Source organism: Argiope bruennichi, chromosome 2 (genome assembly GCF_947563725.1).
Source record: "Argiope bruennichi chromosome 2, qqArgBrue1.1, whole genome shotgun sequence".
In the NCBI taxonomy this organism is placed as follows: domain Eukaryota; kingdom Metazoa; phylum Arthropoda; class Arachnida; order Araneae; family Araneidae; genus Argiope; species Argiope bruennichi.
In genome coordinates this window covers 84,980,258-85,124,436 of record NC_079152.1, presented here as the reverse complement: position 1 = coordinate 85,124,436, position 144,179 = coordinate 84,980,258, and the positions used below count along the sequence as shown (strand labels likewise).

General features: G+C 28.0%; 3 protein-coding genes across 3 annotated transcripts; 2 read left to right on the top strand and 1 right to left on the bottom strand.

The window, feature by feature from the left end:
* The first annotated feature begins 99,254 nt into the window (after positions 1 to 99,254).
* Positions 99,255 to 113,237, top strand: LOC129961800 (dual specificity mitogen-activated protein kinase kinase 1-like). The gene is made up of 11 exons (XM_056075368.1): positions 99,255 to 99,446; positions 100,768 to 100,987; positions 102,423 to 102,569; positions 105,595 to 105,672; positions 105,783 to 105,834; positions 106,085 to 106,209; positions 106,616 to 106,811; positions 108,585 to 108,661; positions 111,136 to 111,197; positions 112,633 to 112,678; positions 112,763 to 113,237. The coding sequence occupies exons 1-11, from the start codon at positions 99,349 to 99,351 to the stop codon at positions 112,880 to 112,882; spliced, it is 1,221 nt and encodes a 406-aa protein (XP_055931343.1). The 5' UTR covers positions 99,255 to 99,348; the 3' UTR covers positions 112,883 to 113,237.
* A 627-nt stretch (positions 113,238 to 113,864) lies between these two features.
* On the bottom strand, positions 113,865 to 123,391 carry LOC129959297 (ankyrin repeat and LEM domain-containing protein 1-like). The gene is made up of 6 exons (XM_056072117.1): positions 123,272 to 123,391; positions 121,565 to 121,726; positions 119,306 to 120,339; positions 117,306 to 117,628; positions 115,743 to 115,872; positions 113,865 to 114,066 (listed from the first exon to the last, which is right to left on the bottom strand). Exons 1-6 carry the CDS (start codon positions 123,310 to 123,312, stop codon positions 113,897 to 113,899), a joined length of 1,860 nt encoding a protein of 619 aa, XP_055928092.1. The 5' UTR covers positions 123,313 to 123,391; the 3' UTR covers positions 113,865 to 113,896.
* Positions 123,392 to 123,628: 237 nt separating this feature from the next.
* LOC129961688 (26S proteasome regulatory subunit 6A-B) lies at positions 123,629 to 140,854 on the top strand. Its single transcript, XM_056075222.1, has 13 exons — positions 123,629 to 123,700; positions 125,620 to 125,706; positions 127,481 to 127,606; positions 130,872 to 130,979; positions 133,320 to 133,382; positions 133,534 to 133,580; positions 133,679 to 133,769; positions 134,991 to 135,063; positions 137,275 to 137,484; positions 138,840 to 138,946; positions 139,143 to 139,288; positions 140,252 to 140,333; positions 140,568 to 140,854. Exons 1-13 carry the CDS (start codon positions 123,662 to 123,664, stop codon positions 140,676 to 140,678), a joined length of 1,290 nt encoding a protein of 429 aa, XP_055931197.1. The 5' UTR covers positions 123,629 to 123,661; the 3' UTR covers positions 140,679 to 140,854.
* Positions 140,855 to 144,179: the final 3,325 nt, after the last annotated feature.

Here is a 144,179-nt window from a genome sequence, read left to right as displayed (position 1 = left end):
CCGTTTTTGGCGCTTTGTTCATTTAACCAGATTATTGACTTTTTAGGCCGTTGAATATTTATGTGGAATGCACTTTTTCCAAAATTTTACCTTGTTATTTCATAATATTAAAAACTGTATATTCTATGAAATAAACGCGGAAATAACATTGAATTTCGGAATTACTGTCCAATTAAAGCATTTTATTAATCTTAATACTGCAAAAGCTCTTGTTTGTATATTTTAATGGATGAGTTTGAACTTCTTAATATTAAAAATTAACTGTTAAAATTTGTGTATTAATTTTGAAAATATTAAAAATAAAGAAAACATAATATAGAAATGAAACTGATATTAATAACGTGATTCTTTGAGTTTTAAGACAATGGATAAAGCTTTTTTAAAATATAATAGTTTTGGAATATATTGTCTTAAATTTCCTTAGGTAAGTCACAGCGATTATCCATCTGGCAATGGTTAAGCCTATTTTCGTGCTAGATTTGATTTTTTTTGACAACTATTTTTTTTATATTTTCTTCCCTCAGACTGAATATAGTTTTTGGTGAATCCTATCCAGAGTATTTCTAAGAATATTTTGCAGTATCATAAATTAATGAAGTATGGATTAAATGTAGCTGGAAAAACTTTCAATGAAGCAGTCTAAAGCATTCCTCCAGTAATTTGTTTATATTTTACTGTTGCCATTCGACAACATGTAATAAAAATGATTTCTATGCTACGTGCATCATTATTTTATATATAGATAGGTGTTTAAATTTAATTTAATTTATTTTTTCTATTAAATGAATTTCTGTTATCTTTTTAAAAATATAATCTTTAAAGATACTTTTGATATTTAAAACAGAATGTTTAACTACATGAGTCGTACACAAAGAAGACCTCTCAGTTTATAATATCTTTACAACTTGCCCTAGGATTTTGTTACAATTTTCCTCATTGCATATTTTCTGGGATTCTTGCTGATTTATATAAAAAAAAAAATATTGGGTTTAGCAAAAAAGATTAAAGCATACTTTTAAAACTTAACTCATAGAAAAAGTAAATAAACGAAGAAATTTTTTGAAAACGATGAGCTATCGTATCTTAAATCAAAATTCACGAAATATTTTTTTCTCCATTTATTAGCTAAAACGTAGGACGTGTTCAAAACTCTTCAGTACTCATTTCGGCTGGACACTGATAGTATTAATGTGATATGACCCGTCATAAAGATCATGTTTAGCAAAAATTATGATTAAGATCTTGAAACTTAAAATCCTTGCGTAGCATATGTGTTACACTTTATCCCTGTTACTATTAGCCTTCAGCTTCCTTGCAGCAATTAAATGCTTACGTTTGCTTTAAAGTCAAATGGCTAGAGTTAACTATTTTATTTTGGTAAGATTTATTATTTTAAATTTTAAATTTTATTCCATTTAAAAAAAATGTTAATATAAGTTGAACACTAAACCAAATGAAAGAAGCATTTAAATAATTTCACATTTACTTATGATGAAATTTAGCATTTACTCAAACTAATAATTAATTATTAACGCTTGCTCTTAATCATACTTTCATTATTAACAATAATAAAGCATCCAAGCAAGAAATTTCGAGATATTTTTTTAATGACCTCAAAGAAATTAACGAAAAATGATGCAAAGGAAAGTGGACAGCTACAGATTCCGCGGAGACATCGATGACTAACTCATGATCCTGAGATATGACTCATGGTGGGCGGGACTACTGACTATTTTATCAATTATTAGATCTTAAATCAACTCTCATTTTTCTTATTTCAAGAACAGATTTTTCCGACTTGCATAACTATTTTCCCCCCTTCTTCTCTGAATTAAAGAACGTAAAATAACGTAATTTCTTTCTTTCTTTCTTTTTTTTTTTTTTTTACTTTTCATGTTTTTGCTATTAATCCGATTTTTGCATCGTTCAAATTAATGCATCACGTATTTACTGAGAAACGCATATCACAAGTTGTAATATTTCCTTACATGGCTTTTACTGAATGTATATTTAGAAACTACCGAAATAAAACTGAAATTATCAGAGAAATAAAAAATCTTCCCAGAAAATTCAACCTCATGTCTCAGATTGATTAAAATTAATGATAATGCTTTCTTAGTAAAAATTTCCGAGTTCAATGGAGATATAATAAATAGTAACTTGAAATTCATTTCTTCAACTTCGATCTGTAAGCTTATATTATTTTGTTTGATGATTTCCATTAGTATTTTTATTATATAAGCTTATTTTTGGTATTTGAAATGATCAGGTTTTCAAAGAATATTATTCAATAGCGTTTCTTTTTTGTTTTTTCCCTAATACAAAGTTTCAAGGTTCCAGACTCTTATTCTCCATATTGAATTTTTTACCATTTGTTTGGCGCAGTATAGCCATTTTTGGCTCTTGCGCCACTAAACCTCAAAATACCATACCATTCCATATTGAATTTTAACATTTACTATTCAAATACATATTGTTAGTAATTGAAGATATTCGGTACTAGACACAATTTTTGATTAACTGAACTATTTGATCTTTCACAGAGAAACATGAATTCCATAATGACCTTGTGGTAAAGTCTTCTGGGTAGGATTGTCCAAATAAAATGGCATAGAGGGTCAAATGTCCTTTTACTGGAATGAACGTAAACATTGAAATAGAAGTGTGCCGGGCCAGATTTCATCCTCACCCTCTGATCATGGTTCTAAATTATGGTGTCTTCCCCAAGGCATCCCTGGTATTGCTTCAAAACAGAGAGTTTATATAACTAAACTGAATAAAAACATACTTTTTTTTATTTTGTGCTCTCAATACTTTCGAGTCCGTATGTCAGTATAAATAAGTGTTCCAAATATAGATATCATAAAACGTTCATTTTTAAATCGGCTTACTAATTCCAACCTGAAATAATACTTTAATTTGAGAATGTTTTCATGTAAGTTATACTGCTTTCCCATGAAATACAAGTTGCTGTTTATATTACCCAATACCACTGACAGCAAATTTTTAAACGATATATATTTTTAATAAGTCTATGATTCTAAAAATATATTTATATACGCCAAATTATTTTGAAAGCATTATGAGGGATAAGTTTGATGTATTTTTTATGTCAACATTTTCATAGGCATTTTATATCATACATTTCATAGGCAAGAAATATCATAGGCATTTTAGGGAATATCAAGCACTGCATGGTATTCAGTAAGATAAACGGATCTACTTTATTTCAGCCAAAGGCTACATAGAAAAAAATTACTACTTCGATTTATCATAGAGAAAAATATAACAAAATACTTTCCTACTAATGTTTCATTTCCTATTTCGTTTGATCAGATAAATGTTTTAGAAGGCTTTTGCTTAATTAATTTGATGCAGCGGGAATCTTTCTCGGCAAATAGTGAATTCTAATGCAATGCTTTTCTCGAAAAAAAAATTATGATAACAATTATTTGTATGGAAACAGAATCCTATGAAATGTGAAATATTTATTTGTTAAATTGTATTACGTATATTTATTATTTTCCAAAAGATATTCTTTAATAAAAAGATAATCTAAAAATGTTTGAGATAAATAATAAGAATTCTCTCTGTTTAATGATCGAATTTACTTTGCTCCGACTTTAAATGTGTTCTTTAAAAATGGAAACTTATATGGAGTTGCAAATGGAAACTTATGAAGTTGCAAAAATAAAAATAATTTATAAAATCTGCATAGCATCATTTCCAACGCTTCTAAAGAAGTCTTACTTTACACATTTGTTTTTTCCATAGATAATACGTTTAGCAGTCACATTAATAAATTGATGGGGCGGGTTATCTCTACATTAAAAGAAATTAACTTTAGTAATAAATAGTGATATTCATGCATTAGTTTACCTAATTTTTTTGGAGTATTTTTGAGATGTATATCTTAAATGGAAATGTAATATTAGATAACGAGGACAGCACCTGAGCCATCACCATTTTTTTTCAAACAATATCGCATCAACGGAAAGACCCATGATAGATTAAAACGCAGCAGAAAGCCTAAACACTATTGATTTTTCCTGGAATCGGGTCTTGAGTTTCTAATCCTTTGTTTCTGTAACCTTGACTCTGCCGTCATATCTTCTAATAATTAAAATTCTTTCCTGCATACTTTGTCTATTATACTCGGATGCCAATAAAATATTAGTTTAATAATTTAGATACAACCCAACTTCTTTAATATTTTTTAAATATTTTTTTAATTTTACCAATTTTGAAAATAATTAATATTTTTTATCATGTCATAATCATCATTAGTTTAACATAAAGCAATATCAGAGGTAAAAGGTAACTCACGAATTACTGTCAGCCCTTAGCTAAACATTTGTCGAAATCTTAATTTTTAGCATGCTGAAATATTTAAGAATTTTTCTTTCTTTTCAGGTATAATTTAATTGTTTACTTATATCATACTTGTATACTTGTGCTATTCTACATATTCTATTATCTTTCTTCATATATTAATTATACAGAGTGTTTATAAAGTCCCGGACCCATTTTGATGTTTAATAACTCATAAAATAATAAAGATAGATTTAAATTAATAACATAAATGGTTAAATAGACTCAAAAAGTTTCATGACCCTTGTCAATGAACTTCCACGTGTGCCCACTTCGTCGCACGGAGAATATCAAGTCGATAGTCAATTTCACTCCAGGTAGCGACAAGCATATCAGCATCCACAGAGCCATTTGCGCACATTATGGCGATTAACAATGCCAGAAACATGAAAGGATGCTTCATCGGAGAACATTATGCTCTTCAGAAAATCAGCAGCATCTTTTATCCTCCTTAGCATATCTGTTGCAAAGGCCATCCTCCTAGGCCTATCGTTCGGTTCCAAAACTTGAACAATTTGAACTTTGTATGCATGCAGTCTTAATTTTTTCTTAATAACCTTGTACACCGTCGAAATTGGCATATCCAATTCTGTTGCCGCTGATCTCACAGATATTCTAGGATTGTGTAAAAATGTCTCTTTGACACGCTCAACATCAAAATCACTTGTGCAAGGACGTCTGGAACGTTTCTTATCTTCGATACTTCCAATTTCTAGAAAATTCTTTTTCCACCGCAAGATGCTGTTTTTGGATGGAGGATCTTTTTGGTAAATTCTTCTGAAATGTCTCTGTGCTTGCACTATCGATTTCATTTCTATGAACCACCATAAAATCTGTGCTTTCTCTTGTGGTGTATGCATTCTCCTTAATATCCGCTCGAATAAAACATCACATACAAAAGTACTACATAGAACAAACACATCAAAAGTAAACATAATATTGCAATAGTTGCCAAAAACAAAAGAGAGAAAAAGGCAATTAATAAGCAGACAATATTTAGAAAAGTACAGATATTTAGACTGGAAAATGAAATTATCTGAAATTAACTACATGTGCAGACGATATTTACAAAAGTAAAAATATTCAAACCTGAAAAGAAAAATATATGAGTTATTCCATCAATAAATGCCATAAGTTTGTTTATATCTTTATTATTTTACGAGTTATTAAACATCAAAATGGGTCCGGGACTTTATAAACACCCTGTATAATCATATAAAACAACTTTTTGTCCTGTTCAAATCAATTTCGTCACACGTCTCTGAATTTAAGAAAGTATTTAACACTCTCATATTTAGAGATCAATCCTAGAATTCTCGAATTATTGATGCCTTAATCAAACCCAATTATACTATCTCATTAAACATTCTATCACAACGAAATCCTATCTTGAACATTTTAACAAACACTGAACATCTTCTAAGCATTGTCATTTTATCGTAAATAAACACTCAAAAATGTAATTTCCTTTCTCGTAAACATTTTAATTCTAAAACATTTAATTACCATTGTTATAAATCTTTCAGATTTCAAGTACAAATAAAGCAACATGAAATCGTTATCATAAATATTTGGAGGGCTCGGAATGAAAGTAAATAGTGAGGATTTGATTTGTCCTTATCTATTACTATGAAGTCCAAGTCAGCACAAATATGTAACAAATAGGAAAATATCAGCAGTCAAATTTCTAGCAAATGACCTCATATGTTTTTACGCGTTATCAGATTATGTAAATAACTCGTTTCAATTTAACAAATACTCATTTAAAAGATAAATTATCAGTTCAGAAAATATTCAATTATCGATGCATAAAATTAAATCATTTTTAAAAGTATCTATTATGTTATTATCCAAAAGTAAAATTTGAAGCACATTTTTTTAAAAAAATATTTATTGAAAATAACTTCCAGGAATAATTTTAAAATTGATATCATATATAATTTAGAGAATTATAGATACCCTTAGTCAGCTACAAATTTTTTAAATGGTTAAAAGAGTATATATATATTTTTTAAATGACATACCAGAGACCGTTACTCAATTTCTGAATTTCGACTACAATAATGTATTTCATGCCAGAGAATAGTAACTCTAATCAATTACCATTGGAAGATGTGAAGATGGTAGTATAAAGCAGATGTTAACCATAGGTTAGAGAATCTCGAAAAAAAAAAAAAAAACTGTAAAGACCTCTTCATCTACCAAGAAACGATTTCGAGAGAAAAATTGTATGGTCTTGCACCATTTTTGAGGGACGAAGCAATTTCCGATTTGTTGGATTAATAAGATTTGAATTGAACAAGAAATATCTTTAGGTGTCATAATTTTGAGCCATGATTAGAAAACGAGAACAGTTTCTAAACCGGCTCTTACTTTGAAGCTATCACATCACACCAACGAAAGGCCAATTTAACTTCCATCAAGTTTTCACGTATGAACATTTTTTTTAACAGAGCCGGTTATTGAATCTATACATCCGGGTCCTGAAACCAGTTATTAACCAATAAGCCACTTCTGCTCTTATTTGTGAAAACTAAAGAATATATAACCCTGAAAATCACACCAATTGTTTTTTCATTATATTAACCTATAAGATTTGTAAAAGTTAGAAATTCACTTTATTTTCTTAGAATCCTCAGGGATATACATTATAAATAAAAACTGTCAATTAAACGATTTATTTAATACTAAATATATTCAAATAAAAATTCGCGTTTCTCTCCCACGCAACTTTATCGAAACACTGATCAGTGCAGGGAGGGCAGGAAGATGTATTGCCCCAGGAACATTGTGTGTTGAATTAATCAGATGCATCCACTTTCACAGGGTCGCGACTATTGCCTAGCCTCCCCGGCCGAATTTCGAACGTCTCTATTATTACAAAAGAGAAGACTAAAACAAAACACAGACAACACCGGGGGAAGGGAGGTAGGCTAGGTATTGGATGAGACAGTTTAATCTATCATAGAGCAAACCATGCTTTCCGTTCGCTGTCCCAGGAGTAAAAATATCAATTCCTCCCTTCGTTGCTCGAGGGGCAGAACGCTACATGTTTTGTAGAAAGGAACCAGTTCTTTCATTTCTATTGGATGGTAAATTTTGATGTATACTCATGAGAAAGATTTTAAATAATCTTAAAATTTTAATTTTTATTGGTAGAAGTTTTTCCTGGTATATTCTGTTGTTCCTCATACAAATCCTTCGTTTTGGGGTTGGTTTGAAACATACTAGTTCTTAAACAGTTCCTTATAAAATTTTAAGCCTGTTAAAGCTAGAAAGAATTTTTTAAAAATGCGTATATTTTTGCCATTGCTTTGCTCATGTCCAAATCAAATGATAATCATTATATTTTACTAAGAATAAGGATCCAGTGAAATATTACATTAATAATCAATTAGGTGTTCGAAAACGAAAAAAAAAAATGCAAGGTTTATTATTAGTGAAACTAGAAAAAGTGAATGAAAAATAAAATAAAATCTGTAATATCTTTAAAATTTCTTTACAGTAAAAATCTTTTCAGTTTTTTTTGCAAAACTCGGAAAAGTGGCCTACAAAACGATTTACACTGAAGCTCTAATAAGCTTAAGACGAAAACGATGTAAAGATAAAGTTATTTTTTAAGCTAAGGGTTTTATTTCTCAATTCAAATACTTTTTCTTCACTTCACCCCCCCCCCAGCTGTGAAGAATTTCAACCACATCGCGATTCCTTATTGATCATAAACTACGAAATAATAATGATAGTGATTAAATATAATAATAATAAAAATATAGTGATAATAATATAAATATAATGATTAATAATAATGATTTCCCGCTGATATATACAAATTTTTCTTTACCTTATCAGCGCTTCTGTGACGCTTTTTAAAATCATTCAAAATCAAGTAATTAATATTTATAAAAACGGAAAATTAAATTCATTATTTTAAGATAAATAAATAATAAAAAAAAAACATTATTTAGGATGTTGAATCTCATCATGTACGAACAGATTAAATTTTTCAAAACTCTTTCGATGCAATATTACCAAAAATAACTGAGAAAGCTTGGTATGTAGCGATAGAATTGATTTTTCATAATTCTGGGCACACTTTTCTAAAAAATCACCGATACATCATTACTAACCACAGCATCGTAGTATACTTGAATACACCAGAACTGTTTGAATTTTGAAAGAATATTTATATTAAGGTTTTCCAGTGATCTTCTAAATAATAAGAGTTCTTTGATATTATATAATATCAGCCGCTTTTGGTGACTAGCTAGTTAGCCGAAATTAATGGCTACTAAAATTTTTAAATGAATATTTTATATAAGTTACTCTTGATGGCTCCCTCAACAAAGCGTTTTTAAACTTAAAATTAAATAAATATGTACTGCATATTGTTTTAAAAGTTTTATAATGCTCTTTAAAAACTTTGTCTCCTTAAGTTACTGTCATCTCACCTAAAATGAGAACTTTAGTTTGAAAAGTGGAAATTTTGAATTAATAACGCTTGAATATAAAATTAATTAATACAAAATATTTTCTTGATAAATTAAACATTTTTATTTCAGCTCTAAGGACAGATTGTAGAATCGTTCAGTTTTGAAGCTGTGTATGTAACACAGAATATTTTCTCTCTCTCTCTCTCTCTCTCTCTCTCTAATATATATATATAATTGTTCACTTATGAACTTAAACGTGAATTTAAATACAGAATATTTAAAGAGATGAATTAAAACCATTCTGTAAACAGAAACCCGGTTATGGAAAAATAAACTGCAACTTCAAGTCATCATCATCAACAGTAAACAAAAAAAAAGCGCTAATGATCAACATTGAAAATGATTTAGGTTTCATTCACAATAAAGACAATATTGTAAATTATACTTATAAATATCTCAAAATTAAATTCATACTAAAGAATTTTAAAGCAACTAAATTGATAAAGATAAATTCTTGGACATCAAAATGACGTAAAAATAATTTTTGTGCTATAATATTTCCGGATATTATCGTGGCGAAATACTAAAATTTCCCTTAATTTTTTATTAATTAAATTTCTAATTACATTTTTAAAAAATCGCTCTGTATATCCTCACCCTCCATAATATATATGCACTAAGTTTGACAGCTCTTTGTTGAAGAGTGTTATAGAGTGCTAACACATACATGCATTCATCTTTATTATCAGCAGAGCTAATGTAATTTTTGAATATCAACCACATTTAAAGATATAACCATAAATAATGTGTTCAATTCAATGCATGCAATATGGTCAATTAAAAATTATCTGACTCTTAAGTTGTTAGATAACATAATTAGAAAAGATATTTTCAGTGCGGTTTCAAAGTGCGATCTATTTAAAACAAGAAATAATTATTTAACTATTTTAGAGAGAAACGAAAATTATGTATACTTTTACAACAAGAAATATTTTTAATTGTTATGGATGCTACAAAATTAATCACGGTGCTAAAGTAAGGAATTAATTAAAAATATATAAGGATACTACAATATTAATTACAGACTAAAAAAACTGTAAAATAAAACTGTAAAAATTTATTAAATCAAGGAAGGATAATTTGAAATATTTAAGGACAATATAATTTAATTATGCTATTAAAGCAATGAATACTCGCTTAGAATTTTAAAGCGCGCTACAAATAAATTGTTAGGTTCAAACAAGGAATATTTATTTGCAATTTTTATAATGGAAAATAGAAAAAAATTGGAATAGGATAAAAAGGATCTTTTCAGGCGTTTAACTGCCTGTCCAATCCTTGTAATACCCAATATATCAAATGCTTTTATTTCGTTATTTAATTAACTCCGTGTTAAGTGAGCTCACACTTTCTCTAATTTAGATAAAAACGTCGATTTTGCTTGGGTGGGGCGTGAAGTGTCAAATAAAACGCTGGAGATACTGAAGAGTATCAAATTTAGGAAAATCACTGTCAACGCATCTCTTTAGCAGATAAAAATAGTTTACTAAAAGCTTTTATAATAATGAAAATGTAATTTTCAAAATAAGGATTTTGGACATCACGTGTGCAGGTATGTGTTCATTAATCCCCCAAAACGGTAGCAGAACTCCAGTGTTCTTAAAATAACGAAAATATTTTATTTTGTGCCGTGTTTTAAATTGTAATTACCTTAATTTATGAAGTAATGTATTGAAAATATTACAAATAATAAAGATGATTTGGTTGCCAAATGTAAAGAAATATTTTGAACAGTACTTACAAGTACATGTAACATGAAAAACTCTGGATAAGTTTATATTATATATAAATGATTTCCCGACAAAGAATGAATGCCATAATATAATAAATAATAATTTAAAATATATAAAATATTTGCTGAAGTATTAATAAAAGTAAGTATGTCAGCCAAAATATTATGAAAACTTTACGATATGCACTTACGATATACATTTATATCGTATCTAGTTTTCCCATGCCAGAAAATGAGACGACTGGAACTTGAAATCAATTGGGAAGGGGGGGAAAAATAAGAAATATTTGTTACTGACAGCGGAAAATTAATTTGTTCCTTCCTCTTTCAAAATTTAAAGAAGGCTTTAATTTGAAAATTTTTGCTTTTTAAGCAACAATAAGTAAATTTCTAAAACAAGTTTTGTTTAGAATTAAATTTGAATGATATTCTAGTTCTATTTGAAATAAGATGCCAAAGGAAAATGAATGATAGAAAGATTTCTTTTTTAACAAATCGAATATCTCGAGATACATATTAATATTAAAATAATTGACAATACCATGTGTTCTATATTATAATACAGGAACTCTAAAACACGCTCTACACTAGAACAAAATACTCTAGAATTCTGTTACAATACAAATATAACTGCAAAGCTTATCTATTTGCATAATCTAATATTATTGATACTTGACAACGGTTGATAACCAAACAGGGAAAATTATCGTCAATACTAGGAATGAAGTTTTGTTGATATCCTCAGATTTAGCAGCTCCTGAGGAAAAGGAAGGAGACATATATTTTATGAGGCAGATATTAATTATTATTTTGATTTTACATATTTTTCTCCTCCCCCCGGGGGGCACCTCGTAATGGAGGATGAAAAGATTCTGGCATAGTGGTTGGTTCTCGCCATCCTGGTGGATATAGAAAAAGGTGGGGGAGGGGGAGGCTCCTCCTATCGATGACGGGACTTACTTCCCAAGGGAAGGGTTGTACCGTGGCCGGTGATGGTCCTTAGGACTCAACAACAGTTCCCGCCAGTGTTGCTGTTGTGGCGGTCAAGTCATTCAGACTTTTGCGTGTGCATTCGGGCTGGTCGAAGTAGCTGGTTTAAGGTTAAGGTTACCTATTTTCCACATTCCTTGTTTTTCTCCTCTTAAATTAACAGACTATATATAAAGCAAATTACCGTGTGGAATTAAAGGGAAGGAAATTTCATTTAATCCAAATGAATTTAAGTACCAATTATTTATAGAGTATCTTGCAGCTTTCAAACTATATTATACAAAACTTTAGGATCTTTTCTTGATAATTGTCCAAAAAACTCTGAGAGGAAAAAATAATTTTTATACCCCTCTTGTGGTTCTGTTTTCCTTATATTGAGTCGAGTATCATTGTATATAGATGGGACATGTTGCTATTACAACATTTGATGGATCAGCCCTGCCAAAATGAGGGGGAGGCGAGCCCTGACAAATTCAACTTCCCATCCAGTGTCACATTACGCTTTCATTGAGAAGAATGGTTGACATTATGAGATGCAGAAAACGGGGGCTTAAAGAAAGAATTCGCCTTTCTTTTTCTAAGTTTTAGGAATGATATCAGTTGTGTAAGGTAATGCAATATTTTCACTCAAGTGAAAAATTGACGTTTGTATGTATCTATCTATAACGATATCTGGGCGTATTGTGTGTAGGGATTCTTTCTTTTAACTTCGACATAAAATTGCCATATATCTATATAGCACGCGATTTATTCTGGGGCCGTGAGATGCTGGCATGGGGGTGTAAATTTATATCCCTTGTCGAGCATGCAAATGCATTTTTTTGTGTGAATTTTCATGCATTTTGGCAACAAAGAGATATGGTTCTATTCATATGCGGGCAGCAATTGTCTGATTTTACATATTTTTCAATTTATCCTCTTTTGCTAAAATGTAAAAGGGCTTTTTATGCTTTTTCCCCCTTTGGATTTGCATTGAATCTTGGAATTTTCAGTGGATTATTTTCTTTTCATAAAGTGAAGGGAAAAAAATATTTTATTTTCTCAAAAGGATGAATCAAGATTTTTCTTCCACATTTTACTATTTAAACAATTGTGTTGCATTATATTTTGAATTCTATCTCTTGATTAAACGGTCTTTAAGTCTCCAAATGCGTTTATAGGTTGATTAATTTATTCCTTATTGAATAACAGGGATCTGGCATAATCTAAATCTACCTCAGTATGAAATTTTGTTTGCCATTTAACTTCATTTAATGAAACAATTTTGTTTACTTATTGGGAAAAGTTAATTAAATGCATTTATTTAGCCTGACTTGGTTCACACTTATAAATTTGATGTATGCAAAAATGGAGTTTTTTAATTGCACATTTCTTCGTGTACTAGAGCTTTGAAATTTTGCACAGGACTAATCCAAATGAGTAATATTCTGTTTTAGAATGGATGTTATACAGAACCACTTTTAGAATGGATGTCATGTTATGAAGTAAATAACATAGAGTTCATCAACCACCCAATATTTACTTACTAACTGTATTTTCCGTATAGAAATAAGATTGGCAAAGTAATATTTTGATTTTTTTAACATTTAACCGCAATCAATCGTTTAATTTTCAATAAATTTTGATTTTGTATGAGATGCCACCTGGAAGAATTTGTGGGAAAATGTATTACATTCCATAAAATTTATTATAATGAAATATGTCGCCCTTTCGAAGAATATGCCTGTTTCCAATATTGTATATTCATGCTTTTATTATAAAGGGTATGACATTAAAAACTACTTATATAATATTAAAATTATAAAATAAAAATATAAAAAAGGTTTTTTTTAAATAATCCATTATTAGATAGTTAAAAGATATGAGACAAAATTTAATCTAAAAATTACAAGTCGAAATAACAACGTATGAACATAAGGTATTGAAAGTAATATTAAAGAAAAGTGAGCTTTTCTTAATACCATAAGAAATAAAATTTCCAAATGATTGAAAATTAAAAATATATTATAAATGTCAATTCAATTTTAATTTACTTAACTTTTCTCTGTTAATACCTCATGCTTGTACGATTGTAAGGTCAAAAAAATTCTATTTATAGTATGCGAATAAAACTATTTTACAAACGTTTTTATTTTTATTAATCTTTACATTTTTGTTTACATATAGAAGTTTGTCATAGAGTCTTTCTCTGATTATTAAAACAAAATATTGTAAAAAAAACTATTATAATTTGGCATATGTTTGTTTCAATATATTATAAAGCGTTTAATATAACCACTTTCTGTAAATTTCAGTTTGAGCATCCTTAGTAGCTCGAAAAATGTCAAGATGACATTCAAAATTTCCCTTCAAATTGCCTAACATTTCGACTGTCACCTTGGACACAGCATTGGTGATTCTAACCTTGAGTGTATCAAAGCGTCATAAACATTCTGTTTTTTATATAATACCCCCAAAATGAAATCTAACACTAATGACAGATTTGAATTCATGGAACAATAAAACACATTGAATATTTTCCATTGTTGACGCCATTTGACAACAATAAAATGTAAAATCATTATTTTTGTATTTATTGTGCTATCTGTTGAATTAAAAAAAAGAATTTAAGAAAGCTATTATTCCGTAGTAAAAAAATTACAGATTTATATTCAATAGTTCTTTCGTAATAATCCTTTATAATCAGGGAAAAGACATAAGACTATCCAATATTGAAAGATGAAGAAATAAAGAAATCAGCATTGAATGTTCTTGCCCGCATCTATACTCTATACGTTTGGTTTTTAAATAGATTGCAATATCAAGCAGAATCATAACCGGAAGTTAATTATTCCTGATTAAGATAACATAATGATGTTCAAGTGCCGATTCTAGTTATGTTCATATGATACAAATCATGCTCACCTTACCAATTAAAATTTGAAATTCATTGTGTATTCTGCATAAATATTACGTGATGTCACCTTTGCTGACTCCTTTATGCATAATTTCATTACACTTATTTTGGATTCAATTTTATGAATTCTGGATACTTTAAATATATTTATTTCACTACATTATGTTTTGAAGAATATGTAGCAGGTGCCATACTCTATCAGCAATTTCCTGAGTGAAAGCTTTTCTTTAAAGAATATAATCACAAAGTAAGGTTGTGAACCAAAAATTACAATGTAAAAAAAGTTATATCTGCTTAAAATGACTACTTTTTAATCCTTACACATCCTTTATTGTGAAGACAAACCACAAAAATTATCACTGCCTCAGAAATTCTTGAAACAACGTGGCCATTCTTTTCATGGACTGTTGAGGATTCTGGGAATAGTCAAGTTATGTGATTCAAGTAATTGATTGAGTGCAATTGTGGTTTCAAGAAGATATTTGAAACCACTCCATCGATAAATTCTCTAGTGACTTTTTGTGCTAACCATTTTCATTACTTTATTGTTTGCTGAAATCTGAAAAACCACAGATTAAGTTAGGAATAACGCAAGACAATTTACAATTTCAGTGATTTCTTTGTCAATTACAGACCACACTGATATGTTGGCGGAGTCCTGATTTTATGAACGAGATTAGTTTAGTTTAATTAAATTAAAATTTCGTTTTGAAATCACATGAATGCTATTTATTGGAACTGATGTCATAATTTTGAATCATAATTAGATGATAAGAACAAAATTTGAAGCGGCATCATTTTTCTAAACTTCCAATCTAATGGATTCGTGATTTAGCCTATTGCTATATAATGAAACTTCCACTGGTGGTCTTCAAGGCGATTTCGAGTCCATTCAAAATAAAGAGAATTAATGTATATTATTTGTTTGTGTCAAATACTTTTGTTTAGAATAATGTGGAACTTTTTTGGGAAATAAAGTCCCAACTGAAGTTAAACCTTTAAATCAAAAAATTAAATCGAATTTGGTATTAGCGATTTATAATTAAAGTTTGCATACTGAATAAATTCATTATGAATACACGTGGGTCATATTCACTCGGCGAAATCTCTTAGAGAGTTAGTTAGAGATCTTCCCCCTTCTAAAACTCTGAAATGAATATTTTTTTTCTATTACCAGAGTGAGAAAATTTGGAGAAGGAAGTCCTACTCGATATCGCGCACGTCATCTGATCATAGCTGAAAATTGCATGGTTCTACTAAAATACCTTTCTCTATTTCGAAACGACTTGTTAATCTGTTTCAAATAAATAACATGTAAAATATCAGGGGATTTTTTTTCAAAAAGAAATTTTTTTGCCTTTAATTCAGTTGAATGTGTAGCAAGTTTAAATTTTATTAAACTAAAATTAATAGCGTATATTTAATAAAATAACTGAAAGAGAAATTTTATGGCAATATATGGAATCAAATTCATTTTAAAACTGGAGGGTGATTTTATGTTTTAAAAGTGAATAAAGGCTAGATAAAAGGAATTTAAATTTCTTGCTCTTCATGTCCAATATAAATGAATTTTGTGTCAAAATACACTGTACTTATAAAAAAAGATATGAAAAAATTAAGGAAATAAAGCTTTGTTCCTGATTGACTGATTAACTTTTCACAATATAAGAACGAAAGGCAGTTGCAGTGCGGCAAAATATAAGAACAATCTTGCCGCACTGCATCATATGAGTTAACCCTTTAAAGGGCCATTTTTTTTCTAGTCATATTATGTTAAAATATTTTTAAGCTTGAAATTAGAATGAGAAAAGGGATTCATTTAGCTTATTAGATAAATTTAATTTGATTAATTAATTAATTTGGTTAATTAATAATTAAGTGACAAATCAAGACACATCATTTTGTGTGAGATAAAGAACTGAATATCTCACCAGGTTATTCTTCAGATGTGTAGAAATAATAAATTAATAGGGATATGCGTAAATTTCGTTCACAATTTAGTATTTTTGTTAATTTATAAATATTCATGTTAGAAATTATTCTTAAGAGGTATTAGAAAGTTTCATGTATCCAATTTTTATTTCCCTTTATAATTTAGTTATTAGAAACCTTACTTAAAAGTTGCTTGCTTATTATAATTATTGTTACCCATGGATACTCTGGAAGGGATAGCAAATGGTCTCCTTTCGTTGACTAAATTAAAATAGATTACTCTCCAAGAAAAATTTTAAGTTATCTGCGAAAAAGAAAAACGAACAGGAATATTACCCAAAGGAATAAAAATAATAAAAGAAACATTTAATGTTTTGTTTAGATATAAGTTCAGTTTTCCAGATTCACGAGGACCATTTTGGATCCGACTCTGTAATTTTGAGTCACAGTCAGAAAATAAAAAAGACATTCCATTCTTCTAATATACACACCACAGCAACGAGAAGGTATTTGATACACGACTACAAATTAAATGTTTACCCGACCTATATTTAAGAAATATCTTCAATGAACACGCGCCTCGAATACGGGATCCATTTTTGAAGAGGAGAACTTATTCTCTTCTCGACTAAAAAATTCGCTAGGTTCTTGTCGTATATTATGCCAATAGTATGCCCATCCATAAGGGCCATTTGAATTGAATTATTTTTGTCATTGAAGAAAAAATTTAACTATTCATCCGCCCAATGCTTGTACATTTTAGTCCAAGGAAAGCATGACTTTCTCTGATGCAGTTTCAGCTCTGACGCATTCTGCGATATTTATAAAATGTGCTTGCTTGTATGAGACAGTGAACAGTAGATCTTTGAATTGAAAGAGCTAAAATCTTCATAATTTCACGAACACACTTCTTTTGCATTGAATTTGCAGAAAATCTCTCTGTCTTGTTGCTGAGATGTTTTTCTTGGTCCAACTGAACACTATTTTGCAATCATATTGTAAAATTTCAATAAAATTTCATAAATTTCAGATCTGGTACGTTTCATTTGTTTAGCAATATCAGAAACTTTGATATTTTGAGCTTTTAAGCGCCAGATTTTAGCTACAATATATCATCAGCAGAAAATTAAACGTTGCGATTGATTTTTCATCTATTGAAGAACTAAACAATGAGTAGTTATTTTATATTTCGAAGTTGTTGCGTCACATGTACGGAACGCAGAATGTGCAAATTATTCGATACAGTGGAAATAAAAGCTGTTCTTTTCGTTGTGCATATATTTTTGTGATAGTTTATTTTGAATTTTATTTTTTTACAAATAATCTGTGATATAAGCATAATATTTCTGTATAATCATAATAAACTGATGATTCCATATGTTGATTATTTCTTTCGTGATTATTGCCTCGTTTTTTTATTTGTTATTTCAAAAAAATCGCCTGTCCATATACTTTTGAAATGCACTGTTTGATATTGAATATATGTGCTCACAGCGATTTTGAAAAGTAAGTACTTTTTTTAAAGTAAAATTTCTAAACACAATAAAACAGAAACACGAAACGTTCTAATCATTTTTTCCTATTCTTTCTATCATACATTTAAACAAAATTACAGCTATATTTAATATGTTCAACAAATTCTGAATACCCAGTATATCTTCTAAAATAAAAATTCGGAAGTAAAATCAATGACCTTAAGATATTTTATAGTAATTTCTTCATGCCCATTCCGTAGTACTGAAATCTGGATATTTTTCAAACAGTAACAACGTCGACAGAAACCTCTCTTTTTAAAAAATAAAAATATAAAGTCAGTTAAATTATGGTGTGCTGTCCACCTCCGTTTGAAAAATATCTACCTCTTTTTTTCTCTCAAACGGAAAGAAAAGTGTCGAAGCAGCAGCGCAGTGGACAATCCAAATACTATTTTATTCGCGTTTGGCGATCACGGATGCGTGAGTCCAGGAGACGGTGCGTGAGAAATGTAGCTGTCCAAAAGGACAAAAGGAATCATCTTGTCGACCAGAGGCCCCCTTTCATGTTGGTTATTCACCTCACACGTCCAGAAGTGTGATCATGGGGCTCTTTTACAAAAGAAGGCTTCATTCCGCGGAAAATGTGTTGGTAAACAAGTTCATTTATGGTCCGCTGCCATCCATGCTAGACATGTCTGGATGGTGCTTCTTTCCTGTTTGCAAACATTTGAGATGAAGAAAAAAAGAAAAAAAAATCAGATGTTGAAGATATTAGAAAGCATCTGACTGCTAACACATTAAAATTACAATTTAGATGAAGGACGCTAATTTTTTAGATATATAACAATATATATTTTTAAAATGTACAAATGCATCATGCTATAAGCATGATCAAACATTACAGAACCATTTATAAAGCAGAACATTGGACTTATAGCAACTAAATGTAGTGCAAATAGGTTAGTTGTTCCACATTTAGTTGATCCAAGTGTAAGTTCTTGGGCTATCCTTAAATCCTTTAATTAGAATTTTTTTAAATATGAAATTTTAATTAGTTTTTTTATTAAATTGTAGTTATTGGATTATTAACATTATAACTTTTATTAGTTATTGGGATATTAACATCTTTTCTCAATAATTTAATGAGAGCATTATTGTACAAAATCAGGAGAATATAAATGAGCATTAGCATTATTTAGTGAGAATATTATCATTACCAGCTATTTTAAAATTCAAAGAAAAATTTTTTTGTCTGATAGTAATTTTATTTCCGTGCTAAAAAATTTAATAAAGTTTTAGCGACATTTTTTGGTATATTTTAGGATGCTTTTTATTATTTTAATTATTATATATTCTTATAGTTATATGCTTAATATTTTATTGTTTTAAATGTTAGATAAGTATACCATGCACTGTGAAAATATTAAATAAAATTTTTTCTATATATTTAATCTTTGCTCTATAGTTAAGAAAAAAAATTTAAAAAAATTAAATAGATGAACAAAATCTGAAATATTATAATTCAATGATGCTTTGAAAAATAATTTCGAATGTTCTCGAATTGTTTTTAATTGTTTTAATGTTTATATACATTACATTATATATTTCAATAAAAGTTCGTGTGTGTGTGTGTGTTAATAGGAGTTTATTGAATCAAAAAATGAACTAATATATTCTAGCCCTAGTTTAAAGAATAATTTAAAATTACAGTTTTCAATTAATTGACAAATTTAGATTCCGATGTATTCATTTATAGACTCATTTTTATTTCTTTTAAAAATAATTATATCATTTAAAAAATGTTAGTAATAAAGGTTTTCAAATTTCGATATGCTTAAAGTTAATATATGCTATTAATAATATTCCATGAAATTCAAACATAGAATATTTCACGAAATTTTTTGAAACAAATTCCTCACATTGAAGTGTTGAGATATATTCTAGAGAAATTGAGGAATTTTCTTATTTAAAAATCAGTATTTTTTTCGCATTGGTTCATCAATGTTTTAATTCCATTCAAGCCAAGCTTTTTGGTTCTCAAAAAAGAATTAAGAGTTGCAGCTGCAGTCCTAGTTGCTGATCGATTATGATGATTAAATTTATAAAAAAAACCAAACACGGAAAAGTCAAATTTAAATTTGTCTTTCATGTTTCAAAATTGCTTTCAACACGCAAAATAAAATAATTCCAGATGTGTTCAAAACTAAATGATAAAAATTGAGTTGGTATAGAATTAATTCTTCTATACGTTTTGAAGCAAAATATATGGTATTGGCTTTGATTTACGACTATTTTTAAATTTCGGGTAATACGATAAAACTTATATATATATATAAGTATCTTATATTTATGTATACAAGTATCTTATATTTATGTATACAAGTATCTTATATTTATGTATACAAGTATCTTACATTTATGCATACAAGTATCTTATGTATATAAGTATCTTATACTTATATATATAAATATCTATACGGTAAATATATATAAGTAAACATATATATTTACCGTATATATAAGTATCAAATATAATAAGCTGAATTGAATTTCAAATATCTGAAGTAATAATAGCTCACATTTTTAAAACATTTTTTTCTCAACAATATAGTGAAATTTAAATTCTTACTTTCTCTTCTACTAAGTAAGGAAAAGAAAGCATCTTAATCCTCAAATAATCCCTCAATGAAATCTGAATAAATCTAATCGTTCCATATGAAAAAGAAATTGAAATTATGTGTCTTTCTTAACAAACGATAACTTAAAAAACCATGTTGATAGATGAAACTTTGTCTATATTTTTATCATAATCGGATTTCAAACCATATCTATCTTCTAACTGAAAATGATATTACATCTGGAAACTGATAATTATGCTATGTATTGAATTGCATGAATGTGTGCTGAATACTAAACTCTGATTTCTGATGTTAAATGATCAAATATATATATTTTTATCCAATTTTGAATCGAATTAATAAACAAGAAGTTAAATAAAATGTATACTAATTGCTATTCATTTTACTAATTCTAGTACAAAAAGAAGATAAAACTCTCGCCGTATTGAAAAAAATAGACAAAAAATTCGAAGCTGAAATTTATCTATAGTCTTCCCAATTCTTTTCATATATCTATAGTAAACCAACGGGAGTAGTCTCCTCAAAACTTTCTCGCATACTCTCTAGTAAAGATGTTATCCCAGAGAACGCCTTGCATGGCACTGGCGTAGAGTAGTTAGGAAATAATAGCCTTCGATGTTAATTTAGCATTTTTACTGACTCCGTCGTGTGATCCTTGACAATTAGCTAAAATTTTATTAATTAATAACTTTGGCAAGCTAACTAATATTCGAACAGACGGACAGACAGACATCTCTGAGTGGATTTGGTTCAAAATTGGATGAAAATCTACAAATTTCGTTTTAAGACTTCACACCAAACTTCATCAGTATAGCTCTAAACATTTTTGAGTTATCTTTGACACAGACTGACAGACAGACATTTACAAAGGTGTTTTTCGAAAGGGAGGTTAAGAAACGTGGAGATTCATCAAAATCTCGAGTTCGAATTATTTGACAATTACTATATTTTATATATGCTTCGTATAGAAGAAAATAAAAAAATCTATACATAAACAATAGTTTGTGTTCAAATAAAAATACTTTGAAATTCAAGCAAATATCTTAACGACAATCGTCAATGGATGAGAATTGTAAATGAAAATCAGAGTGAATGTTTTTCGAAAACTGAGATAACAAAACCAATTTCTCTAGTTTTTTTTAATAAACATAATAATTATATATTCCCGAATATCCCAGCCATTTAATTTTTAAAGACATTTTGAAAAATTATTTAGAATTTAAATTTTATATCAATGAATCAAGATCCTTTTTATGTGAAAGCACATATATTTTCATATTCATCAGTAGCGATATTAAATGATTCCCACCGTTGAAAATATATTATTAATTCTTTTACCCTTTATGCAAAACCGGATGGAGATGTAAATGTTCTTATTGATATGTCAACTGACAATTTATAATAATATAATAGCGTTTATTTATTGTTAAAATATCAGCTGTCATATCTTCCCATTCCAAACCATTGATGATATCATTTAAATATCACAATCGACTCAAAAACGATACATATTAAGTCATTATTTACAGTCAAAGTTGTTAACAAATAATTAATTCAGTAGATTCCATACCAGAGAAAAAAAATCTCGCAAAGATTTGCGCATTAAAAGATATTCTTCGTAAGATGAATCGTTTCATTAAGTGTTATTATCTCCGATGGATTCTTATTTGTGCAGAGATTTGTCAACGCAGACCAAAGTCATTGTCTAGCAAAGCCATTCAGTTGCCATGACACTCGGAAATCAAACAAGAGTAAGAGCGAAAGGTTGGGATGTCGGTTTTCGGAGACCGGAACTTGGTCTTAAGCGTCCAACCCTCAGCGAAATGCACGCGAAGTGATAATTAGGACCGAAGCACGATTCATTCCAAGCGTCCTCTGACGCGTATTCACGGAGTGTAACGCAATTACTGGCAGACCGCGCACTGAAAATGTTGCAGCAATAGAGTTGAACAGATTAAAAAGTAAAAATAAAAACGAAAAAAACAGTGAGGAAAAAAAAAGTCAAATGATTTTTGTTTCATTTCGTTTCCGATGGATAAAAACAGATTCGGATTTCAATGATACGCAGGGCAGATGACTAACAGATGTGTTAGCACACTTTATTCGCCATACATTTAGAATTCTTCGATTTCATATTCATATAGAATTCTGCATTTCATATTTCATATTAATATAATCAATGATACGCAGGGCAGATGTTTCACAAATGTGTTAGCACACTTTATTTGCTTTACATTTAGAATGCTTTAATTTCATATAAATAAAGCATCTCGATCTGCTGCTAAATTGTATTTGAAAATTCAAAGGATATTTTCAAAAGAATTATAGGAAGCTTGAACTTATCATTAGAATTATGGAAAAAGCATTTTAGAAATTAGCCAGTAAGTTACAACTAGAGTGTACTCACTACACATCGCTTTGCGGTTAATAATAGGAAAAATACCGGCTGTTTAAATTTTAAAATTTTGAAGAAGGCAGAAAACAACAGAGATCACAAGAAGGCTGAATCTGGATGTGATGCCTTTTAGAAAACATTATAAAAAGCAATGTGAATGGTCTTTTCGAAATTTTCTCGCCTTCTCTTTAATACATGTATATTGGTCCATTATTAACTTTATGCCATTGGTGATCGATGGTTACGAAAGAGGCTATTAGAGCTCAAACTGTGGCTGTAAATTGATGAGTTAAGGTTATACAAAAATAAAAAGGAAACCGAATTTTTATTTTGAATGCCTTTTCCCTGATCAATTAAAACTACAATATGACACAGAGTTATAATTGTAGCCACAAAATCACATTGTAAATTATCTTTATTTGAGGTCATTTTGTTTTCAACGCGTTTACATGTTTTGTGGAAATACTGATAATAAATCATGAAATATTTGGTTTCAAATTTGATATATTCAACATTTTAGATGTTAAATCTATGTACCAATTTTATCCATCTAGCTGTCTTCGTTTTGTAGTTATCAGTTGAATTGTATTCAGATAGCTGAACGGATAGACTTCCTCTGAAAGGATTTTATTCAAAATTTAAGAGAAATATACAAATTTAGTGTTCATGTACCTAATTTCCTCTTTTTACCTCAAAGCGCTTTTGAGAATTCGTGTTTACAGACAGACAGGAGAATGGGCAGACAGATGTTATTCAAAAATAAGTTTTCAGACACAAGGAGGTCAGACATAGAATCATTGTCAAAATCTTCTGTTCGGATTTTTCTAAGATTACAAATACTTTGCCATTGTATTCTTCATATGCTAGAAAATAAAAACTTAAAATAAATTGAAGAAAAGAACCTCTGATAAGAATAATGATCTTTTTCCTTCAGAATCTCTTTATATCATTTGCATAAGCAAAATAAAGTTCGTCTGCTTATGAAAATCATTAGATATATGTTACGGTAAATGATTAATCGATTATTATTCATAATAACCGATAAAAGTGATTAATCAATTCATGACAGTGACCGGTTATTATTAATAATTGCCGATCATTATTAATGCTAACTACGGTTATTATTAATAACCGATTAATCACATTGATTGTAACATATATATACAACGTTTCTTCTATTTGCACTTTATAATTAAAAAGCGGTACGAACAAGTTTGAATCATTATGCGACGATGGTGAAATTATTTGTATATCTGACACTGTACGCTTATTTTCTAATATCATTAATTTTTATTATAACTGTTTGCGTTATTCATCTATCCTGGTTCCGAATTGCATACTAATAAGAACTATCGACTCTATGACCACCAGTTTTCTGTTCAGAGTTCTAAATAGAGATACCTTCGTTCTAATCATATCATCCGATACCTACTGAAATAATATACCTACTGCTAAAATATTTTATCAGTATTGGCTAAGAAGTAAAATGGAAAGATGTAAAAAAAATCGTATCTTAATAATATGGGGAGAATGAGCCAAATTCTGCTTATTATATGTTTGTAGCCTTTGACACTACTGCATGCCCTTAAACCAAAGATTTTGAAGGTTCCCAATATGTGGGAATAAGCATATAATATAAAAAAGATTAGAAATAAATACACTGTATAGTTGAGCTGCTAAGTATTCTTTCATCGAGTTCCGAGAGGAATAATAAAAATAATTTTTTAAAACTTTTTTCGTCGAGTGTTTTTATCTTACACGTCCGACCCCTGGGGGGGGGGGCACCTCGTAATGAGGATGAGATGCTTCCGGCATGGCTGTTGGATCTCGCCACCCTGGAGGGTACACTAAAAGTTGAGGGATCTGACTCCTCCCATCGATGATGGGTCGTACTTCCTTCGGTGAGGATTGCACCGTGGCCGGTATGGCCCTTAGAACTCAACCACAGTTCCCGCCAATGTTGCTGTTGCGACGGTCAGGTCATTCAGTTTTTATGGTTTAAAGCCGTGTACCTTCGTGGCGGGTCGGGGAGTTAGATGGCTGACTTACCTTACACATCCTTAAAGGAGACAACATCGCAATATTCTTTGTTGGTGCTAAATGTTTTCACGTCCTACCAGCAGATCTTATTTCACAGTTAATAAAATATAAAAGTTGTACCCGTTATTTACTGTATAAGCGAGCTGCTAAGTATTCTTTCATCGAATTTCGTGAGGAACAATCCAATAAACTTTTTTTTAAACTTTTTTCATCGAGCGCTCTCATCTTGCATGTCTTTAAATGAGACAAAACTGATTCAGTATCGCAGCATTCTTTATTGGTGCTAAATATTTTCACTCCCTACGAACGGACCTTATTTCACTATTCATAAAACAGAAAAGTTGTATATATTATTACTGTTATTTAGTATTCTTTCATCTAATTCCGAGAGAAACAATCCAAATAATTTTTTTCAAAAGCTTTGTTCTTTGAGCGCTCTTATCTTGCACGTCCTTAAATGAGACAAAACTCATCCAACATCGCAGCATTCTTCACTGGTGCTAAATGTTTTCACTCCCTACCAACAGACCTTATTTCACCGTTTATCGCTGATATACGACACCACAGTTAATCATGAAAGCTAGTCATAAAAGCAAACTGAACGCTCATTTCACACTCCAAAGCTTCTCTTCACTTCCGATCCCTCCCTCACCATCCCCTCCAAAGTCCCCTTGCATAACTTAATTGAACGATATACTTGTACACACACCACACACATACACATGCAACCATACGCACCAACACCCTCGGTGCGGTTTCGGTTAGCTTGTTTTCTCATTTTCACGGTGTTGTGGACTTTATTATGCAAAACAGATCGAAGTCTTGCGGAGGAGGCAGTTAAAGCAAGCAAGCAATATATATTCCCCTCCTTTGCCGTCTTTATTAAACAGGGGCCAAAGGTAAACCGCCGCAGCACTTGCAAAGCTAATAAATTTTAATCCAAAAATCTCCAGGGCAGTTTATGAAGTTTATTATGCATGATGTGGGAGTCTTGTAAGTTGAGGGTTGAGGAGGGGGGGGGGTTATGGCGTAAAGCTAATATAAATTTAATCATCCCCCCATACCCCAGGGGAGGAGTTGTTGCCACAAATGGATAGTTGGCACGCGCCTCCGCTTTCAATATGCCTTTTCGGAAGACAAGGCTGTAAATAATGAGGTTTTGGCTATTACCGCGAAGATTCGCATCCCCCCTTCAGTAAAGGGGGGGGGAAGTGAATTCCATGTATAAAATTAATGTGTGTTAAAGGGCATGTTGTGAAACGATGGGGTAGAAAATGTTATTTCTCGCTTCAGAGATTCCGGAGTGGAGAGTTCGAATTAACATAGATGAGCAAAATCTGAAAAGAACTGAAATTTGATTAAATGTTCCACCATGATGTAACCGGATAGTTTATTACTAACAGGTTCTTGTGTTTATACAATTAATTCCCAATTATACAAATTTCTGTGAATTGCCATAAGAAGTCCGTAGAATTTGTTATTTATGTCATAAAAATGCTGAAGCTTCCCTCAATTTTTTATGCTATTGACATAAACTTTACTTGTGTGCTATCCTTCGTTGGTGTAAAGAATGATAAAAAAGAAAAAAGAAAGAAAGAATTCAGTAATTTTACATTTTTACAATGCAATACTCTCTAATCATTTATAGTCATTCATTTATTACAATGCTAATGTTTATGTTGAGAAATAGGCTCGGTTCAACACTACATAACGAAATGTGTCAGACTCACAGAAATTAAAAGGAAGACTCATTATGGATAGTAATCTTAATACAATATTACAATACCCTGTAAATTTAAAAATATTAAAAGAAATGATGGCAAAGATTTTTAGCCTTCTATCAACAGTTTGAAGATTCTTTGAACTTTTGTTGGCCGTTGTTTTCTTATGCAAAAGTTGGATAGATAATGAACATAACAGTCAGTCACAATAATCTCTGTTTACGCTGCTTATTTCTGTGGTAACGGAGTGACTGGATGTAAATTAATAAAAAAAAATGATAATACTGGACGACAGACTGCCATTTTTATTTATTACAAAAATAGATTTAGCCTTGATATCTATTTATTTGATCAGTTCTGTAAATGTCATTAATCCTCCAAAAAGGAACTAATTCGATGAAATATACTGAAATGATACTCTCTCGGATTAAAGAAGAACAAAAGGGAAGTAAATATATATAAATATACATTAAAAAATATGAAAAATTGAAGTAACATCCACAGTGAATGCAGCGAGAGCGATTTGTTATTTGTGTCTACGAACTTCCGTTCTTTAAAATGTTCTTATACCAAATCAATAGATTCTCAGTAGTAAAGATAATTTGAGGAAGGATCATAAAAGAGAAATCAGTTATGTAGTGATCTTAAATTCCGTGGAATTATCGATTCTGTGCATCCGGTTTCGAATCCACAATCCAGGTTATTCAGAATAAGAGCATCACGGGTTTGAGACCCGATTCCACAGAAAATCAAGCATAAATAAGAAATCCATATTAAATCTGAGATAGGTCAAATATCTTCTTACTAATGTAATACAGATGTTTAAATTGGGATTTAACGGCTAATTAAAAAAGTTATTAAATTCGTCTCAAAATAGCTTCTGTGTTGCTTCTAATCGAGAAGTTAATAAGAAAAAAAAATTGCAGATCTTGATACAGTAAACCTCTAGAGGTCAAACTTAAGGATTATATGGGCTGTGTCGTGTTGAATAATTCATATATAAATTGATGCATGATTTGTATTTGCTTGAATTATGATTGCAGAAAATCAGTGATCTTCCCATTGAGTAGTTCATTCTATCTTTCTAACACTAAAAGAATTTTACGAACTTTCTTGAAGAGCGATATAACTGTTTGACTAATTATTCAATAACTCATTCCCAGAAATAACGAAATGTTATTTTACTCAAATATTAAAGAATTCAAGGTGATACGTCACATCTCTAATAAGATTACTGCGGATTTAAGTTATTAAGGCGGATTTAAGACACTCGATTAACGAAATATTTTGAGCATTGCTCTCATATGTCCAAATCAATTATTCGATTTCTTGTCAAACTCCATGGTTTTGAGATACCAAATAATATTAAGATTCCCATCGTTTGATTAAGCAGCGTATTAAGGATCTTAAGAATACCTTTGGTACTTTCGAACAAAGGAAATTTTCAGCACAGCATCATGAAAGTTTGTTTGCTTTCTATGAATTGCAAACTCTATGTTAAATACCTAAAAAAACAAGTGTCGCTAGAACAGGTTTTAGCTATTGAATGAATATAATACTTTTAAAGTGAGAGTTTTGCAAATTAATTATCGGCAGTTTAGTATACGTTTGAAAATAAATTTTTTTAAAAGCACAGAATGTTGCTCTCCCTTTTGATTTAAATGCATGATATGTTTGTCTAACTATTAAATTACATAAATTCAATTAATATAACATGACTTTTTATTGATTTTAATATATATATTATGTATAATAATTTTCTACCATTCTTCATAATAATATTTTAGAAGCATGGAATATTTACGTACGGTGAGTTACAGGATACAAAATGATGGACAGTTCATGTGCTTCGAAACTTACGTGAGCTACTGAGAAACAAATACTGACGCTAACCATTGAAAAAAAATATGTTATTTACTTATTTTACTCTCACGCGCACACGAATCACACGCAGATGTTAAACCACGAGCTAAATTGTTACGGATTCGCCATTTGTGACCACGCATTTCAAATTGTAATAGAAATAAAATCACTAGAACAAGGTTAAAACTCAAATGAATAAAATAAAATTTTTCAGAAGCAGCTTGCTTCTAGAACTTTATTTTTGTCTTGTATAATTTTGTTAAGAAATATTCCCATCGTACCGTCCGAATTAATTTCTAGTTCGTTCATCCATTAACACTTTGCGCTTGGAAAAATCATTTGATGCATAATTATTCACCTAATACAAAGATTTGTTTATCGCTCTGAAAAGTAAATATATATAATTGTTTTAAGTTGAGTTTCCCTGAAAAAGGAATCTAAATCTTTTTACCCTTCTGTAGGTGTTTTCAGTCAGGTTAACGACAAGACAATTGGTATGGAGTTAGAAAACGGGAGATTTAGAATAGATCAAAACTTTTTGCCTTTAAGTTTTTATATGTTGAATCCATATCATCATGTGGTCTTAATATATTTGTGATGTCAAAATAAAATAATTAAAATTCCTCTTGGCAAGCTGGAATACAAACGTAAATTCTTTTACATCTAAGTCACTATATGGTGGCATAAATTGTTGATGTTAGAAAAAGTCAATATTAGGGCTTGAAAATCAGTTTTCAGTCCTTAACTTCTAAGATATTGCATTTATCAAAAAACTTTAAATAAAAAAGTTGTTTGTTTTAATAAGGCGCTAATTAATTAAGTTTTCTATCTTCAATATTAAGAAAGTTGAAGCGAAATGAAAGTTTCCACCCACCACCATTTCCACGCTCTCCCTATGAGCTAAATGGGCCATTTACGAACTGGTGCGAGATTTTTACATTTCTAACAACATATTCCAAGTCAGTTAAAATCCAAACAAAATTACTCTAGTTAATCTGTCCACAAGATAACATGGGTAAAGCGTTATATGCACACACACACACACACACTCATATATATACAGGGTGTTCATTAATTATTGTCGGGGTTTCCGTACCTCATAACTTTCGAATAAAAAATATTACGCAAAAACCGATTACGTATTCGTAAATTACAACTCAAAGAATTTTATTAATGATATTAAAGTGTAAAGCAAATGCGCTAAGATCGCATTGTTTCCAAGTAAAATTCTTTGAGTTGTAATTTACGAATACATAATCTTCTTCAGCTGAATGCCTACAAAGGGCAAATTGTGAAAGCTTTACACTTTAATATCATTAATAAAATTCTTTGAGTTGTAATTTACGAATACGTAATCGGTTTTTGCGTAATATTTTTTATTCGAAAGTTATGAGGTACGGAAACCCCGACAATAATTAATGAACGCCCTGTATAATATAAACTTTTGAACGAAGGGGGATTTTGGGTTCCAGACAGTCTTGTCTTAAAATCCATTGTAATAGATAGTCTTCCTATAGAAATCTACTTAAGAGACTAAAAAAGACTGAATTTTTGGAACGTGCAAAAACTAAAATGAGTGTTTGTCACAAGGGGGGGGGGATTTGCGAATCTCGAAATATTTCTCCAAAGTTAAAAAATAAACATAAAAATTAAGTATCATTTAATGATAAATCTATGGAAATCTAATAAAAATAATGAATGAAATAAATCAGTAAAATTGAATAACTGTGTTTTTTTTAAATCAAGATGTTTACCCCCCCTTACAAATTTAAAGCTTTTGAGTCGTGGAAATGCGAGAATTTTAGTGATCCCCCCCCCCTTTCTTTTTTTTCCTATGAGATCCAACTTGGTATTATGATCTACAATTTAAGAAATCTCTTCTTATCTATCTTAATAAAAATCATTTTTAGTGTAAAATAAAATTTATTAAAATATTGTGGTTCAAAATGGATTCTTCTTTTTGTCTGGCCGAGGTTTCTGCTGAAAATGCGGACATAATAGCACACAATTGTTCATTTTCGATAAGGAAGATTACATTTTACAATCAATATTTCTGTGAATACTTTATTATCCTGATGAATATTTGTCCAGGAACTGTTATTTTTACAGCATTGTGCGATATAACCGCAAGTCACTTTCATAATGATGAATACATTCATAATTTTTTTATCATAGGAATTTGATCAGCTTATATTTGATTACCATTTTGTTCCTTTCCCTTTGTTGTATTGTGTCGAGGTTTGTATTCGTTTTCATTAGATTCAACATACACTTTTCTCTAAGATGAGAACACTTCCTCGTACAATACAGAATGCCATTGTGCAAATATTTGCAATAATTCGTACGATAGAATGAACATTTTGCTTGCATATAGTACAAGATTTGTTGCGAAAATTGAATGCAAATGATCGATTCACAAATGGATAAATTGGTTTATTCTTAGATATTTTTCCAATATTGCAAAGAAATTTTTTAGATGTTATCAATTAAATTTAAATTTCAATCAAATAAAACTATTAATTTTTAGATGTCTAAGCAGAAAATTAGAATCTGGTAAATTCTAATGATAGCATACCGAATCAAAATTATATACTGTAGAAAATCTCTTAACCAACAGCAACAAAATTTCGCAAATACCTGAAAAGAGATTTTTTTGTTAAAATTAAATTTTTTTATTATAGTTAAATATTAAGTGTGAGCACTCTAATCGCAATCAAATAATTTATTTCTAAAACATTACAAAAAAACAAATGCTTCCAAATGAAACCAGCGGAAGTGGTCTTCCGAAAACTTTCTCGCATACACTTTTATAAATTTGTCAAACGAGAGAACGTCTTACATGGCAATGGCATACAACAGTTGCGAAATATTAACTTTTGGCTGGAATTTTGCATTTTTACTGAATCGATCTTGTCATCCTTGGCGAGTTATTTGGTGTTTAATCCTCGGCATGGGTTAATAGTATCCAAAATCGAATTTGGGTTTTAGACAAGTTTTTCTCAACCAATTGAAACAAAAATTTGACACAAAATTGCACTTGTAGTAACGAAAATCCCATACCAAATTTGATATATTTAAGTCATTGCATTTGTGAGTTATCGCTCTTACATGTTCTTACATGACGGTCAATCCCTTGCTGGATTTGGCTGAAAATTTAGTAATTGTCTACTCTATAGATTTCAAATCTATGTATCGAATTTTTTCTATATAGTTCTCTTCGTTTTGTAATTATTGTATTAATTTATATTTGAACAGCCGAATAGATGGACTTCTTCTGAACATATTTTACTCAAAATCTCATAGAAATCTGCAAATTTTGTTTAAAGACCGTATACGAACCCCTGGGGGGTGACACCTCGAAATGAGGATGAGATGCTTCCGGCATGGTGGTTGGATCTCGCCACCCTGGAGAGTACACAAATAGGTGGAGGATCTAACTCCTCCCATCGATGACGGGACGTACTTCCTTCGGGGAGGGTTGTACCGTGGCCGGTGATGGCTTTTAGGACTCAACCACAGTTCCCGCTAGTGTTGCTGTTGCGGCGGTCCGGTCATTCAGCCTTATGATTCCAATCCTTGTGCCTTCGTGACGAGTCGGAGAGTCAGTTGGTTGACTTAAAGACCGTATACCAAATTTCAACCATCTAGCTCAAAGCGTTTTGAATTATGTTTGTCACAGACAGACAAATAACATTTTCTAGAAATGTGTTTTTTCGAACTCAGGGAGGGCTAAAACGTGGAGATTCGTCTACATCTCGAGTTCCAATTTTTTAACGATTACTATACTTTATCTATACTATGTATTATTATCTATACTATGTATTATTATCTGTACCATGTATTGTGTATTATTATCTATACTACTTATTATTAGATTTATCCATGAATCAATAAATGCATTGATGATAAAAATTAAGAATTCTGAAATTCATGTAATTACTTTGTCAGATTTATTTATTTAAATGACATTTTGGAACACTGACATTTTAAACAAAAAAAATTTCACTTTCTGTAACCAAAATTGGTTGAGTTGTGAAATTAGTATTGATTTTCAATATTTTTGGTCTATCAATAGTCGTCTTAAGGAACGCCTTCAGTGAATTCGCGGTTCTTCTGCAAGGCTGTCATTCAAATGATTCAAAAGAGCGATATTCAAAATTGCATTATTCTATCAATTTCAATTGAAAAATAATGGAACTTTATTTTCATTCATTAGTATCTCAAATATATTTTATTAAATATGATTAATATGAACGAAGTTTAAATAAAAGTTTGCACCACAACGTTTTTAGAAATATATTTATTTACTCAAACAACTTAAAACATAATTTTTTACATGTTTAGAGCATTTTTCGTACTGGAAATATGTGCCTATCTCCAAAGGTTTAAAAATTATTTATTGCGGCAGAATGGACTCCTGTTTGTAATTAGAGCTTATATGTTTATATTCTATAATGATCTTACTGGAAAAAAAAATTGCTGTGAGAGAAGTCTATCGATCATGTTTTTCGATCTATTAAATAAATAATTAATTTATAAATTATTAAATAAATAATATCGAAAATTTTGCAGATTCTTTTTAAGAATAACACCATATGTATTCAATTTTAGGTTTCACATAAAAAATTAAGCATTTTAAAATTAGCATGAATATTGTAACATGAAAGTTGCGCTTTCCTTAGTGTGATGATATATAATTTGGAGTTTCTGCCTACATAAAAGTCTGCTGCCTATATACATTACTTTGAAGTCTTTGTCTCTAGAGATTTAAAAATTAATTGTGTATAGAATAAAACGAGATATTTTATTTAACTACAGTGGTGGCGTAAATGAACTTTGCTCGCTAATACACATAAATGTATTATGATAATATGCAGTGCTTTGCCTTCTTTCTTCTATTTATTGTATTGCAATTTTGCCTATATACAAGTCGGCGGTCTACCTGCATTATTTGGGAGTCCGTGTCTCTAAAAATTAAAAAATTAATTGTGCATAGAATGAAGCTTCATAACTTTGAGTTGTGGATGAACATTGTTCGCTAATATATAGAACTGTATTTTGATAATATTCAATGTTTTGCCTTCTTCTTTCTATTTCAATTTTTTGGTCTGCTTGCCATATTCATCTTCATTCTTTCCTTTCCCTTCACCATCCTTACCCTTTACTAGTGCATAGCTGACCATTTCGTTGACTTTTAAATAAAGGAGGGAAATGGAATTGCTTATACCAGTCATTATTCATTCACCTTATTCGAACCCAATATTTACTTTCTAATCTAGTGGTTCTATATTTCTGATTTCCATTATTTTTATATTGCCGGTTACGAGAAATTTACTGTATACCTGTACAGAACAATAGCTTACTACAGAAGAATGCCAAAATAGTGGAAATAATGCCACCTTATAATAAAGTCATTACTATTAGAAATGATAGAATCAGATGAGACTGTGGTGGATTGAGATGAGCGAGGATTGAACCTGGAAACTTGTGGTTCACAGTCCAGTAGCATGACCACGATACAAAAGCAATTGCTCGTGCAGCGTAGTTGTTAACTGGTTTATAAGCTTTCACCACAAGACAATGAAAGATTGTAGAAAAAAGTCGAATGCTAATGTCTGTTCTCGAATTTAAATTTAGGTTCTCTTCAGTGATTGTGCTTTTATTACATCATAAATAAACAATTGCTTACTGCACTGTTTGCCTACCATAAGATCTTGGCGGATTTGGTGAGATAGTTAAGAAAATAGTTTCAAATATCTTTTTATTATCATCAATTTATTCATGAAATTTGAAGAAGAAGGCAGGTGATACCACACCACAAATACATGGGTGAAAAATTGCCGTATAAATAAACAGGTTCTCGCCTTCCTATTAGAAGTAGAAATGATGTAAGATTCAGTTACTTCCAATTCGATAATGGTATCTTCAAAGGTAAGTTTTGGATCATTAAAATTCCGCTCTCAGTTTCTGTCTACGATGTTTCGGACTTTTGGAAACTCCAATGTAAGTTGATGTAATTTGATCTTTGAATGGCATTTAACTAATGAACGGAGTGATTTGATCTTAAAAATAATCTATTTTAATATATATATATATATTTACGAACAAAAATGTTTAGCTTCGGTTCTATTGCAATTTTGAGTTTTTCATTTGGATTCTGTTGTAATATTCTTTATCTTGTATTCTTATATAGACACTAAAAATTAAGGAAATCAATATAGTATTTACTGGATAATATGTTATCTGTGCAAGATTTTAAAATAATCCCTGGAAGTAATTTTAAAATATATTCAGTGTTGACTCGTTTTACCAAATGGATTTTGTAAAAAAAATCAATAATACTACAAAAATAATAATAAATCATTCAGTCGGTTTTAACTAGTTTTTAAATTATGTTAAAACAATTTTAAAAATATTTGTTTGTACATAATAAGAATCAAATATTATAATCGGTAAAATTCACTGAAAAGTTCACGCTTGAAATATTTTAAAGCGTATAATTTTGTGTAGTCCAGTTATTAATTTTAGTGTTAAAATTTCTTTTTTAAAGTAAAAAAAAAAAAATCTGATTTAGAGATAAGTAATCGACTGTCAAGAAAAGGATGAATAATATGTTAATTATGATAATTATTTATCATTCTAATCGATTTCTTACCTGCCCGATCTCCCATTTCTTCTATTTGTTTATTCATTTGAGAGGAAGAGAGCACATCATTTCCATTTTATTACCATCAATTAACCGATTTCTGTCACTTAATTAGGAGTGTGAGGTATTCTCATGACAATGTCTTTGAAAAAGAGTGACTGCTTTTTCCTTCAGACTTGAAAACAAGACTTTGATAATCGGCAATAATGGAATAATTTAAACTTCGGGCCATTTTTTGTTTTTATAATAAGCTAAATATCTTTAAATAAAAAAAGAAAGAAAAAGAAAGGAAGAACTTCTTTTTTGAAAAGTGTTGTTAGCTTTTCAAATTTCATCTTGTCACTATTTTTTTTCTAAAAGAATACTTAAAATAAAAAAATATAAAAATTAATGTTATTAAGTTAACCCTTCAAGATGTGGTAGAACAATATCCGATATATTAAATAGTTACAATTCAGTACAATTGTAGCTATTCAGTTCTAAAATACAAAGTTTAGCGATAACTGTACTACCTTCTCTTTTGATACAACGGATGGAGTTACTTTATGAAAATCTAGGTATATTTCCCATGGTCCTTCTTGGGGGTCATTATTAGTTTGTATTCTGTGTGTCGTGTATTTTCGTGTTTGTTTTGTCTTGTGAAATGTGGAACATGGAAAATAATTAAATAACTGTTACAGAAACTCGTCTATTATTTTCGTCTATCTCATAATGAAGTTATAAAGAGCTTTGTCCCTCTACAGTAGAATATTTTCAGTCCAAGATTTTTACTATTTTTCTGGGTTTTTTTTCCTGTCTATTTTCCAAACCATTCTTCTAAAAAAACTTGAGAATAACTTCTAAAGTCATTAATAAAAAAAAAGGTATTTAATAACTTTCAATTTCGATCGGCTTTATTTTCTGAATTTTAGGTCAAAAATAATTTGCTGGTTTGCTTTTCTCCTTCTTCTTTTTTCCATCCTCCACATCAATAAAAAGGACTAGGAAAACATAAATCGGAAATTTACAATATAGAGAAAAGTTTCTTTTCTTTATTTTATTGCTTTCTATGCTTTTAAAAAACAGATGAACATAGAGAGGAAGACGTATCGTTTTGCCAAAACTAAATAATTTATACACCTCTTGCCAATTCTCTTGTAAAATGATTTGGCTTGATTTAAAAAAAAAAAGAAAACAAAAAAATGAAATGAATGGGAAAAAAACTCTATCGGTTTTAAGGTAACTTGATTTTAAAAATAATTAATGGAAATTTATAAAATCCCTGTTGGTTTTACAAAAGAAAACACAAACTTGTAGCTGACATGTGCAAAATATAGAATTGCAAAAATTTTAACTTTCAATTACATATATTTGTTTGAGTCTATTATACAAATATTGAACATTTATTTGTTTAATATTCATCGAAAGAACTTTCTTAATATAAAGATAGAAAATATTATCCTTTCGATTTTCTAGTACTATTATACTTAAAGTTACTTATGGCTAAAAATATTTTGAACCTGTCTATTATGCAACTAAATTTTCTTCATTGACATTAATAAAAACACTACAAGTAGAGATAAGACTCATGTATGGTTCCGATACTTTTATTCTTCGAATTCAGGGAGGTCTTAAACGTCAAAATCCATTTAAAAAAACCTCTAGATCATATAGTATTTCGATGGATATAATAGCTCCATTGTGTATAATATCTATATGAGAAAATGAAAATAAACATTAAAAACCTTTCCATTCACTCCCCTCCCCTTAAAAAAAGAAGAAAGAAACATTTATACTGTTCTGTATTCTATTTTTGTTACGATTCTTAATATAAATTCGCTTTTATTAAACCCCTTATTGCCCATTTTATATTGTCTTCTTACAGGCCTCCATTTCCATATGTAGCCAACAAGCAAAACCATCTATAATTTTCAACTAATGGCATTGCATTAAAATATGACATTTTTGATATTTCTTTTATAATGCGGAATTAGCGTCAATTTTGCAAAATTCTTTACAGCGATTTGCATTTAAAAAAAATATTCTTTTATTATTTACTTCATCTATGATTTATTTTTGGAACATATGTATTTTCACTAGAAAAAAAAAGCTTAGAAGGGATTTTAACTGTGACCAACCCACTCGATTCTTTTGTGATTTCAGTCACGATAAGACGGAAGTTTCCAGCCCGAAATGCGAAGGCTTGGCAGTCGATTTTTTTAAACACAACTTAGTCCTTTTCATTCACAGGGAAGGGCCATTACAAAGTAGTATCCAACTCTTCTGTCTCTTGCAATAATTGAGCCATCGGGCGCACACGAACCAATTTTTTTTACAGCTCCTGACGAAATGTCACGCGAACAACCATTAGATACAAACCTCTGTCTCTTTTCTTCCGTTTAATATCACATCACGATAACAGATGTCCTTTGTACATTTGCAATCCATCATAATTATTTCAACCAGGTGTCAGATTTTGGTTCCTTGAATCAACATTTGAGCCGTAGATTATCTACCATTTGGACTCAAGTTGTATGTTTTGCGCATGGATCGTTTCTGTTAATATACCTGATTTTATTATGAAAGCATCCGTGGCTTAAAAGCTTGCCCTGTCGTGCACAAGTTATCAACCGCAGAATAAATAAATCGAAGGCAGCTTGTTCCGAACAGACAGTGATCACGTGAATGCAGTGCAGATGTTATTACTCAATTTTATCTCATGTTGTGTGTTTACCTTATTATCCTCCTGATAAAGAAGCAAAATATGTAAATAAATGTGAGCTGCAATTCGGAGACACAGGTTCAATGTGTCAACTGCCTATTCATTGACGTGTTTCTCTAATAAACGGGTGATGGCCATAAAAAAAATGATGCGATTATTTTTGGAAACCTTTAATTATATGAACGAACTAAAACCGCCTAATAATTCTTGAGCATCACAACGATAAACTCTTTTTAAATGATACGACATCAAATTAAGGATAATTAATTATTAATAAAACAAGAAGGATTAAACAAATTATTTTAACATTATCATGATAAATGTAATGACAAATAATTACTCAATTAACACATTGATAACAGGGAAAATTATCAAGATTAATTGCGACTCCTTGAAAATCGTGAAGATTATTATAAGTAAAAATGCGACATAATTTAAAATAATTCAGATTTTAAAAATAATAAACACAATTATATGAATATAAAACTCTTTTAAGATTATTCTATATTATCTATCTTTGAAAAACCAGCAAACAGTTAATGATTTAATTAAAATTTAATTTATAATTTAATTATAATTTAAATTTCCAAAAATTCTTTCCAAGCCGTTACCTCAAAGCATATTTCTTCCAAATTTGGTAGCTATAAAAAAGACCGCTGGTCTATCCTGAAGAATGCCAAACCACAAATATATAAATATTTACAGTATGTAAATATGTATATATATGTATACTTTTATACAGTACATAGTATAAAAGTATGATGGATAATTATTTTTTTAAAATTTGTATTTCATTACATCACTTCAATTTATTCATTTTATTTTTGTTTCATTATTTCAATTTATAATGTTACTTATTTTAGTTTTTAAAATTTATCCAAACATTTGACTATTTTTCCATTATTTTCTTCTCTTTTTTTTATTGTTGTTGTTGTTTGTTTAAATTTCGATAAATGCTTCTCTGATACTTTTCGTGGCGAAGAGGGAAGTATAAGAAGGGTTTATACAATAGTACTGTAATTTCAAAAAAATTAACTTCGATTTATTTTAAAATGTTTATTATTATTATTATTATTATTATTATTAAAATGTATACTTTCTTACATGTTTTATCGCCACAGCTGCTATATGTCTTTGGTTTTGAGTGCAGATGCTGCATTGATGTATCAGAACTTACTATACGATAATCTAAAATGTTAATAATTTTCAATGGTTTCTTTAATTTAAGTAATACAGGCCGTTTTGGTGTAAACAACAGCTTTTTACTAAACCATTAAAGTCTTAGATTAAAAAATGTTACAGAAAAACAACCTGGATGAAAATGATTCATGGAATATAAAGAATTTAGGCAAACTACCTATTTCATATATTATTCTTAAAATAATTAAATAGCATCTTATGAAGAAATGTCTTGTTTCATAAATATCTCTTAATGTGAATAAATTATATTTAACAGTTTGATAAATGTCAAATGATATTTTACAAATAATTAAAATAATATCTTTTAAAGAAATATCTGATCTAGAAACTTCACAAAAAAAAATTTCTTAGTGTGAATAAAAGATATTTAACGGTCCCCGCTGCTATCAAAGAATGTTTCATAGGAAAAATATAATCTATGCTATAAACTTTCAAATCTATGTTCTGTCCTAACAATATTCATATGATTCATTTCTCATTGACACATCTTAATATATATAAATTACGTGTCACGTTGTTTGTCCACGATGGACTCCTAAACTACTTAACCGATTTTTATCAAATTTGCACACCGTGTGCAGTTTGATCTAACTTAAAAGATAGGATAGCCCTGTTTTTGAATTTTTAATTAGAATTTTAATTATTAATTAAAAACTAACTTTCCCGCCAAAAAAAAATCTTTTCATTTTCCCCACCGCCAAATGAGTACGGCTTCAGTTTTTTTCCCCCAACAGTCATGAGGCTACGCTTAAGATTTTTCGGCTGATTATTTGAAACGATTCTATTTATTTTCTTAATGTTTGATGAATTTAAAATTAAACATTGTTAATTAATCGATCTTTCAGATTCATTCTGAAGTACTTTTGAATTAAATTAACACAGAAAAAAGGAAATTAAAAATGTCTAAACTGCATATCCTTACCCCAATTGGCGTAGAAAAATTCACGCATTTGCGTTACCGTAACTGGCGTTGAAATTTCATGCATGCGCATTGTGTTCTGATTGTTGACATGACAACCATTATCAACGGATGATTTAAATTATTTTTAGGTTAGCTGCATGTTTTTGTAATTAAATTGTATTTATGTTAGTTATTTTATTATGTTATTTTTTGTATACACTTATAGTCGTTTTTTTAGTTTTTTTTCAACCGATTATTTTAAACGATTCGTTTTATTTTCTTAGTGTTTGATGCATTTAAAATTAAACATTGTTAATTAATCGTTCTGGTCATAATGAATCTGAGAATATTTTGTTGACAAATTCTTGAAATATTACATAAATTAGGAAAGATATTCTTTAGTGCCATAAAGTTTAAACGCTCGGGGACTGTTTTCAGTAATCATATTACAAAAAAATACTTTGTTTCAGTAAAAAATATTATTATATTAATTGCAGATTAATCCTTTCCACTTTAATTTATAGTATAAATTCTACGGGAACTAACAGAAAATTAGATACATATTACGTTATGACTGAAGGCGTTTATAATATTATGAGAGAATTATATGACTATCAAAATTTGAAGTAATAAAATATTTTGATGAAGAAGCTATTAAAGTAGGAATTGCGTAAAATATTTAATTATTAAAATTTTAACGAATATTAAGATTGGCGAACCGGCTGGTCGCCAAAGGCGGCTAGTATACTCTAAAATAAAGCTTAATAAATACAATCAGTTGATATTATCACAAATCCAGAAATTTTAAATTTGAGTTTATAGCAGCAATATAGGTTAAAAGTTTTAATCAAAGATATCGATTTCCCTCATTAACAACTAGATCACAGATTTTTAAGTGCTTTTTAGGACCTACTGTAGTTAAACGCATCTAATTAATAAAAAAAGAATTAGATTAGAGAAATTTCAGAAGTAATTTATCAGTATTATCTAGTAAATTACAATAAAATCCCGAAAAATAATATGGTTTTTATAGACTCTTTAAGTTATTAAGGCTTTATGATTTGTCAAAGTTCTGGTGTCCCCCCCCCCTTTAAATTCTTTGATATCTTGTTTGGAATTGTTTTCCAAGACTAAGAAAAGCATAGTTCACAGGGAAAATTAATTTTTTGTAAGATTAATTTGCTTTGTAATCGTATATAATAAAGAAAAAACACTTAAGACAAAGAGAAGAGAAAGGTAATTACTTTTTTGGGAGGGGAGGAGTCACTATATATTTTTATCAGTTCAAAAAATGAGGTATTTTATTAGTGAAATAATCTACTTAATAAGCAAAATAAGTAAATAAAGTGAATCCTTGAATGTTTTCTTGACTTAAAAATTTATAGAAAATTGATTACTTCATAAAATACAATTTCTTCCTATTAAACCCATATAGAATTCAGTTCGGTCTTATATTTTTAAAGTATAAAAACCGCAAATGATCTTCTGTATTTTTAAATACATAACTTCTATATTCACAAATCGTAATCTATTTGATTTTATTTAATGTAACATTATAAACAAGTGAATAATTTATTGAAATAATATTCATACAAAAAATAATAACATGGCAATCGGTTACATGCAAATATTGTTCATAATCAAAAGTCCTTTTTATAAGCTTACAAGAATAAAATAGTTTTCTTTGTCATTTTTTCTCTTTGCTTTTATTTTATTTATTACATATTCCTGCTCTAATGAATACCAAAAAGTTTACTGACAGCTCATTTTAGGAACTCCTCAACAATTATGTACGTGATGAAAATCTATATTTCTTCCATTCGAAAATCTCTGTCACCGCTCCAATTCCCGGATTGTTCTGTTCGATTCCTCCCGCTGTGTTCATTGGCCGTTTATCCCGCCTCCGTGGGGATTTCATCTCCCCCTTCTTTCGGGAAGAGAATAGCCCCCAATTGCGGCGAGCACGGCCTATTAGCGTCAAACGATCGCCCTCCCACCTCTGCTCCATCCAGTGCTTCTTTTTGGAGTCGAAGCTCAAGAGCGAGGGACCAGCTCATAATTGCAATTATTTTTCTGACGTTGCATCCTGATTTGATCTGAGGGAGGTATAGGTTTTGTCAATGGCATTTCCGTTTGGCAATATGGAAAAGTTTGGCCATAATAGCCGGCATTTTGAGGTTAAGAAAAAACGGAAAATATATAAGGCAGTCAGTCGCTCTAATCATACCCCAATAACTAATTTCTAGACAGTTAAAGATAGGTATATGGATTCAGTTTACAAAAATACTTTAAAGAGCGTAAAGGATTGTATTTTATGTTCTTTCAGTCAATGAATTATATTTTTAAAAGATAAAACTATTATTTATATCATTCTCTTAGTCCTATTAGTCACATGAGTAAAATATTCTTGCTGCACTAGCACTTAAAGCAAAACGATTTTACTCTTCTGATGGTTCAAAACTGACTGACTGACTTATGAAACTTTGAATTTCATTATTTTATATCAGTCAAAAGTCATCTCGAGAAAACAGATACAGTTGATAGGGTGGTATTCCATGAAGCAGCCTTGATTTGGTTTTTATCAATGGAAAGTGGAATAATTTTTTTATATATTAGTGTACTGAAAATATTTTAATAAATATCGCTAACGGAATTGGTTTATGGAATAAAAATGCAGTTTTTTAATTTTTTCAGAACTATTGACTAAATTTAAATATTTTTTTTGTTGTTATTTAAAATAATCTACCAACTGAAACTATATACCTATTTCTAAATTTTTAGAAATTAACTATTAGGTTTCCTTTAGAAAGTATGCCCTACATATGTAACTGATTAATAAATATTAAACAAAATGTTTAAAGATGCGGTGTTTTACATTCAATTTCAACTTTCATATAAATTTATGCAACAAAATTAAACAATAAAAAACAATTTCATGTGCTGGTGCATGTACAAAAGGTTGAAAATCCCTGATATAAGTTAAAGTTTCTAATTTTTTTAAAAAATAAGTTTCATTTTGCCAGATATTTGCTGGCTTAGTATTTTCCCTCTAAAAGCTTAAAAATATCCACCTTGTTCCTAAATACATACCACGGAGATTTAATGTTCTAATCACCACTGATTTCCTTCTTTTTTCTTCCTTCTCTTTTAAAAGCTCTGTATTGTAATTTTAACCACCCTCTTCATCAGTTCGTTTGAAAGAACTCTATATTTCCCCCACAACTTTAAATCAACCCTTTTCTGTCAGCCCAAATCAAGTATAGTGTTGCTGCCTATTTATTCAATTGGCCATCCCTCCTCATTCCCAGCTCTGCGGGGGAGGGGGTGAAGCGAATCCTTTGGCGAAGTTAATATTGACAGTCCGGTCCATTTGCCTTTATCGCCGGCAGTAGGGATCGGAGGATTTTCTCTGTCATTGCAGCGAGTCTATTGTCCATCTAATCAACGCCCGGCAATTCTCGGCAATGCGGCTGACACGCACCAGACAGCTGCTGATTTCTGAATGGTTCTCGAGGAAAGAGTGGGAGTCTGTCCGTAGGTTGATATTTGTAGATGGATGGAGTATTCATGAGTTTGAATATGTGCCTTTCATGAGTAGAGGGTGGTTAGAATTAAAGGGCCCTTGCTTTGTAAAGAAAAACTAATACGAATGAGGGCACCAGATCTTGGTTATATGTATTTCAGATCACGGGTAAATAAGTCGGTAAAAATAAAGGAGAAAAAAACTAAAAAAGAAACGAATCATGTATAAGAGGGCAGTTTTTATTTTAGAATTCTCTGCTTGAAATAAGCTGATAAAATTTGCTTTTGCGATTTATGACTTTAGTATCTATATGATTCGATTAACACAAGAGTGTATCAAGAATGACCGAATAACGCCTATACTCCCTTGTCGCTTATTTTTTGACATGCGTGTGTGTGTATGTGTATTATTTTTAAGACCAACCTATAACCGACTACTCTGACCCGCCTTAAGGCACTGATATAGGAAAAATCTGGATGACCGAACCGCCGCAACAGCAACACTGGCAGGATCTGTAGTTGAGTCCTAGGACCATCACTGGCCACGGTACAATCCTTACCTTGGGAAGTACGTCTCGTCATCTATGGGGAGGGACCACCGACCCCCACACTTTTCTGTACTCATCAGAACCAACCACCATACCGGAAACTTCTCATCCTCAATTACGAGGAGGCCCCAAGTGAGAGATATTTGCGACCAACACTTGATGCTCTTCTGGATACTAATTTCTTTCTCCCCACCCCACCCCCCTCTCTCTCCAGGTATACTTTTAATTCAACAAATACTTTCAATTGCAAGTTAAAATATTTGAATAGACAGATCTATTTTGGACAAATAACAGATCTTGATCCTTTAATCCTTTGAAAGGCCATTTTTTTTTTACATGATATATTAAAATACTTTTAGGATTGAGATTGGCATAAGAAAAGTGATTCGTTTAGCTTATTAGATAAATTTAACTTGATTAATTAATTAATTTGGTTAATTAATAACTAATTAACAAATCACGACAGATTATTTTGTGTGAGATAAAAAACTAAAGCATCTAGGATTTTGTCATTTTGAAAAATTTGTCAGAACTTATGCCAACCAACACAACTTCATTCAAAGGTTGATGAATTTGGTGGGAAGCATACTTCCCACGGGTTAAATAAACACTTCCATGAAACAAAAAATGAATAAAATATGCATAACAAAAGTGCATGAAACATATGCGTAAATAAAATTAAATAAAAAATAACACGATTTTTTTTTTTTTTTTTTTTTTTTTTTTTTTTTTTTTGCAGTATTATATTGTAGGTTAAATAGATAAATGTATATATTTTATGCATCTCAAGTAATCCAACATCTTCGTTTTTCCATTTCTTTTTATAATGCATCTACAAATATTCAAATTAACCACATGATGAAAAATTTTAATACGAAATTCCTCAAATGATTTCGATGAAAATATGCAGCTTACTAATGAAACCGTAAAGAATCGTTATTCATTGTGATACAGAGTATATTCGAAACATATGCGTTACGCGTATTCCTTCCAAAGGTCAGTGCGAGGAATACAAGAAGAAAAAGAAGAGAATTATTCGCACATGTCGGTGGTAAGCATTTCCGAAGATGAAGAAATGAATAACAAAATAAACGTAGAAAGATAATCATTCTTTTAAAAATGATATTTTTTACTTCATAAAAATTAATTAAATTGGCATTTGAATGTTTATGGTAGTGATCAGTATACGGTGCATTTTAAACACACATACATATATATTCAATTGATGCACATGCGTTCGAACAATTTATTTTTAAACTATTAGAAATATGTAAATACTTCCTTCCTATTGTAAAAATATTATTGATGAAATATTTTTACAATACTTTTTTTTATATTTATGCATAAAATACTACAGTTCATAAAATCTAAAATTTCTACAGTACCTATTGCCATATTTAATAGAATAATCCCGACATAATAACATTTAAAACAAAAAATGTTCCATTTTTCTGGTACCCAAACTAACCTAGTTATGAAGTTACACTGACCATTGACATTAATTTTACATCAAAGTCAAACATTTTTTTTTAATTTTTTTTTTTCATTAGATGACTTAAATTTTAAAAATCCTATGTTCATTCCAAATAACCTATATGCAGTTTCGAAATGGAAAATTAATCTAACTAAACTGGATCAAAATCACCCTGTAAGATACATATCATACACCAAAATTAAATTGGTATGGCCCTCTTGATATTATTTGGCCACAAATAGAATCTATTATGCTCAAAGAAATTAATCTAAAGTTTATAATTAATTTATATCTAGAAAGGACAGAATTTCATGAAACTTGGGAGATGCATTAATCACATGCTGAGAGTGAGAGCAGTAATTTTTTTGAATTCCTTTTAACTCCCATCACTTGAGGAAATAAATTCCTATCTCTGAGAAAAAAATAATGGAAGCTTTCTAAAAAATGACGAGGATAGAAAATACCCACCTGACTACCTCATTAAAGAACCCATGCTGAGGCTGCTGCAACAGTAAGTCAATCACTCGGTGTTTTCTCTTGAAAGATTTCAAATTGAGTTTCATTTCTAAGGCAAAGAAAATTTCCGAAACAAGAACATGCACAAAACGCGCATGAAATCTATGTTAATGTGTTTTACTGAGTCTTTTTTACCAGCGAAAATAAGGTTAATTGCAATTTGTGTTTGTGTGTAAAATTCATAGATCAATGAAAATTAATGAAGATATAGTATTTTAACAAAGATTATTAAATATTTCTAATTGTAAAAATTACATAACATATTCCATTTCATTTAGTTAAATTATGCATTTGTCATGAAGTCTATTGACAGATTAATACACAAATTCTATTATGAAATTTCATCACTTTAAGAATGACATCTACAAAAGTCGAGAGCATTTTGCACAACAATGCTTTTAACCTCTTAAGTTTTGCATATTAGATAAAGATTGAAAACTACAGAAATAATCGAAATTGCAAACGTATTTTGTATCTTAATTTTTTGAAAATATTTTGTCAAAAGAAAAAACAAGTTAACACATTTTCGTATTTTTAGCAGAGTAAATGAATATATCAATTATTTATTATTAATTATTTAATTTATTTGTAATTATATTTAATTACTTATTTAACTTCTTATTTTTAATTATATTTAATTACTTATTTAACTTCTTATTTTTAATTATATTTAGTTAATTATTTAATTTCTTATTTTTAATTATATTTCATTATTTGTTTAATTTTTTATTTTTAATTATATTTAATTAATTATTTAATTTCTTCTTTTTAACAGAACAAATTATTATATTAATATGTCGTCAATATTTTCAACATATACTGCATCTTTCTTGAAATGCATAGATTTTCTAAAAGAAATGATATTTTAAAACAAAACAGCATATTAATTTGGTACCCCCCCCCTCCTTTCTCGACTTAGTCATTTTAGCACTACTCTGACGATGTATGTACAGTTCTGAAAATAGTTTAGTTCTGAATTCAGTAATAAAAAATAAATTATAGTTTTTTCGCACAGAAATATTATTAAGTCGATATGTTTGCATCAGCTGATGGTGATATTTTACTTTTCTTCTTTATTTAACAGACTGACTTGAATAACCAAATTATTCTTCCAGAATAATGGCTCTCCTGTCTGTAAAATTACTCATTCGAAAAATATAATTAAATTACTTTTCTTCTTAATTTCTTGCTTACTCGAATACAAATAGAAATTTATGCGAGAATAAATGCTAAATAATAATGCAAAATCTACAGAATTTTTAATTTGTTTTTTTAAATTAGAGAAAAGTTTCATAACAATTATGTTGATGCAATTAAAGAGAATTTTTTTAAAATATAAGATTTTATTTTTGTGCAATGATATTTTCCACTCTTATCAAGAAGATGATGCCAAAATTTCATTTATTTTTTAATTGATTAAAATTCTTATTAAGATTTTTTTTGAAAAAAATCCCTTTGAGATATGCTTTCTTATCTTTCATATTATGTTCGGACCGAATTCAGTATATCTAGGTCTAACAGTTTACCCTATATAACACCAAAAGATACACACATACTGCAATGCATTTTTTTTTTTTAATTAAGAGAGATACAACAATACCTTCCTTTAATATTTAGATAATAAATACTTGATTTACCATAAACAATTAGAAAAAAACATATCTGTGATTTACCGACACATGTTTGATGCATATATTTTTTGACGAATATTTTCCTTGTCTCATTATCTTTTGCTTTCTTATCATCAACTTTTGCAGCCACTTCTTTTTCTATGAAGTAAATAATCACTCTATATTTGGTTTTGCTTCATTTTATATATTAAAACTTGCAGGCAATTAAAATCCTGGAGATTTCAAAATAATAAATAATTTATTCTTTGCTGACAGCAGTATTGTTTGTACATTCTAAGGCCTATCCATGCTTAATTTTAAACATCACTCCACCAACCATAGTAGAATTGTTTTTTGGGACTGAACTTGAAATGCCTTTCAAGTGATTGCCCGAAACAAGGCTGTATTGTTTTTATCATGTTACCTGAAATTATTTAGGAACAAGACATAAAATTCTAAAAATATGCGTTAAAGTGTTTTGATGTTTTAGTCGCAGTAAAAAAAAATCAATAAACATATTCCATAATTTTTATTTATCTTTCTTTTCTGTTCGATTCAGGTTAAAATATAACAAACTGCAGCAACTAGTTTTGAGTCGGTCTATGAAAGAATGTAAGGTATCAGATGATAACAGATCAGAAATATTAATATGGCCACTTTATTGTTTCAGAATTAACTTCTGTATACAAGAATCTCTGAATTACCTCGAAAGGAAGAAAGATAAGAAAATTCTACAGAGAATGCAGAATTAAATTAATCCAATAATATTTCCTGCGGATGAGAAAATATCCGTTTGCTTCCTTTCCAAGGAGGTTCTTTTTTTATTATTTATTTATCTCGTAAATTTTGGCTTTTTTTCATGTAATTAATGAAACTGAAATATTAAACTAAAAATTTTTTTTATTGTTATTCAATATCATTTGATGGATTTTTTCAAAACATTAGTTGTACTTGTATAAATCTCAAGAGAATTTATAGACGTAAATACGTGAAAAATGTATGAAAAATAAATTCATTAATAGTTACAGTACTACTTGCTTACCATTTTTCTCCAAAAAGCAGGAACTTTAAAAAAAAAATGTAATCCTTATTCTACCCCTACCTTATGATGATTTCAAATTGTTTCACCGTTTGAATATTCCCACAGCATTTGGAAAGTTTTGACAGTTTATTCGAATTATTTCAAATAAAAATAAGTTCTTTCAAAAAAATAATGAACTTTTTCATTGATTTCGTTGACTCAATGAAATGAATGACTGTATTATTTTCATCGTTTATATAATGCATTTAAAAAACATTCTCCTGAATAATCTGAAATTTAAAGTAAAATCAAAAGTAAAAGAATAATTATTTTAAAAAAATTTAAAAACTACACTAATACTAATAACTTTTTATATATTTTTAATATTTATATATACTTTTTTGAACTCTACAGTAATCATTGGAATTTCAATGTTAAAAAAAATTAGTTTGAATAGGAATAAAAGATATGGAAATAGGAAGTATTCTATAGCGCTTAGTTCTCGTTACATTTCAGCTTAGGCCTTTAAAAAATTTCTGTATATATATATATATATATATATATATATATATATATATATATATATTGAAGACAGATAATCAGGGCAGGACAGGATAGTCAGGAGATAAATCATATATATGACTTATCTCCTGTTAAAATTGTTTTATCAAAGAATAGAATACTTAGAAACCATGAATAATTATCTCTGTTGTAATCAATCAAAAAATACGAAAACGAAATGATAAAAATACTCCAAAATATATGCATCACTGCATATATTTCATAATCAAATAGAATTATTCCTATACCGATTCGAAAAATTTTCCATCAAAAGTAAGGACATAGAAATTCTGGAGTGCTGCAGAAATTTGAAATACTATTTAAGTCGATTCATTCTTCATATACACTTAAAGACCATAAATTTAAACCATCGAAATTATTCATAAGACCATCGAAATTATTCATAAGACCATCGAAATTATTCATGTATAAATAAAATGAAAAGAATAGAACAACCCGGAAATATGTACACCATGTCATCTCATTATTTAACTGAATTTATATAGTACTGAAATTAAAAATTTCCAATAATATATATATATATATATATATATATATATATATATATATATATATATATATATATATAAGCATTATTTTATGTGAAGCAGAATGCAGTTTCGAAGACAGTGAAGAGACTTTCGATTTCTTGACGTCGTTTTATTTTATCTGGAAGAAGCAAACATTATGTATAAGCGATGAGCACACCCACAGCGCAGAACGACACAGAAAGAAATGAGGGAAAAACCCTTGAACATTTTATCCCTGGTCTTATATAACCTAAGATATTAATAGGGAAAATTTTTCTCCATAGTACTTATATATAATGTGATTTCGATAGGGATTTTCGCTAACGCGCCGACGAGGCAAGGGAAACATAGGGATCTTTTTTTTAAAAATTTGTCACGCCAGCGGTATTTTGTCCCTTCACTTGGAGTGTGGGAAAGTTAGGCTTTTAGACGATTCAGCAATTTTACAAAGCTTCTTTTGAGTTAATTAAATATGGGAAGTGGAATTGGATCAGGAAATAAGAGAATATTTTAGAATAAAGTTACTATGGGCTAAATTAAGATAAAAACCTTGGAAATCAATTAAACTGAAATTAAAAATATCATTATATATATATAATATGTATGATTGCACTGTAAGCCCGTGGATATTAAAAACATCAAAACCAATCTTTTCCAAAATGGCAAAAATCCGCCAGCCAGAAATATTTACAACACACTAATCCGCTATTAATTAGAATTGATGTAGCACTAAAGCAAGAAACTTCTGGATCCAAGCAGAGCTCCTTTTTGTATAAGAAAATTTGACTTACGATTATAAAGAACATCAAAATCGATATAAAAGACATCAAAACCGATCTTTTCCAGAATGGCAAGAATCCGCCAAACAGAAATATTTACAACACACCAATTCATTATCAAACAGAATTGATATAGTACCAAAGCAGAGCTCCTTTTAGCATTAGAAATTCTGAATTACGATTATAAATAAAGTGATTCTTTCATGGTGCCGAAGGCTATTGATTCTAAAGACATCAAAACCATTCCCGTATAAAATGGCGAGAATCGGCTACTGAAAAGGACAATTCGCTTGAAAATCACCATACTTATTCTATACCTATAAAAACTCAAAGCACATGCTTTCAGAAGAAAAAAAAATGAAATAACAAATTGTAGAACCTTAAACCTTCCCACCTTTTTAACACAGACAAAAGTTCCCTTAGGTGATGAAGAAATCTCTCGCCCATTTAATTGCATCAACTCATCGGATGCGACTTCGCTCGCCACACAAAGGCCGTTTTCAATTTGCCATGAGCAACGTTCCTTTGAGAAGAAAAGGCAGGAGTATAAATTCGAATTCATTCCTTTAGTCGGAGACTATCACTGTGTTCCTTTTATGTAACCTATCAAAATGTCACGCGGCAAATTTACAATCGTTTGTCATGCGGTCATTCGTTCAGGTATTCAGAGCAATGCAATGAAATGTTTTCGTGGCCAATGGCAAGGGAAATAATAATAAAAGGAAAAAAGAAACATTAGTAATATCAGAAAAATACACACGGGCTTGTATAGGTTTTTTGAACAATATTAACTCGCTGAGAAAAATTCTGCACAAAGAGTTGACGTTGAGTGAAATCTCTTGTCCACGTCTGCAAAGAAGTGATGAAGTATATTTTTTGTTGGTGGAATTCAGAGAATATGAATCAAAGGTAATATGTCAGATTGATTTAGATCGACTTCAGGCTCTCGCTCTCTCTCTCTCTCTCTCTCTCTCTCTTTTTTTTTTTTTTTTTTTTTTTTGCAGACTCTCCTTTTTGCCCCTCTAGACATGAAAAGAAAAATTAATAGCTTTGAAACAGCTATTTCTTACACACTTTCATTAAATTGAAAAATAGTTATAGTAATTGGTGTTATTGTAAGTCGTTATTAAAATATTTTTTTATGAATGAAGCAATTTCTTTATCTCATTCTTTGGTTTGTATTTTTGATTAAATGTGGGTTTTAATCGTAATCGTGTTGTGAGAGCGAAGAGTGAGCTGTGTAACTACTATTCAGTTGCATCTTTATGAGTTGAAAATTAGTAGATTATCACAATTTTTTTTCTTGTGATTTTATTATTTTTTCCCTTTGTAAGAATCTATCCCACTGAAATGTTTGTCTGATTAGATTTATTTTTGGGCTTTCAGACAAAAAATAATTCTGTGCGTCGAAGCTAAATAAAAAAAATTCGATGTATTTTAATCGGTGATTGTCCAGGGTAACAATATATAGGATTAACAGTTACCATATAATGAATTACCAACGAATATGTAGTTCGCTTTTTTATCTATTTGTCTTAGGGCTGTAGAACATATTCCAAAATCTGTAATAATTTCAATATCGACTTTACTTTCGTTAAGCAGAATATAGATTAATGAATTAAGAGTATATAAATTACTTTCAAATATATTACGTGAGTAATGATACACCACTTAATAGTTGCCATACGATTACCTTAAGTTTTCACTGTTTACTAAAAGTAGATGTTTTATTTTACATCATAATGTGAATGAATGAATGTGCGTGCGTGTGTGTGTGTGTGTGCGTGCGCGCGCGTGTGTGTGTGTGTGTGTGTGTGTGTGTGTGTGTGTGTGTGTAAATTCTAAGTAAAATAATTTTTAAAAAATTATTTAAAAATCACAAATTTTGAAATAGTAATGAAATATTAATTTTTTTGGCAAATCTTAAATATTTTAATTTGTCATCTCTGAATTTTTGAAAAGCTTTAAAAAAAAGAAAAAAAAAGAATTTAAGACAATCATGGAAACGAAAAATTTTGAATGCTTTGAATAGAAATACTGTGATTCTAAACATCCAATATTTCAGACTGAGTGAAAATGTATATGAAAAGTATAATATCAATACCATTGACAGAAAAATTATTTATTCAGTTTTTGAATACTACCAGCTGCTCAAAATAAACTTCCCGTAATGGAATATCAAAATAATCAGAACAGATCTCTTTTATTTAGATAGAAAAATTTGTTTGTTTTTCTTTTATTTACTAGACTATCGTTATGCACAATTACAGAAGAATTTAAAATGATTGTAAATACATCATGTTCTTTAATCGCTGATTTTACTTTGTCTAGTCAGATCATTTGTACGTGGGTATGCATGTGTGTTTCCCCAAGTATCGTTTGAATTATTTGCGAAAAGACCATTTAGAATGAAATATTTTCACGATAGAAAGACATGCAATCCTATGCTGTTAAACAAATTAGGGGACGATTTTTAGTTTATTATTCATTATTCAAATATACCATTTCTATAATGCAAATAATTACATTTCAGCAGTCACGAATTGATTGTCCACTTTAAAATTATTCATATTTCGCATAGCTCCTGCGTTTTGGTTCGCTTTTTAGTAGTTATGCAATAGCTTCATCTTTAAACATGAGGCATTTCTCGATTATTTAAGCATTAAAAATTATTCCATTTTCAAAGTTAAAGGATATCAGCAATGTAACTGTAACTGCACTAAAAAGAATAATTGCTTTGTTTGTTAGCCGCGGTAAATTTTTCTCGATCATTAAGCGTTATAAACGGACTATAACTATTTGCATTCAAATAAAATGGTTGCATTTTCCTCTTATTTGCATATTAGTTCCTACTATAGTATGTAAACCATTTAAATTTAAAAACCATTTAGTTATTTGAATAACGAACAATCAGAACAAGTGTTTGAGTTTCGAAAACATAGAATTTGCTACCTGGCACCATCGTAAACAGGAGATAAGTTGTCATGATAGTAAAATTATCGGCTGTTTATCTCTCTGAAACTTTCATCTGTTCATGATGTCATTAATCGATTGATTTAAAACTGTTTCGCTGATGAAATTCGTTCTATAAGGCAATATTATTACTGTGGAGTTTGGCTACTTCATAGCTGGTGGAAAACAACAAAAATCTTATTGACAAAAAAAAATGTGCATAAAAAATGCTGTTTCTAAACATGAATGCAGCAAAGTAAAACGGTAATTATGAATTAAAAATGACAGCAAAGGCCCATTTTCAATTTTTAGCAGTTTTAACAAATGAATAATTAATAATTGTACACTTAATATTAATTCAGCAATAATTTCAAAAATAATGATTTTTAATAGATATGTTATTTAAATTACCATATTAGTAATTAACGCTTTTGAATCTGCAGCTGTGGAATAAACAGTGCAACTGACATCTAATTGCTAAGAATTATCTAAAGTGCTAAGAATTATCTTAAAAGGTGAGAAATAGTTTGCTGAGATCCTTAAGGGATCTTAAAAATTACTCACTTATAATCATTGACTGCAAAAGGTACAAACATATTTAATTACAAAAAACAATCCGAAAATAAAACTAATATTTTTTTTAAAGTTTTTATATTTGACTTCGAATTGATCAAAATAAAGTTAGATTATGTATAATATTTTAACATTATGTTAAGAGTAAATTAAGACACCAAAGGTAAATATGAATTCCAGAAGAATTCAAATTACAAAAGTTTGCATTTGCAAAGTTATATTATATGGCATTATTATAAGAAGCAAAGGAAGGTAAAAACAAATTATATGGTCCGGCTGCCTTCTATTTTTCAGATATATTTCGATACAGTAGTGCTTCATACTATACTTATATATTCTTTTTTTTATGACCTGGCGCCTCCTATTTTTGCTGCATCATTGAATCAGTTCCTTAATTTTCAAAACTTTATTTTATTGCTATATCACAAGTTTTTATTTTTTGTTCAGATTAAAAGAAGCTATTATTTTACAAGTTGTTTTCTCACCTTATACAGATGGGTGAAATTAAATCATTATTAACTCATAATTTTAGATTTTTTTTCCCGACGAACTTATTACACATACTTTTTTACGTACTTTGAATTTATTACACAATTTGAAAAGACTTTTATCTTTAAATCATTAATAAAATGTTTTGTCTATCTTTCATGTGTATTCTATACGGAATTTTTAATTATTAGTCACTATAGAAGTTCCCAAAGAGGGCATTAAGTTTAAATTATAAACAAAAATATACATAATTACAGTTGAGTACTTCTATTCAGTTGGAGGATATGTTTCATTTAACAAATTGGAAATCATGAAACTGATATCGCTTCATTCCAAATTAAATCTTACAACTTTAAAAGAGTAATTCTTGTATATATAAATTTATTTCGTGCATCTCGGAAACGGCTCTAACGATTTGGATCAAATTTTGTATTTAGATAAGGTTTTGCTTTTTAATCCTTAACTGGGGAGGTGAAATTTTAGGACTTAACTGGGGAGGTGCAATCTACGAGACCGCATTTCATTTACACTCAAATTGAATTTTCTAATGAATGTATTAGTATGAAAAATTGCCTATATATTTTACAGATATTTTTCTTGATATATAGATATGTTTTAGAATTTTTTCAAAATATATTATCATTAAAAAAAGTAAACGCGTTGGAACATACATTTTCTTCTCAAATTACATGTTACAATAAATAATATTCTTGAAAAAGCATATTACTTTTTACTTTTTAAATTATTTTTATTACTACAGTATATGAAGATATATAGAAGACAATATAATGTAAAATTCAACAACTATATGGAAAATAAAAAAATTGACAATGAGTAAAATTGGCCCTTTTTTTTATCGCCGTGTGACTTTCATAGCACGGTTTTCTAGGGCATTTCAAGCATATAAGTTAAGAACTAGTATAAAAATCAACCTATAAATTCTGTATATATATGTATATATCTTGGTATATTATTATATTTTATAAATTTTTCAAAATACATTATCACTTGAAAAATTAATTATGTTTGAACATACATATCAAAATCAGTTGAATACGAGCTTTCATCGAAAAATTCTTCTGTACAATTATTCTTATCACTAAAATCCCTTTCTGCCTCAATTAAAAGTTTCTGGAGCACTGCTTCATAATAGGATCAGTAAAGTGGATGATAATTCGGGGCCCAAGTTTCAGCACCATCTGCTAAGCCTTGTTTATCACTGGGACACTAACAGGGAGATGCGGTCTTAGAGACCGCGCTCGAAGAAATAACTGAATTATTTTAAAAAGCATAAGCTGAAATCAGTTGAAACAGTGCATGTGTATTGGAGGTCACAAAACAGGAAGCTGCAGGGTCAATCCATTCAATTGAGCTAAAAATAGAATAAGGGTGACAGAAAATCCATTGCTAGTGGTCTCACAGACCACACGTCCCCAGTTAAGGGTTAAGTTTATCTGTATAGGGGGTTTTCTTGAAAAAATATGATTTTACGGATTACACATATATATACACAGACAAAAACAATTATAACTAATTGTTAGAGCCTTTTTATATCTGTTCTCATGCTGACAATGTCATATAGCGCCATCTCGTAAATGTTTGTGGTAGTTGCATTGTTGCCATAGGATGATAACTAATACTTCAAAATTTTGTCAGATGGCTCTACATGACACTATCCGAATCCGAATACATTTCGCTCACATCCAATAGTAACAATGCAATTATTGTGTTAATCAATTCGAAAAACATCTTAAACTAAGTACATTCATGAATTTTTTATTTAAATGACAATTCATGTGTAGATAAAATTGAAAAGCATTTATATGTAATCAGTATGTGATTTGTATCTAAATATTTTCTTCAAAAAACAAACAAACATGATTTTACAATAAAAGAAGGGGAGGAAAATGCCGAGAAAAGCTCTGTTTCCTTCGTGCTGAAATTAAACTTGGAAAATGAGTATAGAAAAATACTTTTTTCACAATTCTTTTAGTAATTCTTTCTGAGTTCATAATTAATATCTTATTAACCCAAAATACCTAGCCATTTCTAAACACAAAGTTTTAAAACAATAAACACAAATGAAGACACCTCTTTAAAAGAATTGCGGAACAATTTAATTTTAATTGATGATGGTTTGACACAACTTCCAGGCACTCCCTAATGTCATAAAAGGAGGTAGCTTGTTTATACTCAATTCATATGATGAAATTTTAAAAAATAAAATAGTTTGCTTATGAGTTACGAAATTACTTTCACCTTCAAATAAAAAAAAAAAAAAAGAAAAAAGAAGGAGAAGTCCAACTCGGTTTTGCTTACTTTTTGCAGCTACATATAAAAAGTTGCAAATATTTCATTCTTTACGACTCGGCTTTTGAATAGGAGGCTGATTTGCAAGTGAAGCCGGTGCTAGACATTTAACTTTGTTTATGGCTTATTCCTATAAAAACCAAACCAAAATATAGCATTATGAACTTGTTGGAATCCCGCACAATCATCTATCAAAATAATAAAAATAGAAGAGAGAAAGAATCCACCATCAGAACAGTCCTGAAAACATAAGAAGAAAGACCTTTTTTACTTCTATCAAACAAACTCATATCGCAGCACTCGTTGCCAGCGGCGACTGTGACAGCCATTAAAGACCCGGGCCCAATTCCCGACGCAGCAGGGGCTCATAAGCGGTCCTCTTTCACTTTAAAAAATGCCGCCACCGAAAAAAATAAAATAAATTAGTCCTTCGTCTTGTACTTTCCTTCGCACCCCAGGTGTCCCAACCGCAAGGCGTTAAGTCACAGTCAGTTTTCACACCTGCACCGTTGCTCAGCCACGCCTCTCCAGTCACTTATTCGAGCATCCCCCTTCGCGAAGAACCCCCTCCCTACGTCGTGTCGAAGAGTAAAATTCGGGAGATGGTATCCGTCTTGTGGTATGAGAATGCTCTGTACATATAAACGAGTTTTATTTGTAATTATTTGTCATTCTCATCTCGTTAATTCTGGAATGACTGAAAAAAAGATGAATGATATGTTTTTTTTTTTTATTGCTTTTCTTGGTTTATTTTTCTCCCTTTCGGGGTTCTATCTTCTTAACAGTTGCTAATAATTGGAAAAATTTGGAAATGGAATGCTCGAGGCTTGTCATTACCCGATTGCTTGCTTAAGCAAATGAATTTCCGTTTGTCGTTAGCCTTTTTCGATGTCCGAGGGGTTAGAATTATAATATTCTTTTTCAGAACACTGTAGAGGAAAATATAACCAGCCGGCTAATTCGGTTCTCTTATGACTATAAGAGTGCAGAATCTTTGTAATGAGTACATATTTCAGAACACTGGGAAAAGAAAAAAAGAAAGAAAAATTTTAAGGGAAGAGAAGCGAACGGTTCCTAGAATAAACATACTTTAATAATCGCAATGTAATAATGCGGCGATTTTTGTGAGAATTATTAATAGCAAGTTGTAAGTAAGGGAGTGACAATTGTCATATATGCCAAAATATATAATTAATTCGTATAAGGTACAGAATGTAGAAAATAATAAGTCATTTTTACCATTTTTTTTTCTTTATTTTTTTTTACCATATTTAGTTTATCATGTTCTGAAACACGTTGTTTACTACTACTCTCTCTCTCTTTCTCTCTATTGGGCTTTGAAAAAAGGTACTTTAATTCTAATCACTCTGTTTTTAAAAAATAAAAATGAATAAAATTTAAGAAAATTTTTAATATTTTCTCTTGTTTTCATTCATCATTTATCTCATGACAGTTATCTTACTTGATGATAAGGTCTCGACTTCGGAAAAAGAGGGTTTCAGGTACGAGACCTGATTCCATCGAAGAACTGCCATGATGTGCAAGTTTGGAGAAGGGGTGCCAACTCAGGTGTCTTTCTCATCATCTCACCACGGTTCAAAATTACATGGTCAGTCCCAAAATAGCCCTAGTGTTGCTTTAAAATGTTGAGGTTAATATAACGAAACTATACTAAACTCACCTAAGTATATGGGGTGATGTGTTGTGAGATTAAAAATTTCATATCATTGCTGGTGATTTTTTTCGCTTATAATTCTATTAGCAAGTTTATTGAGAAAAATAAAATAGGTGATAAGCGCTACTAAGCAGTTTAACTAAAATAATGATATAAAATTTGGCACATCAGTGGTGATGATAAATAACAGTGAATTTAATTTTAAGTCTAAAGCTTGCTAAAGAGCTTTTACATGCTTCTATCGATGTGTATTTTTGTGCTAATTATTTTCGGAACATTTCCATTCCTCCTTTTTTTTTTTTTACCAATAGTACTGAATACTTTTTTGCTAAAGAATATATTTTATTGAATATAGTTCATTTTTGCAAGTTTTTACAAACTGAATACAATGGCTTCGTTTTCAGATATGATTGTAATTTGATTTCAGAATATTATTCCTGACTTTGTAATCTGCTACCTATGAAGCATAATTCAATTTTTGAAAGATGAAAGAATCAAATATCAGTTCTTTAAATCTTTCAAATATTAGTTGAACAATATTAGTTGATTTGTTACAACAAAATGTTTTTTAAAAGACGAGGTATTTTCTTGAAACCATTCATGTGGTTTTAAGTTTGAGGAAAATTTCTCTTGAAATCATATTTATTTTTCCATCTGCTAAAAAGTTTAACAAAATGTTTTGAAGAAAAAGAAATCCTTGAAGCCTTGATCTTGTTAAAGTAATCTCTTCAAACTTAACAGTTAAAAGTAATGTCTAATTTTATCTAATATCCTACATCATGCTGCTTATTCTTCAGCAAGAAATAGCACTAGAATTTCCGAATATCACATGAATGAAAATAACCCCATTAAACACAATTTTAGATGCATTTTTTTCCTATAAAAACCAATTTTTGTCTTTTATTCATGATGAAAGGCAATATAAATCCCGATGAGAATGAATGAGACATAAAAATGCAATATGCGTTTTCTCGTATTTTTCTATATATGCTATATTATTTTAATTTAAATTTATTAGAATATAATGATTATTTTTGCAAAAGTTCAACTAGGATAATTAATTATAAGTACTCAAGAGTGTTCGTGTAAATGAAAGAGGAAAGATGCCATGCTGAGTATATGATTCCTAACAAATTTCGAATATTGTTATACCTACAATTTATTTCGCTAAGAAATAGTTCACTTCAAATATTCTGAACCCGTCTTAAATTTTATTTGTCCAGTGCGCTAGTTATCAGTCTCCGCCATTTATATTGCAATGATGGTGGGATAATTCCAATGTTGTACCATTATGAGAAAAATAAAATAATAAAGCAGCTGTAATTATCCTTTTAGAACCTTTTTAAACTTCATTTCAAACTAAAACCCTATTTTCATGGAATGAGCAAATTTTCCAAAGAGTTTTAATTTTATTAACCTAAAGCAGTAAAAAAAAAAAAAAAAAAAAAAAAAAAAAATTAGATGTGACTGTACAAAAAGTGTTCCAGAAGCAATAAATTAAATTAATTGATAAAAAAATTCGTAAAACGAGGTTTAATTTTTTTTTTTTTTATTTATCTCATATATTTTCTAAAAGAAATCATGATATTGAATAAGGGACATATAATGACCTCATGCACCAAAACTGAAATTTTAATTTCGGCACACATACCAATTCGTACGATATAAATTTATTATGACAATCATTTTTTATTCAGTTCTATTGAATCTTACTCTAGAATAAAGAATGAATGGAAGAATTTTTTTTTCGACACCTCGGTCGCTGCTTTCATGTTTTATGTTCATTATTTTTACGATCAATAAAACTGTTTTAATGATATTTCGTAATAGAAAGAATCAAACATCTGTTCGGTGAAACCATTCCCAATATATGATGAAACTTTGTTTTCATTTTTTATTTTGTCCCCATTTCCTGCCCTCTGTATCATTACGTTGGCGCATTGTCATAACAATCCCCCCAATTGCCTCGCTACCGAAGCATTCTCAACAGAAAGAATAAAGAAACCAAACAATTCGAGAAGTTACATTACTCACGGTCTATTCTTAAATTCTATGAATTCACGGATATGCTTCTTCTTTGTGAGTTTTGATCGCAGTAGTGGTGTAAATCAGCACTGCAGTAATTATTTGTAGAGACTTGGGATCATCTTATGAATTTCGTCACGCTTTTTTTATGCTAAAATGTGTTTTGCCAACAAAGTAATTTTTCATTTAACCAGCTTCTTCGTAGAAAAGAATAGGAATAAAAATCTGATAGAGAAAAACGTATTGCTTGAAGACGATAAATTATATCAATAGTTTATAATGTCATATGCAATTATTTAAAAAAGTTAAATACAGAAAAAACAGAAAAAAAATGGGCAAAAAAATAATTAAGAAATGCAACAAAAAAAAAATCGTTATTGTTTTAAAGATCTTAAATAAAATTCTAAGAAAAGTTTTATAAACTCTTGATTATACTTCTGCTTTTGTGTTCTTCAAATGAAATCACTGTTTAAAGAATTTTGGATAATTCTTTAGGACATTCTTAATGCAAGGGTGTGTTTTCCGAATAAAGTAATTTTTCATTTAACAATGTTTTTGAAAGAATATTAATTAAATTAATGTTAATTAACTAAAAATTATGAATGAGAAAAGCAGAATTTGCAGACGATGAATATTTTTCGTCTATGGATATTTTTAGTCCATGGATCTAAAATCGTTTGGGGAGAAGAATATTTTGTTTATTAAATCCGTTTTTAGGGTAATTAAGATGGAATCGAATCTATAGGTGAAATAAACGATAAAATTAATTAATTAAATTCGTCAGAGAATTAGAATTTGAATTCTTATACTTGAAAAACTGTTATCAATATCAAATATTGACCAAATTTTTCTTCCGTGCTCGAAAGGGATGAAATGAAACTTTGAAACCTCTAATGAAACTTTTTAAAAATACTTTTGCATGTCTTAATGCATTAGTTTCAGCACTTTGTGTCTTAGTTTAAAATAAGAAAATAACAATTATAAGCAATAAAAAGAAACATTTTTTAAGAACCCAAATGCAATTGCGTTATATCTGTAAGCTTTTTTTTTTTTTTTTTTTTTTTGAATATGTGCTATGTGTCAAATTTGAACAAGCAATATTTGAATTCTCATAAACACAAAAAGTAAATTAAAGCTTTTAAAAAAATGGAAATATAATAGTGTTTTTATAATATTAAATAGCATGAAATCCTACATAAAATTATATAAAAAAATAGCTCAATTCAAATGAAAACGTACCTTGTTTGACATTTACAAATAACCATTATTCTAATAAAAATAAAATTCAAGTCTTTATTTCAGAGAATTTTGTGAAATATGTTTAAGTGAGAAAGTAGCAATAATTAATATTGAAGCACCTGCCTTGAATCTAAATCTTAAAAAGACTTTTAATTGAACAGCCCTCAGTATAAGAAAGTTTCAGCTATCATCATAAAATAATTTAATGATAAGTACATCGTATTGCAAAAGTTTAGATAGTGATGTAATGCGTCTTTAAAATTTCAAATTGTGATATTATAATTAAAAAAAGAAAAAAAGCTTTTAAATATATTTAAAAATTCTTTTAAAATATTATAATCAGAACACAACTGCTTTATTTACTATAATATTTTTTTCATAAAAACAGAATTTTTTCTTATTTCAAAAGTTTAGACATGATTAAGAGGTTCTGCGATTTTGATGGCATAAGCAAATTTAAAAGTGATGGCGTCACAGATTTCGAGTACTTAAGTTCTGAAAATGACAACTTTTCTTATTCGAGATGCCACGAGTGAAACCCACTGAAATGACGAGGTTGTAAATATTAAGTCTCTGAAAGCTAATGATAAGTTTGTTTCGGAAATTTCGTCTAATGTTAATCGGTAAATGAAGTCCATTTAACTGGTTTTATATATTTTATGAATATATAAAACAAAACGATTGTAATGAATAAATTCTATAATCTTCAGAACTGAACAGTCATTTATTGGCAAATACCTAACAAAAGATTGTTCGTAAAATTCTAAAGATATCGGACCTTTCAGTATTAAAGCATATGATTTGTAGTCGAATTTTGAAAACAGGAGGAAAACAAGTTCACTGAAAGATGAAAAAGAAACGGTTTCTCATATCACATCAAAAGTCGCAAAGAATGTTATGGGCCCGAAATTATATACAATATTGACCAAAATGGCAATCAGTGATTTAGTGATGAAAAAAAAGTGGAATCTCGTCAAGAGAACTGCGCATCGTTCTGTCATCAATTAGATAAGAAACCCTTTATCATTATTATTTTTTTAATCGCAGGCAAAGTAGCAACTTGATATTGTTTGAATATCTATTTGTTATAATAGAAAAGTATATCTGCTCTTTACCAGTGGTCACTATACATCACAACAAAATATTGGACATTGGAGGATAGCTTGTTGCCATTTGCTGAATGGGAAGTTCAGCAAGACAATATTTCGATTTCTTATTGTAAACCCATTTGATTCCTACTGTACAAAATACTGATTTAATCTTTCGAATGTCAAAATCGATTTTTCAGTGGAGTATATGGATTAACCAGTGTATAGTCCAGATTATAACCCAACAGAAGATCAATAGGGCATCCCATGTAACACGGCACTGGTTAATGTGTATGTGATTTACATGTAACACAACATTGGTTACATGTGTACGTGATTTACACATAACGCAGCATTGGCTTTACATGTGTGTATGATTTACAGGTAATACAGCATTGGTTACTTGTGTATGTGATTTACACGCAATACAGCATTGATTACATGTATATGTGTTTTATATGTCACACAGCATTGATTACGTGTGTATGAGATTTGCATGTAACACAGCTTTGGTTACATGTGTATGACATTTACATGTAACGCAGAGGTTATATAAATATAAAAGATCTATTGAGGATGTATCGTACGAACCCCAAATATGAAAGATTTAGTTTCTTCAAAGAGAACTAGCAGTTATGAACTAATTAACGGGAATGGATCCGTAATCAAGTTTTAAATCTTATTTATTTAATTTAATTCGACAATTTTGATTTTGTTTTTAATAGCTTGCAATATGTTCAAGTCAATTTTTATTCTTATAATATCATATGTACATATGTAACATAACACTGAAGCCATGTTTAGGGAAATTGATTAAATGTATTTTGAAATATGTGTGAATTTGCTCATTGTCTAGGCTTTTGCGTCGCAGAGTACAATGCAAAATTATCACGAGATGTAATTCACGATTAGAATGCAATGAAAATAAACAACTTTTGCAAACATCTAAATATTAGTTTAATTAAAGCGCATGAAGCTTGAGAACAACAATAGTAATAATGAAGATTTTCACTAGCTATTAGTTTACTCATTCTCTAAAATGACTTCATCGCTGAAATTTGGTACTAAAATGATTACCTATTTTTTCTGTCTATTTCTCTGATTTATCTCTTAACAAGTTTTTTTTTTTTTTGCATTGATCTAAAACACAAAAATAGAATGACTTTATTAACATGTAGATATTACAATATAAACATGTAGATATTACAATATATTAATATATAAATATTTCGAGTTTTCTTTACAATTTTAAAACAGCATTCTATGATTGTAAAAAATTTTATAATTTGGTAGCTACTTAAACCAAAAATAAATGTATTTTTATTTTTAAAAAATGATATAAGATATCACAGGTTTGTCCCCCCCCCCTCCCTCTTTTAAATTAGAAATAAAGTATTTCCTGCATAAAATATTACTAAAAAAGAATAGCCGATGCGCCACTTTTCTTCCGAATTCCCATCTGTCAAGTTTTACTACAAGAAAACGACAGATGTCTGGGTGTGAACAGGCGGGGATACTCCTAATTAGGTTTCGAAGCTTCGAAGTCGATAACAAATCAAAAGTCAACTTACGGTGGACAGGAAGGCAAGAAGCAGTGGCCAATGGTGGTGTCTTTCCAAATCTTTGATGTCATATGTGTTCGTGGAATGCGAGGGAAATGGAGGAGGAGCTTGCAGGAAGATAGAAATATATGCATACCTTAATAACTATGAGTATCTTAGCTTGCAGTGACCAATTTTTGACTTTTAGAAGTAAGAGGCACGGCATTTCTTTTTTAAAAAAAGAACTGTGTATTTTGAAAGCGGTGCAAAATAAGCCTTTAATAAAATTCAAATTTTTCCCTGTACATAATTCTTTTATGCAGACAATACTGTCTATAGATAATTGTCTACAGATAGTTATCCGATTTTCGAAACTATAATGAAATCATTTCTTTCGCAAATTCATATATTTATAACATTTCTATATATTAATTTTAAAATGATTTTTGTAGTTATTCCTATGCCGACAATTCACATCGTCACAGTCACATAATAAGCATAAGTGAGTGCTTCATTTAGCATGAAACTCCACATGGATTAAGCTGTGCTTTTGACGTCAATAATTTCCCCCCGATAAGATGCGCAATGGATTGTAAAACTGAATTGAAGTGGCGCATTCCACGAATTCAAAGGAGCAGTTGTTGTCCCAATATACCATACACTACAATGCTTCAGAAATCCTTAATTTGAGTTGTTCCAAAAGAATTAAAATTTATCTTCTATTTTTCTACTTTTCAGTACACTAAATTGGTCCAGACAAAATTCTGCAATCTCCGAAATTCGAACTCGAGATTATAGCGAATCTCTAAGTTTTAGACATTACTGAGTCAAAAACATTTTAAGAATTATGTCTGTTGGTATATGTTACGATAACTCGAAAACATGATGAATTATAACAATGAAATTTGGTCTTTACATCAAAATTGTTAATCTATAACATTTTTTGAATGAAATCTGCGACAGATATGCAATCTACATTCAGGAAATCTGTCTGCACATCTGTTCATACGCAAGTGATACGTAACTCAAAAATGCAACTGATAGCTCAAAATACCCATATGAAATTAGACATAAGGTATTTTCATTCAAAATTCATTGAATGCTGACTGTTGATTTGTATTTATACGAGAAATATAAATCAAAAACTGAATTAGCAAGATAAAGGAAATCTAGTATTTGGTCTTGATACCGAACATTGTAGATTAAAAATGCATACACTATTTTCTTTGCTATTACACGAAGCTGTACAAAAAAAAAAAGTATCATATAATATATGCGAGGAAGTCGCGGGGAAAACATTCAGTATAGTTGGTTGTGATTGCATTTTTAGTCAAAATAGGTCTCACAACATTCAGGGATACGTTGCACTTTCTTATAAAGTTTCAGCTCATGTCATGAATATTAGGAAACAAATTTCCATTTCTTATTAACAACTTTTTTTTTTGTATCTCAAATCCTTGTTCCAATTTCTTTGAAAATTCTTGCTTTCCCTGATGAGTTTTCTATAGAAGTAACACTATTTCAAAGATGAGATTGTTAAAATATTAATTTTAGGTCTATATGAATTATAATATTGTTTGAAACAGTTTGTAAACCATATTGATCATGAAAATTGCGCAAAATAAACCATGACTGAATATAAATGCCGAATAGGAAATAATGAAAAGTAACTGAGCTAAGATGACGAGGTCATTAATTTTTATTGATCATCTTGCCCCAATTGGGATTGTTAAAAGTCATTGATTTATTTCGGTAAGATTTACAAAAATAAGATACAAATAAATGGTAATTATAAAAATTTTATTATTTAAGGTAGCTATTCCCTGCTAATACGCGAGATCTTACGTTTTAAATTAATTAAAATTTTATTATCTAAGGTAGCTATTCCCTGCTAATAAGCGAGATCTTACATTGCAGATTTTGAATATTACACTCCGTCTGTCAAAATACATGAACGTTATCTGATAAATAACGAAACCGAGAGAGGCAATTATTAATGTCTAGCAGAGTGGAGAGCGAACAGTATTACATAAAATGATGAAGTTTGAGTAATGTGAACATAAACCAAGATATTCTTTACCTGGCCTCTCTCGTCCAGGTCTTCTCTATATCTGTACATAGATTAGCCATTACATTTTACCATATGCTACAGACAACATTATAAAATGTATTTGATTGTGAGCCATACTATCATGGTTATAAATGAATCAGCGGGATTGGTCTCCCTGAAACTTTCTCGCATACTCTCTAATAAATTTGTCATGTCAGAGAGTGCCTTATAGGATAATGGAGTGTAACAGTCATAAAATATTAAACTTTCGCGTGAATTCAGCATTTTTACTAAATCTATATTGCCATTCTTGGCGAGTTATTTGGCGATTAAACCCTGGCATGTCGTTAATAGAATTCGAAACTCTCATACCAAATTTGATATATTTAATTCATTGCGTTTACTTATTTCTGAAAGTACAGACCGGCAGATAGTCAATCCGTCAGTAGATTCGGCTCAAAATTTGAAAGGCGTTTACACTACAGATGTTAAATCTGTGTACCGAATCTTATCTATTCAGCTCTCTTCGTTTTGTAGTCATCATGTTAACTTATAGTAGGACAGACGGACGACAATATAACAGTCGGACAGATAAACTTCCTATGAACAGATTTTATTTAAAATTTGATAGAAATCTGCAAATTTGGTGTTAGGATCGTATACCAAATTTCAACAGTTTGGCTCAAATGGTTTTTGAGTTATCCTTGCCACAGACACACAGACGGACATTTCCCAAAAATGTGTTTTTCGATCACAGGGAGGTCTAAAACGTGTAGATTCGTCAAAGTTCCGAATTCAAAAATCTTTTGGCGATTTCTATACTTTCTCTATACTACGTATACGAGAAAGTAAAAAAAAGAAACATTTTTACAATTTCGTATTCTTTTTCTCCTGAAAGATGAGAATTCATTCCAAATTTAAGGCACGCAGTTGACTTGTATCGCGTATCTGAACAGTAAATTGATTGAACATGAAAAAAAAAAGCTTTCTTATATTGTCTTGTAGCATTTGAATTGCATAACAATCGCAAATCTGGTATAGAAGAAAATCCGAATTCTTTTAAGAAGAGAAAAACAATCCAGTTAACAAAAGAGAGAGGGTAAAAAAAAATGAAAAATCGTTCTTAGATTTGAGCTTTTGTTTGCATGTGAAAACAAAGAAAAATTCAAAACTTCAAAAATCAAAATTCGTAAACCCATTCTAAAATAACAATAATAAAAATTTAAAAAAATCAACCTCTAAAAATGTTAGAAAATGCCTTTCATCAGTCTAAGCAGTTTTTTTTCTACGAATTTATATCACAATAATGCGATGTAATATTCATTGAAATAATGCACATCAATCATAGCAGTAAAAAACACAGTTCTATTATTCCTTCTTTGCAGAACTGAGTTCAAATATTGAAGATGGTCTCCCGTTGGCCGTAAATGTTTTTACATTTAATCAAACTCCGCAGTCTTTTAGTTCTTTTTAACACATTTCTCACTCATATTTTTTCTTCTTTCTGTCGCTCTCTTTTCACTTCCTCCTTTCGCTCTTCTTTTCTCGCTCATATTTCAAGAGAACAAAGGGCAAATCCTTTGTGCCAAACATGGTTTTTTGCAGGAAAAAATGAATGCCCATGCGCAGCGCTGCACTGAATGGGAAAAAAATGACCACTGGTTTTCAGAAAGACAAAAGAGGTGACATACGACACATTTTTTCAGCTTCTCTCCCTCTCTTCTTTATAGTGCGAGCATCGCTTAGTTTCTGATGAGAAGGGGGAAAAACGGCGTTGAAAACATTTCTTTGTTGTGCGACTTGTCTTTTGTCTACCACTCAACTGTCTTTGAAATAACTTTAGCTGCAGAAGGGGGGCTATCGGAAATACAACAAGGATATTTAAAGGTTCAGCACAAAAGCTTCGGTTCTTTTAGTATAAATCATTGTGAAATATTTTCGACTCTCGACCCCTTTCCATTTTTTTAAAAAAGATTATCATGAATTTAAAGTTTTTTCTGTTAAAACCGGGTTTTGGAAATGTACAAGAATATTTTGTGATAGACTTCGTCAGAATGAATGAAACGAAGTCAAATTCTAAGGACGACACGCAAACTGGCGCCTCACTTTCCAAACTACCACACACTAAAGTAGCTTGTTTAGCCGGTTACGGAATTGATTGTTTAATTCTCTAGTTAGATCACTGACTTTATTTCTGGCCAAACTAGAAATGAATATTAAGTTTAAATGCAACTATGAGTTAAATGGCTTAAAAAAAATAGGAAATACTGAATCTGGCCAGAAGACTTTATCAAAGATCATCCTCAGGCAGAGACTTAAACAAGGGATTTTTTTCTGTGAGGGGTCTGACTTTCGTCCAAATATTGATCCCTCGTAGCCCTAAAAATCCCAAGAAATGGAGGTTTTAATCATAATAATTAATATCAATAAATCAAAGACATTAAGTTACGCAATAATAATAAGCAAAATATTATTTCAAAATTCAAATCTAAGCAAGATCTCAGCAATCAGACAAGACCGAAAATACCAAGAAATTGAGGTTTTTGAACATAAGAATATCTATAAATCAAGGACATTAAATTACACAATAATAATAAGCAAAATATTATTTCATAATTTAAATCTAAGCAAGATCCCAGCAAAATTGAATCAATGGTCCAAACTGCATTAAGACTATTAAATAATAAAACCAAAAAAACATCAATAAGATATAAAAACAAAGAACATACCAGTTGAAAATAAATAATCGGAAACAAGCTGGTGAAGGATATCAATTCCGGATTGAATACTCTAAAATAAATTGCACCGATTATATTGTGGTTAAGGATTGTGCGGACTAAGGTAAATGTTTTACTTCATCCTGTCCATCAAAATACGTGCATGATTAGAAGCTACCTGAAGCTACGTACATGATTAGGAGCATCATCATCCTGGAAAATTCAATCTCCTGCAGGAAAAAAAAATTGCATCATTCGATGGATCTGGTCATCTGAAAGTTATCTATACTTTTCCTCAGCGATCTTTGCTTTCAGGGTTATGACTGGGCCAGCATAAAACTACCCATGCTGCTGCCCATACCATAACAGATCCACCTCCATGCCTTACAGTTGGAAAGAGAAAATCATGATCATATGTTTGAGCGGATTTCTTCAAACGTGCAACTGTTTTGCTGTGGGGAAAAGTGTGAAAGATGACTCATCTGACCATCTTCCACTTAGTAATCAACCAGGTTTTGTGATTATGTTACTACTGTAGACGACGTTTGGCATTAACAGCTATAACAAGTGGCTATCCACAAGCGGCATTGTTTTTATGGAATCGAGTCTCGAACCTATGATCGTACCACTAGATTCATTAATAAAAAAGACATTCAAAGTCATAATATTCCCACAACAACGATATTTGATTTTGTGAAGAAAATTTTTTTTTAAGATATTGAAAATGTCTTATAATACATAAGTTCTTAAAACATTATTCCTAAATAATAATAAAATAGATAATGTAAATTCAACTATCAGGACATCGTGGCACAAACATTAAAGCTTAAAAGGAAATAAGAAAATGAAATAATCATTTATAACAATTTAAGAGAATTTAAATTCTAATTATTTATTTAACAAATTATATTTTGAATAAAGAAAACCATATTTTTAGCATAACTAGAGACATGAAACTAAAATGATTTATGCTAATGTACGGTGATTCCTTTGTGATCTAATTTTCTTTTGCTGTCCTTTTTTTAAAATATTTTTTTTCTCAAAGATTTTTTTTTCTATTTGTATGATACTAAAAGTGCATTAGAAAATTAAGTGCTCGGTTAATTAGAAATAAATAAAAATTGATTTAATATCATTGGTTTATATATTTTTATAAAATATCATATTTATGTTCTTAATTATATTCATTTGATATTAAAGAATCAAATAAAAAATTCTTTTCCATGTTTTGCTTAGAATTATTCATGGATAGTCTCATTTCATGTAGTTAATTATGGGATTCTAGAAGCACTATTCTAGCGACAGCCCAGATTTTTTTGAACATTTGTTTAAGCGAAAAGTATTATCAAAAATATTTCAAGTATATTTTTGGAATCAGCCTAAGAGTTCCAATTCTGTGAGAAAAGGGTTGATTAAAGTTTTGATCTTTCCTTCAAGCGGAGTCAAGAACTTGAATTTCGGGGTCACAAAATGAATTGAGGACGACTGCTTCTCACAGATTCTAAATATGTCAACAAAGCAAAAAAGTTCAGAATGTCACTTTACTTCTCAATATTTCATTGAAATTCATCACAAAATTGAGACAAGGTAAATTTTATTTTGCTTATCATAAATTAACACTTTACCATTTAAAAATTAATTTCTATGACGCGTTTCAGGTCACATTCGTCGGTAAATTCCTTTGAAAACGAAGCAATTAGTTTGATTAACAACAACAAAAAAATAATCATAATTTATATTTAAGCAAAGAGTGTTGAAATGGAAAATTGTATTAAATATATTTTACGCCTAATGTATGTATGTCACCAAGTGCCATAATATCAGTGAGGTGCAAAAGATTAATGTTTCTCTAACATTGCTCCCATTCTTGTAATTATTGCGAGCCCTTGGATTGGCTGTAAGATTTTTCCGCCAAACTTTTTACTGCCAAAAGATATTTGAAAAAAGAAATAATTTTAATTAAGAATCCCTGTTTTCATACAATATTTCTTAAACATTTACACCTTGTGATCGATTTTTGATTAAAAAGTACTTTTTCATTAAAAAAAATGTGTGTTGCAACCTTAACCTTCCGTCGGGCGCAATGTAAATCCTATCACGATCGGGCGCAATTCATCTAAGAGATTAATGCACTCAATTAATGCAATTTTTGAATGTATTTTTAAAAAAACATATTAAACAGAACTTTTCACTTACATTTGAGTATATTTAGTATGAGTATTTGGGTATACATGAGTACCCAATTAATGTGACTTCATCTCACAGATTAGTTGCGCCCAAGGTTAAATTGGGAAATAAAAAAGAAAGAAAAACTGGAGTACAAATTGGTAATGAATTAAGTGAGATTGAATTTAAAACTATAATTCTGAAACTACAGTGAATGTTTAAATTCATTCTTTTTTAATGTGTACAGTTTCAAAAACTGAAAGACGGTAGAAACAAAAATCTTGAAAATTTTACAACTTTCTATAATTGAAGAAGCTTTAGTTAAACGATAAACGCTCTTTGTGAATTCTTGTTTTCCGTGAAGAGTTGTTGTTTGGTAAAATAATTCATTTAAACAAATATTTTTATGTAATTACTAGAAAATGTGCTCTCCCAGAAACTTTTTCGCATATTATCTAATAAATGTACTTGTGTATTATTAACCTCATGCTGTTGGAGAACAGTACTTACGAAAGAGCTTAACAGAGAGCTTTGACAATTAATGCTGGAATACGGTTAATATGCAATAGAAAACTGAATGGATATTTTGAACGTCTTTTTTTCCCCGATCTACTGAAACCAAACTTTAACACATAGCAACAATTTAATCATAAAATTACTTACCAAACTTTATATATTTAAACTGCGTTTTTGTGCTATCACGTTTATTACAAATTTGAATCTAAAATTGACATACATCTACACTATAGATGCCAAATATGTTTTCCAAATTTTATCCATTCAGTTTTTTTTTTTTTTTTTTTTTTTTTTTTCTTAGTTAGTGTGCTAACTTATATTCAGATAACCACAAACTTTCTGTGAATGGATTTCCTTAAAAAGTCAATATAAATCAACAAATTTGGTGATGATATATCAAATTTCATCCTACTGGTTTAACGCATTTTTGTGTTATTGTGTTCGTATACAAACAGAAATATATTTTTCGCACTCAGGAAAATTAGAAACAGGAAAATTCGTCAAAATTTCGAGATCGAATTTTTTGGCGATGGCAAAGTTTTCTCTTTTTGTACTTCGCATCATACGAGAAAATAAAAAGTATTGATTCAATCTTAATTTAGAAATTAATAATTCTTTCAGAAAACTACAAAAGTTCTAGTGGGATTAAAACCTTAAAGTTTTAATCTTCGATTTAATCAATTTTAAAATTAAATGGAGGATTTAATTTTTTAAATTAATAATGCTTCCAGAACTACAAGAAATCTAGTGGGATTAAAACCCTAAAGTTTTATATTTTACTCAAAACCTTTCAAGCTGTTGATCAATTGTATTTACAATATAAAGATGACATCTAGATAATATTCGTTCTTTGGATTTAAAAAAGTATGAGGATGTCTTCAAAATAATAAAGTTGCAGAAAAAAAGGTAGAAATACTTAGAACAAACCTATTTTAGGTTCAAACCAAATGTTCAATGTCTGCTATCAAATTATTTCGGTTATGATCGGGCTGAATATTGAAAGAATATTCACACAAAAAAATGAAAATTCGTCAATAAGGTGGCTATAAAAATAACTTATCTTATTTAATTTACTGATTAATATCTCTTAAAGTAAAAAAAAATATATGATTACCTACCTTGTAATTTTGCATTTTGTTCATATAAAACCAAAAAGGTTATCCCTTTTTCAAAACATAAAACAATTTTTTTTAAAAAAAAAGTGCCATTTTAATGTTTCAATTTTATTTAAACTTTCTACTTTTAATATATTTTTTTATTTGTTTGTAGTTTTTATTTGACGTAATGAAAATAAAATTTCGAATTAATTTTTTTTTACCGTTCATATAAAGGAATAGGAATTGTTTTTATATAGAAATTTTTTTAGGAATAGTTTTTATATAGGAATTGTCATCTTCAAAAATCTGTCAATTTCTTTTTATATATATTTAGATGCTTCTGTTAAAACTGTATTTTGGAATAAGTCATTTTTATTAGAGTTGGATTGAACGCGGGTTTAAAATTTCTCTTCAAAAACTTCAGATCCTGAAGCTGCGATTAAATGGAACTGGAAATCCTTCAACAAAACAAAAAAAAAAAAAAAAAACTTCAGAACATTTTTTAAATACTAAAACAATTCCTATGCATTGAAAAAATATATTTAAAAAATTATTATTTATGTGTGTGTATGCGTATGTCAAGTCTTAAGTTTGAATCTTCTGATAATTGAATAATATTATACGTCTTTACACATTACATCACACACATACAAGTAGACACACACACGCACAAAAAAAAAAAAAAAAATCACCGTTATCACAGTTATGCTTTGAAATTTTATTCTAAAAAGATTATTTCTCATCTAGTTTCTTTTATGTCCCATGCAATTACCCGCATATAAAAAGAATCCAAAGCATGAACTCTCATGTCATCTTATGCCAGTAATGAGCTTACTAATGTGAATTCATGTGATGTTATAGACACATGACAAATATAACAGCTCATGTTACTTAACATCTAATTGTGAATTGTTTAAATGGTGTATGCGCTTCATATTTTTTCTTATAATTTTCTTTACAGTTTGATTTTTCTTTAAATAATACAGTTTGATTTTTCTTAAATTATTAATTCTTACTTTTTGCTATCGTAATAAAAGTTATTTTTAAAATATTTTTTTTTTTAAATTTTTGCTGTATCAATATGATAATTAAATACGAGGTCAAAAAAAAAAAAAGACTTCATGGGATTCCAATTCCATAATGGAATATGTGTGGTTTTAAAAACAGTCGAATCTCAGACCATTCAAAGGTGAGAAAAACTGAAGCACCGCCCCCTACCCACATTTCTGGAACAACTTATGCTCATATGCAGTCAAGTAATCCAGAAAGAAGGAATAAAAAAAATATTGCTAAGTTTTAACAAAACTGGGTATTTGCTACTGCATTATACTTTTCAGTGCCCGGTGTCTTAGAGCGAAGTGAAAAAAAACTCAGTGGAGTGTACAGACGACTTCCAGGCGCCGTTTAGAGGGTGGGGCAAATGGTGTGGAAGAAAGTTTTTCTGCGCTCATACTTTTTTCTGCGTCCGACTTTATGTTTTTTGATGCATCCTCCGCATCCCTATCCCTTTTTTTTACGACGTAGGGGTGGCACTTTTGTCAGGTTTTTGCTCAACCAGGCGAGAGTGTTTTCCGCATTGTTCCACCAAAATGAACATTAATTTTCTTCTTTTCAGGTTTCATGCCTTTTCTTTCTAGCTTTCACGGGTTCTCTACATGATAAATTCATTTCTCTCTCTCTCTCCACTTTTTTTTTTCCTTCACTCCCTTCTTTTTCTCTCTTTCGACTTATTTTTTATCATTATTATTATTAATTTGCCTTCTAAAATATTTGCTGTAAAGTAGTGGCTGTCATAGAAGAAAGTTTGGAGAATTCTAATATGAATGGGTGAGGGAATTCATAATATGTGAATAAGTATTTGGAATTAGCTAATAAATTTTGCTTGCTGTTATCTTTTTTTTTTTCCCCTTTAAGAAGCAAGGAAAGGGGGGAAAAAGTGGTCTAATTAATTATCACCTCTGTATGATTCATGAATCTCTTTTGCGAGTCAAGAAATAATGAATTTATGCAGAATCATTATGCAATAATTGGACAAACTTACACTTGTTTACTTGCCTTGTTGTTGCATAAAGAGATTCTTTATGATTATGAGTGAAAGTCATTTTTTGAAGTGGCACATAAATCATATTGAGTATCCTTTTGTTGTTACTGTTTTTGCTTTTTAGAAAAGTTATTGATTGACCATTTTAAATATAGTTTGTATAAAGATTAAGATATTCAATCACGGTGATAAGGATTATTTTAATAATTTCAATTTCGTTCAACGATCAACAACTTAAGTAATTTTGTAATTATTCAATTATTCGTTTGAATAATTTCAATTTCAACGTAAATTTCAATATATTTCTATAGAGATGATGTAATGAAGAATATTGTTTCAACACGACACACATATGAGTTTCATATGTATGTTTTTTTAAAATATTTAATGTGTTATCTGAAAATACCTACAATAGCTAAGTTGCCATTTAATTGCCAAACTAGATTAAATATTGAGTTATAAAAAAATTTTTGATTTCATTTCTAATCGAAATTTGAGGTGGTTGGGAGCTGTTTTCTAGGCTTTTACTAAATTTTCTTTGAAGAGAATCTCTAAAGAAAATTGATCTCCTTTGGCGATCAGCTGGATCACTAGAGATATTGGTTGTATTTAAATTCAGTTAAATTGTTTACATATAACAATTTAACTGGCATAGGCGTAGCGCTTCCTGGCATAGGGATAGCGCGTCTTCCCCGTGATCTGGGCGTCCTGGGTTCGAGTCCCGGTTTGGGCATGGTTTTTCTTCCGTTGTTCTATCTGTGAGATGTGTGAATGTGCCCTCCTGTAAAAAGGGGTTGTGCAAGCGAATGAGTGATGCGTGAGTAGCAATGTCGTACTCTTGGCCCTAGTTGCCGCTACTAAAAAACAAGAAACGGTCCTCCTCCGGCTTAAATCGCTGTCTCCGTAACAGCGGGCTTGTCCATGGCAAGTGCCATAAGAAACAACAACATATAACTTCATGTGCATGATTCTGTCAAATTGTTAGACCATAAAGTCGTATTACTTTAATTATCTTGCATTGTTCACTGTGCATTTCTAATGAAGACCAATCCCATCATAACACAGTGCTATTAAAAACGTTAACATGCGATTCATCGATCTTCTAAATTTCACAATATTATACCTTCACTTTGTTATTCCTCTTGTAAACTAGACAAAAATCATACAGGGTTCTTCTTCTTTAGCTTTCAAAAATGAAAGAAAATTTCACGAATCAATGAAAACAATTTGAACTTCAGAGCAACTATGTAATCGATTGTTGAAAATTAGACAAAAGAAATATTTTTTAAAAATTGACAAAATTAAGGAAAAAATTGCACTACTATTAAATTGATGCCGTTGAAGAGAAAAATTCTTAAATTTTAAAACAGTACAAAACTTATTTTTTGCTATAATATTTTCCAAAATTTTTGCGGAAAAACGCCACTATTCAGCTTAAATTTTAATTAATTAAAATTTAGAAAAAATGACTGTTTCCGAGGAACACATTCATATCCTCCAAATAGTATATATGCGTCAAATTTGGTAGCTTGGGGCAATTGGTCTGGCTTGTAGAGTGCCAACATATAAACACACATTCATCTTTATTATAAGCATAATTACATGCAGTTGATATATCTTAATCTGAATATATGTTATAATAATTTTTTTCATTGTTTTAATGAATGCATTTGTACTTATGTGTGTTCCTGTGATGTTAAATATTTTTATGTGCGTTTAATTGCTGCAATATAATTAACAGTTAATTTAAAAAATAAAATAAAATTACAATTAAACCTCTAAGGTTTGGGACGAAAGCGATTCGAATCTTCTTTAAATATTTTATTTAAAATTCAAGGGATTTTTTTATTAAAGTCTTTTATTTACATTTAACTATGTATATTTAAAATTGAAAACCGAGCCTAGTTAAAATTGAAACCTTCTAACATCCGAGCAATTCCTAAATTGAATTCAGTTCTGAAAATCTTTCATTTATTTTGTTATCAACTTTGTTATCCGAAACTTTTTAATTATTTTACATACCGTTGCCATCTGTTTAAGGTGAAATTAAAACGCCATTTTTAACGGTAGGATATAAGAATTATGAATTCCATTATTTCAAAAGATCTATAGAAAAAATTGGAAAAGTTAAAAATATCGCTGTTTGTTCTATCATATCATACGGATAAATTATAAGTAAAAAGATACTTTTCTGCAGAAATAATTCAAGATAGTAGAATTGTAGTAATTTTTTTCAATGCACAATAGTATAAAGCCGTCTCTAAAAGTAAGTGCCTTCTTTATTAAGATCAAATTATATATATATATGAAGAATAAATAATGATATTATTAGTAAAATAATTAGCCAAGAGTAATATAGATTCAGAACGCCAATAGTTTGCACACTTCGATCAATGTTGCTCATTTTTTTTTTTGAACAAAATTTAATTGTAGATTGCAGTACATAAAAAACATACTATTTTTGCAAAACTTATGTCAAGATTCGGTTTATTTAGAAGTAAATGTTGCATGAATTGTTATTTATTAATTACCTTTTACTAAATTTTTTTTGTAATTTTTTTATTTGGTTCATTTTAGTTACTAATTGATAAATGTATTTCTTAAATATTAAAAGCAATAATATTAACATTCCTCAGAAAATGGTACTATAAAAAGTTACTCAAATAACACTGAAATATCTATATAAGATTTCAATAGAAGAACTTAAAAGAACATAAATAAAAACAATATCAATAAAATAGATTCAAAAAGCCCTCCTTCAATGATGTACTATAATGTAGAAATTATTTTTTTAAATCAAAAGTCTGAAGATGAAAACTAAGATCATAAGAAGTGTAGTTCTAATAGAAATATTCTAAATTAATGGAATTTTAATCTCATTTATAATGTATTCCAGTTTTAAAAACATGCGTAGGTAACTACATCTTTATTACAATTAATATTTACTTTAATTTTAGGCGCCTCAATTTTTGGGGATCTTAATTTTGACCTCCAAATTTCTTGGCAAATAAAATTATTTTCAGCTTTTTAATACATTAATAAAATAAGGTTTTTAATGTTTTTCATTTTTTGTAATAAGTATTATTACTTTTTACTTTTTTTATATATTTTATAACTCATTTTCATAATTATTTTGTAAATACGTAATCATTTATTTTCTTTAGTTCACTGCTATATACTGTCAGAGAGAATCTAAATTTAATTAAAATGTATTGATAATTTGATATTAAGCTTTAAAGGCATTGAGTTACCCTTCAGTAACATGCAGCTTTACAAAATTCTACACTCCTGCATACCAGAATGTGAGAATGATTCTATCTTTACTCATATGAAAGAAATTAAGGCAAATACAAAATGCATAGATATATAAATAAGTTTTTAAGACAAACGAATAGAAAAACCTTTACAATCTTAGAAAAATTACTCTACTTTTCTGTCATATATATTCCTTTACTATATTCGTATAACTACTGTACAAGTTCGTACATTTATTTACGTTATTTACAATCTATGCCCTCATCAAGTTGCATTTTTTTTTAATATTATTCCTTTCTTTTAAGTATGAGCTGTTTTTTAAATAAATAGTCCACTTTTATCCATATTTTTGTTAGATATAGAATTGAATAGATTTATTGTAAAAACATATCTAAAGTTCCTATTTTCATCGAAGACCATTCATTTCAACAGATATTTTACTTGAAATTTCCTTTGATTAAATTTTGTGCTTAGTATATCCACGATCAAAAGAAATCGCTTGCTAAAATGTTGATTCGAAAAATAGGATAATCTTTACTGAATTTAATAAATTTCATTTCAGCTATTTGGCAACGCCTGGAAATCTAATTTTCTTAAATACAGCAGAAATAATTAATTTTTTTTTATGACTGTATGTTTAAGCAAATGTTCTTTAAATCTACGGCTTTTATCGAGAAATAGTTTCTTTAAATGGCTTTCCACATTCGATAGATTTTGGATTTATTTAAAACAGAACGCTAACGTTAACGAAAACGTTATTTATCAGAGCATTCAGTATTTTACCTGAAACAGACAGACAGACAGCAGCTGTCGCACTTAAAGGAAAAGTGATTTTGAAGTTTATAATTCATTTTCATAAGACATCTTAAACTAAACATCAAAAATTAAGTTAAAATTTATGTTCCCCCTGTTTTGTTTTTCGGATTATCGAATAAAATGGATCGAACAATGAAGTCTGATTAATCCGAACGTTGACTTTCAGAAATAAACAGACAGAAAAAAAGAATCATTTATTTAATGACTAACTGTCACACATTTTTTACGAACACAGTATCCCCCCCCCCTTTTCTTAATTTTTTCAAGTGGGATATTTTACATCAAAATTGTATTTGAGGAAGATAAATTCTTTACCAGAGATTTGGAAAGCAACAATACAATAAACGTTCAAAGGAGACAGACGTTGATTGCCATCTTCGCCATAGATGAAATTTGGTAAGAGTGCTTTGAAACAAACGAGATTTTTATGGTTTGGAATGAAAAGTGAAAACGAATATCGTATGTTTTCCCTCCGAAACAACGAGAACAAGCATCTTTTCTAAAAACATCTTTTCATGTAATAAACAGAATTTCACCTTCTTTTCTTGATTCGTACCGTACTTTCCTTGAACAGAAATATACCATTAACATTCAACATTTTTTCTTTTCCACGTCCGGATTGTGTTGCTGCCGTCAGCCAAGATGCTTTTCTTTTTCTCTTTTTTATTTATCACAATTTTAATTTCAGTATATATTAAATACAATATAACATCACGCTCAGTAATAATTTATATTAATAACTGCCTCAGAAGTGAATTTAAATTATAAATTATAAGAATATGTCAAATTTAAAAATCATGATTAATCAGAAAACTTTAACCCTACAATGCATCGGGTAGCCATTTGGTTACAAATTTTTATTTCCATTTATAAGCTTCATATAATTGTTCCAAAGGCCAAAGTGAGTTATTGGAAATCCTTTTTTGAATGTTTTTTGATAAATATTTGTAGAAAAGAATGATGTTTGGCAATAGCTGTTATAGAATAAGATTTAATCTGTGACTTTCAAAAAAGTACGAAGATGGCAGTTGTATGAATAATTCTACCATTAAAAATATTATTAAAATATTATTTCTTTGCAATGTAAAACATATATTGGTAAGTCAGCCATCTAACTCTCATACCCGCCACGAAGGCACACGGATTTAAACCATAAAAACTGAATGACCGGACGGCCGCAACAGCTACATTGGTGGGAACTGTGGTTGAGTCCTAAGGACCGTCACCGGCCACGGTACAACCCTCCCCGAAGGAAGTACGTCTCGTCTTCGATGGGAGGAGTCAGATCCCCCACATATTAGTGTATCCTCCAGGGTGGCGAGATCCAACCACCATGCCGGAAGCATCTCATCCTCATTTCGAGGTGCTCCCCCCGAGGGGGGTAACATATATTGGTAAAAAGGGACTTTTATTTTTATTGCAAAATGGGTATAATATGATTTGTGTCGTTGAGATATTGTTTAATTCAAAATGTAGCCATTTGGCAAAATTAATTTGTTTTTTAATTTCACGAAAAAAAAATAATTACAAATTTTTTAATAATTTTCCTGAATTACATGCAGTTATTCAAAACACAAACTTTTTTTTTAAATAAAAAGACATGCATTCAGTTACATTTTATTATTACGAATTTCGCTATCAAAGTTATTATGAGTTAATTATTTTGATAAGATAATTCTGAAAAAAGGATTTTATTTTATCAATAATTATTTACGATGTTATTATATCTTTTCTAACATGTTTAAATTATATTCTTTTCATATGCACGCGTGTGATATTTAGTCATACTGTACCATGATATTTAATGAATTGGTAGAAATTCCTTTTAATTTTTTGTGTGCCAAATATGCCAATAGAAAGTATTGCAATGGGTAAAAAAAATTCAGTTTTGAGCTTATAAATTTCTATGTTTTAGAATGTTTTTAGTCAGATAATTTTTTTAGTAGTATTACATGTGATTGTGAATGTATGATTACAATAACTCAAATATGCAATTACTTGATGGATTAAATTTAGAATGAAACCCTTTCACCAAAACAATAGACCCATATTGTCAGGAAAAACCTAGAATCGTGAGTATGTGATGAAAAACAAGACAGGCTCAATAACGGATCCTGACGCTTTGTTCTACACGAACGTACAATAGTAAAACACATTTCGAATGTGCTTAAGACAATATTAGCAGTAAGTACCAGGCATATACATTAGTGAGAAATATGAAATATAATTATTTCTGTGCATGTTATTGTGACAATGATTATCAATGAATTTTTAAAAATTTGTGGAAATCCAGACAAGAAAGGAGAACGGCAATTAAACTGATGAATTGTAATAGATAATATAAATCTTTTTTTTTTCCGAATCATAGTTTTCGAAATGACAGGTAAACATAAAAAAAAAAAAAATGAAGAATATAAGAGCAGGAAGTCATAAAGTTAATAAATGTTTGAATATAAATGTTTTTACTATATTTTTTTCATCTCTTTTTAAATTTTACCAATTATAAATCTTTAATTGCACAATATGAAGTTTAAATCATTTTTGTATCATTCAGAAGTTTAAAAATATGATTAATTCGTAATTTTATTAAGAAACTTTTAAAACTTTTTCACTTTTTAAAAAACATTAATTTTCAACTCTTTAAATTTTTACCAAGAAAATGATAACATTCTATTCAAACATTATTTATAAAAATCTTTTTCCTGCAGGTTTTTTTTTTTTTTTTTTTTTCGAATTCCCAATATGTGCAAGATTAATTAAAGAAAATTTTTATCTATATTTTCAACTCTTTTTAAAATCAAACAGTGTTAGAAAATTTCACAAATTATTTGATGTTCACGATATAATGATGATTCATGTAATAAATATGAAGGCATCATTTACGTATATAATTAGATCAATTAAAGTAGCATTAAATTCATGGATATTCAAATAACAAAATATATCTTTTAAAATTATTCTTTTATTTATGTTTTGTTGTACTCTCTAGAAAGCGTTTCTTTTAATAAAAAGATTTTGCACATTTTCTGTTGAAATTACTGAAAATAGAAATGAAATTACTGCAAAATTACTGCAATTACTGCAAAAATAATCTTAAATATTTTTACGTATTAATAAAATAAAATAAATTATATGCATAAATTATCTTATACAAACAATTTCATCGGCAAATAATTCTTTTTGAAAACTTTGTGAATTTTATACAATTTAGTTATTGAATTGAATTTTTATTTTATTTTTTTATCATTGAATCAAAAATGATTCCATGTAACTTTTGATTCAATGCATGATTAATAATATTAATTATGATTCTTGTTTATGTTCATCTTACATCATATGCAGATTATGTACATAATCAGCCTATTTTTATTACTGTATTTGATAGCTATATTCCTATGATCAAAAATAATTTTTTCTTTAAAATTATTTCACAGCTGCTTCTTAAAACAAATACTATCAGCTCAGATAATAATTAAAGTGATTAGAAATAACTGTTTCTTTTTAATTAATATTAATACTGGCAATTAGTCTCAAATTATCTGTTGCTATTCAAGCATTTATTAAAATATCAATGAGCGATATTCATTTTCTATTAAAAAATTAAATGTTTAGTTTAATTTTTCGAAATTAATTGAACTAATATGACTATTCATTACTGCTTGTTAAACTTTTGTTTCTGATTATCAATCAGAAGAATTTAAATAAGTCAAAGTTCTAAAATTTATAAAAAAACATTTAGTTCATATAAGATGAAAATCAATAAATACCAAAACATCTAAGCCATTGAACATACATTTTTGTCATTTTATTGTATTTCCTATTTCAACTTATAAAAAATTGTTTGAAAATATTTATTTTTGCCATCTTACAAAAAACAATTATCGTCTGAAAGTTATTTAAAATATTTTATGTCAATTGTTTACTTATAAAATACCAATTCAAAAGCCCTAGCCCGTAGCTGTATTTCCTCCTTTCAATAATAAATAGAAGCTTGAAATTTTTGCATATTTCTTTCATGAGTTGTATTTACAATGCTTCGATATTCCAAAAAGAATCTGAATATTTTCCATTTCGAACCGGCTGAAAAGATTTTGAAGCTTCCAAACTCGGGTTGAAGTAGCTTAAAAAATTATTTTTTTTTATCTAATCTGCTTTATCTCATAGATTTAACATTTGTATCAATTGTATAATTCTCTTTTTTAAATATTATCTTATAATTTCCGTTCTGTAAAATCATAGCTTCTTTTTCCTCTTTTTTTTCTCCTTCTTCTTTTTGTAATTAATGGCTAAACAGAAATTTATCCATCTACCACTTAAACGTATATGCAAGTGGGTTAGTTGAGAATTCAGCGTATTAATTTCTAATAGCATTTTTGTGTATTAATTATGTATTTTGCATTTCAGGTATTACTATTTCTCTGTAACCGTATTTATTATCTGGAGTTGTTCGGAATGAAAATATTTTCATGTTGAATCTTAACTTGGTACTAAATTAATGTTATAAAATATATATACTTGTATATATCTTTGATATATATATATTATAACTTATATATATTACCCCCCCCCCCTTGTATCCACTAGATTCTCGGAAGATTCTAGATCTTTATTTGATAATGAGCAGATAAAGGTGATGATTACAAATGGTCGTTAAAAACAACCTAAAGTTAATTTTTTTCCATAAATTAGAAATATGTTTTAAAACATTGATGCAATTTTTTTTCTATGAATAAAAATATAACTTTAATTAATAAAAAATTAATTATTTAATTAAATGTCACGAAATCATCCCAAAATCTTTTAAATATTTTATTGTATCCGTGGAAAAATTTGAAGAATTTCTATTTGATAGTTTGGGCTTCAATAGCATACAAATTATTTACATCAGTTTTCAATTTTAATTATTTATATAGATAAATAAGTATAGTGGGCCATTTTTAGTACTCAAAACGAAACTATTGTCGATTCGTGTTTCAAAATACTTCATATACACCAGTTTTTTTTTATTTGCAAACATAATTTCCTTGACATCTTTAAAGTCAAATTAATCGAATTTTGGATAAGCTGACTACTTTACGAATGTTATTTATAAAATGGAGGCTTTGTTGTAAGTTATAATAAATTCTTCAATATTTGAGGCAAAACATTGAAGAATTTAGTTCTGCATTTGATACAAAAAAATTGAAAATGTATGCCATCAATCATGTAAAATTTGAGTATAAATTAGAAATGAATTACGCATACAAAAATTAGGGAAAGAAATAATCAATGCATTTTATATTTTATTGCTCATGAAACATTTCAAAGTTTTAAAACATTTCATTAAACTTTATTACTCTTTTTGAAGTATTTTATTAAATTTTATAACCAATAAATAATGAAATTAGCGGTCCATTTTAGATATATTTGCTTAAACATAAAATTGTGGTGAAGATTTCATAAATTGTATTCTGCTCTAATTTGGAAATAAATTGTGATTAATAAGAAAATTAATTAAGAAAATACAATAGTACAACAGAATTTATAGTGATTTATAATTTACTCGTAAGGCGAAAAGTCACTGTACTAATTAAGTAATTTTTCTTTCAAGCCTTTTTCTATAACAGTAAATATTTCCATGTATAATATAAAATTCTCAATATAATATACTAAAATCTTACTACTTAAAACAAAATTCATTTATTGGTTCTAAACTTTAGAAAAAAATAGTTTCAATACTTAAACTCATATCAGGACTTTTTATTGACTAAATAAACCAAATCATTGAAAACTTTCCTTTTAAAAAAGAAAAATCTTAAACGTCCATTTAATGCTTGAAAGAAAACTTTTATTTTAATGTCAGCTTTGTCGCGTTTCTGTCTTCCAATAAAGCTGGACGCATCATTGATCGGAAAGTTCTAAGAAAAGAAACGTGGCATTCGAAACTCATAAAACCCGAGATAAACCTTTTTTTAATCATTCTCAAATCCGATTAACGCGGTAGTTCAATTTATAGACTTGGGCATAAAATCTGTTTAGAGTCTCGGTATACACGCCTCTACAAACGCTTCTGTTCCTTGATCTTTTAAACCGCTGTCTGTTTTTATGTCCTGACACTTTGTTGGTGAATAAATCAAAGGACAAATGTATCATTACGGTCTAACAATAAAACCTAAATCGCAAATCATACTACTTTGGCAGCGCAGGCATTTAAAAGAAACTAGTGCCGAAGTTCAGCTAAATCAGTCCTCTTAGCGCCATCTATAGGGCAAATGAAATACTTTTGATCTATTCGGAGAAAAAGTTCTACAATTGTAAACAGAATATTGTCTGAAAATATATATATAAATAGTAAAGAAATATATATAAAAAAAACAAATAAACAGGAAACTTTAATATCTTTAATGTATATTTTAATCTATCATATATAAACATGGGCTGATTTCCTTTTCCTACAGGAGTTTTAAAATAGATTTTTTTTTTGTATGTGTGTGTGTGTGTTAAGATAAAGATCAAAATAAAATCAAATAGCTTAGTTCAAATATTTTCAAGAGACAGAAGTTCATCCAGATCATTAAGGTATTCGATTAGATTCGGACGTGATTTTTCAAACAAAAAATTTTTATTGTTTATATGATTTTTTTTTTTTAAATAAGGATAAAATGATGAATAAAAGTAAAATGATTTAAATATATTTGCAGCTTTTGAAGAAAAAACATAATTTAATATAAATTTTAATATTTATTTACAAAAACTAGGATTTTTCTAGATAAAAAAAAATTGTTACCATTTTTCATTTTTCTTTGGAACATTGCAAGTGTAACATAGAGAGTAACTAACTATTATCTAAGAATTATATTCAAAAATAAAATTTTTATGTGTAATATATGAAATTTTAGATTTTTCCAACAATATTTACATCAAACAACCATTCTATAAACCACTTTTAGAACATTCAATACATAGTTCATTACATTCTGCATACTATAACAAGCACTAATTAAAAATTTCATTAAGATAGCTTGATTATTTTTTGAGATATGACAATATTCGTACCGTAGAATTATGAAAAAACTCATTTTTTAGAAAATGCATTTAAAGTTTTTAAATGCTTATAAATAAGCATCATTTATATGTCAATAATTTGTTATAACTTGGCTTCTAATTGACGTAGAGACAAAACATGATATCAACAGAAACAGAAAGGTACTTATTTTTTGAAACAGCAAAATAATAACAATAATAATGCGAATTTTCATCCGAATTCATATTTTTAATCTAGTTAAATATCTTAAATCACTAAAAATTATCAAAATTAGAAATTTGTACCACATTGTCGTAGCAAGGGGAAGGCACTCGGAGCAAGTATGATTTGTTCGCTCCCTCCCCATTAATATCAGTAATTTTAAAGTGTGTACAAAGAGATATTATTATTATTCATTCATTCATTCAACATATTTGACTTCAAAAAGTGGAATAAACACATTAATGTTTTGTCTTCTTAAACTTCCTTTACTCGTATCCTTCTTGTATCTGGTCACTATGCTACTACTAGACCCCCCCTTTTTTTTTTAAATCCTTTTCTACATTATTTGCAATAAAGACTTTTTTTAAATGGCTCAAATTAAATATTTAAAGGAGATTGGAATCTCCAGAATGAAACATTTCAGCCACGATTGATGCTTCTATCCTTATTGTAAAAATTTACTTGTAACTATATAGCAGTAATAACGTACTCTCAAAAAATGTATTTAATATTGAGACACAGCGCTTGAGTATAAATCCAGTAACTGAAAGAATAAAATGTATTCTTGTGAAGTACACTTAACAATATTTTTGATAATTTATCTTAATTGAAGAAAAATACTATGTCAATAATAAGTTTTTTTTTTTTAACTCTAAAAGAAGTTGTGTAAACAAGTTTTGTACTCTACACTAATATGTTCTGAATTTATTGTAGAAAAACATTAAAATGTCTGTAAATTTCTCTTTAAAATTTAATTGAAACTTCTAAGATTCCTTATTAGTGGGCTAAGAAGTAACTATTCCTACCTAGGAAGTAAGCAAGTGCCAAATTTAGTTATTCTAGTCTAAAGATCTGCTCTGTAAGAGCATTTTGAAGCAGCGTTTCATTATTTATGTCGTATCTTTCATTTAGTAATTTGAAGAAAAAAATAAACCAGACTATAAACATCACTATATTAAAATTGTATCTATACTATTGGAGGTTTTAAAGTTAAAGAAAAAGAAAACATTTTATTTGCATATCCATCTAAGCTATCTTAAATAATCGCAATTTATATAACACACTTTCTTTCAGATGTAATTTTTCTAATATTTCGCATATTTCTACTTTCAAAATTTGAAAAGAGGAAAATCATTGTATAGTTAAAAAAAAAGCTCAAAATTTAAATAGCTTTCAGAAGGAAATTTCAATGTCATATTATTTTTATGGCAACTTTATAGAGATCACTGACTTCATATTCCAGGAACAACACAGAACGCCGGTTTAGTGGGATATAGTCATAAGTTTAATCAAAGAAAAATTGCAAATTCTGCAGGTGTAAATAGTTAAATAAATTTATACTTAATACAAGCATATCTATCTATTATATAAAAAAATTATGTAAACATTGCATTTTATTTGCTTTGTGATTGGTAAATAGCGAGTCACCTGTCCTATGATATTTGAGGTTTGTTTTGCCAGAATTGTTTGAAATATCTAATGAATATTATTATTATATCATAATAAGTATTTATATTGTACTTGAAGGTGAACTGGTGAAGAAAAAAAGAAAAATAAAGCTTTAATTAACACCAAATTAATAGCAAATGAATTTAAAATAGTGTTATTTATTAATTCCACTTTTAGACACACCATTTGTAGCAACATTAATGAATAACTTTCTAATTTGTCTGTCTTTGTCGAATAATGGAAATTTTTCATCTCTTGAGCAGCAATCGTCTGCACACTTAAACAAATATACGTGTTAACCCTATATTGTTTTTTAAATAGTAACATAGCGCCCAGCGGTATCAGACAAAGAAAAAAAGCAATGAAAGACCGAGCTTAAATTAAATTAATTATTAATAATCAATTAAATTTAAAAAGAAATTAATGATCAACGTGCAATATTTTTGCAAGGTTAATTGTGTAGCATTGTCCAGGAAGAAGCGCAGAGCTAGAATTACAATTTAGATAAAGCAGGCATCATTAAAAATATTGTTTGTAAAGATGCTCTTAGTTTGTAAACATTAAGCAACATGAAATATTATATTAGTATTTTTTACCAGTTTTAAGAAAGTTTTTATTTAATTTGCTTAAAAGTTTTATCTGATGTTTCAATTCACTTTTTTCCTACTTGATTCTTCATTTCTGTCGAAGAAGTTAAAATTATGATGTGACTTCTTTTGAATTTTAACTAATGCTAAAATATTTCATTTTTATTTGAAACTGAGCTTTTCTGTTCATGAAATTTTTAAAGAAGTTTGTTTCCCTTTACCTTTGTTGTCTGGATAGAGGAAATCAATCCTTCATGAAACCTCACTATCCTGAGGACAAGAATAAGATTTGTTTTCTGGAAACACCGCCCAAAAAGAGCCAACCTACCATGGGCCATATATTAAATAAATCTCAGCTTGTAAATAACTGACGATAAAGAGTAAAAATTAATTAAACATTCCTACAGTCATTCCGTCTTGCAGTCATAGCGTCTGCGTGGGAAAAAAACTTTTATTTTTTAAAAAAGAAAACAAAATTTGTTTTAAATTAAAATCCTCTGATCTGAAAATAAATTTAATATTTTACTCACTGCAATAATAAAATGGCCGTTGAATCTTGCGCTTCATAAAGAGTAGGTCTATAAATAGAAATAAATTCAATATACGGTCCCCCAAAAGTAGGCATTGCAAATCGACTACGGGAATTTTATAATTGTTGTGAATATTTTGAAAATTTTAGGGGTATGCGCACAATTTTTTGAATTCCAACATTTTAGCATGTCAGCTTTGCTCCCATGCAACATTTTAATATATTACAATTAACTTTTTCCTCCCATTCACATTTGAAAAAATTCATAATAACTATCAAATTTCTTTCATTTCTTAATTTTATAATATATGATAATTTTATTTAATAAAGTGAAAAAATTAAGAACTATTTAATAATTTCTAAGATATCGCCGAAAGTTCTTAAGACTCATTTAACATTGGAAGCGTCATTTTTCAAAACCCTATAACTCTCGAAATTATCATTAGGATTCCATAAAATTTTATTAAGAGGATGATTTGATGACAACAAATCAATTCAGCGAAAAAAATAATTGATAGCCATTACCAAAAAAATTTCGAGATAGTAATTAATTAGATATGCTAATTAAGTTGGTTAACCAGTTTATTGTTTGGAACAAACCTGCCCCCTTGAGTCATTTTCGTCGATACCAAATTTGTGAATAATAATAAAATAATAATAATAAATAAATTGATAATAAATAAGAAAGTCTAATATAAAAATAATAAATTATTTCTGAAATTCTGAAATAATTTGAAGAATGTTCATGACCTTAGGAATCAAGATGAATTAACGTCATAGCGATAAAATTTAAATATAAATAATCTGAAAATCTTCGCAATGCGATTCAGAGGAGGAGAGAGATATTAATAACATTTCAATACAAAGAAATCCCCTGCATTGAAAAGTCATATATAAACTGATGTGCAAGCATTGCTCCCAGTGGTCCATTCGCTGATGATTTGTAAAATATTCTAAGCTCTGAATTTGAAATAACAGCTAGAATCATTGAATGAACAACATCAAAAATATTATATGAAAACGGAACTACACAGATTTTCATGCTGAAATGGTATGGAGTATGTGTATGGCTTTTAGAATCAAAACTGAATAGCGTCGCCAGTCACAGTATCAGAGGAATTTAAATAATTTGGAATCTCTGCAATGAGATTTAAAAGCAAAGTTGGAAATTTAAAAAATATATAGATAAATCAAGGAATCCTTAGTTTTGGATAATTATATACTATTTGATACGTCAGTGATGATTCTTCTATGTCTTTCTTTCATGGTCCTAAAAATATGCTCAGCTCTGAAATCAAGAATAGAAACAACGAATTAGGAATACCAAAAGGACTGTAAAAAAATTGAATGGTGCATTGACTATTCATTCTGAAACGGAATGGAGAGTGTGTGTCTGAACATAGGAATCAAACCGTTATCACAATAATAGGAAAATGCAAATAATATGAAAAGCTGCCTATTGAGATGTACATTTGGAAGCAGGTATGAACAGCATTTCTGAATAAAAGAAGCACAGATAATTTATATGAATTCAGATGTGTCTACTGTAATTCGCATGGTCGATCCGATAACTATCTTCAAAATATCCTATAATCTAACTCTTATCAGAGATATCAAATATAGAATGCCAAAAAGATTATTGAAAAAAAACTGCCTTAAATTTTTAAACTGAAATGATATAGAGAATGTTCCTGGTCTGAGGAGTTCAAGTCAAATTGGTGTCGTTAAATCATAGAAATTTTTTTAATAAATTGAAAATTTCCGCAATGAGATTTAAAAATAAAAATGGATTTTAAAAATTTGCTACATAAAAAAAAAGAAATTCTCTGTTTGAAAACCACGTACAATTATGCGTCAACAATGATTATATGAAACATTCGTTTATGAGCTTAGCTTTGTCATCACGGCTAGAGCAATCGAATGAGGAAAGTGAAAAAACATAACTTTGGAAAACTGAATAATATTTAGATTATTCACTCGAAACTTATACAGAGGATGCATCTTACCTTAAGAATGAAATACAAATTGAAAACAATCACAATAATTGGAAAAAGTATGTAATATGGAAAGTCATGCAAGGTGTTGCGACAAGCAAGCAAACAATTCTGTATAATTATTTTTATCTTGAGTGGCATCATCTTGTTTTGTTGTTACGTCTACTTGTACGTCTACTTATTGTGAAGAATAAATATATGTCATACTAATGCCGTCGTCTTTAATACAAGGAGCGATAAAGTTTGGAGACATCAACAACATTTCTAAATTAAAGTATAAATCTTCTGCATTGAAAAGTCATAAACAATCTATTGTGTCGACAACAATTGCTGTATTCTCTGCTGATGATATTAAAAATGTACCATGCTTTGAATCTAAAATCATCATTTGAATCATCGAATGAGGAATTTGAAAGATATAATTTAGGAAAACTAAACGAAGAACGATTATTCATTCGGAAATGGAATGCGCTTGACCTTAGAAATCAAATAAGAATTTCAATTATCATAATAATTGGAAAATATAATAAATATGAAAAGTCCTGAAACGAGATGTAGAGTTAGAGATAGTTAAATATTTCTAAGCAAAAAAAAAAAAAAAAAAAACAGCATTAAAAATTTATTTATAATACGATTTGTTAGAGTTAATTTCCATGGCCCATCCACTGGCGTTAATAAAAGTTTGCTACTTTGAATCTCAAGTTACAATTAAAATTATGGAATAAGGAAAATCAGAAAGAATACGAAAAACTAAACTTTTCACTAATTGTATACTCGGATCTGGCCCGAAAAACAAGGTCATGATTTGTATCACAATGATAATATATAAATACAAGTCATTTGAAAAATATTGTTTTGAAATATGACAGTATGAATTATCCTTCATTCTTCCGTGAATCAGTATTAAAAGAAATTGCAAGTATACACAAGTACATTTTGAAATACGAATATCTACAAATTACTGTTGGTTTAAACTTAAGTGGAAAATTTCAATTTGCTTATTTTTGTCTTAAAAATAATATTTGTTAATATTTATTAATATTTAATAATATGCTATTTTAATTGACTTATTTAGATTTTATTTATGGTGTACATGAACCTTTCTAATGGATATTGTAATGTCCTGATCTAGACTGATCAAATAACGAAGCAGAATTTCTAGACAATTCTTTATTTTACAGCCCTATATATACAAAAGAACAACTTGTTCTAATCTTGGTTAAATAAATAGTTATTTACACCTGTAGTAGGAGATACAACAGTCGAAGTCGAAGGGTTCTTGAAACTCAGTTGTTTCTCAACTCGTGGGCGTAGTCCAACTGTCCCCCTGCAATTCGTTTCTTCTCCTCAAAAAAAAAAAAAAAAAAAAAAAAAATCCGCATTTTATTTTGGCGACAATCTCCGCCTCTTAATTTACCTTGGTCATTTGAGCTCTCTTTCGGCCAATCGGGGATCAGCAATATGCTCTCTCTCAGCAGAGCCAGTGGGTCGTGGGAAGGTCCTTTCAAAAAGAGAAACATCTAACATCCAGATGCTTGGACACCCCTTTCTCTTTGAAGGTACTATCCATACCGCTTGAACAAGGAATTCCATATATGGTCTTTCACTGTATTCTCTAATAAACAAACCCAGACCACCCAGGTGAAAAGATCTACCATCTGGCTATCTCGAGGAGTTTAGTAAGTAACAGCGACGACACAGCTGGCTGTAAATGTCTTATCAGTACTGGGAAACAGGGAATGTTACAATATAGTCACATAACATCATAGCGCTATTAAAAACAGTAGCTATCCTGTTCATCTGTTTTCTAAATTCCACAAGACTATATCATTACTTTTTTAATCGTCTCATAAATTACACAGATATTAAACAATATTTCTTCTTCAGCTTTCAACCGTGGAAAAAATGCATGCGATTAAATAATTGATAAAACAATGAAAATGGTCTGAATTTCTGAGTAACAAACTGATATACTGTTGGAAATAAGGAGGAAAAAATTATAAATTTACATGACTGTTAAATTAATAAAATAAAAAAAACATTTTTTAAACTTTAAAACAGTGTAAAATTCATTTTTGACAGATAATATTTCTGGAAATTATCTCAAAAAACCCAAAATTCAGCTTAATTTTTAATTAATTGAAATTGGAAAAAAAAATTCTCTCCGATATGCTTATTTCTATATCACAAAATATATATGCCAAATTTGGTAGCTCTAAGTCAAACCATCAGATTTGTAGAGGAACAATACACACGCTTTCATCTTTTCTTATCAGTAGGGATTTAACTGCGTAATCGGAAAATATTATACATAGCACAAAATTATATATTGTATAAAACAGAAGTGTACTTTGTGTTATGGAATTTACATAAATCTGAAATAAAGAGATATTTGCTTTTTAAATTCACGTGGAATGAAGATGTCTTTATTTATTCATTTACCATCCGAATGCACTTACGTACTCAAATATTTTTAGTTTTTAATAACAATTCGCATTATGTAACTTTTCGATTTTGGCTAGACATTTTTTGGTATTACAGATCAAACGTATTCATGTCCACAAATACAATACAGAATAGTTGTTTGGTAGGTCTTTTTAGTCTTCAATTTAAAAGGAAAAATTTTACAAAATTTAGCCAACCCGATTTCTGAATTTTGTTTTAAGAGTAATTATATGTATGAAGATATAAGTAATTTAGAGAAATGCATAGAATAATGAACAGAATGGTGCATAGCTTCTAAAGAAATGTAAATTATACTACTTTAAAAAAAAATTAGAAGGTTAAAATTTTATTTTAAAAATAATTTGTTCAAAATGGAAGTCAATAAGATATAATCAAAGAAAGTATTTAAATGAAATTTTTGAATATTTACGTGATCGAATATTTAATTATACTTAATTGATGAGAGAAAGTCCGTTACTCGAATTATGGAATTGAATTATGCAGGAAAAGTATTACGATGTGCATTGATTATATCATATTTTTAAAATTGTGTATTTGCCTATCGTGTTTCTGCAATCGTTTGCATTTGGAGTGAATTATCATTGATTCAGCTTCGGAATTACTTTCTTTATTGTAGCGCATAGAATTTTTTAAATTAAATTTATGAATAAATTTCCTCAAAAACATAAGTAAATTTTGGAAAATATTGAATTGCGTCCTTTTCCTTCCTGATGTTGAATGATTCTGATTTTTTTTTTTTTTAACATTTGTATATTTGCGTTTCGATTTATTTATCACATTATTGGATCAGAAAATTCTTTTGAATTGATACCATAGACCTGTAATGAAATTAATTCATTCTCAAGTGACACAAATTTAAAAAAACAGCGACAATTTGATTCAATTTTCGACTATATTGAATATTTTGCAATTGAAAAAGAAATTAAAGCAAAACGAAACTTAACATGTTACTAGGTGTCAGATGAAATTCATAATTAAGTTTAATAACTTTCATAATTTTCATACTGAATTTATGAGAGTTAACTCTGTTTTATAGGAGTAGGAATAACGAACAAAAAGACCGTTTTGGTGAGCATCGAATTCTAATAAAGATCAAAAGTTCGGCCTCTGCATGCTAATCAAGTGAAAGTTACCGAAACATTTTGCGCCCTGAACCAGTTCGTGCAAAAAGTATAAGGTTTTGAAAAAAATAGCAATATTTGTTTTTACTCCAAAATTGCGTTGGTGAAGATTCTTGATTTTTAATAAAGTCTAAATACTTTATTTGAATTGATTGAATAAAAAAAGTTATATTTAAAAAGCATGCGATAAATTTTATTTTCATAGAGTTTTCGAACTTTAGAGGAGTATCGGAGATTCATAGTTACACAGATATACGCAATATTTTATTAATAGAAATGCTAAGTGAAATGATCCAGTTATGAAGGTAGCAAGATATTTTGTTATTAGAATAAGTACTATTATCTTTCAAGACAAAACAGGAGCTGAAATATACAGAAGAATAAAGAGAAAAGAGTAAATTAGCATGATACTTGAGCTTAGTTGGCGATATGTCAGTCTTTATACCGGCGATTTGAAGCTTGTAAAGAAACACATAAGTGCAAAGGAAGTAGTTACATATTAATGATATTGGTATAAATGAATTGGAAACAGTTGATTGTGTTAGCAAAACAACAAATACAAAGTGGTAAATGATGTAATTCTCAGTACAGAAGTCACCTTTCTCCGCCCATAGACGTGATTTTATTCGCTCGCTCAGACATTTGCAAATACATGGACGAATAAACGAAAACCAACTGCCACTGACAAACAATTACTTAATTTTGAGAAAATACTCGTTATAAATTTCGATTCTATTGAGTTAAATAAAATGAAAGGAAATAACACTGACCATAGTAGAGATCAGCAGTATCCTCTGGATATTGTCAGGAAGTCAATGTACTTCAGATCTCACCGCAAGAGATTCAAACAATTTAGCCACTCTCGATGGTTGATCGTGTATACCACATTTTACGTTTATTACTGGGCTTATCAGAAATTTAAGTGGAAACATTCCGTATACACAAATTTCGATATCAACATATCATTACATAGAAATGTAAAAAAATTGACACTTATCTTAGAATATATCAGAGAAGTAGATGAAAACAGAAAATGAAAATTATAATATTAAGTTTCCCAAAAGTATATCCTATTTCAATACTAATGAAAATTTTTTTGGTGATTTGCATTTTATGGAATCGTAATGGTGGTGTAGTTGAAGAGGAACTCTAAAGTAGTTCTAGCATCCTTCTAGAAAATATATTCATTTATAGGTTGGTTTAACGATGGCAAAATACAGTATTTTTCCTTTCCAATGTATATAGAAAGATATGATGGAAAATGATGCAGAAATTTATATTTTAGATTATTTATTTTTCAATTTACCCTCATGATATAGTACGAACAATAAATTCAGAGCTCCTCATTCCAAAAATGATAGCACAGATAATACTGTGGCAGATTGGTATGCGCGAGAATAGAACCTGGGACCTTGTGGTTCGCAGTCCAGTAACATGACCATGATACAAAAGCAATTGCTCGTGCAGCGTAGTTGTTAACTGACTTATAAGCTATTCACCACAATACTTTAACATAATTACTATTTTTATTTCTATAGCAATCATGGATTCCGTGGATAGCTACAACCAGATCATGATCAGCATCTAGAACTCTACAGTTAAGTTCCACTTAAATTGAAATCCAAATTTCCTTTTGAATGGATTTCGGACAGACAGATGTTACTTTAATCGAGATGGAAGCATCAATCATTAACACGATCATTTTCAAACGAAGTAAATTCATTCTTCATATAAAATCATTTACTGATAAATTGAAGAAGTCAGTATTGATGTTACAAACTAGGAAATGAATCACGCACATGCAAGTATTGTTAGAAGAATGCAACTATGTATGAGTCACGATGATGTCCATTTTGAACAAATTTTTAAGTATTCAAATAATATATTATGTGACTATTTTTCAAAATTTAAAGATATTTAATAAAAGCATCACTATTGAAAACCAATATATTACTGCACTTTTAATACTCTTTTGTGATTTGTATAATATTCCTGAAAAAGACAACTAGAGTCTCACTAAAATAACAATCTGAGGTATGCTGATAGGATCTAAGACAATAAATTATCTTTTAATATCTCAGTAAATTTTACAGATAGAAAATACAGATAAAGGAATTTTGTGTACTTATTGATGAGTAAAAGGAAAAAAAAAACATTTTTCTTATTATTAGACATTAGTCAGAAATTATTTTTTCTATATATGTATTAATATAATTATTAAGGATTGGAATTATAATTATTAAGGAATTGGAAATATAATTATTAAGGAAATAAATGCTTTTTTCACTTTTTATGGTATATTCTGTATATTAATGACTGATATGACGTTAAGAGATATCAATATGTGAAATAAGGTTTAAAACATATTTCGTACGTTGGCCGAACAAGATGACCCGACCCAGATGACAATAACAGAGTTGCCGACCCTATAATTGAGTAAACGCATTTTTCAATAACCAAGAAAACATGTCATTGGTTATGATCGTAAATAAGACATAACACATATGAAGATTATGTTACAGGAGAGTGTTGAAAAAAAGAATCCCAAATTCAAATTCTGTAAAAATTTTAGTGACCCGCTTTCAAAAAATGTTGATACCATGGACTGACTACATTGAGCTAATTAATTGAATAAAATCTGAAGAAAAGCCAACTCCAAACATAGACAACTTCACAAAAGGTAATGTTTCTTCAATTCTGCATGAGAGGATTCTGCCTCAATTTAATTTTTTAAATTTTCCGTACCATACCCTAGCTATAGAAAGATATATCAAATTAACCATAAAATCAGCAGAATAAGTATGCAAACAAAGAAGTAAGAAAGATTCCATTAGATCAACTCTACAGTTAAGATTCATAATATGAAAGTTTTTATATGTTTGTTTGTTTTTTCAAATCTATATAGTGAGAAACTTTTAAATAAAATTCTGAAATTCAATTTATTTAAACTTTATGAGAATTCAAAATATAGTGCATTTAGATATAATTCATTTATTATTTTTTAATTTAATTTTTTTGTGAGCATATCAGGAATTTTTTTTAACGTAACAGGAAATTTTGTTATTTGCCATTTACCCTAAAGTTTTGTCCCTTTGAGCGAATTGAAGGTGTAAGATATATTTTTGCTATATTTTTCCAAGACTATTGTGCAAAGATGAAAATTTAGAACCTATTAAAATTTTTATAGGTTCTGAACTTATTAAAATTTTAATAGGTTTAATATGCGATTTAAAAAAAATCGCTTTTTTAAAAATCTTTACCCTTATTAGAACAGTAAACAAAACAAGTATTTGCAAAAATATTCAAATGGTATGGGTTAAGTGTGTAACGAAATTTGAGATGAAAAAATACTTTGACGAAATTGTTGAAGACTAAGCTAGATTATTACAGGGATTCAACATAACAACCGTTAAGAGTGTAAAGGTGGTTTAAAATTTGAGTATCATTTACGTCTCATTTAATTTGTCTCCATGTACGGGTAATAATAAAATTTTGAATAATAAGAATTGAAAAAAGAAACACTTACAAAGACATTCAGATAAAAATCTAAAATGCGAATTGAACTCTTAATTTACATCTCGAACAAATTTTAAATACGCCATCATTATTCAGGTACATTAAAAAATATTATTAATTCTTTGTATTTTTATAAAATCTACAAATGAAAGTGAAAAAAAAAAATGACTTTAGAAAATATTTCCAGTCACTTTAAATGATCTTTTTTACTTGTTTCATCAAATATTTCGATGTTAAACATGTTATTTTCAATATTATATTTAAATGCAAGTGAAATACTCCTCTGGTTTTGTTCAGAAGAGTGTTCACAGAGTATTTTATGTGATAACAATCATTAAGATAAGAAGTATTTGCGATTAAACGCAAGATGTAATACAAACAAAAAATTAATTATTATATTTCGTTATCTAATTTATCTTTATTAGTACAAGATATTGTACAATGTTTCCCTGATGTTGGTTGATATTTTGAATGCTGGACAATATTGTAAAAATATCGCAGCAATATTGTTGAGCATTTTTTGCTATTCTTTTCTTCCCCTTGTTTTAATTGCTATTGATTTGTCTTCAGTGTCAACTATTTTATTTCATTAATTCAGGAAAGCTTAATTATGAAACTCATAAACCGAAAATAATTTCTAAAGTTGAAATTTTAGAATTTAGAAAGTTCTGTAAAAGTTTCGGAAAGAGGAATTTATCCACAAAGAGAAAAAATTATTTTTTTACAAGTACATTTGTGTTTGCTATTTCCATTTACATAAAATTAATTTATAACAAATTTATAGAATAGCACATGAAATCTAGATTATTTCCCTTCCTTTCTTTTTAGATTCTAAGGTTCGGTAAATATGATTTGCATTGTCTTCGAGATGGGGGAAAAATTAATAAATTAAAAAAAATAAAAATAAAAAAACTTCAAAAAAAAATTCTCACTCTGTAAATTTACTGCCTGAATTTAAAAAAAAAAAAAATATGAGTTTTGAAATTGCTAGAATAATAGAATAAAATATGATAATGATCTCTGTCACATTTTTAGGAGAATGATTACGATTGATTATCAGTGTATATCCTCAATTTAATTTTAGTACAAGCGGAAAAAAGCACTTTTGCCATAGTGAAAAGCATCTAGTGGGATCATTTTGAAATTTGACTATTGTTACATTTTTAAAATAATGACAATAAGGATGAAGAAATATTTTTATTAAAACAACCTTTGTTTTTATTGCTTTTATTGTAACTGTAACCATAGCTCCATTATCATTTGTTTGTTGTTTCCATGGCATGTGCGTCAAGCGTCAGTATTTGAGCTGATAAGGAATTAGTGTACTTTTTAAATTTCGGCTTATTGAAATTGGAATCATGAGTAAACACCATGGAAAGAATAAACTCAATCTGAAACTCCCTCCAGGATCTATTGAACCACAAGAACAGTCAGCATTTAATGATCCTAATAATGAGTATGAAATTATGTATTTCACTTATCTCTGTTGTTTTAATTCTCTCAAATTTTTTTGCTATCTTTAATTGAGTATTTGTTTACTGAAAGTGCTTGTTATAAATTACTTTATATCCTATTGGAACTCGAAGAAGTTCTTTTTATCTTTCCTTCTTTTTATTTTACACACTCCTAAATAAACCTACTTGATTACTTCGAAAATAATTTTTGGCCGAAACTGCTTACCATATGATTCTTATTCGTGACTTTTAAGAATTGATTGTTATTTAAATATCATACATTTTAAACTTATATTTAGTTATGTATGAAGGCAATTATATCTAATAAAGCATTACACCTTTAAAATTGTTTTATAAATTGTTGTACTTTCTTTAGAATGTGTATTAACAACTGCAGTTTTTTTACTCAAGTTCTGGTGTTTATATTTCTGCTAATTTAGCAGCATATATTGGGAAATAAGACATTTAACCTCAGTTTGAAATTTCTCTAATTTTCTTCATTATCATGATATCCTTTTTTTAAGAAAAATCTGAAGGTCACATATCAGTTGCTATTTCAGGTGATAAAAATGCATTATATATATATATAATTTATGTTGTAATTTGATTTAAAATCTATTCTGAATATTTTATTGTTTTTGTCTTAGCAACTAATAAGGTATGATTAAAGAATACAGTACAGACACTTGACTGTAATTTTTTACTGGCAATAACATTCAGTAAACTTAAAATGAGTATTTTGGAATTGATTTCCAATTTGATAACTCTATCTTATTTGTTAACATTATTTTTATCTTTCTATTGAATAATTTAAAGCATAATACATTTATATGACTTTTTTGGCTTAGGCTTGTAGCAGGTTAGAAGAATAAACAATTCTATTACAATTTCAAATTATTATTATTATTTTACATCTACAAATTGCATTATGTTTTCAATATCTTTAGCTCTTTTATGGATTTACGCACTTATGAGTTATACTAGCAAATGACATGGCAACTATATTTAGATTTTTTCAAATTTGCATCAAAATCATTTTAACCTGCAGAAACTTGAAAATTGGTTTATAAAGTTTTGTGCATTTCTAAGTTCTTGCAAGTAAAATCTTTATCTCTCCTTCTTTTTCTTAACATTTTCATTATGTGTTCTTAAAGCAAATTAAAAGTATGAGTTGAACACTTAAATCTTTTTGAGCTTAAATTTATAAAATTAGAGTATCAATAAAGACAAGAAAATTCTAGATATATTTTATTTCATTATTGTAAAAGGTACATTTATATCTTTATGAATTTTAATGCTATTTTATTATTTCTTTATTTTTAGATCTTTTGATACAAGTATTGAAGCTCTTCAGAGAACTTTAGAAGGCCTTGATCTTGATGAGCAACAAAGGAAAAGACTTGAAGCTTTCCTTTCTCAAAAGCAGAAGGTTGGGGAGTTAAGTGTAGATGATTTTGAAAACTTGGGAGAATTAGGTGCTGGAAATGGAGGAGTTGTTACCAAAGTTTTACATAAACATAGTGGCCTTGTAATGGCTCGAAAAGTAAATATCTTTTTAAATTTTTAAGAACATGATGGTCTTGATTATAATTCTAAAATGATATATGAAAAGTAGCTGTACTTCTTGATGTTTGCCTTTGTCTTGATGATTCTAGTAATTTGTAATTATTTAGCTAAAACTTTAAACCACATTTTTATTTTATTGATGAGCCTCATCAATTTCTTTTAGCTATCTTTTTAGGAAAAAGGGAGAATGAAAATATATTTGTTCTCTTTTAAACAAAATGGACTAGTAGTATTATCTAGAACTCAAATATAAATCATTGATTCGCTTCATTTATAGAACTAAAAGTATTGAGTGCTACTATTTTAGCATTGGCTCTTTTATTATAACTTCTATAAAACAAATATAAATAAATAGTATTTATAAAAAAATTGTTAGCTTTCAATTATTAAGTTCCATTTTTATTTCTCTTTTTCTTTTCTTTTTCAAGTAGCTATTCACATTTTTCTTTCTAAATACTTTTAAATACTTCTTTAATATTTCTTTTATACTTCTTTAAATGCTTCTTTTCTTTTTAAATACTTAAATAAATACTTTTTTTTTTTTTGCTTTGTTTAAGTAAAAGCAATCCAAACTGATATAGAAAGTTATTATGGTTGCTTCACTGATTCATAAGCTAATATATGCTACTTTCCATTTCAGAATTATGTGAAAGGAAATTAATTAGAGTAATTGATTCTCCCTCTTAATTAATAACAGATGAAATAATTATTTTGAATAATTAATCCCTGTGTTAATTAAATGGAATTTCATTATACAGAATGTTGATTATTGAAGTTTAAATCTAAATTCATTTCAAAGGAATAATTTATATTAGGCTTTTATTAACTCTCATTCAATTTAACATATAAAAGTTAATTCATGGATTTCTCTATACTAGTTTCACTGTATATTATATTTTTTAAGGTGTGTTCTCTGTTTTTTTTTTGTTTTTTTTCAAATTATAGTATTTTTTAATGCATGTATGCATGTGATAATTTCAAATTAGCTATTCTCTGAAGATAATTCACTAATCACTCGAACTCCATCTTCAGTGCTGTGCAATCTTTTTTCTTCCCATAGAATTACAAGGTTGACATTTGAAAATTTCTTCACAGACTATATAAGATTGAAGTTCTTTGTCATTTTCTTTCTTTCTTCCTCCTTTTCTACTAAATTCACATTTCTGCTTTTGCCATAGATTGGATTAAGAAATCTTGGCAAAAGCTAGAAATTGAACTGTATTTATAAACTTCTGAAGAATAAAAGCCATTAAATAAATATATTTGTATTATCTTGTAAAATAATGAAAAATAGTTTACATTTTTTCTTTTTCCAGATATGTAGTTCATTTTGTCACTTAATTTTATATATTTACTCAATGACACTGATTTTATTTTGCAAGTGTAATGATAAATGTTTAATTTCATTTTAGCTCATACATTTAGAAGTAAAACCAGCTATACGAAATCAAATAATTCGTGAATTAAAAGTCCTGCATGAATGCAATTCCCCTTATATTGTTGGATTCTATGGTGCCTTCTACAGTGATGGAGAAATCAATATTTGCATGGAATACATGGTAAATTAATTTATTCACTTGTAAGGTAGTGTTGAAAATATAAAGAATTTTAAACATAATTTTTAATGAATTATCAAATATTTAAAAATATTTTAAGTATTATTTCTGTTTTTAAAACTACCAAATAGTGGAAAAAGAATTCTTAAAGAGATTATTTTTTATATGGTTTCTTTCTAGCATCTGATTTCTTTAATTTTATATTTCAGTATGACATGTTATTAATTTTGCTTTATTATTAATTAATGCAATTATTAAATTAAAATTTTAAAAAGTTATTCTTCATTAAAAAATATTTACACACTAATGTATAGTTCCATTGGATAATAGTTGATAAAGAAAATGAGCATAATAAGGATATTACCAAAAATATAGATAAATAAAATAAATCTATAGAATCTAAATTTAAGAGGGGAAAAGTCATAAATATGGAATGTAATTAATTATTTTGCATTTATTGCTGTCTTTCATTTATCATGTAACAACTTTGTTAACTGGTATTCACATATATCAGAGTTGTTTTTCTTATGAGCTTAAAATAGTATATTTAATATCTTAAGTTACGCTTTGGTGAATTGCTTAAATACATAAAATTAAATAACAGTAAATAATCATGCTTGTCTACTTTGATTAATGTTTGAGAATTGTGTATAAAATTTCTTACATAGAAATTTAAACTATTCCTGTTTATAGAAGGAAAAAGTCAAGTTCCGATTTTGTGCTGAACCTTTAATGATTGGAATACAATCTAAGGATGATAAAAATGTTGTAAAGTTATATTTATGTAATGATATTTTAAACTCTAATTTCCATTCTAATTAATACAACTGAAACTTTGTAAAAATTATTGCATCAGTGGTTCCCATGTGCAGAGTAAAGGCATAGAGAAGTGCTGATGTAAACAGATTCTTCTAAAGGATCCCTTTGTTTCTCTAGTCAAGGTCGCCACGTGTGAGAAATTCCAATCATAATCGACACGTGTCAGAAATCTCTTGTTATATAAGACCAAGTATAAAATGTTCATCAGCTTTCCGTCAAGTCTTCTTTTCGCTCTGTGTTGTGTGTGTGCTCGTGGCTCTTGCTTGTAAATAATTATACCTTCCTGGGATGGATTAAAGAGAATTTAAAAATGCAAAGTGTCTTCTCTACAGTCAAACTTCCATCTGCTTTAAAAAATTATGCTTATATTATATATATATATAAAATTTATTAATTTATATTGAGGCATCTTAACCAGTTTCCACTACTGACTTTTTTTTAGTAGAGGAAATTATCATATTTCCATTTCTGCAAGACATATTGATAAGTTATGATCTCAAATTGAACTATACAGTACACTGACTTTTTTAAAATTAGTTACGTGTTTTAATTTTTTTTATATTTTAGTTTATTAATTTATGTTATGGACAAATATGTGCAAATGGAAAAATATTTATGATCAGTTCATAAAATATTTCTTCTAATTATATTATTTTAAAAAAGAAATTTTTAAATAAAATGTTATTTCTTATATAAAATAAAATCTGAATCAAACCTATTTTTCTAATTACCAAACTATTTGTTATTAGAAATTACAAATTATTGTTATCTAACTTTCTAGTTAAAAAGTTTTAATAATAAAAATTCAAACTAGTTGCAGTTTTTTTTTTTTGAAGTATAGTCTTTTTTTTTTTCTCCTTTTTTTAAAGCAGATAATGTATATGAATTGATTATTGTTAATGGTGCCTGCTATTAATTATAATGCAAAACAGTATTTTTAATCAATACTTCTTTGTTTCTATATTGCTGTGTTTACAGCGTAACATTTATACATACTTCATTATCAAATGAATTTCAGAAATACAACAGTTTCATTGCTTGATTTTAAGTTTTTAAATGATATCAGCTTCAGCAGTAATTAAGTATTAAAAGTTAATATTTTCTCTCTTTGTAAAATTTCAGTTTATTAAGAATGTTTGAGTATAGGTAATTACTGGTGAAAAATTATTCAATGCAATAACTTAATAAATATTATTAAGTGCTTATATTAAAAATCAAACAATAATGCTATCTAATAAAAATAATAATAAATAATCAACAATAAATTAATTTATTCAAAATTGCATCAGTTTTGTTTTCCAATAACCATTCTTATTTTCATTTTTAAAACACCTCAGATTAAATTAAAATATACATTTTACTTTTTTTGTTTTCAATACATTTATTATAAGACTGCGTTGTGCATAGGTAATGTGAATATATATATATAATATTTTTCCATGTATTTGATAAATTAAGCAATAGTCGAATGCAATTCATTTTAGAACTTCCTATCTTCAAAAAGAAAAAATAAGGAAATGATTTCTCTCTTTGTGAAAATTAGAAAACTTGCCAAAGTACAAAACCGATTAATATTCAATTCACAATTAGTGATAGATTAGTGTTGTTGAAAAAAAAAAAAAAAAAATTCCAGAGAATTAAAATTAGAGTTTTAAATCTTTTACCACTGTGAAAATATTTTTGTGAGTGTATTGTTTGTTTAAAGTAAAAAAAAAAAAAAAAAAAGGAAAGAACTAACAATTTATAGGGTTTTTTTTTAAAGCTTATTACAAATATCTTTTCAGAATTTATTTTTCATAAGTTAATACAATAACTAATGATACATGTATATTTAGTTTGACCTTATATGTCAAGATTTTTTCTACTGTTTATTTTTAAATTTTGTAAATGTGAATAAGAATTGCAGAAAATATAATTAAACAAAAGTTATATGAAATAAATTAATTCAAATTAATTTAAAACTGTATATTTTTATCTTTATTAAAACTCATATTAAGACAAAAAATCTTATTGATTTTCATTAACTAATAATTAAATAATTTAAAATTATTCAAAGAAATATATTATTGTGCAATGTAGTGCATATTAGAATTGTCATTGATTGTAAGAATGATCAGATTAAATTTAAAATTGTTGAAATCACCCAATATATCTTAAGAAATTTGTGTTCAGTTTAAAATTAATATCTATTGATTTATTTCAATTTCAGGATGGGGGTTCATTAGATCTAGTCTTAAAGAAAGCAGGTAGAATACCTGAAAAGATTTTAGGCAAAGTAACCATTGCAGTAAGTTTTTACTTTTGCATATTTACTTTTTTTGATATTAATTTTATATAGTTTAACTATTTATAACTAGTATATAATTTAACTGTAATTGAATTTTATTTTATTTGCAGGTGTTTAAAGGCTTACGCTATCTCCGTGAAAAGCATCAGATAATGCACAGAGGTATTAAAATTAATTTTTAAAAAAATCTATTAACTTTTGATTTCGGTTTTATTTCACTATGATCAAAACTGCATTTCTCTATTCTTTAATAGGGATTTTATTCTCCTTATTTATCATTTTTTTCAAATAAAAGCTTTAATGAAAAACGGAGATACTTGTTCCTTCTATAAACTGCCATATGTAAAAATCATCAGATACTTGAATGGAATTTAATTGCTATTCTCCAGATTAATTTTTTTTTCTTTCCTAGATGTTAAACCTTCAAACATCTTGATTAATTCAAGAGGGGAAATCAAAATTTGTGATTTTGGTGTTAGTGGGCAGCTGATTGACTCAATGGCCAATTCTTTTGTTGGCACTCGTTCTTACATGTCTGTAAGTATTAAGTTCTTAATATTGATTTATTCATTATTTTCCCACGATATATATTCTGCGTAATAATAACAGTAGTGAGAAATTTACTTTATATGTATTATTCTTATTAACAATACAATTGACATTTCACGTTCAACAACTTTAGTTAATAAAATAAGAATTTTTGATTTTTAGGTATAAATATTTGGGAAATTAGATGCCAGTTAATATGTGAAAGAAGATTTTTTTATTATGGAATCAAATTAATTGTAAATTTGATATTAATCTAATTATTAATTTATTATGATAGGAAATTTTTAGCTGTATTTATTAAATCCATTATTATCTAAGAAGAATTTAATGAAAAAAATCTACTGATTTTGATCAAACTTTTATAGAACTTATTAAATTAGGTTTTTATTTTTAGCCTGAAAGACTACAAGGCACTCATTATACTGTACAATCAGACATTTGGAGTTTAGGGCTCTCACTTGTAGAAATGGCAATTGGAAGGTACCCTATACCACCTCCAACAAATAAAGAACTTTCCCAAATTTTTGGATCCAGTTTTGTTCCAGATCAAGATTGTCAGTGTTCGTCACCTGGTTCCAACAAAAGACTAAGTACATTTATTATTTGATTTAATTTTTTTTATTAAATGTATATTATTTTATTATTAGGTTTATATATAGTTTTAAGTCATACTCAGAGCCTGACTAAGGCAGGGCATATGGGGGGGGGGGCTCATCAGAGGGGCGGTCCCAAATCGAATAGAAAGTTTATTATACGATTCCTTCTTTAATGAACATTTTTAAAACAAAATATCAGATCAGTCTAAAATCCATTAGTTTTATGTTAGCTTCTTCATTTATCTATCATATGAATACAAAAAAATCTATATTTCGTAAATTATAGCTTTCTAGAGCGGAATTCAGCTAAATTTCCGCAATTACAATGGACAAATTTGGCCAATCAAAAGTCTGTATTTTTACATATTGCAAAATGCAATAAGTTTACAAAAATATGGACTTCTGATTGGCTTAATTGAGCCATCATAATTTGGAAAATTTAGCTGAATTCTGCTCCAATGTCAACTAGGATATAAATTTTTCATGGCTAGATGACCTAGTTAACTAATTTTAGGTTCTAAGTCAATTTTCTTATTATATATCTATAATGAGGTGAACAATTTAAATACCACCATAAAGTTCAGTTCTTCATTACTAAAGTAGTGAAGCAGAGGGAGGTCTCCAAAGAAGTTTTTGCCCCAGGTCCCAATTAGGCTAAGTAGGACCCTGGTCATACACATAATAAAAAAAAGTGTATAATTATTATTTAATGAGATTTGAATTTTAATGTTTTCTTTTATATTACAGCCATCACAAAAGTTCAATAAGCTATTCTATGAACAATTTTAATCAATTGAGTTTATTTTTCTTTTTAAAACTTTATTGAGAGAGAGAGGGAGTAGCACAGCATTAAATCCAAAAATAGATGAAATTAATATTGCTTTTATAATAACATGCACTTGTTTAAATGTACAAATATGAGACAACAAATAAATTATTCTGCATATTAATTATTTTTTTTTATGTTTAGAAAAAAAAAACTTTTTTTTCAAAACTTAATTAGAAAATAATATATTTTTTTATAAATATATAAACCATTTCGAATGGGCTAAATTTATATGCTTGTTTTGTTGACTTTGAAGAACTTGAGAATAACTTTATTTTGAAGAGAGAGTGAATTTATTTTAATTAAAAATATTATAATAAACTTTTTGAAATTTTTTTTGATAAATATATTTTTTAATAGAATAACAAGGAATCAGAGTGCTCCAACAAGAATAAAACAGCATGAATACTTTTATATTAAAATCAATAAAAATTATTTTTAATTTTAGCTAACTAAATTGTATAATTAAAAACCCCAAATGAAAACAAAAAGTCTAAAAATCTAATAAAAAATAAAATAAAATTTTTATAAATGAATATCAGAACTAATATATTGAGGATAAATTTATATAAAAAATTAAATGTTAAGAGTTAAACTGAAATATATAATTGTGATTGTGATTCAAACACTTTCAGACAAGGTGGATGAAAAGCAAGTTGTACTAATGTTAAATGTTGCTAATTGTTTTAACTTTAATGTTGACTTACTTACCTTTTTAACATTTATATCTTAAGATACACTTAATTTTGAAATTAAATATCATTGCTATACATTAAAAAAATTTTAATGTATAGCAGCGATATTTCAAAAAAAATTAATTGTTAAATTTTCAATAAAATTCTCATTTGTAGGGCTTATATGTGCAATAAAAATTATTATCAGTTTTATATATATTTTTGACCTAAAAGAAATTGAGATCAATAATATATTTTATCTTTCAGGCAATTTAAATACTCCAACTGGGGATAATCCTATTACTTTATCTATTTTTGAACTACTGGATTATATTGTAAATGAGGTATGTTGAGTTTTTGATTATTTTTATATAATTCAAAATGTAGATTAATTGGACATATAACATTTCTGAAAAATCAATTTTAGTAATAAGTAACTTTCAATAAATTAAGCCATTTTCTTAAGCCAAAATCATGAAGAAAAAGTAGACAAAAATTGTTCACTAATACTCATAAAATTCTGTAACTGATTTATTTAATGCAGTGATTACTTAATAACTAACATTCTCATTATGTACAAAAGTGAAATGAGAAATCAATTACTACCTATCATTGATTGAAAGATTGTATATTAATTCAGTTCAACTCTTTATTACTAATTTTTTTTATGTGGTTAAATTGTTCTTTTCCAGAAACAAAAAATTATGCCGAATTGGTAATATTTTTGTTATGCTTTTGTCAAAGCCATTAGATGAGCAATTTTGTTGCATAAAAAAGTTTTAAAAAATTAGCTGAAGACATAAATCAAGGTTACCATGGCATCAGGAGAACTGGTGAAAGATTGGGGAATTTAAAAACACCTACAAAATGGGAATTCGTTTTTTTCATAAAAAATATACTGATCTCTTTAAGTATTTCAAGAATAAAAAAATGTTGCTATTACTTTAAAAATGAAATAACTCCATTCAAGATCGTTAAACTGCAGACGCTCATTCCTTTTTTACTCATTTTTCCTGCACATAGATCAGTCCAATTTCCTGAAAAGGGTGGGTGGGTGGAATACCAAAATTGGAATAGTAACTGCAAGCTAATTGGCTAATAATAGAGCTGCTGAAACCGAAAAAAATACACTTTTTAGCTGAGTGTTTTGTATTTGAGAAAAATATTACAATTTTTTTTTTTTGAATGCATGCCAAAAATTTTGATGCTGTTTTAAAAGCTGCATCTTATTTGAAATATCACTGTGAATCTCTATTAAAAAACAATGTAATATTATATGAAAAGTGAATGGTTGATTTGCTTTAACTTCTTTATTCCAAATTACAAATTTCTACTGTGTGTTTAGCAAACTTACAAACATCCAATTTGAAAATTTGCTGAAAAAAAAAAAAAAAGTGGATATGAAGAACAACTTGATTACTAAAAAAAATAATTTAAATGATTTCTATTCCAATGTTTTGAAGTCCAAACAATTTTCTGATTTGGGGAAAGTTGTGAAAATAATTCTTATTGTTGCATGTCAATGTGATTGCATGCAACATACCAATAAATATACCATATTTAGTATTAATAAGGATGTGCTTGATGAAAATCTGAAAGAAGATTTTTTAATTGGCCTAAGAACTATGTATGATGATAAAAAGTTTTAGGAGATGTCTTAAGAGATTCGCTTCATAATGCAAAATTAGAATATCTGAGGTATTGGAAAGTTTTAAAAAGAAAAGGGGGGAAAAATGCAAGATAGCTTTGCAAATTAAATTATTGCAAAAGGAAAAAAATGAAATTGATGATTGAAAAATCAGTAGTAATTATTGAAACAGATGTTTTAATATATAAATTGACACAAAAAAAATGCTTTGTATTTTTTTTTTGTTGAATAATAATTAAATGGTTTGTAACATGATAGCAAGAATTTTATTTTTTGTTTTATCTCACTTGAGTCCGTAATTTTGCATCATTTTAAATTAGACAGCATAAGATAAATGATCTCGTGTATCAATCTTTTCTTTTTAAACCATGTGAATTTTGTCTTGTCACAAATGCTATTAGTATGTTTCTTCTTATGTTGCATATACATATAGGAAAAAGGCAGAGAATATTTGTTTATAGATTTGAGTGGTAATCCAATGAATGTTAAAAAAAATGAATAGATATTTACTTTAAGTTTATGTAAGGCTATTTATATTATTTGATATAAAATGCATTCTGATTTCAAAGGCACTATCATTCAATAATCTGTTGCTGAAAAATTATAATTCTTATTAAAATTCATGATTCACTTTAATATTTTTAATGAAAAAAGTTTCCTGCCTTTTGCGTTTACGTGACAACAGTACAAAACCTTATTTACTTACAGAATAACAGATTTCTTTGAGTCGTTGTGAAGTATATAGGTATATTATGTTAAGCATGTAAGGACCTTTTTAAGTGTAGTGTACTGGTTAAAATGCTTGCTGCTAATATAAGTGTTCTGTGTTATAAATAATATACAATGGAATAATTGATTCACACAAACTATTTTAAGAATATTGCTAGAAAAATCATTTTGCAAAGGATATTGATTGGGGAATCCATTTTAATTATTTAGTAAAAAGGTAATAATTTCTGAGAGACAAAAAAATCAACATTAAAAACAACAAACAAACAAAGATTTGTTTACATTTATTGGGAAGTATTAATAAAAACTATTTTTATTCTGTTTGTAAGAAATACAACTCAAAGTAATTTATTAAAATTGTTTATCATTCTTTGCTGTATTGTTTTCTTTAGTATTTCACAAATTAATTGATATGCATATTTTTATATAATTTATTTGTAGCCTCCCCCTACTTTGCCAAGTGGAGTGTTCTCTAAAGAATTCAAGGATCTTGTAGATAGATGGTCAGTAATTAAAATACTAATTTTCCAAAAAAAAAAAAAAAAAAAAATTGAGTGTTGCTATTTTTAATTTTAGACCAACTTATTTTGTTGTGAAATAATAATGAATTTTATTATTTTTTGTAGTTGAAATTGAAATAGATTTATTATATAGCCTAACTTTTTATTTATCAAATGCCAAATTTCTACATTAAATTTGCTTTACATATTGTATAAAACTGTTTTAATGGGCTATATTTAAATGTTTTGCAGTATTTAACTTCAAACAAACATTTGTGAAGTTTGCTTCATTTTCTTCTAAGAGATTGAAATATTGAGAGTAATATTGCAACAATAGATATCACATTCATGTAGGCAGCTATTATGATATATTGATTTACCTTATACACAAGATATATTTCCAATTACTTCTTTATATTTCATGAAAATGAGCATTATCATCTTATTGCTGAATTTTTTTTATTCAGTGGGAAGGAAATGGATAATTAAACAATTTTTAATATTTTAAATATTTGTATTTATCAAATTATACCTTTTTTTTATTTCAGAATTAATTAATTTTAAATTAAGTTTCAACATGCATGAAACTGTATGAATTTGTTAAATTACATTAAAAAGGATGAACTTATTTGTATTGTTTTAGTATTTAAAAAGATTAATTGTGACATTATTTATGTAGTTTTAAATGTAAAAACAGAAAAATGTGATGTGACAGTAAAACTTCTGTGATCTAAAAACTAAAAGTGTCATTCTTTAGCTTTTAAAAAGTATTTTGATGTTATTAAAATAATATTGTGCTAGAAGTATACAATCGAAAGAAGAAAATTGCTTCTAAGAAATGAATAAGTTATAATACTAATTTGAAAAAACAGAAGTGTTAGAAAGTAATGAAAAATGTTTTGTGTCATATAGGGAAATTTTGAAACTCTTAAAAAAATGAATGCAAAAATCTTTAATTGTTAGGATTTTTTCCCCTAAAATATGCATAGATAATAATTACTTTTCATTACTAAAAGATGATTTCTTTAAAATCTCATTTTTTTATACATTATTTCCTATATCCTGTTATGGTTAGTATAGGATTTCACATAGCTTATTATCGGCAAATGTGTTGCTTTGTCATCGAGTCAGAAAATCATGATTTCAAGAACCACTGTGTGTACAGACTTTAAAATTAAATACATCTTCTGTTTGATGTTGTGAAAACCAGTCTGGATATGATGTTGTTCTCTTCATGTGACTATGATTATAATTCAAAATTACAAAATCCATCTTAAAATAATCCTTATGTTGCTTCAAAATGTTTTGCTAAACTAATTGAATTCATATAAAGGTAAATTTATGTGATAAAAAACCCCATATGTTATATAATATACTGCTTTATAATTTTTATTGGATTTTTATATTACACTATTAAATATCTATTTCTCTTTTGTAGCTTGAAAAAGAATCCAGCTGAACGAGCTGACTTAAAAACTCTCATAGTAAGTGAAATGTGTCTGTGCTTTTACATTTCATTGAAATTTATATTTCTGTTTCAAAATTTAATTAGCTTCCATTTATTTTAGAATCATCCATTTGTAAAGAATGCTGAAACTGAAGAAATAGACTTTGCTGGTTGGGTATGCCAAACTATGGGGCTTGATCCTTCAACACCAACTAAACCAACATCTGATGGCTATATTTAATGATTCTTTTGGGTATCTTTATTCAGTAGTAATCAAAGAAAAAGAATGCATTTCTTTGGCTGATATTAAGTTTTGTAGCATATACATTTACTATATATTTGTAAAAAAATGAAATACATTTATTTTTGAAACAGTGGATTTTTTTTTAAAAAAAAGTCCTTTTTTTGAAAAGTTAAGTGTAAAAAAAAGAAAAAAGAAGCAACTTGCAATGATGTTTATTTTTATGCAAAAATAAATAGAACTTGAAGCTTTGTGTAAACTAAATGTTCCTATTAAACTTCTTTTATATATCACAAATGTTTTTTATACTTAAGATATTTCAGTTTAAGTGCATTATTATTAGTATGAAGATTGTCCAAATATCAATAATACTCGAAGAACATTTTATTTTACCGAGATTTTAGAATATCTTCTTATATGAGAATTGATGTGTATAAATGAACATAATGAATAAAACATTCTTATAAAAAATTGAGTGGCTAGACTTCAGTGTATTAACTTGTTTCATATTATTTGAACTGCAATGCTGATGTGAAGAAATATTTGCAAAGTTGGCACATTTCTCACTATTTAGTGATGCATTATCAGCCAAAGTTGTAATTTGAGGCACTAGAAAAATTTTTAGGAGAGAAATATTACAATCAAATTACATTTTATATAGTTCATAAAATAAAAAAAAAAGTTACTTATTAATCAGGCAAGTAATATATATCTGAAACATAAGTAATTACGATTTTGGCGTACAAAATTCTGTATTAGTTGCAGAAGTATAAATAAATGAAATTATTATTATTTCAGATTATAAATTATATACAAAGAGTTGGATCGAGGTGGCTATTATGAATAATTAAAAGATTTACCTTCATTTTACAGAATATTGTATACATTTACAAAAATAAGTAAAACTTGGAATCTTATCAACTATTCAATTATATAATAATAATGAGGCAGTAACAAAATTATACAAAAAGGATGACTTTATTTAAAACCTATATACACATTTAAAATTGGCAATTATTTTGCTTTGATATCTTTTGGCAAGATTTGTTTTTCACCTTCCAGAATAAAAATTTGCAGTGCTCTATGCAGAAGTGCAACTCCAACTTGTCGTTTCCATGACCTTTTCCACTTTGATGCAATCCCATAATAATCTCCATTTCTAACATTGGTTAGATTCTTTAAACCTGTACAAACAACAATATATAGCGATTTATATATTGAATCTTATACTGTATGAAAATCAAAAGATTGCACATATTAACATTATTTTCAATATGCATTGTTCTGTACATCATTTGGAATAACCTTACATTAGAGCATTTGGAGATGAGTTTGGAAAATTATATTCTCAAAAATTTATAGATGTGTCTCAATATGACAAGAAATTTTAATTGCTGTCAAGTCACAAAGAACAAAAAAATCCCAATTTTATTAAAATAATTATGCATGTTTTTACTTTTAGCTGAAATTTTACTAGAAAAATTTTATGTAGGAAATTAATTTCAAACTACTTAGAAATTGCTATTCTATTATTATTACAAAAGGATGAAAGGATTTTTATTGAAAGATCAATTCCAATCCTTTAATATATCAATTTTGATGTTAAAACAAGGATGATAAAAATATTATTTAGGAGTGAAAATGAATCCATGAAACTTATGATCCAAAAATATGCTGTGGCCATAGAAATAAATTTAATTTATTAGTAAAGAAAATAATATAATAATTATTAAATATTTATAATTTTTTGATGCAGAAAAATAAAATTTAAAGAAATAAATCAACTATTTTTTAATCAAAATAAATATATCAATAGTTTGCATTCCTTTATTTTTAGAAGTATAGTATTAGGATAATGAAATGTTATTATTTCAATAGGAATTCACTTAATGGCTTCTCTAAAATTTTCTATTTTTAACAATGCATTCTTTTAATCAAAAGATAAAGTCAATCCACTCCTGCCAGATATCAAAATGGTACTTTGTATGATTTATAAACTATGAAACTGTAAATATAAAGGATGATTGAAATTTCAACAATTAAGTTAATCAAAGCAAGAAATAAAGAAAGACGGCATAATTTATGATTTGGTTGGTAGAGTTTATTGGCAAAAGAACTATTTATGATTAAATTACACCCAACATACAGTGAGAGTTAGAAGCTTATTTTATAGATTTTTGTTATTTTTCAGGCCTTTTTAACCTGTACAATCTGCTAAACTTAGTCCCAAGGGAAAATACAACCTTAAAAACATATTTAAGAAATCAAAATAGTAAAAACCAATCAGTTTTAAACCTAGATAACCAAGCTTAATTCTCAGTCACATCATAACTACACATTCATCAAATGAACTATATATTGATAAACTAATGTCAACAAAATTGTTACATGTTACAATAGTATGGGTAAGTAGAAATTAAATAAGAAAAAAGAAAGATCGGCAGGGAGTGCATGGAAGTTTGTGAACTTCATATTCAAGTGGAGGTGTGTTGTCATGCGGACGAATGATTATTTATCTAGGGTTAAAAAAGTAAAAAGATAGGAAACTTTATGAAGGATATCTTTTAAAGTGATACAGGGAGAATGAAAGCAGTGGATACATTTATTATTAAAATGTGAAGAACTAACATAGGATATTGACATACTGTGCTTCAGGAAGGGCGAATTCCCCAAATAAATGCTTTTGTGTGAGCCATGTGTGGCCAATTTTTTTATCTGGGAAGAATTGTATTGCACATTATTTATGAGTCTTAACATATTGAAAAATTCATAAACATAAAAGATAGAATTTAAAAAGAACCATTGATGGCATAATTATTGTGTTTAAAACATATATTTTAATCTAAATAATTGAACTTACCAATAGCTTCAATAATGCAAGCTTCTTGAGTGTATGCTTCAACAGGTATGCAATTATTAAAACAATGGAGGGAAATTACACCAAGTCCTGACTCCCAAATATCCAAGATATGAGAAATCTTGTCATTTTTCTTCCAAGGAAAAAGAAATCATAATTCAATAAAGCAGATTAAAAATAATTCATTTATAGCTATTAAGCTAAAAAAAAAGGTGTGTTTTTTCACACCTTTTGAAATAAAGTCAATAAAGCTAGATCTTTACTGTACAAAATTTTAAGAATTTAATTTTATTTCAATATGCTTTACAAAAATAAAGACAGTTTATTTTTGTAAAGAAGTTTATATGCAAATAGTTATGCTGTGTTTGTGTAAAGAGCTGGATTATAATCGATTAAAAAACAATGAGAGAAAAAATACTATTTTTCAAATAATTATGATGTTCAAATTGTAATTTCTTTTAACAATAATTTATAATACAACATTTATATAATTAATCGATCATTTAATGGTTTATAATGTTACAAATTATGTATTTTCTAGTTATAATTTAGCAACAATTTAAGAGTTTAGTCAAATATTTTAAAAAATTAAACATGGTTATTGCATAAAGATTATACCATCTTAAAAAAACTAAATGTTTCATTAATTAATCAATTGAAACTTTTTTTATTTCAAATTTCAAAAATTGCTGAGGATTCCAGTTTTATCAGATTTGAAATTAGATAGTTATATAGACAAGAATTGATTTCAGCAAAAACCTATTGTGTTATATTTGGTGCATTCTACATCTTTTAAAGTTAAATGTTCTCTCAGTGGAGTAAAAATTTTGAGATGAGATACATAATGCATTGTCATCTGGTCACATTTAAAATCAAACCAATTCAAATCATTTTTGACTGCAATTCAATTTTAATTTTTAAAAGAAAAATTTTCATTGTAATAATAAATAAATCCAATGTACATTCCCTCCTTGAGAATCATAATAGGAATTCAGCCCAGTAAATATTAAAGAAGATATTTTTCCATCTTTTGAAATAGAGTGGTAGATGAGACTAGATATTTACTAAGCAAAATGTAAAGAATGTAATTAACATTTCTTAGCAATTATATTCTAATTAAAATTGCTTCTAAGAGAATCATAAAATGAATTAAGTCCAGCAAATATTTAGCAAGTCTTAATAATTTTGCATTTTTGCACCAAATATCATAATTTTGTTTTGTTGACTAATTATGTTATAAAGAGATAACCTGCTAATTTGATTGAATAAAAGTCAAACAGACATTCAATGTTTCCAAAATTTAGTAAAGTAGAATTAAGTTCTACTGCCACAATAATGTGGAAAAAAATAAATAAACAATCAATTATTCTATAAGAAAGTTAAGCAAATCTATTTATTGAAATAAATGGTATGCAATTATTGCACTTTTATTATGGGAGGAGGGCAACAGTTTTCAAAACAGCAATTTATGAACAACACAAAGTCTTTCATTTTAGTAATTATCAGTTACTAATAATTTTAAGTATTTGGTCAAATATTATATAAATAATCAGAGCTTTAAATTACCAATTCTCCATTATTCATTGCTCTTGCTGCTTCCATAAGATGACTATAAGGACGTCCTTTTGTCCCTTTTCCAACATAAAACAATGCATCAAGAAAGGTTAGAAATGTTTTTTCAAAAGTAAGATATTTTAGCCTGACTGGTAAATTCTGAGTGACTCGAGGATCCAACAAAAAATAATTAAAGCAACATCTTTGATTTCCCTCTCTCCACTTCACATTGGATTCAACAGAATTAAATTCTTCAGACATGGAATTAATTAAATTTTGAATCCGATCAGTATTCAGTTTACCATCCAGGAATGTGTACACTTCTTGACAATATTCTATAAAAATAAATATTAATATTATATATATATAGCTCAGATTGTTACATTCTCACATATACTAAAGAATAAGAAAGTAACTATTAAAAATTGCATTATACAATTAGCAATTAAGCACTGATAAACATATGTAACTTTATTCAGATGTTAATAATATAAGTTATGCATAAAATTATCCAGTGTACAAAAAAAATTAATAAAATGATTCTGTAATATTTTTTACACCAATTTAAAACTATAAAAATATTTTATATGAAACTTGATGACACATACCTCATAAAATTGAAATTTGTACTTAAAATATCATATCATTAGAGGCAGAAATCCATACATCTTTAAAATTTGTTCCCCAATTTTTAAAATACCATTTAAGTATTTATACCATTTGAATAGTCAAGTTATTCCTAATATTTAATAATTTTTTAGAATACATAAATTTTTTTAAATATTTATTAATTAATTATAGGAAAAAAAAGTTAAAAAAATGACTATTAAACTAATTGGACTTAGCAAGCAATATATGACCCATCAACGGCAAATTTATTAATTCCACATTTTTAATATTTTTTTGTTTTAATGTCAAAACATTTGATATTATATTTATTTTATTTATTTTTTATTCAGAGAACATTTTCCCAAAATAAGACAATTTATAAAAATTTAATTGGCAATCAAAAAGATATTAATTTTTATTGTTAAAAATACCCAATTTATTTAACTCCATATTTTTATATAATTTTATCAATTAAAATTCCAACATGTATTACATTATTAAAGTTATCTCTGAGCTCTAATCATCTATTTACATATCCCATTGCAAATATCTCATGCATTTCAGACATATAGCAATTTTGTATTAAGTTAAGGCACTATTTATTGGTCAATCTATTCTTGAAGAAGAAAATTCAATAAATCAATATATGGTTACTAAATAATATGACTTGTCATTTAGTTTATAAAAAAATATTGCGAAAAGTGTCATGAGAATTGTAAATAAATTACAGTATTAAATGCATTAAAGCTTGTCTTGATACATTTAAGTTCTGAAACCTTATATTATTAATACTTTGTTAAGATGCAGCTATTATGTGCCTCGTATTATGTGTGGCAATCTTTCACATCATTTTTTTTTTCAGTTTAAATCTACAACTCTCAATCTTTAATTTTTTGAAAATGAGTGTTAGCACATTATAACAATTTTTAGAAGCTATCTTCAAAATATGAAATGTATAAGAATAATTTGCATTAATTTAGAAATAATTTAACATTTAAAAAGAAATCCCAAATCACTTGAAGAACTGCAATAGCAGACAACTTTCAGTATTAAAAATGAATAAAGAACTAATAAAAAAAATCCTAGTGACTTTTGATAGAAATGATTTAGGAGAATATGATCGTGCTTTTCAGTCTTTTCCCAACTAAAGTTGATATTCATTTAATCTGTCCCCCCCTTCCCTTTCCCACAAAAAATAGGTCTATAAAAATATTTAAAAAGGGCAAACAATTATTACGTGATTTCATGAAGAAACTTGAAATATACTTAAATAGTATAAAAGATGGCAAGCATTTAATTGAATATTAATTATAGTGATACAAAGTATGAATGTAATATTTTTAGACTTTCTATATAAAACAACAATTCTTTCATTAAATCCTAAACATCAAAATAAAACTTACTTGGAGCTGGCAAAGTACATGAGTTATTACAGCCCATCTTTAGTCTTGTTAAACGTCGCAAATACACATCCCGCGTAGAATCTGAAACTGGCCCTGGATCATCTCCCATAGATTTCAATTCTTGATAAATTTTTGAATTACTCAGAATTTTGTATTCATCAGGAATAACAACAAGAGTATTAGAATGAGATGAACAATTACTCCAAAATAAACAGCTGCTGCTTTGAGAGTTCCGACAAGTTTTCCAATCATTCGCACTGCATGCACAATAAGAAGATTCACATGTTTTGGAGGATGAATATAGAGATGGAGAAGAATACTTCTCAATCTCAATCAAAGCAATTCCACTTTCATTATCAGAATCAATAATTGTTTCTGAACTTCTGGTTTTGGTAGTAAATATGTCACTTTCGCTGATGGAGCCAATATCTGTATCGTCTGATGATAAAATAGCTGCATTATTATGAGTCATTCCATCTTGTATCGTTTTATTAGAATGTACTGAATAAAAAGTTAAGTCACTATCATTTAACAAATCAATTTCTTTCTCATGTGCAGGTATATTATCATTGGTATATGTTGTAAAATTTTTTGGAGATATTTCTATTTCAGGATTTTGATTTTTCAAAACTGATTTCTTTAATATTCTACTAACATTTTGGAAAAAATCCCCAGACTCATCATCATTTGATGAAAATAAGACAGGAAAGTTCTCATTTGTACTAAACAATGAAGAGGATATAATATCATCAGCAACTGGAACATTTTTCTTTTGGCTAACATATTCTTTAGAGTCCACAGGTTTAGCACCAGATTTGCAGGTGCTATTTCTGAAATTTAATTTATCCTCTGCCAGGTACCGATGTAATAACTGATATGCTTCATATGCATAATTATTTATTGCTAAGTCAAATGAATTTTTATTTTCATTATCTGTTAACCATGGATTACCACCATTTTGCAGAAGTTTTTCTAATTCATAACAGTTATTCCACATAGCAGCAATATGAACTGGAGTTAGATCATCATGAGATCTAATAAATGAAAAGCAAATTTTATTATAGAAGGAAATGCTATTAGCAGTATATAAAGAAAATAATAATAATGGAACTAAATAATACAAAAGGAAGTATTAGATAATAACTTTTTCCTTATCAATGGTATAGAATTATATTAACAAGTCTTTTTCTCTATGTGTGGATTTTACTTGTACAAGAAAAATTTACCAGTGAAAGTAATCTGCTTCTTCTCTAAGTATTCCACAGATAATTGTATTTTTCATTTTTACTAAGTGACTCATTTTTACTCATTACTGATTTATCAGTAATGAGTTAAAATAAGAATATACAACATAAAAGAAGATTTAAATTTATTTATTTATTTTTTTGTTAAATGATCTAAAAGTGATAAGTATGTTACCTTCTTCATCAAAACAGGACATTTGAGATTTTTTCAAATATAAAACAAAAGCATTAATGCTATTGTATTAAGTGCTTATAGAAAAAAAGAATATATTTTTTAATTTCAATTTCTTTTAGCAAGTAAATGCTATTTACTGAAAAAAAATACTTATAAAACTAAATAAAATAAAGTAAGTACTAAAATAAATCTAAGAATATTTTTAATATAAAATATCAACAGCAAAGCTTTCTACAGAAAGTTATCAATATTTTAATAAAAGAATATATTTAAAGAAAAAAGAAAAGGAGAGGAAAATGATGCTCTCTTTTCTCAGGCATGAAAATAAATACAATAATAATAATTGTACAAATCTAATGATTGTTTTTACATTGATATTTCTGCATATTATTTTCAGTTGCTAAGTAAGCTTTGAAAAACAGAAATGGACTTTTCATATATTCATTGCCAATTTTTAAGCACAAATAAAATCAATATTAAAAAAAACACTCAAATATGAAAGAAAATACATGATATTTTAAAGCATTTTAGAATATAGCTATTATGTATGTACATGAGTAAAGTTTTTCAATTTAAAAATTCCAAGAAAAACTTTCCAATTTATAATATATTTCAAATGAAATAATAATCATGTATTTTAATCAATAGTAAAATACATTTAAGGAAAAATGTATAAACTATTAAAATAATTAATTTAAAAAAATTCAAGGTTGCAACAAAACTGATTGTGATGTTTTAAATACTTTCTGTATGCAATTAAGAAGTAACAACAACAAATTGCTAAAGATGTTTCTAAATTATTACATATACAAAATATACATACAATTTTCAATATCATACCTAGCATTAGGATTAGCTCCATTATCTAGTAAGAAGGATAAAACATCTTCTTTTCCACTAACATTTTCAATTCCAACAATAAGATGCAGGGGTGTACAACCTTCTGTTCCAGGTATTTCATCATTTACTTTTCTAGTGTCTGACAATAAGGTTTTCAACTTACTGTTTAAAATCAACAATAAATTGTGAATTAATGACAATAACTATTAGGTACAATTAATTTATTAAATAAGAATATAATTTTGACACAAATAGTAATATATTATAAAAGAAAGGAATTAATTTTCTTTTAGCTCAGCAACAGCCAAAATGTGCACTACATTCATCAATGTCAGAAAGTAAAAAATTTGGCTATTGGGTTTGTTCCACATTTAATGCAAAAAGGTACATGGCATATATTTAGGAAATTCCAATCTGACAGAAAAAGGAGACATTTTGCTCTAGCAATTCCATTTGGTGACAGCTATTATTGAGGAAAAAAAAAAAGGTATAAATACTTCCTTATTTTATAATTTTGTTAAGAAAAAAAATGCATTTCAATTATTTAAATATAGCACAGGCTTGAAATTAAAAAAAAATTGTTGAATTTCATAAAATAATGTATTAATATAATTCAATAAATAATGTATTAAAATAATGTGCCAAACATAAGCACCAATAAATTAAGTAGGATTAAATGAACTATAAAATGAACAAATTTATTACAAAAATACTTGAAACATTAAAAATACTGTAGGACTATTACATAAAAACAAAATTAATCAATCTCAAGAATAATAAAATTCAATTCTAAAAATATTGAGATCTGCATTTCTGCAAAAATGTGGCATGACTGATTATTTTTTGGAGTAACCTCAATTCTGGTTAATATTTAATTGATAATTAATGGTCATTGTTACATTGAAATTATCTGGAAATTAAGATTTACAGCAATATAAAGAGACAGAGAGAATGCACAGTATATAATAAAGAGAAAAATTAATTTTATATTTTTACAGTTGTCAGAAATGCAAAATAATTTTATATAAAAATCTATTTTAGTTATGAAAATTTCTATTCATTCAGTACAAAGATATTAAATTGATGTTTTTGATACTTTTTATTATGTTATAATAAAGGAAATTGTTCAATGAATTAATATTCAGAAACAATGCTTTTAAACTCATATTTTATGCAATTCTTTTGGCCAGAAACCAAACGTTTCTATGTTTTGCATATATTGTAACCCGCATCATAAATATACATCAGTTTCTTTTTAAACCACTCTATTAAACCATATGGTGAATACATTTATGATTTTAAAAAAAATTGATGATAATATATTGCACTTTCATTTAAAAAAATTCGTTAAAAATTTAGACTTAATCCAATGTCAGGATATTTAAAATCTGAATTTTCTTCTTAATAAATTCTTACAGATGTTATATATGTTATTAATATAAGTTTAAATAGTCCTATTCATTCTTTAATGTAATTAATCTATCTCCATATTCTTAATAGGCGCAATTTATTTTAAATATTAAAGTTTGAGTAATTACGGTAGTTTTATTCAACAATTTTCGGGAAATTGAATGTTTGGTCTTAAATAAATGGATAAGAAAAGATTTAAAACGAAAGCTGTCAATTACGAAACTGCTATATATTGCTAAGTAATTATAAGATCATAAATGAAAGAAATAATATGCTTGTTTATTATTATATAATTACTTCAAATCACAGTTAAACACAGCTTCCAATATATCTGTCATTTCTTATAGATAGCAAAATGCCATTGCACGGTCATATGGATGGTTTTGTATTGTATCGTTTGTTTACAGTTTAAAAAAAACGTCCGCGGTTTTTAGTGATGCCAAATCTAATATGCCACAATAAAATAAAATAATTTGAATGGATCAATAATAAATCCATTCTTTGTAAAATAAAATTCATCGTTACTAAATAAAAATGATGTTGAATGTTTTCAGAGATATCAGTTACATTTATTTTACTACTAAACTGTATAATTTTCAACTTTCTTTTGTATTATAATTAATACTTTGGATCTTATTTGAAAATTGGCAGCAGTCCGTGCATCTTTATTTCAATCAAATCATCATCATGACTACTACGGCTCCAGTTCCAATGGAAGTAAATGAGGTAAGTTTTAAAAAAAATATTTGACATTTTAATTATTTTTTAATAATTATAGAGAAACTAAATTTAACCATAGCATCGTTATGGTCTTTAAATAAAATTATATTGTCTACTAACGTTGTTTCGGTGGAATGACTTGCGTTTTTCTCATTGTTTTTGCTTCGAATGATTTTTGACTTAAATGAAAATTTCAAGCAAATTTATGCTTTGAAAAAGTCATATTCGATGTTCTTGTGAAGCAAAAATTTTATAATGATAAAGGATGGGATGATTTGTTTATTATTTTTATTTTTGTGATTATTGTGTAAATGCAAGTTCATTTCAGGTCAGTAACTTAATATAATAATAATCTTAACAATTGAGAATTTTTTTCTGATTAAGTTAAATATTTAGACAAGTTTATTTTCTTTGTTGTAGAATTTCTGTTTGTTTATTAACAGTGCTACAATATGATTGATGTTGAATTGTAAATATAAATGAAATATTATGAATTTTCATTACATTCCCATTTTTATATATGTAAAGTATATACTAATGAAAATTTAAACATTTCCACCTTTCTAAATCTACATCCTTAAAGTATGTGCTATCTCTTTTTTTTTTTTTTTTTTTTGACAAATCATGGAATTTTGTGTGTGTGTGTGTGTGTTTTAATTTCAGTAAAATCTATGCTTAATGTGCCTCTTATTTTGTCAAAGTGTCAACTGTACAAAGCTTTCAACCAAGAAGGCTGCCCATATAAACAATACTATGAAATCGTTACAATTGCCCACAATTTTTATTAAAATTATGATACTTATTCACTATGATTGTTTTATCAAAGAACATTTTTTTTTCAACCATTATGGGTCACAGTTGCTGAAATTCCTTTGAATTATGAAATAATGAACTTTTGCATACTGACTGAGTCAATCTGTACTTTAGACAATAAAATTCAAATTCTTTCTTCTGATGTCTTTGGCATCGGAAGAAAGCACCAGGCAGAATTTTTTAACTTAGGATAAAAAAATATCCTCTGGCTTTGGTAGCAACAGGAGTAAGAACCTAGTAGCTTTGCTAGATCATTAAACTTAAGCTGGCTGAGAATAACATTAACAGCACAAGGAAAAATGAAAGCACCCATTCCTAATAACTTCACTAGAGATTGATGGTCTTCTTAAGAAGAAATTTGAATGAATAAATACACTGATTCGGTTCAAGTAATTCTTCATGGGAGCAGGAAATGATTTAGAGATTCCCATTTTTCAAAAACGATTGGAACTTTTCAGTGATGCAAATATCATTTTGTCGCTGATGCATATATTTTGAAATGTAGACATTGTAGTCTCAAATACAATATTCCTCAAAATATTTCTGGCTATACTAATCATTAGGCATTGGAAAGGAATGACAGATGGCAAAGAATATTATTAAAATGTTAAAATAATATTAAAATGAAAAAATTGTGAAATAAAGACAAATGATTCAAAAAGCTCAAGCAGATGTTTTTATTTTTTTACTCTCTGTTCTGATAAAATTCATAAACAGATGATTTTGATTTTAAAGAATTGCAAAAGGATAAATATTATCTGTTCATAGTTTATTTTAAAAATAGCACTGAATGTTTTATTAGAAGTAATAATACTTTCAATTATAAAACATAATTTAATAAAATTCTTTAATGGAAGTCTATTTGCCAATTATTTTTAATTTTCATTTCTTATAAAGTTGCTATATTACATGTCAGTGAGTAAAAAAAATTGTAAACAAATCAGTATTAGTGTTATTAAGAAAATTATTTCGCTATCTTTTTTTGGTGACATCTGAAGGCAACAAGCTCGGGGTCACACTAAACTGGGATTCAACTGTTGATTCTCATAATTTTTTTTTCTAATATTTGATTGTTATACTATGTTATTTACATTTGATATTTATTATATTAGCAGGATGATGCAGTGGGTGAAGAAGTGTTACGTATGTCCACTGATGAAATTAATAGTCGCACAAGGCTTATGGATAATGAAATTAAGGTAATCCTTTAATTTTTTTTTTTTTAAATATATTCCTCTTATGATATGCTTTAAGTACTGAAGCATCATATAAAGGATTGGATCTAATATATCTGAATCGCTTTAATATGTACTTTCTCTAAAAGTTAGCTAGCTAAATTAGTTGTTATTATTTTTTTTTTTTTCTATTGTCTTCATAATTTAGATTGCAGCTTACTTTACTTGGTATACTTTTGACTTCCTTATCGTGAATTGTCATTCATAAACACTGTGTGGTTTCATGCTTAAACAGGTCATCCTAAATGACTACCTTTGCCTTCAATATTGTATTTGTATACTTGTATTTCGTATTACTATTCTTTAGTAATACAAAAGCTGAATATTTTTCATGTTGGTGAAGGAGTTTATCTATGAATTTCTGAGAATCAGAATTTTTCCTTTGTATTTAAAATTCCATTTCTTTATAGTATAAAATTTTTAAAAGTCTATGAGCATTTTTTTTTTCTTTTTTTTTTTTTAAATTCTTGGTACAAGTTGTGATGTATCTTCATATGGTTTGTTCAAACTGGATTCTGTTATTATACAATTTTAAAATATTTCTTTACACTTTCACTATGACCAAAATACTATTAAGATTATATTCCAATAATTTGTGTCTATACCACTAGAAATTTGATTTCATGATGAATTGAATTGTATTATCTTGTATAATATAGTGAAAAAAATATGGTAGCAATGAAAAAAATTGAATATGGTGTATGAAAAGTTATCAAATTTCATATAACTTATAAGTTTTTCACCACAGTGATATTAATAAAAAGGCAATAAATACAAATAAATGTATAATGTTTGTGTTTTTCTTAATAATCTTATGAATGTTTTAATGTATTTCTTTCTTTCTTTTTTTGAAAGTATTACTTGGCAGCATAAGGTAATGGAGGATAACTGAAAATTACAGCATCTACATAATAGATGTATGTCAACAATTAATGTCTGGCAACCAACCACATGCCACCAAACAATTTCCAAATATCATAAACTGTTAGGTTTTATCTTAGCTAAAATTTGACAAAGTTCACCAATGGCATGTGGTTAATATATAAGAAAATACCTTTAAAAACATGCTTAAAATTCTATTTAGCTTCATTATTGAAATAAAAATAATACAAAATCATTAGAAGTTAATAAAAAAAATAATAGTTGATTTGTGTTTCTATCTCTCTTAATGTCTTTTTGTTAATTCATTGATGTCTATATTAATTTAGAAATAATTGGAAGATATAGGGAAATAATTTGAAGGTATATAAAAATGTTGTAGATGTCATTAAAAATTGTAAAAATATATCATAAAATCAAAAAATGGAGATCCCTTTTAATTTCCTTTAAACCTTGTTAATAATTCAGAATATAAAGCAAAGGAATTTCAGAAGGCAGATGTTTTAACTTTAAAATCCAGTTAATGTGTAAATGCCAATCAAAAATTGTTTAGGAGTTTAGGCCATAGTCACTTATTAGTTAAAGCAAAAAAGACACAATAGAATATCATTTTAGAAATAAAATTATATTTTAAAATCAGAATGGTGGCCTTAATTGTTTAATGAAAAATTTCATAGGATTTTCTAATTTGCCATACCATTGTATATCAATATTCAGTAGTATATCGTATTTTGCACTTTTTTCTTCTTTACTTAAAATTTTCTAAATTGTACAACATGTCTACCACTTAAATTTTCTTTTGTTCTTATTTTCTTTATAATATTAAATATAGTTTTTATTCTTTTTTTTTTTTTCCTAGATCATGAAGAGTGAAGTTATGAGAATATCTCATGAACTGCAAGCCCAGAAAGAAAAGATTAAAGAAAACAATGAAAAAATTAAAGTTAATAAAACATTACCATATCTTGTCTCCAATGTTATTGAGGTATTAATTTTTATTTATCTAAAACTAAAATTCCTAACATTGCATTAGATTACATTATTTGTGTGTGTGTGTTTTTTTTTACCAGTTAGCTGTTTTTGTAATTATCACAAAACCTTCATTAAAGGCTTTCTTATGCTTCCAATATTTATGAGCAAAATTTGAAGTATATATTTATAAATGTGTGTGTAAAATATTCTTGGATTTAAGGTGAAGTAGGAATGAAATTCTTTTACATTTTTTATTCTTTATGATATAAATGTTAAATAATGATGCAGCATTTAGTTAAACTTTATCAAGCTTTAGTTGTTGAAACTTTGCTGATATAAAATTGTCATAATAGTTATGTGTGCAGTTTGGAATGTGAAAACAGCCATTTTCAGTTTTGAATTTTAATTTTTGCTTTAAAGCAAGCAAATAGTGGAATTATAAAGCAGAAAATAACAGAAAACTTCAAACAATTTTCAAGTTAACATGATCATTGCCACAATTGTCCTGACTTATCAGAATGGTACCACTTCATATGTGGCAATACTATGGGATAATGATCAACTATCATTAGTTATACAAGTTATTTTTAATGTGGCTTTGAAAGTTGAACAAAGAGATTATTTAGTAAAGCATTATTAATATTTGTTTATTTCATGCATGCTTTTAAAATTTTGTGTTAATTTTTTATGTGCATTTTATAAAGTATGACAAGAGCTTCATTGCTGAAGGAATGGAAAGTAAATATAAAGTTGTCTGATGCTGAAATTTTAGAATCTCTAGAAAAGATAAATCTTTCCAATTACGAGAGCACAGACAATGGAGACTATATTCTCTCAGTGAATCATAAGCAGGTAGTGATGTTGCTGTCGACACTATAGAAGTGTTGGGTTGCGAGACAGAAGACAATGCACCTTAATATTTGTCAACATTTGGAAGTAATACTCTTTACAGATTGGAAAAAAAAATGTAATTAGTATGGTAAATCATCTATTTACAAAAACTTAGTGCCTGCTAATTTGGTCAATTCAATTTACTTTTTATGGATTATAAGAAAAAAATTTGGTTTTGCAGTGTTTTTGACTTTCCTTTATCAATGAATTTCTCCAAAAAATAGTTTAAGAGTCCTCGCTATGCTTTGGAAATACTATTCAGCGATAAAATGAAAGAAAAATCAGAAATTACTCTGTAGAAAGTTTTAGAAGTGGGTGAAATTTTAGTTTTTGAAAAGTATTTTTGCAAATGAAGAATGTAAAAAGAGTAAATTTCAAGATTATATGGAGAAGGACCCATTATTTTATAATATAAACATTGCAGATAGCATTAATCAAAATCATTTTTTATTAATTTTATACACATTGTTTTCTGCAAATAATTGTGCAACTGAACTTCAGTCTACAGACAAGTTAACAAACTACACCCAGTAACTTATTATTATTTTCAATAAAAGAATGTACCAGTGTATGATCTTAATCTAGAACTTTTTAAAGACGAATATATGATGAAGTATATTATTATTTTACCAATACATTAAAAAACAAACATGGTATAAAATTATATTTTAACTTCTTCAAGTGGATTAAATTACAGTTTGCAAAGTGCAAAAAGTTACAGTTTATACTGGCCTATTAAAAAACGTGGGAAAAGAAAATCATGCACACAAAAAAAAATTCAGTGTCCTTCACAATGTTTTTATTGATAATTATTATAATATCTTTTTCTTAGTTAATTACTCTTAAATAAAAGATTTAATACACTGCACAGGTGTATTAAGAACCACTTGCAAATATCCTCTAAAAGATATTCAAATTATGAAATGATATTGTTGGAATGACTGGAAAGTGGAAAAATGATTATTAAATATGTTACATTACCATGGAATACAAAAATAAAAAAAAAAATGAAATAAAACAAAAGCTTTGGATGATTATAATCGGTCCCTTATAGATTAACAAGATCTATCTAACGCTGTCATATTATCTCTTGGAGGGAAAAGTACTATGCTAGTATAAAGAAAATCATTCTTTCTTATTTTTTTTGGAGTAATTGTAGTCATTTCACATGCCCTTTATAATAAATATTCTGAAAGTAAAATATCACTTTATGATTTATGATGGAATATTATAAAAATAATAATAATTGCCATAAATAGAAAGATTAAAGCTGACTCACAGAATTCAGATATACTCTTAAGCAAGGAAAACTTGAAAGATAAAACAAAAAGAAAATGAAAAAAGTGCAAATCTTGCTCTTATCTAGAGAAATGCATAAATACTACTTATGAGTACCTATTCAGACAAACCTGGATGTTGCTTGAACTGAATGAGATATACCGTAAGTGAAAATGTTGTTGTGCAGTACAGTTTTCTACTCAAATCACATTTCGTTTGTAATAAGTTTTTTTTAATCATTATTAATAATCATTAATAATAAGTTTATTTTAATCATTTTGTAATATAATTGCCTGATTCTTAATCTTTGGCTTAATGATGTAAGAGTTTTACTAAACTGACAATTTAAGAAAAATGTTTTTATAGTTTTATTTTTGTGTGTGTGTTCATTTATATGCATAATTATTTTTTCCTTAACTATTAACCATAAAAGTCATTTTCTGCTAAAGTTGCTAACTTACAGATAAAAAATTTAGTTAAAAGGGGCAAGAAAAATTCTCTTATGAATTTAGAAGTATTGCATTTTTCCCCATATGTATCAGTGTATTTGTTTAAATATTATAATTTTATAATATATTTAAAAGTAATAGTGTTTTGAACAGAATGCTATCATACATAATATTATTTCTTTGTCAAGATTAGAATGTAGAAATTACTGAAGCAAAATGATATTGGGCTGTTACATATGTACTAAAGATTGCAGCTTTTTGTTTAAGCCAACAAATGTTGTTTTTAAATTAAAGCATCAGATGTTGGAGAGGAAAGGAAAACATTTCAGTGATTGAGAAATATTCACTGATGGCCAGCATAAGGCTTGCATTGCAAAAGTGCATTTCAGAGATATTGCTTTTGTTATATGAGTTTTGTAATTTATTAAATGATCAAAGCCATTAATTGCAAATATCTTATAAAATATTTTGTTTCAGTTAATTGTTTAATAATGTTTTATTTAGTTCTTTCTTTTATGAATATATATGTAAAAACATTAGAATGAAAAATTTACACAAAATTCTTGAAGGGAATGTTGTTTGTAATTATTGTGTTGTTTTTCATTTAACTCTGTTAATTTATGTTGATTTAATTAATTTGCTTGCTTATATTTTTAATAGCTTCTTGATGTTGATCCTCAAGAACTTGGAGAAGAGGATGGTGCTAATGTAGATTTGGATTCACAGCGGAAAGGAAAATGTGCAGTGATAAAAACCTCAACTAGACAGGTTTAAAATATTACTTTCATTATCGTTATTATAGTTGCTATGTACATCTTTTTTCTTTATAATTTGAATATTTTATTCTTAGTTTCAGTTGATTGAAAATTAGTAGAATTAAGTTATTTAAGCATTTCTATTATAAAAAAAAATGATCTTGCCAACCTTTTTCCTTTATTTTCCATATGAGCATTTGAATTGTTTGGTAATAAATCTCAAAATTCAGGCATTTAGTGAAATTCATTCTTCATTATTAAAGAAGAAATTATTTTCATTTTCCATGTAATTGTGGTATAATATTTTGATATAAACCAAGAACTACTTTAAACTACATTATGAATTTAAAAATATATCAGAATATTGTTTATAATGCAACAATTTATTTAATAAAAATATATTAAATGAAACAGTATTGTTAAATACGAGTCTTTCTCTTAAAGCTTATTTATATATAATTCAAATGAAATATGAAAAAAATACTTAACTGAAAATGATATTTTTACAGAAATTACATATTTATGTACAGTTTTGCATTAAGTTTCATATTGAAGCAAAATTTGTTTTAAAACAATCCATTTAGTATGCCTTTCACTATTATTCATCTGAGCACTAACATCATTTGTGGAAACTATTGATTAAATAAAACTTCTAGGATCTTATTTATCATTATTACTATCTGCCTTTGATGACCAGTTGATTCTCTGGGATTATTCGTTATGCAAAATTTTAATGGAATTTGTTATATATAAATTAATAACTTCCTCAGTAAAATGATTCAAACTTCAAATTTTTATAGTGATGTAACTTGTACTATTTTAAAGAAGTTTCTATAATTGCATTCATTGTGCCATTTGCTTCTCTAATTTTATGTTATTTCAACTAAAGTTTGAAATCTAGTTTTGAATGATTAATCTAATCCTGAAACATACCCCCTAAATCAAAGCAAGTTTGTAAAAAATATAAAGGCAAGTAATGAAACATAAGGTTTGACTTTATAAGGACACTAAAATATTTTTCATGATTTATGTAATGCTTACTGCTTTTGCAATCAGCTGGTTTTACATGGATTAAAGTTTCTTAAAATTTTTAATTCAGTATATTAAGCAACTTGGTCTTTTTTAATACCTCCTTCAGCAAAATATTTTTAAGCTTCAAATTTTGATAATCACATCACTCATACTGTTATCGAAGCCTGATGTTGTTCATCTCATGTACGATGTGTATTTCTAATTTTCTGTCAGTTTCCATGAGATTTCACTTTTAAATTAAATAGGAATAATAATATATCCATTAAAATAAAATCCTTTTTGTTGAAATCAAACATGTACATTAGTACAGAAAGCAAAATCATTCAGCATTGATATCTTATGTGCACAACAGCATATTGCTTTATAATTTTTGCAGTATCTTAAAGAATTTAACAAAAATTTCTCTGATTCATCATATAATTCAGTTTTTAGTTTTAGTTACAAAAGCATTTACATAATGATATTTTGTTTTGCTTCAGTCAATAAATTTTGAAAGTCTAAATTTTATACACTCTTTTAGTCATAATGAATTGTATTCAATGAAATATTCTTGATACTTCATAATTTAAAATAAAAAGTTTCTTCCTTTGCAACCAAATACGACTCAGCTATGAACTTTTGAATATCACTATTTTAGGACAATTAACAATTCAAATTTTCATAACTCATTAATTTTAATCATTATTTTTTATATTTAAGATTTCAATATATATTTAAATTTTGATTATTCATTCATTTTAATAAATTTCTATGTATTCAAATATAATAAGTTTTCTGACTCTTGAAAGAAAAAAAAAAGTTGTAATTGTGCTTTCCATGTTTGAGGAATACAATTGTGATGAAAACCTGTATAAGTGTTATTCTTTTGAAATGTTATTTATAATCAGTATATTTTTGGGATGTCAAATTGTATATTTTCTTTGTATTCAAATTTAATTATTAATTTTTTTTGTAAAGACAAACTCAATATGTTATTTTATATGTTATATGTTCAATTATTTTGTAACTAACTTGTTAAATTAATTGTTAATAGTATATTAAATCATTATACTCCAAATTGCCTTAAAAATAATTAAATTAGCTTTAAAAAAAAAACCCTTTCAAAGGCTTTAAAATTTTTATTCAAGAAAAGAGTGAGAATCCTGATCTACTTGATAATGTTTCATATTTTTATATAATAGTTGAAATTAATGAAAATTATTTTAATTTGTATATTTAATTAAATTTTGATTCTTATTTATTATTTGTAAATGTTTTAAATATTACATTAAAATTTTCTATGAAATAGAATGTTATTTTTATTGTTTCTTTGTTTTTATAGACTTATTTCTTGCCTGTGATTGGTTTAGTTGATGCTGAAAAACTGAAACCTGCAGATTTAGTTGTAAGTTTTTTAATTTTTGGAAGAAAAGTTTCAATATGTACATATACATATACATATACATTTTCCACCAAATTTGTTTATTGCTTTTTTCTAAAGATATGCAAGGAAAATGTGAATTTCTATATATCTTAATTACTCTTTATTTTTATAGGGTGTTAACAAAGATTCATATCTTATCTTGGAAACCTTACCACAAGAGTAAGTAGATAGTTTCATTTATTCCTTCTATATAAAGAAAACAAAAATTAAATGTACTTTTCTGGTGGTTGTAATTTATTGATCTATTCATACAATAGGTATGACTCTCGTGTCAAGGCTATGGAAGTGGATGAAAGACCAACTGAACAGTACAGTGATATAGGTGGATTAGATAAGCAAATTCAAGAGGTTCTTATATTTTATCATTACATTTTTTTTAATGTTTTAAATTATGGATGCTTTTTTAACTTCTTTTTTTTTTCTATGGAGTTTTGATGCCAAAAAAAAAAAAGTTTGTATATATATTTTTGAAAATAAAATAATTGTCTATTTAATTTATGTGTGAAATATTGATGGAAGTTTTAAAACATTGAGAATATTCAAACATGAATAGAATTAGATAGGTGTATATATACACTATATAACATCCAACAATTAATATAATATATATTTCTTCTTGTTTTTATGTCTATATTCTTCCTCCTTTCTTCGCCCCCTCCCAACAAACCTTTTATACTTTATATGAGTGTTGGCTTGCATTTTGTCTTGTGATGTACCATGCAATGCCTAATTTGTGTTTAATAATTTCTCTTTTCTTTCCTTACAAATTCTACAGTGCGTTAAAAAAATTATTTTTTTTTTTTAAATTTTAAATTTGGATCTATTACATTCTTTTTTCAACATCTCTGTATGTATTGTTTCTAAATATAAAATATTAAAGTTGGGAAGACATAAAAAAGATACTGCTCATGTGTGTATGTAAATTTAAATTTACTGTAAAATATTCCTATTTTTTTCATGTATGCATAAAATGATTAAATTCAAAAAGAAAAGGAAAATGTCTTCTCAAATTCATTCACATCAGAGTCTTGTTTTTCTTTCCCCCAATAACCATTCCTTTTCTGCATGAGAATTTTCCTTTGTAATGCACAGAATAAAAATTTACAATATGCCAACTACTTGCAAATTTCAATTACTGAGTTTCACTTATCTGCGATATTTGTGAATAATTAAGGAACATTTTTTCCCCGTCATATTTGATTAAGTGAACAATGTGTGCATTTGTTTATAAGTATATTGTAAAGCTTATAACTCTTTTGAAGTTTTCATAAGTAAAGCAGATATGTTGGAATTAATACATACTTAATAATTGGATCAAATTGATGCATACTATAATGTAGGCTTAACACATAGAGGTTTTTAGGATTAAATGCTTCATATATATTTGGTTCTATAAATTGGTATCAATAGTTAGAGAGAAAAATAAATTAATTCTTATTGTATCTTAGTGAAATATCCAGTCATGAAATTAATAACATTTTATACATTTTCTAAGAAATAATTAAAATGTCATGTTCTGTTAAAAAAATTATAATTAAATGTTGCTTACATTGCCATATATTTTCTTAGCTTATTGAAGCTGTTGTTCTGCCTATGACACATAGAGAGAAATTCGAAAATTTGGGTATCCAACCACCTAAAGGTATGCTTCTTTCCCTTCCATTTTGTCTTTAAGAATGAACAATGCTTTCACCCAACTGATTTTGTATTTTATTGAATCAATTAATTGTTCATTGATTTGCATCATGTCTGAACTTGTAAATAATATTTAAAAAATTAACTTTTTTTTATTATACTGAAATATTAGTGAGAAAAATGTAGAATTCTAACACATAAAAAACAAATGAATTTTCATTTACTCATTAAATGTTTGAAAAATTAGGATTACGCTTTTGATTTTTAGAATTGTTTCAGAATTTAAAAGTATAAATTTTTGTTGATTCAAGGGGTTTAATACAGTTCTTAATTTACATTGAAACTTTTTTCCATGTGAATAATATTTGTTTCCCCAAGTATATAAAATTTTTCAGCCAAATATTTATTTATTTATTATTTTTAAAGATATAAGGAAGCATTATATATATATATATATATATATATATATATATATATATATATATATATATATATATATATATATGTAAGCATATAATTTTTTTAATCAGAAGACAGTGAAGAGACTTTCGATTTTTTGACATCGTTTTGTTTCATCTGAGGGAGACACACATTATGTACTAGCAGGAGTGACGAGCAAACACACAACACAGAGCAAAATGAGGGAAAGCTCGTGAACATTTTATCCCTGGTCTTATATAACATGAGATATTGGTAGGGAAAACATTTTTTCACAATGCTAATACAATGATATTTGAAGGGGGGGGGGGATATAATGATAGGGATTTTCTCTACATGTGCGTGAGGCAAGGGAAACGCAGGGATCTTTTTAAAAAGAATTTGTCCCTTCACTTGGAGTGTGGGAAAGTGAGGCTTTTAGTCGATTCAGCAATTTTACAAAGTTTCTGTTGAATTAATTAGATAGAAAAAGTGGAATGGGATCAGGAAATAAGAGAATATTCTTGAATGAAGTTAATATGGGCTAAATTGAGCTAAAAATTAAGAAATTAATTTTAAATTAAATTCTTAAAATATCATTACACACACACATATATATATAATATACACACTGGTCTGCAAAACTTAAGCAACAATGTAACTTTTAAGCAATTAGCCATGAAATTGCAGAAAAGGGGTTATTACGATCAGTACAATGAGCACGCAATTCGGTAGAAAGGTGATGCATACACAAATCTCAGGAGCAAAACATCATACACAACGTGAGTGTATGCAAAATGCGTACAGCCAGCACATGCAGTTCAAGACTACAAGAAAAGGAAGAATGATGATGTAATTAAAGACATTTGCTGCAAATGAGTTCTTTTGTGAAATATGGCTAGAAGAAATCATCTGGATGACTTCACACATGGAAGAATGATCGGAAAGTTGGTGAAGGGGCACAATTTGACCAGTGTAGCTGAAGAGTTTGGAATCAACAATAATGTTGTCTCTCCTTATTTAAATCCCATAGAACAAGTGTGGGATGCTTTGGGAAGAACTTTGCAGCATGATTATATCCACCAGGTAACACCCAACAGCTGAAACAGATGCTGATTGAGGAATGGGCACTCTTACCATAAGAACTGTTGCACAATCTGATGCTGCATATGGAGAGATAGTGCGAAGCAAGCATTAAAGTAAGGAGAGGGCATATCCCATACTAAGGAACATCTGCTTGTTGTTCTCCCTCTTGGACTGATAATCATGTATACCAATATTATTCGTTTAATAAAACCATTTTTTGTTTTTCTTTGATTCCTTACTATATGCATTGCATTAATTTTTGGGCAACTATGCTTTCACCCACATTTAAGTACAAAATGCTTTCTCTCATTTCTGAATTTCATGTCTCAGATTTCTCATGGAGTTATGGCAAAAAAAGTATCTGTTGCTTTAGTTTTGCACACCAGTATATATATATATATATATATATATATATATATATATGCGTGTTTAAATGAGAGGGATTGTTCTGAAGTTTATAATTATTAATATTTTTAGGGTTCTGTGACTGATTATTTTATCATCAAAGAAATTTTTATTACTTCTAGTGATATCATAAATGCTTATTTAGAACATTTATAAACATAGAGGGGCATATTACAAATGATTTTACTATTGGTTGTACCATTAAATTTTTTTTTAGTATATTCTTTTTGCTGGCATGCCTACATCATTATATAGTTTTAAGATATGTTAAGTCAAACATCATAGAATAATTGTTTTTTCATTTCTTTAGGTGTTCTTTTATATGGACCTCCTGGAACAGGAAAGACATTAATGGCTCGAGCATGTGCTGCTCAAACAAAATCGACTTTCTTGAAATTGGCTGGACCTCAACTTGTACAGATGTTTATTGGTGATGGAGCTAAGTTGGTCCGAGATGCATTTGCTTTAGCCAAAGAAAAGGCACCTGCAATTATATTTATTGATGAATTAGATGCTATTGGTAATTTGGCTTTAGATTTTAAAATTTTTTTTTTCCTCAACATATTCAGGCTAAACATTCTTTACATTTATGACCTCTTCATTAATACAGAAATGTAGCTACAAATAAGTTTCTAATTAAATGTAATTTTGCTTACAATTTGTGTAACAGAGAAAATATTATGTATTTTTCATATCTATATATGTGTTCATAAGTAAATTCTTGTGTTTTCAGTTGAATTTTTATACACTATTTGAATGAAAATAGCATTGAAAAATATAAATCAGACCCATAGCCTGTAAGTCACAATGGAGCTTAAATATATATCGAGGAAGATTTGTGTTTAGTTTTACCCTGTTCATCTTTTGAATTTGCTTTCATATCTACTATTCTTGTGAAATATTTTGTTTCTACATCTGTATTTGAATTTTATTATGTGTAAGCAGTTTTTACATTTTGATCATGACCCAAGACTTATTGAAAATCTGCCCAAAGACATGTTGTAAATTTCTGTTTAGTCAAAAATAAAATTTGTTCTTTGTGTACTTTATTTATCACACATTTTCCTCATTCTCATGTGTGTTCTTTGTGTTGTTCCTAAGTTTTGCCTAAAATATAGCTGTCTAAATACAAATTATCAAAATAATTTTAAAAAAAATTAAATAGCTGTATAGAAAAAATTGGTATATAGGTTTAACACCTAAAATATTATATTGTTTATTAAATCTATAATTAAAATTAATCACATCCATTTAAGAGTTGTTTTCTGTTGATATGTATACTTGCTTGCACGCTAATGTGATAATTAAAAGACACAGTGATTTAGATAAATGAAATTTGGTGTTTTATTACTAAAATTGTAGTTCTGTGTCAAAATTTAATTTCAGTTGGTCAAAAAAATATCAACCCAAATTCCCCATTTGATTTTCTTTACTTTACTACGAAGCACAAAACTGTTCTTTGCAGGGCGGATGGCTCCTTTAATAAAGAGTCTGCAAAAAAGTCGAGAGAAGACCATTTCCGCTGATTTAGGAAGTGACCATTGAGTTAATATATCGTCTAATGAAATATAAAATATAATCATACACTAACTATAGCAAATAGTGTATATATGCAGAATTAGGTCATCATATATTTATTATTGAAAATGAATCTTTGTGGTAACATTTATAGGTGTGTTTTATTTCTGTTACCCATTTCAATTTTATTCTCATAGCATGACATAATTCTTTTAATCCCAAAATTTTGTTTGAATTCAAAATCATTCTATCAAATTTACAAGTCATAGTGATATTTTTTACGCATTATTCTTAAAAGCATGAATTCATTTTGATATGGATCAGGCATTTTAATTCTGAAATTTTTTGTTATTTCAGGTACAAAACGATTTGACAGTGAAAAAGCTGGTGATCGTGAAGTACAGAGAACTATGTTGGAATTACTGAATCAACTTGATGGATTTAGCTCAAGTACAGATATTAAAGTAAGTAAATGTTTAAAGCAGAAGGAATTTTTTTTAAACCTAAAAGAACGATGCATTTACCAATGTGTAGTTTAAAAAAAGCTTCTTTAAAATAACAAAATATCTTGTTCTTTTATTAAAAACAAGATTTTTGAAATGTGTAGCATGTGTATATATTTTTTTCCCTTCATAATATAGTATTTATTTATGTTTTCAGGTTATAGCAGCAACAAATAGAGTGGATATACTTGATCCTGCTCTTCTCAGATCTGGTCGATTAGATAGAAAGATTGAATTCCCTCATCCTAATGAAGAAGCTAGAGCTCGTATAATGCAGATTCACTCCAGAAAGATGAACGTAGAGTGAGTAATCCTTGCCATTATTAAATTTTTAATATACATTTAAAATTGTCTTATGCCTTCTCTTAATTTATTTTAATTATTTATATATATATTCAGTGCTTGAGGAAGACTATTATTTTGTAAAAAATGAAATTGTACATGTTTGTGCTGATAATTTGACTACTGTAGCACGATATTTCAATTATCTTCTTTTCCCCCATAAAGCTGAGCTTAAACTTAATAAAAGCTGTCATAAAATTAGCATTTCTTATTTTTAGACTTAAGATTTTTAATCAAATATTTTAAATTTATAATGAAAAATGTGCATATATATGTTGAAACAAATGCATTTTTTGAATACATCAGTAATCTCTCTCTCTCTAATATATATATATGAAATAAAATGTTCATTTGTCTGATCCTTATATAATTTCACATTCATATGATAGAAGCGAACAAAATTTGAAATACATGGATTCTAGGATTTATTGCACTATTAAAAAAAATTACCATTATCTTCTGCCTTTCCATTTTTAGATATGTAGTCAGTGGAGTAACTTGGATATCCAACATTTTAGTTTCAAAATCTATCCTTATGACTGTTGTAAAGACTGAATGCAGAAACTTACTTCTGTAAAAGTCAAACCTGAAAAGAAAGTGGTAGACAGTAAAGAATATCAAACAGACAGAGAATTATCTTTTTAGCTCAATCTATTTCTGTTGAGAATATCAGCTTAAAAGATTTTGAAATGCATTTGAATGAAATAACTCATTAGAAATTGACATAATAAAGAAGAGAAACTTGAATTGAATCTAATTTTAACATCTAAGTCACGAAAAAAAAAAAAGACATAAATGATTATTTTTTTCTCATGTTTAAATGGATATGATCTTTACCCGATTGTTCTTAAATTACATGATATTGAATGAATTTTTTTCATAGTAAACCTCATGTAAAAATTATTTTACATTGTCTTTTTTCAGTCCTGATGTAAATTTTGAAGAATTAGCCAGGTGTACAGATGATTTTAATGGAGCCCAGTGCAAGGCTGTTTGTGTTGAAGCGGTAAGATATTTATTTTATATTCATTGTATGTAATATGTCTTCTGTTATTTCAATATTTAATTACATATAATTAGGCTATCCATTTTCACATGAAAATAATTTGATTAACACATGTAAAATAATCCAGTTATTGTTTTTATTAATTGCTGTTGAAAACAAATTGCTCGTTCAAATTTGAATGAATTAGATTTTGATATGCATTTTTTTTTTCTTTTTAAATCCCTTTCAATTCAGGGAATGATTGCTTTAAGAAGAGGAGCAACTGTTGTAACTCATGAAGACTTCATGGATGCGATTTTAGAAGTTCAAGCTAAAAAGAAAGCTAATTTGAACTATTATGCATAAATATGTCATTTATAAAATAACTCACCGTATAAAATGTTTCGTGTTCTCATGTTTTGGTTTTTCCATATCTGTGGAATAAATGGAATTCTATTTTCAGCTTGGTGTATTTCTACTTCATATTTGATTGTTACATCTGTGTAGTTTTTACTATAATAAAATAGTTTATAACAATAGTATTTCCTAAGCCATCATTTTATGTTCTTATTTCAAACCATATATCTAAAGTAATCTGAAGATATATTGCATTTTTTACATGAAGGAACAATTAAAAACCAAGGATGTTTTATTATATACTGATGAAGCAATGTAAATTTCTGCTACTAATGATAAAGGAGAATGCATATTTTAACATCCTACAGGATAGATCATTAGACTGGGAACTACTAATTTAACACATTAATATTTGGAAGGTGGAAATCTGTAATTAAAAGCATTTTTAAAAATTGAAATGTTTATTATTCTGCTTTAACTTGTTGAAACATTATTATACAGAGCTAATCTTTACTGTATATTAACATTTAAAAATTTGATTTTTTTAACATTGTATTGTGTTGTTGTAGCTGTGAAATAGTAGCCATGGCTATTATTTAATCACACACACGATTTTTTACAAATATTGAAAGCTAAGGAAGGTGTTTAATATCTGTGTTGTTTATATGAAGAATTAGAAATAGAAGTTACAGTACAGTGAAAGTTAGAGGAACTGGATAGTTACCTTTTTAGTAGCATTCATTAGAATGGTTTACATATGCAATGAACAAAACTGGGGTAATGCATAAAATTACGAGACTGGAATGTCTATCAAAGTTTGGCTCAAAAAATATTTTTAAATGTCAATCAGGAATATCAAATCATGTATAAGAAGGTTTATTGAAAGAAACACAATCAGTATTCTTGATGAATGGCTAGTCAGCAAAGGTGAAAAGGTTATATATAAACCCTTTTTTTTTAAATGAAAAATTACTTTTTTTTATTTAACACTCTTAATTAACTATTACTATCTAGTCATAGGGGGGAAAAAAAGTTCAATAATTAAAAATTGTTTCTTAGAAAAATAAAAGAACCAGTTCCTCTCTTCCCTCATTCAGCAAGATTAGCGAGCAATTAGTTAACATTTATGTATGTATTAAATAGTATTATCTCAAAAGAATTTTTGAAAAAATGCGACATCAAATATTGACTTTCTTAGTTAATTTATATGTATTATTTTTATTCACTATTAGAAAATTAATTTTTAAAAAACTAGTAATTGTTTGAAGCATTTGAAATTTTAGAGTAAATTATTAAAATTATCTGTTGTAGAAAAGAAGATAATGATTTTAAATTTCAACTAATAATTATTTGAGTTAATTTATAAAGCATATTTTTAAAGTTTATTTTATTTACAAATAACTTTTTTCTTGTAGAAAATCTCAATGTTCGTTACTATTACATGAAGAATCAAATTATTTAATGACAAATTTATTTTCACATTAAAAAATATTTTAAATTATTCAGATCATTATTTTCCAATTTATTATTCATTCTAATGTTTTCATTTTACTATGCAGATTGATATCTTTATTTTTAAATTTTTCATTCACTTGTTATGCTTGAATGGGAACAGATTAAAAAGATTTAAAGATTGATAGTATAAATCATAATGCATAAATATATTATTATTTAAACACAAATATATCTCTGATGTATGAATGTAAAAACTAAAATGCAAGATAAGATGTTACAAATAATGATTTTGGTAATTTTCATTTTATATGAAACTACATTACCTTGAAATATGTCATCAATGGTCACTTGCCCTCCACCACTCACTATTTTCAAGAGATTTTGCAAATACACTTCTTTGTTGTACATTTTCTATTTCGAAGAACCTTGACAGAGTTTCTGTCACAATCTCTACTGATTTCAAAAATGCCGAATTTATATACAAGTCAATAACCTCTAAGTACATCATCAATGGTCACCTTTCCTTCACCATTATCTAATTCAAAAGACAATTATATATATGTGTGTGTATTGATGTTTTAAAATCTAATTTAATCTTAATTAATTCCCAAAGTTTTGTCTTAAATTAGCCCATATTAACTTCATTCTAAAATATTCTCTTATTTCCTGATCCCATTCCACTGTTTCTATTTAATTAATGCAACAAAAGCTCTATGAAAATGCTTTAGTCAGTGGTTTCCACACCGAGTGAAGGGATAAAATACTGTCCAGCTAAGCACATTTTTTTAAAAAGATCCATAAGATTCTCTTACTTGTGATTGACACATGATGGAAATCCCTATTAAAATCACAGTATAATATATTCACAGGGAGAAAGTCTTCAGGCCGGATTCATTATATCTTTCTTTTTGAGTCTTTGACTGTAAACTTAATATTTATTTCTAACATTTATTTATTCTAATTTGGTTCACAGGGATAAAATTTTCATCAGTTTTTCCCCATTTCGTTTGTGTTGTGCTCGTTGCTTCTGCTTGTTCTTAATTCGTGTCTCCCGGGATGGATGCAATAAAGCGAACTTAAAAAATTCAAAGTCCCTTCACTGTCTTCGAAACTGCCTTCTGCTTCAATATAATATATATATATAAACTTTGATTTAGTTCTTCAGGCTAAACAACAGGATTTTCGCAATTATTTATTGGTGAAATACAGGATATGTAGCGTCATGAAAAGTGCTTAAATTTGAAAACCATTTTTAAGCACCTTAAAAGTGCTTAATTTTCAGAAGAGATCCCAAAAAGGGCTTAATTTTCTTATGAAAACGAAGAAAGCTTTTCGTTTTGTTTTGTTTCCCCACAAGATAAAATATGATAATTCGAAATCATGGTCATAAAGGCTTGTGCCGGATGTACCTTAATAATTCTTTTTTTTTTTTTTTCCTCCCTTTTTCTTCAACAATGTATATTGTCATTTATTAAAATACTGGAAAAGTTATATGGAAAAGACAGTACTAAATGCGTACTACGCCATACTTATTGCGAGTCGAAAAACATTTCAATTTTTAATGTTTTAGATGTTGAAGAATTTATTTAAGTTATGCCTGGTAAACATATATTTAAACTTTTATGTGTTGTTAAAGATGAATATGTGATATGGTCTGACCAACGTGAAATATGAAAAAAGCAGGATCAGTTTGATGCACCAAAACGATATATTGGACATGGAAAAAGCTGCTTTAAAAACACTAGCATATTCAATCATCATTCTCATTAATATTTCGTTTTGGAGCAATTGCTTGAAAGATCTATTACAGGTATTCTTACTACAGGTATACCATTCAATATTAATTACTATATTGAATTGTAATTAATTGCGGTATGAAATTACGTTAGTCGATCGCGTAAAATCCAGTATGATGAAATTTTAATTTGAAGCCTTAAATTTTCAATGATCGTGATATCTTTCGCGGTATTTTTTGTATGTCCCCATCCATTTGAACAATTTTGTTTGCCAAATTTGTTTTGGTTAAGAAAAAAAGTTAAATATTGTTAAAAGTTA

Bases quoted from the DNA above. Each gene is read 5' to 3' on its own strand.
- LOC129961800 (XM_056075368.1), top strand. From the start codon at position 99,349: ATGAGTAAACACCATGGAAAGAATAAACTCAATCTGAAACTCCCTCCA. The intron at 106,812-108,584 runs GTACATTTATTA...TTTATCTTTCAG, and splicing joins TGGTTCCAACAAAAGACTAA to GCAATTTAAATACTCCAACT. The intron at 111,198-112,632 runs GTCAGTAATTAA...TCTCTTTTGTAG, and splicing joins AAGGATCTTGTAGATAGATG to CTTGAAAAAGAATCCAGCTG.
- LOC129959297 (XM_056072117.1), bottom strand. From the start codon at position 123,312: ATGACAGATATATTGGAAGCTGTGTTTAACTGTGATTTGAA. The intron at 120,340-121,564 runs GTATGATATTGA...TTCATTTATTAG, and splicing joins GGAGCTAATCCTAATGCTAG to ATCTCATGATGATCTAACTC. The intron at 114,067-115,742 runs GTAAGTTCAATT...TTGTTTGTACAG, and splicing joins TTGCATTATTGAAGCTATTG to GTTTAAAGAATCTAACCAAT.
- LOC129961688 (XM_056075222.1), top strand. From the start codon at position 123,662: ATGACTACTACGGCTCCAGTTCCAATGGAAGTAAATGAG. The intron at 130,980-133,319 runs GTTTAAAATATT...TTGTTTTTATAG, and splicing joins TAAAAACCTCAACTAGACAG to ACTTATTTCTTGCCTGTGAT. The intron at 135,064-137,274 runs GTATGCTTCTTT...TCATTTCTTTAG, and splicing joins GGGTATCCAACCACCTAAAG to GTGTTCTTTTATATGGACCT.